Source organism: Vigna angularis, chromosome 2 (assembly GCF_016808095.1).
Source record: "Vigna angularis cultivar LongXiaoDou No.4 chromosome 2, ASM1680809v1, whole genome shotgun sequence".
In the NCBI taxonomy this organism is placed as follows: Eukaryota; Viridiplantae; Streptophyta; class Magnoliopsida; order Fabales; family Fabaceae; genus Vigna; species Vigna angularis.
This window is the reverse complement of record NC_068971.1, coordinates 1,925,528-2,068,028: the sequence shown is the minus strand read 5'-3', so window position 1 is coordinate 2,068,028 and position 142,501 is coordinate 1,925,528. Positions and strand designations below refer to the sequence as shown.

The 142,501-nt window shown below is 31.4% G+C and overlaps 15 protein-coding genes and 1 non-coding gene across 22 annotated transcripts; 9 read left to right on the top strand and 7 right to left on the bottom strand.

Annotated features, from left to right (window-relative positions):
- Positions 1-402: 402 nt before the first annotated feature.
- TRNAE-UUC (transfer RNA glutamic acid (anticodon UUC)) lies at positions 403-474 on the top strand. Its single transcript has one exon. It is a non-coding gene; the product is annotated as a tRNA-Glu (tRNA).
- A 10,334-nt stretch (positions 475-10,808) lies between these two features.
- LOC108328465 (transcription factor DICHOTOMA) lies at positions 10,809-13,032 on the bottom strand. Of its 3 annotated transcripts, none has more exons than XR_008246730.1 (3): positions 11,534-13,032; positions 11,145-11,223; positions 10,809-11,004 (listed from the first exon to the last, which is right to left on the bottom strand). XR_008246730.1 is itself a non-coding variant. In XM_017562334.2 (2 exons), exons 1-2 carry the CDS (start codon positions 12,576-12,578, stop codon positions 11,374-11,376), a joined length of 1,101 nt encoding a protein of 366 aa, XP_017417823.1. In that variant the 5' UTR covers positions 12,579-13,028; the 3' UTR covers positions 11,011-11,373. The 3 variants fall into 3 exon arrangements, 1 of the variants encoding a protein (XP_017417823.1); XR_008246729.1 differs by having other exon boundaries at positions 10,816-11,004; positions 11,145-11,429; positions 11,534-13,028; XM_017562334.2 differs by lacking the exon at positions 10,809-11,004 and having other exon boundaries at positions 11,011-11,429; positions 11,534-13,028.
- Positions 13,033-31,701: 18,669 nt separating this feature from the next.
- On the bottom strand, positions 31,702-32,020 carry LOC108328803 (small polypeptide DEVIL 3). The gene has a single exon (XM_017562692.2). It carries the CDS (start codon positions 31,940-31,942, stop codon positions 31,808-31,810), a length of 135 nt encoding a protein of 44 aa, XP_017418181.1. The 5' UTR covers positions 31,943-32,020; the 3' UTR covers positions 31,702-31,807.
- Positions 32,021-43,621: 11,601 nt separating this feature from the next.
- Positions 43,622-45,277, top strand: LOC108327936 (allene oxide cyclase, chloroplastic). The gene is made up of 3 exons (XM_017561674.2): positions 43,622-44,040; positions 44,155-44,276; positions 44,646-45,277. Exons 1-3 carry the CDS (start codon positions 43,794-43,796, stop codon positions 45,045-45,047), a joined length of 771 nt encoding a protein of 256 aa, XP_017417163.1. The 5' UTR covers positions 43,622-43,793; the 3' UTR covers positions 45,048-45,277.
- A 9,257-nt stretch (positions 45,278-54,534) lies between these two features.
- Positions 54,535-58,082, top strand: LOC108327813 (uncharacterized). Of its 2 annotated transcripts, none has more exons than XM_017561527.2 (5): positions 54,535-55,126; positions 55,214-55,258; positions 55,362-55,643; positions 55,740-55,906; positions 57,470-57,605. In XM_017561527.2, the coding sequence occupies exons 1-5, from the start codon at positions 54,907-54,909 to the stop codon at positions 57,518-57,520; spliced, it is 765 nt and encodes a 254-aa protein (XP_017417016.1). In that variant the 5' UTR covers positions 54,535-54,906; the 3' UTR covers positions 57,521-57,605. The 2 variants fall into 2 exon arrangements, with proteins under 2 accessions (XP_017417016.1, XP_017417015.1); XM_017561526.2 differs by having other exon boundaries at positions 54,554-55,126; positions 57,590-58,082.
- A 2,030-nt stretch (positions 58,083-60,112) lies between these two features.
- On the top strand, positions 60,113-62,608 carry LOC108329726 (uncharacterized). 2 transcript variants are annotated; one of them, XM_017564078.2, is made up of 4 exons: positions 60,113-60,230; positions 60,346-60,470; positions 61,651-61,727; positions 62,294-62,608. In XM_017564078.2, exons 2-4 carry the CDS (start codon positions 60,370-60,372, stop codon positions 62,407-62,409), a joined length of 294 nt encoding a protein of 97 aa, XP_017419567.1. In that variant the 5' UTR covers positions 60,113-60,230; positions 60,346-60,369; the 3' UTR covers positions 62,410-62,608. The 2 variants fall into 2 exon arrangements, with proteins under 2 accessions (XP_017419567.1, XP_017419566.1); XM_017564077.2 differs by having other exon boundaries at positions 60,156-60,230; positions 60,368-60,470.
- A 169-nt stretch (positions 62,609-62,777) lies between these two features.
- LOC108329725 (uncharacterized) lies at positions 62,778-64,520 on the top strand. The gene has a single exon (XM_017564076.2). It carries the CDS (start codon positions 63,263-63,265, stop codon positions 64,376-64,378), a length of 1,116 nt encoding a protein of 371 aa, XP_017419565.1. The 5' UTR covers positions 62,778-63,262; the 3' UTR covers positions 64,379-64,520.
- Positions 64,521-66,226: 1,706 nt separating this feature from the next.
- Positions 66,227-67,960, bottom strand: LOC108328074 (60S ribosomal protein L30). Its single transcript, XM_017561862.1, has 5 exons — positions 67,859-67,960; positions 67,640-67,745; positions 67,245-67,346; positions 66,564-66,632; positions 66,227-66,470 (listed from the first exon to the last, which is right to left on the bottom strand). The coding sequence occupies exons 1-5, from the start codon at positions 67,877-67,879 to the stop codon at positions 66,430-66,432; spliced, it is 339 nt and encodes a 112-aa protein (XP_017417351.1). The 5' UTR covers positions 67,880-67,960; the 3' UTR covers positions 66,227-66,429.
- A 635-nt stretch (positions 67,961-68,595) lies between these two features.
- On the top strand, positions 68,596-71,865 carry LOC108328156 (N-alpha-acetyltransferase MAK3). The gene is made up of 4 exons (XM_017561973.2): positions 68,596-68,844; positions 68,951-69,071; positions 69,682-69,737; positions 71,465-71,865. The coding sequence occupies exons 1-4, from the start codon at positions 68,611-68,613 to the stop codon at positions 71,687-71,689; spliced, it is 636 nt and encodes a 211-aa protein (XP_017417462.2). The 5' UTR covers positions 68,596-68,610; the 3' UTR covers positions 71,690-71,865.
- A 3,007-nt stretch (positions 71,866-74,872) lies between these two features.
- LOC108328315 (ethylene-responsive transcription factor ERF113) lies at positions 74,873-78,247 on the bottom strand. The gene is made up of 2 exons (XM_017562170.2): positions 77,928-78,247; positions 74,873-75,698 (listed from the first exon to the last, which is right to left on the bottom strand). The coding sequence occupies exons 1-2, from the start codon at positions 78,058-78,060 to the stop codon at positions 75,130-75,132; spliced, it is 702 nt and encodes a 233-aa protein (XP_017417659.1). The 5' UTR covers positions 78,061-78,247; the 3' UTR covers positions 74,873-75,129.
- A 5,102-nt stretch (positions 78,248-83,349) lies between these two features.
- On the bottom strand, positions 83,350-91,078 carry LOC108327001 (protein MEI2-like 4). Of its 2 annotated transcripts, XM_017560649.2 has the most exons (14): positions 90,616-91,078; positions 89,910-90,043; positions 89,704-89,743; positions 89,010-89,150; positions 88,401-88,843; positions 87,435-87,551; positions 87,198-87,352; positions 86,839-86,936; positions 86,360-86,758; positions 85,570-86,164; positions 85,202-85,286; positions 84,757-84,825; positions 84,462-84,641; positions 83,350-84,222 (listed from the first exon to the last, which is right to left on the bottom strand). In XM_017560649.2, the coding sequence occupies exons 2-14, from the start codon at positions 89,985-89,987 to the stop codon at positions 84,073-84,075; spliced, it is 2,550 nt and encodes an 849-aa protein (XP_017416138.1). In that variant the 5' UTR covers positions 89,988-90,043; positions 90,616-91,078; the 3' UTR covers positions 83,350-84,072. The 2 variants fall into 2 exon arrangements, with proteins under 2 accessions (XP_017416138.1, XP_017416137.1); XM_017560648.2 differs by lacking the exon at positions 89,910-90,043.
- A 7,406-nt stretch (positions 91,079-98,484) lies between these two features.
- LOC108329515 (trihelix transcription factor ASR3) lies at positions 98,485-102,589 on the top strand. The gene is made up of 3 exons (XM_017563750.2): positions 98,485-99,324; positions 100,807-100,860; positions 102,089-102,589. The coding sequence occupies exons 1-3, from the start codon at positions 98,694-98,696 to the stop codon at positions 102,370-102,372; spliced, it is 969 nt and encodes a 322-aa protein (XP_017419239.1). The 5' UTR covers positions 98,485-98,693; the 3' UTR covers positions 102,373-102,589.
- Positions 102,590-106,384: 3,795 nt separating this feature from the next.
- LOC108328961 (ADP-ribosylation factor GTPase-activating protein AGD3) lies at positions 106,385-117,207 on the top strand. Its single transcript, XM_017562891.2, has 19 exons — positions 106,385-106,846; positions 108,090-108,166; positions 109,087-109,187; positions 109,510-109,580; positions 109,919-109,981; positions 110,623-110,667; positions 110,969-111,034; positions 111,127-111,174; positions 111,263-111,358; positions 111,433-111,474; positions 111,633-111,848; positions 111,942-112,073; positions 112,183-112,407; positions 112,503-112,589; positions 112,668-113,006; positions 113,829-113,974; positions 114,077-114,170; positions 116,030-116,484; positions 116,678-117,207. Exons 1-19 carry the CDS (start codon positions 106,802-106,804, stop codon positions 116,790-116,792), a joined length of 2,463 nt encoding a protein of 820 aa, XP_017418380.1. The 5' UTR covers positions 106,385-106,801; the 3' UTR covers positions 116,793-117,207.
- A 1,598-nt stretch (positions 117,208-118,805) lies between these two features.
- Positions 118,806-121,824, top strand: LOC108328962 (inactive leucine-rich repeat receptor-like protein kinase CORYNE). 2 transcript variants are annotated; one of them, XM_017562893.2, is made up of 2 exons: positions 118,806-120,598; positions 121,237-121,824. In XM_017562893.2, the coding sequence occupies exons 1-2, from the start codon at positions 119,688-119,690 to the stop codon at positions 121,544-121,546; spliced, it is 1,221 nt and encodes a 406-aa protein (XP_017418382.1). In that variant the 5' UTR covers positions 118,806-119,687; the 3' UTR covers positions 121,547-121,824. The 2 variants fall into 2 exon arrangements, with proteins under 2 accessions (XP_017418382.1, XP_017418381.1); XM_017562892.2 differs by having other exon boundaries at positions 118,817-120,598; positions 121,234-121,824.
- An 808-nt stretch (positions 121,825-122,632) lies between these two features.
- On the bottom strand, positions 122,633-126,065 carry LOC108328003 (serine carboxypeptidase-like 45). The gene is made up of 10 exons (XM_052873126.1): positions 125,601-126,065; positions 125,394-125,495; positions 125,163-125,262; positions 124,635-124,723; positions 124,462-124,541; positions 123,986-124,267; positions 123,735-123,859; positions 123,283-123,375; positions 123,038-123,155; positions 122,633-122,924 (listed from the first exon to the last, which is right to left on the bottom strand). The coding sequence occupies exons 1-10, from the start codon at positions 125,845-125,847 to the stop codon at positions 122,775-122,777; spliced, it is 1,386 nt and encodes a 461-aa protein (XP_052729086.1). The 5' UTR covers positions 125,848-126,065; the 3' UTR covers positions 122,633-122,774.
- Positions 126,066-135,571: 9,506 nt separating this feature from the next.
- LOC108329344 (RNA polymerase II C-terminal domain phosphatase-like 3) lies at positions 135,572-141,355 on the bottom strand. The gene is made up of 12 exons (XM_017563515.2): positions 140,384-141,355; positions 140,155-140,278; positions 140,012-140,067; positions 139,850-139,913; positions 138,302-139,735; positions 137,423-138,058; positions 137,209-137,355; positions 136,846-137,114; positions 136,637-136,748; positions 136,299-136,556; positions 135,831-135,877; positions 135,572-135,730 (listed from the first exon to the last, which is right to left on the bottom strand). Exons 1-12 carry the CDS (start codon positions 140,998-141,000, stop codon positions 135,667-135,669), a joined length of 3,828 nt encoding a protein of 1,275 aa, XP_017419004.2. The 5' UTR covers positions 141,001-141,355; the 3' UTR covers positions 135,572-135,666.
- Positions 141,356-142,501: the final 1,146 nt, after the last annotated feature.

Here is a 142,501-nt window from a genome sequence, read left to right as displayed (position 1 = left end):
AATAAATCAAAATTAATACATTTTAAGAGTTATTACAAAAAAAATCAGCATAAAATTTGAAATGAACTTTAATGATTTTAAAGTTTAGGCTTCAAATCTATTAATATTCAAATACAAAAACATTGATTATATTTTATAAAAATGTGAAAATTAAAAAGATATTCTTTTATTAGTTTTAAAACTAATGAGTTGTCTTAATTTAATTTTTCATTCTAATTTAATCTAAATAAATAAGTAAAAGAAAAAATATTTTTATTCTACTGATTTATTGTACAAAGCCATAAAAATTATCTTAAAACATTTAATTTAATTGGTTTGAATTTTCAGTGATTTATTTTTTGGGATGAAATATAGGAGAAAAACTAAAATTAAAATATTTCGGATACAATTGACATCAAAAAATCCGTTGTTGTCCAGCGGTTAGGATATCTGGCTTTCACTCAGGAGACCCGGGTTCGATTCCCGGCAATGGAATTTATTCCCTTAAATCTTTTTTTATATTTGTTCTATGTTTTGCTTTAACCAATGAATGAATATGCATATTAAAAGAATTTAAAGCATATATATAACTCTTATTATTATTATAACATTTTTTAATGTCTGTAGTACTCACTTTTTATTTTATTTTTACATGTTATAACTCTTTTGTTCAAACAATGAGTTATATTTTTTTTTTCACATTTTAAATTAACTTGATTTCTTTATTCAGTTTATATATATAATTTTAATTTTTTTCACTGTGTAAAATTGTGACGGTGAAGTCTTTGCTGACAAAGTAAAATCTCAGTCATGATTGCAACAAAGGGGTCATGGCTTTGCATTATTTTGTTAATTTAATTTTGGCTGTGCTGATAATTAATTAATGCTAAAAAGATATTTTCATGATTGACATATAGCTAAATAGGTTAATGTTTCTAAATTTAAAATTTATGCAGGTTGGTCAAAATGGTCTTCGTGGCAGTCCAAAAAAGTCACAGTAAATAATTGCTGTTAATTAATGAAGAAAGTGCCTTGACATTGAATACAGGATTCTTAGTTACGTCATCAACCATTGTATCAATTACCCTATTAATATTCTTATCATTATTTTAACTTTAGATGGACCAAAATGGACGACTGACATTATTTTGACACCCACTCTAAACTAACATCGAAATATATAGTTAGTTTCTTCATAAATCACTGTTGTGATATATAGGTTGATTTTTGAAAAGATTATAACTTAAGATTATTGAAAATCTAAACTATGACCTATATACTTTTTTTTTTCTAGAGATCAATCGTTCTGTACACATGTGAAAGAATTATAGTCTATATACTCAAGTATCAAGATAAACTCAAACTTATGAGACAACTAAACCTATCTTAGATTCAAATTGGGTTAGGTAAAAAAATTAAATATGGGTCATATTAAACTATATCTCATTTCCAAATTAAATGAGTTTGAGTTGGATAAAAAATAAGTTGAGTTATCACCAATAAAAAATCTTTATAAGTTTTGATTCTTTAATATTAGAATATTAATTAAATGTTTGACATATTTATTTAGTCAATTATATAAGTTAACACTTGTTTTTTTTTTATAATATCTCTTCCTATTGTTTAGTAAATTAAATAAACATTGTCATTATACACGTCAATTCATTTCAATTATAGTAGGATAAATATATGAAATATATTAGAAAAATAAAATATATTTAAGAGTCATTGCAACTCACCAACTCATGGTAATGAAAACCGTTATATATTTTTGTTTAAAGAAAAAGTAAGTAGAATTAAATTGATTCATTTTTAATTATATCCTTGATGAATTTGGTTAACTCCCAATCTATTTTATAAATCTATAACTTTCATTATCTCTCAAGGTGTACATCTAAGAGTTCATTACGATTTTTGGTATGTATAATAATTTTTCTATACACAATAGTGTTAAAAGGGTAAAACATAAGACAAGGATAGTAAAAACAGGCATCATCCTAGAAGGGAATGCAAAATAACCTATTCTCATTAAATATACAGATAATAATAATAATGCTTAAACTTTAAAGAGATAAATTTTCTTAGTGATTATGATAAAACCTAATAAAGAGAGTGAGAATAGGTCCGTACTAAGTAGACTATTGAAAGGAAGTTGTGTAGGTAAAAGTGGTTAGGTAAAGAGAGATATAGGAAGCTAGTCTTCACATTCTCCTAATATTTCACATGAGAGGCAGAAAAATAGCTGAAGAAAGGGATGGGTCATCAACCTTACACAAATTAATGAGACACTGCTGCATATATGCAATCGTACCAATTTCGAAATTTCTCAAGGATCCACCTTAGTCAGACTAATCTTACAAAATCATTTTCCCAAATATAATATTATTGCCTTTGCCTTAGCTGCGATCAGCTTTTTTATATTTTATTTGCTGCTACATACGGCCCAGAGAGAAAGAGAGACGTACAAGTTCAGCACCAGAGGTATCTGCATGCCATGCACTCAACATCATTATCAATCATCATATCTATGTACAAAAACATTTTTATAACTAGTAACAAAAGAATTGCATAAATCATTTAAATTCTGTTTCGTTTCCTCCAACAAGTTGAGATATCAGTTTTGGGTAACTTTCTTTCCTAGTGTTTTATTTATATTCTTATGAGGGATTTATATAAATTTTATCTTATAACTTTTAAGATTAAGAGAGATTTAAAATTTATCTTTTAACATACAATTAGAGTCAAAGTTAGAGTTTATTACAGTAAAATTTATTGTTTAATAGTTTATTGTGTTATTTAGTGTTCTCAAAATGGATCACCTGATCTGATTCAGCTCGATGCACGGGTTTGTTCACTGATTCACTTAATTATAATTTTTTTTAATTCAAAAAATAACAAAAATATTTCTAATTTAAATCTAAATAAAAGAGAAAGTTCTTAAATTACATTTATGATCAATCAAACATAAGATATTATTCACATAAAAATATCAAAAAATCTTTTCAACCAAATTTTCAAAGGTTTTATAGTTATTCAAATTTGTTTTCTATAAAAATTTTGTTTCTAATTAAAGACTTATTTTATACAAAAATAATTTCATAAGAGTTTCTGTTTCAATATTATGTAAAATGACTAATAAAAAATACTTATTAAAAAAATTAGGTGCATTGGTCAGTACAAATTCAATCAGGTGAGTCGAGTTCAAAATTGACTCATATCAAAATTTAAAAAAAAATTCAACTCAATCCAACTCGAACCGATGATCAAAATTAACTCACAAGTTTCAACTTGTTTTGACCATACTAATTTTATTTGCTATCATGTGACGACTATGCTTTAACCCGAAAAGATGTGTTAAAAGTTTCCCTTCAACTAAAATTAAAATCACTTTACAGTGTATAAAAGAAATACAAATATGATCAGCTTATAAGCCAATTTGAGTGAAATTAAATTAAGCTTAAATTACACGATAAGATGTAAAACCTAAATATTTGTTATGCACTCCAGTTGAGACGGTGAATAAGTAGTGGTCAAAAACCACTTACTACTTTTTCCATTACCACTCACTTTCCCTATATATGGTATAGGGTGCCAGAACCTAAGCATGGTGTTTAGGTAGCATGCAGAAGAAATTACCAAAACATGCAGTAATCAAACACTTCTGCATAGAGTATGTAACCTAATCTCAGGTGCTATATACCTGTTAGTGTTAGTGCCCTCTTTGCCATACCTCTCAGTGATAACGCTTAATTAGATCTCTCTCTATCTCTCAGTCTCTCGAGGTTATTGCCACTCTGCTTTTCAACAGTGTTCTTTCCAGGAGTTTCTTCTCTGTGAGGTTGTTTACGTACAATACCAGCTGCTTCTGTTCAACAAGTTCTTCTTGTAGTCAAGTACGTATATTTATCTTCTTTGATAGAATGTACGTGCTTATGTTTCAATATATGCATATTGTTGTTCAAGAACTCTTGAGCTTCTTTATTCCTTATTCTGTTTCATGTGAGCCTGTGAAATCTTAGTAGCTGATAAGCTATATATCTATACCATATATGCTGGTTTTCTCATTGTTTACTTCACCTCATTTTTATCATTTGTGGATTTTCAGTTCAGTTTTTTGTTTTTAATGTATGACTTGTTAATCGATGAAGTTAAAAACATATGTTTCTGTCTGTTGTGTTTACTAAAGGAAATCAAAATTATAATGAAGATTATCATTGTCCCCCATCTCACCCTTTTCTGTGTGAATCTTTATTATTTATTTATTGATTTTATAATTTGAAAGCTTGAAATCCTTTTGTAGAAATGGAAGAAAACACTTTCACAATGAAATTGGCAAGATCATTGTCTGTTCAAAAAATTTACTCTTGTTTAGGGTTTTTAATCCAATAAAAAAAACACTTACCCATATATATATAAATTAATTAAAACAATAATAATCTTAGATTAATTAATAACTTTTAACATAAAAATATGCTCAAATTTTGATAAAACTACAATAAAAACGATAATACTTTTCTTGATCATTTTTTAATTAACTAAATATTCAAATTATTGATTAAATTTGAAAAAAAAAACATAACTGTATATACTATAGCTATAATTTTAATTTTAATTATTTATATACATTTGTGAACCACTCAAACTCAATTTTTAATTTGAAAACATCCTTTTCTATGTTTATCACACATTCATTTGTAATATATGTATTTCTTATTAAAAATAACTGATAAATAACTTTATCCTTTTAACTTAATTATTAAGACTTCAATCTCGAATCCTTAAATTGGTTTTAGTATCAATTTATATTTTTTTTTCTATTTTTCTTTTGATCTATTGTGCATATCAGGACAGAGTATCCAAGAATAAATTTTCTTCTAATTTATGACTGCACATACAGTGATGACTGCGCAGACTGTGATATATATGGTGTTATGGTTTGATGGTATTGCATATGTTGTAGTTATCATATGTTTTGTCTTTCTTTTGCTCACAAGCGAATCTGCAAATCTCTCTCACAACTTTTCAGCTCAAGTATTGACTTTTTTACGATAAAATCGAACGAGGAGACAATGTGGAAGCGAGCCATGTATAAAGCTCACTCTGTCATCTGTAAGCAATCATTATCTTTTCTTCTTTTACTTAAATTAAGTTTCATATACTCATTTTCATCTAACTTTCACATATATTGCACAGCGTAACTTTTGGGAAAATACTAAGGACATAGATATGGTATTTATTACTTATAATTATAATTTCTTAAAATGAAATCTTTAATATATTTAAAAAGTTTGAAGATTTCATTTCATAAGTTTTACTTTTAATTCATGTAGACGCGTCAACCAATAAAAGTAGTGTATTTTAAAAAAAAAAAAAACTGAGCTTTATTACTAATTTATATATAGGCATTAACATTAAATTTTAAATCAGGGTTAAGTATAATAATAATATGGTTAAAAATGATTGTTAAAATAACACTATTAATTAAACTTACTTTTAAAGTTTTCAAGCTTCAAAGCTTTAAAGTTGTTAGATGACTGAATAAGAGAATAAAGCTATATATGTGTAATATTTTATCTTCTTTGACATTATATGGCATTTTGAGTTACACATCAATGCATATAAAGTTGTATCTATACATATAAATGATTTTAATCTAGAAAATTGTGTAACATATATGAAACTATCTGTTTGCAGATTACAAAATGACAGGGATCAGAAACGAGGAGCAAGCAACGCAACCAATAAAACGTCTTATCCAAATGAAGGTATTAAAGCATTAATATAACACTGATTTTCCCTGGTTTATTTGGTTAATACACACAAAAGAAGTTTAAACAAGCGATTAGGTATTTGACATGTTGTGCAGAACAGTTACTTGGTAAAGTTGCATGCTTTTATTAGTGAAATCAACCGTTACAGCCTTCGGTTACCTGCTTAATAACATGTTATATAAGTTTGAAGATTAAGAAACTATACGATTATGCAACAATGGCAATGATGAGAGAAACTGATATGGTTAATTATGTTAGTGCTTTTATTTTCATGAAATCATGTATGAGTAAATTATAATTTTTATCAGTATAGGTTAACTAGACATGCTTATTTACCTGTTTATGTTCCCTGTCTCTCCTTCTCGAATAGGAATATGTGTGTCTGTGATTTTATATTGTAAAAGTACAATGGAACTGCACATTTTGTATGGATGATTATGGTTAGGTAGGGTGCAATAGCAATCTAATAACCTAAACGTACGAATATATAGCATAGTACTTTTATCTTAAATATTTAGTTGGGATGATTTAGGTGACAATGAGATCTCCTTCCTTTCCTTTCACTACCTAACTTACCTTCTACAATACTATTTTCTGATTCGTTAATATAGGTAAAAGCTTAGTACATTAAAAAAAAGAATATTCATTATGAATTATGTCCATGAAAAGTTTTGATCAGTCAAAATTATAATATATATATAAGTAATTAGAAATCTCATTTCAATTCATAATTTTAATATGTGACGTAAAATTTTAGAAAAATAGTAACATATATGTTTTATTTCTTAGTAAGTATAGACAAGTCTAATGACTTGAGAGAGAGCAAGTTTTGAATAATGTACATGTATATATAAAGAGCTAAGTAGAGCAAGTACTCTAATTTTGATTAATATTTTTTTTTTTGATAAAAAAGTAATTATAAAATGATAATTAGTTACCCTCTTACATATTGTAGATGCTACTTTCCAATCCTATTTAAAATTTTATTTTGATTATATCTAATGCATTTAATGGAATAATTAGTAAAAGAAAACTTTAAATATAAAAACAGAACCTACACGGCTTAGGTACTATATGCAATTTCCCCCCGTTTAGTTAACTTATTTGGTACAGTACATAAGCAAATTATGAGAAAGATATGTAATTCATACCAATATTTAGTAACATTTTAAAACAGGCCTTATAAGAAAGAATATCTATTTAAGCTGTAAAAGAGTAACACAAAAATTGTATAGTTTTAACAATATTAAATAAGGAATAAATAGTTTGGCATAGTACATGGCTGGTGATATTCTGAATTTTTTGTTCCTGTTACTTTGGAGGAAAAATTGTGTAATTTATCTAGCTAGAGAATTATTTAAAAAAAAAAGAAATTGTTTACTTTGAGAAATTAATAACCTTAACCAAACATATATGGCGAAGAAATGTATCAATAAAAAGTTAAATATTTCATAAATACGTAGATAATAAGATTCTAAGAATTAAAACTTAATAAATAGTGAATAAGAACTATGCATTATGTTTTTATGTTATGTTTTGATTAATCTATTCCATATAATTAACTTGTAACTAATATTTTTCTCCTTTTAGTTGTAGATTCAAAGAATTGCATTTAGACAAGTAAAACTTCTTCCTAATATGCTATGTAACACAGTTTAACAAAAGGGTTATCGCAACTTATATAAAAGTATGACTAATTGTTGCTTGAAATCAAATAATTTATCTTTAAGAATGTTTAAAATGAGTTGATTTTTGTATTAATAACAAACTAATACACTTTAAAATCTTAAATATAGGTTCTTTAGTATAGTCCGAAATCAACTAATGTAAGCTTTTATTTCTTTCAAAATTAATTCTACATTTTTCTTAAAACTAGCACATTCAATACAATAGGGTGTTGCATAAAGGAAAACATCTAACTTCTTTAATGCTCCTTTATCATTAAGAGAAATGGTTAAATCTATATAGAGACATAAAAAGCACTAGTAAAGTAAGCCAAAAAGAATGTCTGTAAGAAAAAACCGCTTTTGAAAGTAATGGAAAGTAGTTTTGTAATTAAGTTCACTAATGTCTATAAACAAGAGTAATATGTCCTTGAAAGTTCGATGATTATATGAAACTGTTATTAAGATCACCACACCACATTAGCAGTTTCATATATTTATCTGCTAATTTGCCCTATCTGCTCGGTATCAAAACAGTTTGAGATATTACTATATGCGTCTTAAAGAAGTACTTTTTTGTGTTAGAAGTTGTACAGAAAATACCTTCTTTGTTTCTACTTTGTGTATTGGATTTAGGCTGGTTAAGTCTATCATCAATTATTCATGTTTTCAGCTTGATAGATGTTAGTTTTTACTTTTTACATAGATAATTCATAAAAAAGGGGACTTTCAAGAGTTTTTTCCCTTGAAATTGGCAGTGTCCTTTTTGTGTAACATTTCCATTAATTTGGTTACATACAAGGGAAAATATAAAAACTAACTAATGTTTAAACCGTAGAGTTATAAATATCATTAAACCTGTGTAAACCAAAAAGTCCTACAAATAACAAAAAAAGAATCTGATATGTTTTTTTCAATTCTTTATTGTCTGTTCAGATTATTTTTCTCACGATTCTTAACACTTACTTTTGGTTTGAAGCTCAGTCAGATTTTATAATTTTTGTCATTGAATTTAGTGGTGCAACTTTAGCATTTTGAATCAATAAAAAACGTTTAAAATTATGTCTTAAAATTGAAAAAAAAAATCACAATTTTACAATTTATCCAAATTCTAAAAAAAAAATAAAAAAATGAAAGATAAAGAGCTAAATAGTAATATCGCATATAACTTATTTCAGTCCTTGCTGAAACTTTAGTTGAACCTTCATATTTTCTCTTGGATTTCAACGAAACTTCAGATGTTTGAATTGTACTGCCCTAAAATTCTGGGTTACAACATTGACTATTATGGATTGACACACGAGTTCGACCTATGCAGAAAGCTTTACACTAGATTCTATTCTAGCTATACTCCACCTAGCTAGTGAAAGTTATATGGTTTTAGGGTTGTCTAAAAGATTTTATTAGACCTTTTTTGTTGGCTATCTAGAGAACATGTTGACATGACTCTTAAGTTAGAAACTTTTTTCTCTAACAATTTTCCTGCAGAAACCAACCACTTCATAGATACATTAACCAGTCTGTGTTCTTAGTCTGATGTGCGAATATATCTTCACCATAAAAAACAAAATAGTAGCAGAATACCTCTGTATGAGGCTAGAAATGTTGAAGTCTTGAATCCCTTTGAATGGTGCCTCTCAGCTTATTGGACAACCTATTTCTCCATCAAACACAACATACTAAATATAGGAAATCTTGGTGGGTGAGTAGTTTAAGGTTAATTACCATGCAGGGGAGATTGGAAAATAAGAATAGGCCTCAATTGATTTAATTATTGTTGAATCTACACAAACCAGATGGCTAGAAAATATGATTCAGATTATCAACTCCACAACATAGCAGTGAATGAAAAGTTGACATTGGAGAGATCTTTCTTGAATATGATTCGGATTCAATAGTCAGATACTTATAACGTATAATTTCTTTTACATAAGAAAATTATAAGAAGAACCAGTTTCTGGCAGTAAGTAGAAAATCAGAGTTATATAAAAAGTAGTCTATCTGAACTGTCAGACCTTAAGTTTGTCTCTGTAACATTAAATACAAATGCTTCTGCTAAGTGATCACATTTATTTTGGCCAACGCTAGATATCGATCCATAAACGTCTGAGTTTTTTAAAAAGTTCTGACAAAGTCATTGTTAGTGCAATGACTCCAAAGGGCTAAACTGATTATTATTTAGTTATAATACAATGTAGCTGACAAAATATATCATCATATTGGCTCATAAATTCAGTTCAGTCTGTGATATACAATAACTACGTACATAATGCAGCCAAGTCTTACACAAAGTTCCTTGAATATTATATGATCATTATTTAGCCCTGCTCTTTGTGGTCATCAAGTACATATTGTTGTTTTCTCTTACAATAGATATCTTAGAATTCTAATAAAAATAACTACAATCTATGGACTAAGTAAAACAGTAACAAACTCGTCTTATTTTTTTTAGTGGAAGAATGCTAATAAAATGAAGATTTATATATAAATTGCATGGGTTCAAGATGATTCACCAATGTAAGAGATTGATGGAAATGAAATATTTGATAAAAATAAATACTATCATGTTAAAAATATTAGAATCACTTAACTATTTTTTTAAGCCATTGAAAATACTTGATAGAAGTGTTTAAATGATTCATATGCTTATGATACTTGTAGTAATGACATTAGGGATTATAAACTTTGTCCTATAAACCTTACTTTTGGCATGCAGTTATGCATAAAGGTTGAGGCATCCCAATTTCTCCTCTACATATATCTATTCTTTTTGTTGATAAAAAAATGTTTATTAGCAAAGTTTAACAATTACATTATGATCTAACTTCTTTATTAATTTTATTTGTATGCGTTTCCCAAATCATATTATCCCAACCCTTCAGACATATTATAAAAAATCGTTATGATGAATAAATCTACAACTGAAAAAAAAAATTACCATGTGTTTTGCTTGAAACTAATAGAACAATGTGTGTGTGAGAAAAGCAATAACTGTATTATGAAAAATTAAAAGTGTGTATAAGTGAAGCTTACTAAGACATCACACACTAACTAGAGCATATAAACAGGGAGAAACATTCCTCTATAAATTAATTTTATAAAGTTGAGTGAAGTTTCACTTTATAAGATTAAGATAATAATAGAATTTGTTTTAACGAGATTTATTAGTGTTATCATGTTCAATCCCTTTTAAATTCTATAGGATCATCAACATATATTTAGTTTCAATCTCTTAATCTTCAATTCTTGACTTGATAAGTTTTTCACAGTTGAGTGAAATCTAAATCTATTTTGTAATTCCTAGTGATTAGTCTAGGTTTGAAAATTATTGCTTGATTTGATCAGTTCTTAAATTTTAAGGTGGTCAATTTACATTCATTCATGTGAGTTGAGTGTGTATATTAAGTGTTACATTATAAAAGATCTTTGTCTGAAATTTTTCAAAGCGGAAATTTTCTAACAGAATGATATCTCTAAGGTAATCAGTACATGTATGCCAACACATATAGTTTAGAACACCATGAATGACTGAATGATCTTGAATTTTCTTCTGTGCATCCGTCTCCTCAAATGACCACAGGATTTTGCCACTTTAAGAGTTCCAACAATACAATATATAAATCAATATATATATATATATATATATATATATGATCATAAACTAATTATGTAAACATTGAAATCTGCTAGCAACAAAGGACGGTTCTTTGTAAATAAAATTGACCCTTACATAATATCAGCCACGCTTAAAATACTGGTCAGAAATTATACACGCAGCATCCTTTTTCTGTCACATGCCCTCGGTTAATCTAGAGCAAAGAAAAAATCAGTACATTTTGGAAAAGAAATATAGGACAACAAAAGTTACTGGTAGAAAACACAGAAAGATTCCTCCAAGATCATGGTATTCCTTGCAAAACACTAGGGACAATCATCGGATAATACTGAAATTTAACATATTAGGTAGGATGAGGATTGGTGCACTCCTCCCAAGATTTTCCAAAAATTTGAAGCCCTAAAAATCAACACATAGGATTTTAAGCATCACTTAGATGTCATCACCGATTTCAATAGGAAAGAAAGAAATTCAGGTATTGTTCATGGAAATGAAAAACTTACCTGCAGATAGATTCATGCTGGCTATCGCACAAAAGGTGGAGCGTCCATTGGCAGCATTATTAGCTTCCCAATTTGGCGACAAATTGGGGAAGGAGTGGTAGTCACTGTTGTTCACACTTGCTTCCTTAGGGATCACAGCGTTTTGGTGATGAATGGAAGACATCAGAGAGTGTTTCAACTTTCTCTTGATGACAATGGATTCCTCAATAACGTTGAAGTCATCATCTCTTGGCACTCCTCCATCTACATCTTGAGGATGAAGTTGAAGGGGTGACCTTAATTGGTTCAGGATTTGATGGTTTTCAGTTGCAGGGCACTTTTTCTTCAACTCTTGCACCTTCCCTTCACCACTGCACAGTATCTTGCAACTAGTCCTTTCTCTTGCTCTTGCCCTTGCTTTTTCCCTTGATTCCTTCATCTTTGCTTTAACACAATAGGCAGCTTCTTTCAACTTCCCCTCTTCAAAGTCCATCCCTTGTTGCTGTCGTTGGTCTTGGTGGATGACAGAAACCACTTCACCATCCGAAGATGAGGAGAATTCGAAGCTATCAGCACTGTGCTTGCTTCGAGTTAGCTCCTTAATCGCCTTCTTAGACTTTGTGAAGAGCCAGTCAAGGGTGTTGCTGGCTTTATCAAACCCTAACATGTCTTGAAGATCGAAGAACTTGCGTGCGATCTCAATGGACAGCCTCACCCTCCGGTCCCTCAAGCCCTGAGAAGTGTGAATCTTGCTGTGCCTGTCTTTCTTGGCCGTTTTCTTCGCAGGTTTCTTGGTGATGCCATAAAGGGCACCACCGAGATCCTGATTGAGCATTGCCGCAGCGGCACAATCTGCAACTGCCCAATTGGCCAGTGTTTCAGGAATCGGAGCATGATAATTAGTCGGTATGAAGGTAACAGAAAGTGGATCATGGAGAAAGGTGGTGCTGGCAGAAGAATTTTCAGGGTGAAGGAAAGTGAAAGAAGGGTAGGGCGCAGCAGAAGAAGACGAAGAAGGGAAACGAGGGTAAGAGCCCGAGGAGGTGTAATTAGAAGAAGGGAACATCTCACATAAACAGATTTTTTGCAATTTCCAACGGATGAAGGAGAAAACCCTAGACAGCTTCTGCAGAATGAGGACCACCCCAAACGCAGAAGAGGTTTCAGTTTCTTATCTACCTTCCCACTTAGCTTCCCTAGCTCTAAGTATACACTTTTTTCAAGACAACATAGATATGAAGCATTTGGTAGTGGATTACAAGGAAAAAGAAAGTGGTTTGATTTGAGAAAGTGATGAAAGCTTTAGGCCAATGTTGGAAGTATGGTCTGCTTTTCACAGTTTCCATTATACTTGGAATAGAGCTTCATATTTATCAGGTGTGGTGGTGCAGGACCATGAAGAATGGTACCAAAAGGGTGGGGACTCTGGAGAAAGAGATAGAGAGAGAGAAAGAAAGAGTGTAGTATGTATGAGTAGCATAACACAGAGGATAAGACACACATAATTGGTGGATTGTGTGCCTCATTATGTGGAAGCAATGTAAACAGAAGAAGGTCAAATCATGGAGCTTTTGAGCCCGTTAATATATGTGTTTTGTGTACGTTATTTTGGTGTAATTCTCTGGCTTCGCGTGGATCCGTTGGATTTAGGGTTAAACTTCGGTTGCACACACTTTAAAAACAAATTGGGAAATTAGGTTTACTCAGATAACCATCATTTTTCCTCATATATTTTATTAATCAAAGTTACAGTGATGATACTTTTCGAATGATTGACACTAACACTATGACGTTTGCATTATATTTATGAAACTTTTTGTATGTTTCTTTTGTATACTTTTTTTCTTCTTCTTATCTCCCTTTCTGAATTATAAAATGCCACCATAATATATTGTCAGCGATCAAAGTAAAACATTTCTTCTATTTTTCTCTTCCACTTTTATTATTTTTTATCAATTTTACTATTCTATGTTTAGGGTGTTTAATGTGAAATAAACAATATATAGATTCTAAGTAATATGTTTCCAAAAGAAGTTATAATTAAATTGGATTATGGATAGCTTAACAGAACTTAACTATCGTGTTTTTATTTTTCTTCTGCAAATTTAAAGGAGATGGGGTGACTTTTTTCTGCAGAAGAAATTGCACAGTAAAATTGTTGGATTCACTTTTCCCAAGGAACATGAGGTTAATTAAGAAGCTTTCAATATGGTGCAAGTCTTCTTATTCGGTTCAGATCTTTACATTAAACTTTTAGAAAAGAGAAATTTCAAAGGATAGGATACCACACTTTCTCGATCAATAATTTGAAAATTTAGTTTTTCATTATGAATTTTAAATTAATTACTGATTGAATTACAAAATAAAAAATCCCATCACTTATAAAGTCATGTACAGTAGTTAAAAAATGTTAAAGTTATGCCCGTTTTAATGAATAAGATTTTATTCTAAGAAATAAATTACGTTATCAATATAATAAAACTTTACATCAATCAATATTTATTATTTTTTAGTATCAAATCCTAATTAGACGGGCAGTGTTTATAGCGATTAAAAAAAACTTATTTTTACATAAACTAATCACTCAATGACTAATATATTTTTTTCGATATATGTATTTTTTTTTTGCTTACATGATTTCATCATACTATCAAAGTGTAAATAAATAAATCGATTAAATTGTACTAGTACAAAGATAATTTTTTTTATATTATGATTTTCTAATCATGCATTATAAGGCATTTTAATATCCTTTTAGTGATTTTTAATTAGTTAATAGAAAACAAGTAAAAAAATTCATATTGACATGTCATATATAGTTTTCATAACATCTTATACATAAACTACTATCAACAAATAAGTTATTAACTACTTAATAAAACCTAGCAATCGAATTATTTTCTATTATATTTTTAAAAACGCATATTATTAATATAAGTGTAAAACTAAAGAATGTAAAAAACACTTTCACAGCATATAAAGACTTACTCAAACTTACATTCTCTTTTATTTGTCATCAAAACTGAAATCATTCAGTTGTGATCTTAAACTGTTGATCATGTATAGATAATTCTGCATTATTTGATAAACCTGAAATGTGTTTAACATGATCTTAGAGTGAAAGAGAAATCGGTAATTAGTAGCAAAAGCTTAGTGCTCCTTTGACTTGGTCTTATCGTATCAGCTACTGTCATTTTCAATATAGCTAGAAAGCTCTTTCAATGTCTGACACAGCTTCGCTTGCTGCACAGCAGGGTGGGGGTTACATCTTCCTTCTGATCTGCACTCGACACAAATCACCAATATATTTACTAGCGAATGAAGTTGTCACAACAAGAAATGAATCAGTGATGATGCTTTGTTTTTTACATGATAGCTATGGTTATATATTTTGATTTTCTCCTCCAAATGTTTGAGGGAACACAAAGGGTTTGACGGTATTCGAACCAAAAAAAGTAAATGTTTGAAGGATTTGAGGTTGCGTTTCAAAGATAGGGACATAACTGTCTCTTGACCTCATTCTTTTCCCTTCCCTTTGTAGTAAACTAGTAATCGCTTTTCAGCATTCACTTCAGTGATTCACTCTTCACAGTTAGGGCCATGCAGGTATATATACCATCAATTTATACTTGCTTAAACGATGCATGTTTTTCAACCACCACCAATCATTCACTTACTTCAAAATTCAATTTTCTTTAAAAAAAATGTTTGTATATTCAACAAAAAAAATAAAAGAAAGAAAAATAACATAAATTATTGATATTGTCGTGAAAATAGAGAGAATAATGCATTATAATAAAAATGTCTACTGCAACACGACAAATCATTCTTAATGGTTATCAAATGTTACATATGAAATTATTCTTAGGAGAGTATCAAGTTAGAATTTGTAAAAAAAATTATCCAATAAAAATCAATGAAAGTAAGAAGATTAAATAAATCAACAAATTAAATAGAAAAAAAGTTAATATATAAGAAAAAGAAATAAATATCAAAATGTGTAGAGAAGAAAAACAAATTAAGAAGAGATTTCAAAAGAGAAAAAATAAAAAAAGAGAGAGAAAAGTGATATTATAATTTTTAATTTTTATTAAAAATATATTTAATGTATAAACTATTTTGAGCGATATTATTTCGTATTATATTTTCTCTTAACATTTTGATTGCTTTAGAGAATTTTTTTTAATTTTCCAACAACTAGTATAAAAGACGATTATTATTAGTGTAATCAATGGTTCAAATGGAGTCTAATTTAAGTGAGAGAAATGATTGCACATGAAAGAAAGATAAAACTTGAGAAGTTCAATGGTACAAACTTGGGCTTTTAGAAAATGCAAATCGAAGATTATTTGTATCAGAAAAAGCTATATCAATTTCTCTCGGGACATAAACCAGAAAACATGAAGATGAAGATTATACTTTTTTTTACTGACAAGCTAGAATTTGATGACGAAGTACGAGCCTCGATAATTTTATCTTCTCTACCATAAAGTTAGAATGCTACAGTCACCACTATGAGTAGACAATAAATTGACGTTTGATGATGTTCGTGATTTGGTTCTCAATGAAAAGATTGACGGTAAGAGTTAAGAGAATCTTCAACCTCTTCAATTTTTCATATAGAGCCAAGAGAAAGATGTCTGATTAGAGGATATGGACGTGGAAAATCCAAGGAGAGGAGGTCAAATTCTAAGAATCATCGTAGTTTCTAAAACTTAAAGACAATTGAGTGTTGAAATTGTGAAAAGGCGGGACGTTACAAAAATCATTGCAAGAGTGCATGGAAGAATTGGGAGGATAAAACAGAAGAAAATATTGCTTCAACCTTAGGAGAAGAAGATGCATTGATATGTTCTTTAGAGCACAAGGAAGGGTCTTGGGTGTTAGACTCTAGAGCATCCTTTCATGCCACCTCGTAGAAAGAATTCTTCGAGAATTATGTTCCTGGATATCTTGGAAAAGTTTACCTTGGTAATGAGCAATCTTGTGAGATTGCTGGTAAAGGTGTGGTGAAGATTAACTTATATGGCTTTGATGGGAATTGAAAATTGTTAGACATATTCCCGACTTAACAAAGAACTTAATATCAGTAGGCCAGTTGACCAATGATGGCTACACAACAGTCTTCCATAGTGATCATTGGAAGATTTCAAAGGGTGCAATGACAATTGCACGTGCTAGGAAAAGTGGTACTCTTTACAAGACAAAAGGAGCTTGTCATTTGATTGCAGCTACAATAAATGAAAATCCCAACCTATGGCACCAAAGGCTAGGTCATATGAGTGAGAAAGGGATAAGGATCATGCACTCAAAGGGGAAAGTACCAAGTCTTCGGTCAATAGAAATTGCCATGTGTAAAGACTAAAAATTTGGAAAACAGAAACGAGTTAGCTTTCAGACAAGTGGAAGAATCCCGAAGAAAGAGAGACTTGAGCTTGTTCACTCTAATCATGGGGTCCAACAACTGTCTCATCCATTGGTCATAAATGATACTTTGTGACTCTTATTAACGACCACTCTATGAAGGTATGGACATAATTTCTTAAAAATAAGTCTAAAGTATTTCAGGATTTCAAAATTTTGAAAGTCATAGTAGAAAGTGAGACAAGATTAAAGATAAAAAAAGCTTAGATCGGATAATGGTGGTGAATATGAAGACATTAGATTTAAGAAGTCTTGCTATGAGCATAAAATCATAATGGAGAGGATCGTGCTAGGTACGCCTCAACACAATAGTGTTTTTTATCACTTCATTAGATCTTTGCTTGAAAACAGGATGCTAACATTGAGAAAGATTCTTGAGAATAAGAATCCAACAGACATGTTAACAAAAGCGACAACCATTGACTAACTGAAATTATGCTCACTTACAGTTGGCTTGCTACAATAATATATTATAGAAGATTATTGTAATGATCGAGTTATGAAGACAAATAGAAAGTGGGAAATTATTATAATTGGCAAAAAAGGGTTTTATCCAATAAAAATCAATGAAGGGAGAAGATTAAGGAAATAAAAAAAGGTTTAATGTCTCTACAGATCCCTATTTTCGTCCAGAATCTCAAATAGATCATTTTCTTTTTCGGCGTCTCAATTGGGTCCTTATTTTTGTAAAATTGAATCAAATAGGGACTTTCCGTTAAATTGGACAAACGCCGTTTAAGTTTGGAGTACGTGGCATAGTCAATGTATTATTTTAAATGATGTGGCAGTTTATATATGATTAACGTGTATTTTATAATTTCTAAATTAAAAAATTAAGGGTAAATTGGGAAAAGAAAATTAAAGGCAGTGACTCTTTCTGCAATTGAGGAATGAAATTAGGGTTCGTGAGAGAAAGTTGAAGGAGGCGGAGCCGACGGAGGAGTTGAAGTTCGCCTTGGAGGATCTTCCAACAAGCTGGTTCTCGAGGTCAGCGAGTGTTATGAGATGTTGTTGCGGAAGAGCAGGATGAAGGAGGCGTGCTTGGAGGCAAGGAGGTTGAGGTAGAAGGTCTTGAGGAGTGTGTGGCAGGGCTCGGTGGTGCCCTGGAAGACGCAGACGTGGTAGCCGCTGGCGAAGGAGGTGGAAGGCATGAAACAACAATGTTACGCGGGTCGGGCATTGCAGCAAACACAACCCAACCACAGGAACGAATTGCCTCCCCTCTCAAGAGTAACGAAGCTCATCTCTAATCTCTCTTCCCGCCGCCGCAAGCTCATATGATCTCCTCTGTCGAGTTCACGACGGCGAGGCAAAGGCAAGGCGTCTCACGCTGACGACGTTGACAATCCTATCCTTCCCCTTTGTTAGGTTTTCAGGTTTTCTTCCTTTAAGGTATGAGTTTTTTTCTTCTCTCAAGGGTTTTCAGATGATGAAATATTTATGGATCTGGTTCTGTGTTGTGCTAAAATTTTGTTATGGACGCCGCATCTCGTCCTCATCGCATTCATGCTCTGTTTGTCTGATAAAATGTTTTTCTTTCGAAAGAAGTAAAAAGTTGGGGTTTTGAATTTTTGTTGTGGTAGGTATAAGAGTTTAATTTTTGAGAAGTTGGTTGTTCTTCGTTTCAGATTCTGGAAAAGTTTTTGGAGATGGAAGGTTTTCATGCCTAGACAGTAGACAGTGAGTATTTAAAATATATATTTGTTGATCATCAAATCTTGAAGATAATAGAGAACTTTTATACTCCTTTTTTATTAGTTGAATGATTCTAAAAGCTGCTTTTTTTTTTCTGCCATGGATGCTTGATTTGGTTATCGGAGAAGATGAAGGATAACATTCCAGAAATAATTTGGTTACCGGAGAAGATGAAGGATACTATTCCAGGAATAATGTTTGATGTTGACAGTGTTTTTTTACCTTTCCATGTATTCTATGAAATAAGATGACCATTTTGTCCTCATTTAAATTTTATTTTCCTTCTTTCTACTATATTTTTTAATTAAAAAATTAAAAAAATACATTTCACATATATTTTTAATGCCACATCATTTAAAAAGACACAGTCAGCATGTCACGTAACGTCCTAATTAACGCCATCTTCTCAATTTAACGGAAAGTCCCTATTTGATTCAATTTTACAAAAATAAGGACCCAATTGAGACGCCGAAAAAGAAAAGGATCTATTTGAGATTCTGGACGAAAATAGGGATCTGCAGAGACATTAAACCAAAAATTAAATAGAAAATAAGTTAATATATAAAAAAAATAGATAACAAAACGTGTAGAGAAAAAAAAATTGAGAAAAATTTCAACATAGAAAAGAAATAAAGAAAGAGAAAGAAAAGTGATATTGTAATTTTTATTTTTTATCAATAATATATTTATTGTACAATTTAAAGAGTTTTATTTTAAGTGTTATTATTCCGCATTTATATTTTCTCTCAAAAATCGGATTAAGAGAAATTTTGTTAAATTTTTCAATATATGAAACTCGGTTTTCTTCTTAAAAAATATTCAATAACCTAAGTTTGAAGTTGAAGTCTAAGGAGAATGACTAAATATCTCTAATAATATATTTAACGGATTGAATGTTCCATTATCGGCCTCGTCACTATTTCGATCCTAAATCTGTCTAATGACATCATTATTGTTAATTACTATATATCTAAGATATTGGCAGCTTTAAAATCAACAACTTCATCACGATTTTATTCTTAAAAAATACTTTGATAAATGAAAAAAAAAATGTAAATTATAATTGACCTCAACTCTCAACTAAAATACAAATTTTTCACTATTTTATTAATAATAAATAACATAAAGTTGACTAATCATAAGTAAAGATGTGTTAATAAGTCAAACTGAATTCACATATTCTCAGAAATAATATATTGATTTCAAGTGGATAAGAAAAACTAATAACACACAAAAAAAAGAAGTTAGAAGTGTTAAATTATATTTTCTGCAAAAGATAGAATTACTTATTGCTAGACTTTGAATTGGTGTGTCCGTTCAGTTTATTCATTAGGCAAAAAGAAACAAAACTGAAAATAGATTTTTTTTTCTCTACTTTTGTATTCAATTCAAATATTTTTTATTTGTTTTTCTCAAATTTTCTAGTTCTAACAGAACAAGATGAATACAGATTTTTACTAGAAAAAATACATAAAACTTTTTGGGTCCAGTGACAACAACGGAACGTAATACAGATTAAATGATTGCAAATTAGATTCGACACTTAATTAGTGAGATCTTTTTCTGGGGCCATTCACATTTTATATTTAATTTCACTGTCGGTAGAGTCACCAATTGAAACCCCTTCCAATTTTAGTATATATATAATACGGAATAATGGATAAGAAGTTATTTTTACGGACAAAAAATATAATACCGAATAAATATATATTTCACATAATTAAATTTTTAAAAATAATTATTTTTATAGAACATATCATGGTTAATAGTTATAATAAATAGATATTTTAAATATATAAATTATATATGTATTTAAGAGATATTATGTTTTGCTGACTTGGTTTAGTTTATTTTAATTGTTACCTTAGCTCTTCAACTATAAACACTTAATTTTTAATGTATTGGAAGTTTGCGTGTAATGTTTTTGGTGTATTGAAAGTTTGAATTTACATTGGATAAGAGATTTTATAATTTTTATAAAATTTAAATGTTTTAAATTTAAGTTGTTTTTGTTTTAAATTGTTTAATTTTTAAATATGTTAATTAGAGACAATTTTAATATATTAAATTTTAATCGTTCCTTAGTTAATTTAATTAATAATTTAATTTCTACATTCTTACGTTAATGTTATATAGTTTGAGAAAATAGATTACAAGCATTAATTAGTATTGAGTGACAATGTTTCAACTGTGAAGTTAAAAAAAAAAAACAAGTTCAAAAAATATATAAAAAAGAAATACATGAATTAATAAGAAGAAAAAATATGATAAATTTCAAATTTTTTGCATTTCAAATAAAATTTAAAATTATCTGGTTTTAAATAATTAAATTATTTTTGTGAAATTTCAAAATCTCTTTTAATATTTTCTATTGAAAAATATATTTTTTATTATAAAGTATTTAAACTTTTAAAAAAAATCATATTCCAACACAAACATGTTTTTTTTTCTAAGAAACATATTGTTTTGTAGCTTCTGTTGATAAAACATTTGCTATGTGTAAGAATTTTCAAAGATAATTTTGAATTATCTTTGATATTTTCAAAAACAATTTACTCAAAAAAAAAAATTGAAGTTAAGTGACACGACTCAGTGTACCTAAACCGAAAATGACAGTTGATAGAGATTTGTTTCCATAAATTGCTAGAGTACAAAAGTTAGTGGGAGTTGTTTTAATTATTACCATATGAATCAAGGAATATAATCAAGATTTGGATATGGTTTTGAGATGTTAAACAACAATTAATTAATGAATACAAAATTAAACTTGAATCCAAAAGCTATGCTAGGGATTCTAGTCCAAGGCATAATAAAAAACAGTTTTTTCTTTATATTGCTAACATCATAGTGTTAACTCTTCAAAGTTGGATAAATATATTTTAATGTAATGTTTTATAATGTTTATATCATATCTAATGCATTACATATTATTAAATTGAAATTTTTTATTTTATAAAATAAAAAATACTAGTATTTGAATTAATGAGAAGGGATGAGCAACATTAGAAAAGGTGAGTAATGTGGAATCTTTTCACTTAGGAGAAGTCTATTTCCCCTAAGGTGGCCCTGCCTATGCACATGTCATGGATCCATCAAAGGAGCCCAACATAGCATACTTTCTCCCCAATTTTATTTCAAAAAGCACGTGTGCTTTTATAATTTATTTATTTTTAAATCCAATTATCTCATTTTAAATCATGTTAAATGTCATCCGAACTCTATATAATATAAAAAAAAACATTATATATTTAAGGACTTTTGTTTCACAGATTTCTATATAACGAAACATTATAATTTGTTTAAGACTTTAGTATTAAGAAACTTATAATTAGTCTTTCATGCTTTCTTTTTTTCTTTATGCACTTAATAGAGTAATTTTAATATGTTTATACATTTAATAGGCATGGGTATTGAGTGCCACTAAAGTCTGTGCTAGGCAATTTTAATATGCTTATACCTTTAATATGCTATAATTGCCTTTTAAAACTATTTAAATGAGCTATCACATTTCTTTAATGTTATTATTTTCTTAATTTTTTATATTTTAATTCAAATATTAATACGTTAAGTAGGTTATTTAAGTAAAATTATATATTTTTATATTTTATATAAATATAAGAGACGGAAGAAAAAAAAAACTTATTTTACATCAATTAATTATATGATGTGAAAACGTCAATCTAAATCATCAACGAACATAAAAATATTTTTTCACTCTATCAAGTTTCATTACATTTATTCTGCATTATTTTATAGATTAGACAACATTTACATTAAAACAACTAAAAAATCATTGTTTAAAATAGAAATAAGACATAGTTTTTTATTGTTGTTTTATTTGTCTCTAACACAGAGTGTGTAGTAAAAATGTTGTCGATTTATTTTGAGTAACAAGTTAGAAAATACAGATAGTTATAAACAATATTTATTAAATCATGAATAATATAGATCACATTTTAAAAATTGTAAGTAATTTATACCATAGTTAAAAATGTGATTAGTTTAGACCATGAACTTAAAATTGTAAGTAATTTAACTTTAAATATTTCAAAAATTACTATTATAAGTTAAATTATAATCAAATTGTGACTTTTGGTTTTAAGTAGACAAAATCATATCTAAATTATTAACTTTTTGTCTAATAATAACGATTCAATCTAATAATTGGTATCAGAATCAAAATCACAAAGTTTTTACTTTAAGCAAATTATACCAACATAAAAATACCCTTTTCACTTTCATCAAGTTTAAACTATGTACAAATTAAAAAAAAAAAAGATAGATCTTTCATGTCAATTTAGAGGAAATTTACTTAAAAAAATAGTGTTTACATTAAAATAGCTTATCCATGTAACATTCACTAGAAGGTAGAGCAATGTGCAAAAACAGACAGCCAAATCCTTTGATACTAAGTGTGAATAGTTCAAAAAGGAAAATCACAACTTCGAGTTACAAACACATCGAACATTCTATAAACATGTAATAGTGATTCGTGGATGGGCAATTGCATAGTCCACTACAAGGCAAAAGCATAACATCCTCTTCTAATTTCTCCTCTGTGAAAATGAGTTGGTCTTTCTATCCTCAAAACCTTATTAGTCAATATAAACATTCGAAACATAATTTGTATCATTAAATAATAATAAAAAGAAAAAATAATTAAAAGAATAAGAATTGGTCGACATACAATTAGATAACAATAATTGTAAATTCGATTCCTCCATTCAGATCTATTAAAATTAAAATGAATTGAATTTAAAACTCAAATCCATTATTTAATAAAATTATATTGATTTTTTTCTATCTAAATTAAATTAGATTAAATCTAGATTAAATACACTTTGTTAATTACATTAATTCCACTACACAATAAACCTAATGATCTAAAGTCGGATTAATCAAATTCATCTTATGTGATATACTAATTGAATCCTAAACTCGGACTCAATATTTGGACCGATTTAATCCAATTTATTCCATTATAAAGTTAGACTCAATCTAGATCATATGAAGGAGGTGCAAACCAACTCTATTAGATTCTTGCTAATTTGATTCAACATGAACCTGACTTGAGTGATCATTGGATTGAACCATAATGATTTTGATTAGGCTAAAAACAACCCTATCATGATCGAACTAACAATGATTTGTACTTAATCTATCTCAGCTCAAAATGACTAGATTTCGACTAGAATGAAAGTGTACAATAGGATCAATCATAGTGACTTTAGCCTCTTGTCCCATCTCTTGAAAAATGCACGAGTCGTGCGGTTGGCGGTGAAAACCTCAGTGGCTATTCTCCAAGTACTCTCAAAATGATTTTCCTTGGCAAAAGAAAAACTACTAGTACATCCTAAAAGATAGCAGATACAGTATAACCACAACAACTAGACTTCGCAGCATATTCTTAGACATAATTTGAAAAATATTACAACATCATACAGAAACAATACGACAACGTGTGTATCAATTTGACAGAATAAACACATTTTGATAAGTACAGACTTGAACTTTCTTGAGTGTTTTTAAGACATTAATAGAAGAGTACGTGAAATGAAAGTTTGTCCCACTGTCCTTCTTGAGTGATCCATGGAGACACTGGTTGAAAGCGACTGGTACCTTTTCGTTCTTGGGAGCGAAACGACGAGAACAAGTGGTCGACAACGGTAACAGGAAAGAAAGAAAAAAATGGTTAATCTGTAGCTCGGAATGTTGAGGGTTTTGTGCGTTGCATGAGCATGATCATGTGCTTGAGGCTAAGATATTTGGTTCTTTGAGGGGTCCCATAATCAAACTTCTTCTGCCAATTATCTCTTTCTTGCCATGCCCCCACCAAAAAACCCCTCAGACAAACGTTCATGTGCAGTGGAAAACCATTTCTCACGATTCGGCGACAGTCTGGTACGTTGCCACTTTTCGAGTATTGTCAGGTTGTTGTTTCATCGCATTCATGCTAGCTGGCCACTTGCATAATTAATTATCACTTTAATCACCTTTTATGTTTCTCATCCTTTTCCTTTTTTGTTTTTCATCTTCAAAAACCATTCTTCCTTCTATTTTCATTATAAAAACTCTATTTTACACACATCATATTATATATTAATATAATCTCCTTCATCCTTTAAAACAAGATTTATAGTACTTTATTTTTAAAAAGTTTCAAGTTGATTCCTTATTTTGACTATAGTACTTTTAAAATTTATTTAAATCGTATTTTTAAATAATTAAATGTTTCTTTATGATTAAAACCTTACCTTTGTAGATTAAATTGAAAAGAAAATGAGTATTAAGATTCGAAATCACTGATGGTAGCAACTATTACGAACATATATAAACAATTTTTATTTCATTGAAGATCCATAAGTTTACACAAAATTGCAGCTAATCCCAACAACAACAAAAATCTAAACGGAAAAAAAAATAAAACAGTAAAAGAAGAAAAAAAGGAAAAGACAACAACGTTTTCACTCTATTACTGTGTTCACTTGAGAATGAAGAACAAGACAACAAAAATTTATGAAAAATTAACAAGTGAAATATATTATTTTCCATATTGGTTGAGGCGAGATTGAATTAATGAAACATCTTTTAGAAGAAAATTAGTATTCGCTTTGTCCAAAGTGTTGTGTTAGGGAAATATTTATCAAACTCTTGAAAAATAAAGAAATAAAAAAAATTGTAACTATCTAAAAGTAGTAACACATTAAGATGGTATAAAGGAAGGATGTTGGAAGTTTAAGGCAGATTCATAATATAATTTCATCTTATAAATCCGAGGTTGAGTTAGACATACTGATTTTCACTTAAAAAAAATTCACAATTATGTATATACATTAATGTTTATTTTTTAGGTAGTTCACTTTATTTAAAGAGAAAAAATTATCATAACACAATATAGGTGAGCGTTACCTTCTATCGAATCCACTTTTATTATACCAAGATCATTATGACGTTCAAACATATAGTTACATAATATGGTCTCCAATATTTGTTTTATTTGTTGTCATAATATTTTTCTGTTAAAGAAATCTAAATTTGATGAGGATGTCAAAGTTTCACAAAGATGCTTTCACGAGGATAATCTTAAAAGAAAGAAAAGCTTTCGTTGTTTACATTTTCAGTGATTGTGCAAAACATCATAATTTTACTTTTGAATTCATATAAAAGCACAACAAATGAAGGGGAATTGGGTTAACGAAGGATATACATTGCTCTCTTTATATACATTTGAAAGAAATATATATAAAAAATAATAACGGATTCTATTTACAGTGCATAATTTAAAACAAAATAGTTTTTATTTTATTTTATTTTTGTTCACACATTATCATATAGTTTCCGTGAAAATACTGAAATAAAAATGAAATATAATTTTAAAATGAGAAAACTATAAAATAATAATTAACACTAAATCCAAAAAATATTATAATTTGATGAGTGCATATGTATGTTGTCATTTTGTCTTTAATATTAAATTTTTTTAATTAATTTTTGTATTTTAAAAGAATATTTTACTTAGAATTTGTTATAATTGAAATTATTCAGCATGACATGAAAGAATATGTTAAAATAATTTTTTAATTACATAAATGTTTTTTTGGATTGTGTGAATAAATTGGTTAAAGTTTCAAAAATAATTTAAAAATAACAAATAATCAAAATCATATGAAGCAAATCAAACATTGCATAAAGAAGCCAAGAAAAACATCAAAAAGTGAAGAAAATTGGTGAAGTTAGGAGAGGGAACGAGACAACAAAAATGAACCTTGCGATTTTTTTTATTTTTTCTAGAAAAAAAAAACTTTAATTATTGTTTTGGATGTGGGGGTCAAGGATAACGATTTACTAGTGTACAAGTTGCTAAGAGTCTGATTGATTGTTCTCATGTTATCGTTAGTTTGTTATGCTTTGAGGTTGTGTAGAAGATACTATGATGTCAAAGTCAGTAAAGATTCAACAACTCAAGCTATCAATACGTATTAAATGTTTTGGAATAGTAACGACCAAATTATGACCTAATTGGTAATAATCATATTTTGTCTTAAATTGACCAATGATAAAGACAATCGTATTATAGATTAATCGTTCAGTTTGTTGGTCATAGTCATTCGGTTTCAGGAGTGTGTATGGTTGTGTTTGTGGTATAGCCAATTGTTTGAACCGTCTGGTCCAAGATTAACGGGACGATCATCCGATACAATAATTAATAAATATTTATAATAAAAAATAATTTTTAAAAAATATATCTTTAAATTATTTAATATTTTTAAATAATTACCTTATATATATATATATCCAATAAATTTATTATTTTAGATATACTATGTGTTCTTAAATATTGTCCACAAAGAAACATTATAAATCATAATAATAAGAATAGCTAAATAGAAAAAAAGTGGTGCGTAATGCACGGAGACAGAATCAGTTTAGCAGGCCCACTCCTCCACCGATGGTGTGCACGGTGCACGCGCGGTAGGGTCCTTTCAGATTTACTTCACTTTAATTCTGCCACCTTCTCTAATCTTAAACACCGCAATCATTTCTAATTATGTTTATCCTAATACCAATATTCAATTTTTATTTGGTTAAAGCTAATTTTTCAACAAAATACAACTAAATTAAAAATTAATTTGTGTATTTATATATAATACAAATACTAAAGCAAGGTACATACACACCTTCTTTTTCGAAAAGGTTCAGAACTTGGGCTTGCTATCTATTACTGCACATGTTTATGAAAAGAATATTTCTTCCTTCACCCCATAATTTTACTCTACACCTTATGCGATGGTGAAATGACCTAGGCAAAATATGAACCGTTGCTGATTTGGGCCAAGGGTATCCTATCGAGGCCCGTGCCATGGGCCCAAGTATAAAACTGTTTGAAACAAGGAGGCCCATTAACATTGAAATAGTCATTATTTTCAAACTCAGAGAACAATCCCTTGGAACTACAGGAAGTGTAAATAAATACAAACGTAGAAGATTATAACAATTTTGGATTACAAACACTAGCAATTAGGCTTCATACAAGTATTATAAATACAAACAGTATTTATAAAGAATATAATATGTTACCTATTTCTTCAATATTTTTGTAAATAAAATATTAAATAATGCTAAATATATTTTATATTATAAAAAAAACAATAATTTTTGTTAATATCTGAGAGACTTATTAAAAGGATGTTATAAGACTTAAAAAACGCAAGAATTGCTCTTGATTTTCTCGAACTATCAATGTATTGATACAATTCTCCCAAACCATCGGCTAACAATACAAAAAATACTAACATTAATACGTGACAATGCGAACCAAAACAATAATTGCTTTATTTTAAAAAGATCCATTTCATTTTCCTTCCCCTTTTAAATTACGATTTCCCACATTTTATAATTAAATTCTCTTAGATTGTGTTTCTTTTACTAATGATTTGAATGAAATAGAAAAAATGAATTTGAATAAATTTGGAATAGATTTACGAATAAAATTTGTGAAGAGTTTAATTGATATAATAATATTTTTATAAATTAACCTCTTAACCTCACACCACGAAAGCAACAAAAAAAATGACACATTCAAATAAAATTATTTTGAAAAACAACATATTTGATTTGTAAATTTCCTCATGGGACGAGGTGCTGATCCACTCTTTCCTCACCTGCAAATTACTCAAAAAAAAAACACAAAGAAAATAATCACAAATTAATACCTCCTATGTATGTATTGAGTGATTAATAGCTTAAGTTGTTTGTGGGAATGTTAATGAGCAATGAATTGGTTGTGGAGATGGTCCTACAGAAATTAAGGTTGTGGGACCGTGGTTTTGTAGTGTGAAAGAATGAAAAGAGAGAGCAAAGGGTGAATGTGGGTGAGAGAATGAGTGAGCATGTGTGCATCATAAAGCTGCCACTTTGACCAATCTAACTTTTTCTCACTGCTTATCTCAATCATGAGGTTCCCTCTGTTCATTGGGCCCTAAACACCTCTCTCTCTCTCTCTCTCTGCTTTACCAATATCATTTTTTTAAATTAAAATTATTTTAAATATGCAAAAAAATAAGCAAAATTCTCTTTAATTCATTAAAAACTATTGTAAATATTTTTTTTTTAAAATATGCACGCTTTTTGTGTTGAGAGAGAAAATAAAAATAATGGGATGATAGAATTTGGACACTGTTTGAAATCTGACCCATCTTTGATCTCCTCAGACACTGTCCTAGATTGCACGAGTGCAAGAGTGTTGTGTTTGAACTTTGATGCTGTATATGAATTTTCTTTTCCCTTTAGCCTTGTCGTATTACGTGTTTGTTAAAGCAGTGAGAGAACGTGATTCTTTTCACTGTACACAAGATGGGAGTGTTTGCCAGAAGCCAAAAACCTAAGATCAAAACTATTAATAAGAATTTTCTTTTCTATTTTCCCACTCAACTTCTGTCAAGATCATCGTTAACTTTTTCAAACATACACTCAGAAACTTGTCAGAGAAATGACATGTTTCGGTGGAAAAAAAGAGTTACATATACACAGAAAGGAAGAAAACTGAAACTATGTAGAAATACAAACAAACATAACCAAAATGAAAGATTAAGTTTTTCTATCTCTAGTGTTTAATTATGTGTTAATCTTAATTTACTGCAGGAAGGCTGAAGTTTCAGCTTCATTAGTGAAAAACATCAATGCATGCCCATGTTGGATTTACCTGTTATATTCATTCATTCCTACATTAATATTACAGAAACATATCTTATTCATAACAGAGACGCCATGTCTGCACAAAAAGAATGAACCTCGATATTCTGTCAGTACCCACTAATAGTAAACACGTCTCAAATCTCATATTGCCAAATATTAGCTCCAAACATTATATCATAAATATTGTAGTTATATGTTCAAAATTCAAAATAAAAATGTCATTTAATCTAACTCAATATCGATCAGGTTTATATTTATTTTATATATTCTAAATTAATAAAATAATAATATATCCAGTTGTATACAGCACTTATATGATAAAGTTGTGAAATTAGATCACCGTTAAATTATGATGTATATAAAGCATATTCCATGATATTTACCAAACACCACTATAGTAGCTGAACGTGTTATGAATGAAAGCAAGTGCTTTGTGATTTGTCATTTTTAAGGAACAACCACCAAAAAATAAACGAAAGTTGGTACCGAACCCCCAAAAATTTAACGACGTTTATATAATTGTTTTGTTTGATTAATAGTTGAATGAGTTTGAATACATTAAATTAAATCAGAGGGAATGATAGAAGAAAAAAAATTCTGAGGCCACAGTAGAATTTCTCAAGACATATGTTTTATATTTATTTGTTACATATTTTTTTTTACGAGAAAACGTAAAAAAAATGTAGATAGTTATTTGTTATCTCTATGAATATAAATAAATAAAATTATTTCATCAACTAAAAGTTTCGCAGTTAATTATTCAAGGCGTGAATCCAACTATGTAAGTTTTTTCAAGTTAATAACAATTCATCACACAAATCAAGAGTCAATATTCTTGATATTATCCTATTAACTACAATGAATTATAATTCTTATTTCCCATACAATAATAAAAAATATTATTGAATTATTAGAATAATTCATCAAGAAATACGAATTTATATTGGAATAATACTCCATTATTTGACATTGAGTCTTTTCTGTCCCTATTTTAATTTAAAAATATAAAAGGGACAAGTATAATAGAATGGTTGTCTCAAGTGAAGACAAACTTTCTCCTAATATGCACTCAACATAAATTGGGAAAATTCCCACAAGAGTGCGAGCAAATGAGATTTAAAAAAAAAAAGAATATTTTTGCATTACTCAATCCGAAATATTAATTAGAAATCGAACTATTAGTTAGAAACTTTTAATTGTTATTGGGAAACTAAAAATCAAGTTCATAAATTGGCTATGAATGAAAGTAAGAATATCAAGAATACTTTGAGAAGTTTAACTGCATAATAACATACTCCAAAGAGTAAAATAGTTTTGATATTTATAAATTAATGAGATGTTTTGTGAATGGTGTGAATTATTGTAGAGAAGGAGAAAGAGAGTAAGAATAGTAAGGTAAAAAAATGTGGAAATAACAGTTAGTGAGTTTTGGAATAGCATCGATGTGCCATGTTAGCGCAGAAGCTAGCTATATAGTATTGTATGTGACCTATAGTGAATGTACATATTTTTACTGTTTGGACGCGTTCAAACACGAACAGAAAGAAAATTTTAACCTAGCTAGCGAAACATTAGAAACTCACATGGAGTTTTTTGTATTTGAAAAGCTATGAGGAAGTCTTGTGAAACAGTGACTGAGAGGAGACAAATGAAGAAGTGGATAAAACGGTAAGAAAAACAAAAATGATGTCGAAGAAACAATGAGAAAAATGGAAGAGAGGGTCATATCAACCACATGTGATAGATGCACCATCTCTTTTTCAAAATGCATTATAATGTAACTTTGAGTTGACAAGACCTCAACAAATACAGCCTACGTAAAAGACACAACACACTCTTCAACTCATAAGTACCCATTTGTGTCCTTCTTTTCTAGCTATATAAATATAGCTCTTATGCACCTTCTCTTTTCACTTTTAACTTTTAATTTCACCATTCATGGCAACATTCTCCTCTCTCTAATCCACATTTCTTCAATTATATCTTTTACAGATAATCAGTACCTTATTCTTTCTTTTCTACACTAAAACAGTGTGTATTAATTAACCTTACAAAATGAACAAAATATGCCAATTATATATAATCATTAACTCTTCCAAACTACACAAGTTCTTCATTCAAAACAAACAAATCCAAGTAGTACTACTCCGAGTGCAGAATGGAAACTGAAACTTTTACTTCATTGCCATATTAATTAGCCTCTTTGCACGTAGAGAACATACATCTTTTATATGAAGGAACGTTACTTTCTCTGCTATTTACATAGGGAATTAATAATAAAGAGCTAGCTAGCAAAACATATATATATATATATATATATATATATATATATATATATATATATATATATATATATATATATATATATTCTTTGTCTGCATGCTTGAACTTTGATCCTTGACCATGGCTTTGAGGAATCTGGTGTGTGCTGATCCATGGTATGAGCAAAGAAAAACGTTAAACTTTTGAGAATGTTTGTATCTAGTCATGCCAGCAGAGTAGCATGACTACACATCTTCTGATTATGTATAGTCTTCCTTTTTGCTCTTTGAGGTACCCTCCAAGCCTTCTGCATGAAACCTTCTTCTTTGAAGCCCTCGTGGAATCTCTGCTCATCTTTGTGTCTATGCAAGCTTACACTTTGTAGTGTAGAGAGACAGATATGTGTGTCTCTGTGTGTGTGTTGAAAGTTGAAACCACTTGAAGCAGTGTTATAAATGGAGCTCAAGAGGGCTTCTTATAGAGAGAAATGTGTGGTCCATGGTTCCGAAAATAATGTGTATAGGCCCCTCAATTCAGATTCCATGCCCCCATTCTCTCTCCATCTCTCTGCACCAACATTTATGTGGCATCAACCACCAAGATAAGTGGTCGGCCATTGAATTAAGCAAACCAAATAATAATGTTTAAGTAAAAAACCAATTTTTACCTTAGATTTTTGAGCCCTCCATGGTTTCAACCTCATAATTAATTAGGCCAAGAAACAACGAAGCTTCCTTGTCATGTCCTTTTGACTATATTCTCCAATTATTTGTCCCACCGTGAAGTTTCCTCTAATTCAAAATCCAATCATGGCCTCATTTGAAAGAAATCTCGTAACTAAGTTCATGGTGATTTAATCATTCATTCTGTTTAACTTATATCACAATAATAAGCACAATCATTAAGCTTTGTTGTTGTTTTTCCTTTTAGAATACATGTCTTCAGTACTACTAGTTAGGTATATATAAATGGGAAAATTGTCTAAAGTTAATTTAATTGGGTCTTGCCCATATGTTGATGTTCATGTTCTTACAAAACTATAGCAGATTCCACCTTCTATCTTACACTAGTTCGTCTGAAAACTGTAATGGCAGGCTAATAGTCAAAGTTAGGCATGTGATTTCAAATATGGGATATAAAGACAAGGGTGTGTCAGAGAAGGTTATCTTAAAGGACATCATAGTATAAATGTAAAATGGCCGTGGCTCCACGAGTTATGGCCTAATGTGCTTAATCGTGTGGCATTGAGCAAGATTCTCTCACTGTCTGTAAATAACTCCACAAATATATAGAAAGATCAAAGATATATATAATCGATATCTTTTATTTCCATTCACATTTTCATCCGCTAATTTTGAAGTCAAAAAAGCGTATGCAGTAAAAGATGCGAAAAGAAATCAGTACTGATAAATCTGAAATTAATATCCAATGACACTTGTTCAAACCCGACCAATTGTTTCGACATTTAGGGTTTCATCTTATTTTAAGAAGAAGCATAATCCCACAGTTGTGTCTTGTGCTCCACCCATATCACTTAGAATTGCAGCTTCCGTTTTCTATTTCTATTTTATTTCTTTTCTCTTTTGGAACCTTAAATGAAAGCTTTGTCGTGCCTGATTAAGTATATACGGTGGCATAATATACAAACAATATAAATTCCTTCGAGTTAACTTCTCTTACATATGCTGACAAAATGTCAAATTAATGATTATTCTTTCCCTCTTCGTATACGATGAAAACTTAAGTTAAGTTGCATGATTAAGATAACTTATCCTTCTATAAATAAAACATAGAAACTTTAGAAGAGAAAATAAGATAGCTTATCCTTATAAAAACTACTTGATTTCGTTACATGAATTATCTCTGGTTAAAGTTATTGGATACAAACAAAGTCTCACATGATATAAAATATGAAATACACATGGTTTTATATATACATAAGATTCATTCCTTAATAAGAGACTTTTTAGAATGGTATCAAAAACAAATTTGTGAGAACTTAGTCCAAATAGACTCCAACGTAATTTAAGTTTCATTTTAGCATCAAAAAATAATATTCGAAAGTTGATCTTATTTTTAGTCGATGAAAAGAAAAATAATGTAATTTTGATGGTTGATTATGAAGAACTGAAACATTTTGAATTAGGTGTGGGAGAATTAATTGAAGGGTGTAAGCATAAGGGACATGGGGAGTTTAAAAATGTGGAGAAGGGGATCACTACCAAACTTGTCTGAACCATGTTCCTTTGGGGGGTTTCGTCTGAGAATATCTTAATGGACCAAAACGCAAAGCTGTAACGCATTAAGAAGACATCGGAGCACGTGAAATGCTCGTGAGGGGCATGGTTACTGCCTTTGATACTGTGGACACAACCTAGATTTTTTGCTTGGCGTTCACAGTTTGTGACACTCTTGTCCATTTCATGTTTCTGTAAAATCCTCCTATTTCTTCATTAATTAACATTCTCGTATTCTTTTCCTGATAAAATAATCAAAACAAACTCATACCTGATCTTCTGAATTTCTTGGTTTGATCAAAGATTATGCACGTAAAACCACATATCTCATTTGGTACGGTTCACTGTACTTGGTTACATTCATTCCATACTAGACAATGTACTAGGAGACTGCTAGCTAGTAATTCCAATTAATTATGAGTTTTCTGAGATTACTCAACTAATTACCGTTGGATCAGATATTAATTAAGAATCTTATAAGTGCATTTATTAGATTAAATATGCACGTTTTAATCCAAGGTTGAAGTGTGCAATGATTTATAAGATATTTTAATATGTGGAATAATTATAGGGAATGTTTATCTCACAATATTTTGCTACTTAAAATAGAAGAGTGGATGACAAATTCATAGTATGTGTTGAACATCTAATCCGAATAAAAACTTTCTCCATAATATATCTCCGTCACAACTTGTCGTTATTTTATTATGATGTTATCATTTATTGAAATTACTCTTTCTGCAAAAGTGTGTTATGGTATTTTACCTTTATATTATTTATATTTTAGGTGCTAGCAAATAATATAATAATGTTTTACTTAAAATTAGTATTTTATTTTATTACAATAAATTTTTTTTAATCATTTGTATTTTCTCCACGATTTGTAGATTATCGTGAATATTGAGTTGGTGACATGTTTTAAGACTAAACATATGAAATTGAAGCTTTTGCTACTAAATGAAAAAGATCAAAATTAAATGTAGCATGTGACATAGGATATCTTAGCATTAATTTTAAATTGTTTCCCTTTAAGACAAAAATTATATACTAGCCATGCTAAAAGCATGGATGTTATATCATTTATACTGAATGTCAATATTTTATTAATTTAGACTTTAATACGTTTTTGACATTGTAAAACAAATCAACTTTACTTTTAGTTTGTGATATAAATTATTTGACGTTTACCTCTCAAAAGAAAATTATCGTCTAAGTCAAAGCTAATAAGTAATTGAATTAAATAGTCAACATGTTTAAGAACATAGTTCTACTAATTATGTTGACCAACTTACTTTGTTTTATCAAGGGAAGTGTAATTTTTTTTTCATAAGTATTTTGTAATTGATAAAATAATAAAGACAAATAACATAAGTTTTTTTCCTAAAATAAAATAAGCTGATTTATAAACTAATTTGTTTATAGGTTATTTTTTGTAAAGAAATTTTCTCCAAATAGATCTTAAAATTAACTAGATTTATCTTGAGCTTGGGTATCAAAGTCCGAAGAGTGTTTCACCTACACTTCTAACATCTCATTTTATACTTACAACTTTTTCAAAAATTTTACTTTTAACTTTAATAAATATTTTTTCATTTTATTCTCTTTCTTATTAAAAGTTGTATCACCTTAATAATAATTTAATTTAATTTAAAATTTAAATATTATTTAATATAATTTTAAATTTTAGTAATTATTAAAATAATAATTATATTAAAAATATAAAAATAAAATAATAAAAATAAAAATCATAAAAATAATAATAATAAATTTAATTTAATATATTCAAACATATTAAATTATAAAATATTAAAATAAATTAAATAATTATTAAATTTAAATAAAAACCAAAATTTTAAAAACCTTGTTTATCGGATGTTAAAATTTGTAAAATATGCTAACAGTTTTGCTATTTTTTTAAAATTTAATAAATATTTTATTTAATTTAAAATTATAATATTATTTATTATATTTTTATGTTTTAATAATTATTAAAATATGATTTACATTTTTATAATAGATTTATTAAAAGAATTAAAATAATAATAACTAAAATAAGAGTAATAATAATGAAAATAAAAATAATATTTAAAATCACATTAAATATATTAAATTATATTAAAATATTAAATTAAATACAATAATTATTAAAATTTTAGAAAAAAAACTTGAAAAGATTTGTTAATCGGATATAGAAATCCCATTAGTTATGTTACGGATATCTATACCGATAAATAATTGTTTTCAAAATTTTATTTCTATTTATATTTTAATAATTATTTAATTTAATTTAATACATTTTAATATATTAAATATTTTATTTAATATAATTTTATTTGATATCAGATAAATAATTGTTTTAAAATTTTGTTTTTAATTTAAATTTTAATAATTATTTAATTTAATTTAATATTTTAATATATTTAAATATATTAAATGTTTTATTTAATATAATTTTATTTTTATTGTTATTATTTTTATTTTTAAGTTTTTAATATAATTATTATTATAATATAAATCATATTTTAATAATTATTAAAATATAAAATTATACTAAATAATATTTAAATTTTAAATTAAATTATTATTAAGGTGGAGCATAATATTTTTAATAAGAAAGAGAAGAAATTGAAAAGATATTTATTTAATAAAAAATGAAATTCTTGAAAGGGTAAAACGAGATCAGATGTTAAAAAATTAAAATTGAAATTTGTGAAGATGGGAGTTAGATGTTGGAGGTGTAGGATGAACCAACCAAGCCTAAATTGGTCCATATATGGTAGAAAAGGAAAACAAACATTGAGATAACAAAAACTGGGCTAATTTTGATAGAACCTATGCGGGCCCTGTAAATTGTTCCAATGACAAAACAATAAAGATGGAAAAGTCGAAATAAAGCATTGAAACAACGGCAATTACTTCCTGCACCCCATTAGCAATCTACTTCCTGCACCCTATAAGCAAACTAAAAGGTCAATTTTGCCCTCATCTTCTTCCCTCCTCTCCGTGCACCTCCATATGCTATCTTGTGCCTACCCTAATGTCAAATTATTCTTGAGAACACTAATAAAGATGCACAACACCAAGAACATAAAATGTCCAATTTTTTTCTTTTTCCTAAAGAACAAACACTCACCAAAGGAAGTATAGAACTTATGTGAGTGTTTGATGAAATAAAAGGGAGAAAAACATTTTATTGAAAACATGAGAACTTATTTGTTTAATAATAAATAAATATTTTTGAATATAAAAGAAAAATACAACAGAAACTAATAATAGAAAACTAATAACAGAAAACTTAATAGAAAATCATGTTAGAAAAGTGAAAGAAGATATGTCTAACTCCTCTCAAAGTAAACATAAAAATTATGAAGGCCCAATTTAAAAGTAATATTTTTTTTACGGTAGTAGAATGAAGAGAATATTAAGATCTTGAGAACCTTCAGAAATTTGAGAATCTTAAAAATTTTGAGAAACTTGAAAAATTGGAAATCTTTAGAAAATTGAGAACTTTAGAAAAAAAATGAGAATCTTCAAAAATACGAGAAATTAGAGAAATAAAAAAAGTAGAGAAATCGAGAAACTTGATATTTTTTTAGTTGTTCTAATCATCTTCATGTTGTGAGGATCTTAATGATGGAGTGACCATCAATAGGTCGAGGGATAGACCCATTTACGAAACTAAACTTGTTTTTCATCTATAACAACATTGTCATTACATGATCCGAAAAGTACGAAAGATAAAGAAGATCGTAATATCTTCTAATACTACGTGAGTGTTTTATAAAACATAAAGGAAATAAAAATTTTAAGAAAAATATTTTATTAAAAATATGAAAACTTAGTTGTTTTACAATAAAAATATCTGTTTTAATATAAAGGGAAAATATAAACAATAAAAAATCATAATAAAAAATCTAATAAAGTATCATAATAGAAATCATAATAGAAAACTTGTCAAAGTTATCTCTAACACCTTCTTTAACAATCCCTCATGTGCACTTTCAAAGCCACGTCATTGGAGTTCAACCTCACCATTGGCGTTGGCGCTGCCATTGTTGCGCTTGAAGGAGTGGGTCTGAAAAGTCATTGAATCGGATAATTACAAATTGTTAACTTACTAATGTACCTCATAAAAGATGTTGTAACTATCATTCGATAAATGTCGCTATTAAAATTACACCTAAAATTTCAAAAATCCTAAAATATCAACCAGATTTCTAAATCGGATAAAAAAAATCTAATTTAAAGAATTTACCATACTTTATTAATAATTTATCTCATATACTATTAAAAATATTTGTAAGTCTCTTAATTTATTAAGTTATGTTACTTTGTATATAAATATGTTACTTTTTTTTGTGTATTAATGTTTTAGTTGTCGTATTTAATTCATGTGGATTTTATCCTTAGAAAAATTATGCAATTGTTGATAACATGTATGTGATAATGACTTTATTTAATAATAAAAAAATAGGTTTAAATCCTCGTTTGGTTCTCATATTTGTTGGTCAATCTGAAGTGAGTCATATTTTTTTTTCGGTGTTGATTGGGTCCATAAACTTGTAAAATTGAGCAAATTAAGTCATGTCCGTTAAGTTTTCATTGACGCCAGTTGCTAACATGGTGCACGCTAATGTAAAAATATTTTATTATGCGGATTTTTTTTAAACTAAGAGTTTTTGACATGGCAAAATTTATTCATAATCGAACCAAGGAATTTGTCCTCCATAACCTCACCTCCCTCACTGTCTCCGGCATCCAAATCAAAGCCTCCAGCCCCTTCGTCATCCTTCGCAGGGAGCAGGTTTAATTGGATCTTTACTGTAAGAAAAATCAATTTGTATCAATTAAGGTTGTTTGCTTGATGGTCCTTCAACCCTGCGAGCGGTGCAGAGAGACTTCTGCTGGGGCCTTTCACTTTGTTCTTCTCTTTTTGGGAACAATGGCTTAAGTGGGTCTTCTTTGTCAGAATCTGATGCCAAACACAAAAGAAAAAAAAAGGGATTTGTGGTTTTTTTAGTCAGAAAAGCAATTCACAGTTTATTGCACTCCCGCCCGTATTTGTCATACTTGATTTTATTAGTTATTCTATCTCCTCTACGTTAATGTCCTCTTTCTTGCAAATCCGGTGCACAATTTCTTGGCATTATTGTGATAAGTTATGGTTTGATTATGTTATATCATTTTGTATTTTATTGATTCCTGATTACAAAATGAACAAGAAATAGTAAAAAATCATAAACAAAAAAAATAGAGATAAATCCATCATCAGAGACATCATAAAAAAAATCAATCAAGAAATTAAACAGATTCTTGAGAGTGTGTGAATATCACTTTTAAGTGATTTTTTATCTTCGCGAGTGTTTGAATTCACCAAGGTTGATCTTTTTCATTGTTAATGAGACGAGGTCATTGTTACAAATTTCACTTTTGTCCATGTGAAGAAGATTTCTCGCTGAAGAGGGTTAAAGTCTATTTACAGTCATTAGACTTAAAATATTGGATTAGTAATTAGCAATAAGTAAGATTATTCTTAGCCTACATACTTTGAATATACGAATATAATAGATGTTAGAAGAGGTTTATAAGAAAATATGGTAATGAAACTCACATTAAAATAATATTTATTTATAAAGCAATCAAACCCCTCATTGTGCCGAACAGAGACTTTATATCTAAGTCAGTAATCACCTGTTCTTCTCTATCACAGTTGAGAGAGGTGTGAAATGAGTCATTAAGCGTTGTTCCTCTCTTTTCTTTTCTTGAAGGTGTGAAATGAGTCATAGTTGAGAAAGCAATTCATAGTTTATTGAAAGTGACAAAAGTGTTTCTAATCAATTATATTATATTGTCAATTACAATTGCAAAAGTGTTTATCCAATGCGGAGATTCTGAAACTAAAGATCCCACAAAAGTAGAAGACAAACACATACTAGAAAAGCAGGAGGAATTGTCACTTTTCTTGTACACCCAAAAGCCACATGCAGATAAGAATTTGAAGCCAACCAGTGTAACATAACAATGTGACCATGGATACAACATTAATGTTGAGTTATTGATATTAATGTTGAGTTAAGGGAGCTTTTAATGTTATTGAAATACTCAAGCTTGTCCAAATAAGAAAATTTATGAGCACAATCAGGAGATTTAGTTGCACTATTTTCATCATTTTTGTCCACGAAATCCTCTAAATCTCTAGTGAGGTTATTGTTCTTTGCATCCAACTCCTCCTTGATTGTCCAACCCATGAAATCTGAGAGAGTTATTCAAGGTGGTGTATCTGAAGAGTGAATGTTGGAATTTTCATCCTCAGAGTTTGGGAAGTCCTCCCAGATATTGGTAAAGAATCCACTGAAACCCTTCTGCTGCTCCAGCGCCACCAACAATTATCTTTCCTCGGCACACAAGCCTTCAACCTGCAAGAGAAATACAGAGATCTAAAAACCCAATTGGAGTAGAAGTCGTCGCTGTAGAGACCACCCTACTCGCGATCTCCACCATGCCTGAACACCATCTTCGTACAACACCATCAACACACATCTGCAGAGAGAACCAGACCGCGAACATCTTCTCAATCGCGACCTCCATCATCAATCTCACGCAACCATGGCAGCTTGCACCTCCATTCGAAACCTGCACACAGATTCAAAACCTCAATCACAAAGAGGAAACCCTATAATTTTAACATAAACCAATTAAATTTTGTCATTTCATAATCTTTTAATTTAAATAAAAATTCTACGTAATCAAACAGTACATATCAACATATTAAGTGGACACCATGTCAGCAACTGTAAACAACCTCAGTGAAAACTTAACGGACAAGGCTTAATTGACTCAATTTTACAAATTTATGAACCCAATTGAGACCGAAAAAAAACAATGACTTATTTGAAATTGACCAACAAATATGAGGACAAAACGATGGTTAAACCTAAAAAAATATTTACGTTTCTTTTATATATTCAAATAACTAATTTTGCTGTGCATATGGAAAGGTCCGATTAAGGATATCTTTTAGATAAGTCCATAAATATTTATTTAACACTAACGTTTACATAGAGATTTAAGATACCATTTGCAAATCTATTGTGTTCCAACCTATAAAAGTGATAAAGATAAAAACGTAATGACTCATAGATAACTCGTTTGTTTTTTAAATATAAGAAATTGACAATTATTATTATTATTTTTGTATAACTGGTCAATAAAATATTTGTAGCCATTGTAAACGGAAATAAATAAAAAAAATAAGTGACTTGTTATTTATACCATAAAGCAGTAAAATACAATACAAGATAGTGTATATAAAATAGGGTTAATTCTAATAATACTCAATTGTTAAAAAAAGAAAAAACTCAATATACATAGAATATTATCACTAAAATGAATATCAAAAAGTTCATAAATATAGAAATATGTGTTAAGTTTATCATTAATAACTTTATTTATCATAAAATAAAAGTTCCACTACTAATTTGTCAATCCATTTCACACTAATACAAATATATACTTTATCAGCTAGTGGTACTAAATAAAATTATGCTAATCCAATCTTAAATATATACTTAATAAATTCTTTGTACTAAATAAAAGTATGTTTGTCCAATCTTATATCTTGTTTTTTTATAAAAAAATGTTATAATTTTTAATTTTAAATGTTTGTTTGAATAAAGAATTTTAATAAATAAATGCACAAAAACATTATTTAAATATTAAAAAATTAGTAATGGTTAAAAAGTATTAATATTAATAATATTACATAATTAATGTTAGTTTAAATTAAAATTAAAAAAAATTAATACATATATTAATACTTCAAAAAGTTGAATAATTATTTGTCATCAAATAATTATTTATTAATATAAAAAAATAATATAAAGTATAAGATATCACACTAAATTACATTTAAGAACATGAGCAAACAAAGTCTATTATGAAAAAAAATCAGTTTAAAAAAATCAGTTTAAGTTAATATTAAAACAATAATAAAGATGAAATGTTAAATCATTTATATTGTTTTTTATGTATAAAAATTAAAATACTTATTTGATTCAGACAATGATTTCTCTCAAAAAAAAATATTAATAACTTTGAACATATGTTTACAAAATTACAAGTACCAATGTCATCTTTTTGTAATACTTCAAAGAATCTCTTGTTAATCAAAGAAACCATGATAAACTAAAGTAAAATTACTTTTCAAAAAGTTTTTGAAAATCCACATTTCAAACATGTTTTAAAAAATAAATAACCCTTCTAAACTCTACATAAATAAAAGTCTACTCATATTCACCATAACTTCCTTTAAAAATATCAACACACAAAGTTAATTGAAGACAACTCTTAGTTGCATCATGAAAGAAACTTATCATATCACATCCTTAAATGAAATCACTACATAGTTTGAATATTGAAAAGTTTAACACAAAAAAAATCAAAGGCGACATTACTCATAGCTTTTTAAATTTATTTTGAGTCATACGTACAAAGTTCTTAATTTAAAAATAACATAAATAAAACCTATTGGATAATGAGATTTACTATAATTTCTAATCTTCCAAATCATTTAGATAATCACACTAATAACCATCACTTTAATCAATTTAAGCAAAGGCTATAAAAAGATTTCATTCAACCAAATTGAGAAAAAAACAAAAATCTTAGAAAGCTTCATTTAATTATTCCCACAACTACATAATAATAAAAACAATAAAAAAACAAATAAGAAAAATATTCAACCTCATTCACACAAAACACATAGCATAAAACTACTTCCTTTTCTTTAACCTTAAAACAATAAATAAAAAACTATACAATAACTTCAAAATAACCAAAATTTTAGTTAATAACATAATATCCAACAAAATTAAATTCTCGCAATCCACACCATTTATCATAGAATAATAAAAAAATTTAACAATTAAAAAAAAGCACATAAGTACCATCCAAAAGAAAAATCACATAAATAAAAAAAAAATAAAAAAGTGAAACTTCCTTCACGTCGAACTAACAACAAAATACCTTATTTTTGTTAAAATGAGAATTTGGTGTTTATTTTACCAACATTTCAACTAATATCAATTAAAATATATTCACTAACTAATATTAACAAAACAATTTGAAAAAAATGATTTTTTATAAAATATTTCATTTTCTTATAAAAAAAATATATACTTTTAAAATTCTTAGTTAAACACATAATAATGGACATGGTTAAATGATGAGAAAAACATGAAAATAAATGCTAAACAAAGTATTTCTAGACGGAAAAATAAATTCAATGTGAAAGAAGAAAACTTGAAAATTTTCTTTCCGTCCAAAAAGATATTACATTAGTTTTGTAGTCTTGGAAAAAGTGAAACAAGCGGAAGAATCAGAAGATCAAACCTCCAATTTTCTTCCAAGGTTGATTTTCTCGTGTTGAACGCAAGCAACACATTTCCAATCAAATTTTCCTCACAACTTCATCATCATCTTCCTCAACAACTCACATTCATCCATAACATATTCTTCAAAATGTAAAACCCATGCTCTGTGCAATTGCATATTGCAATCCAACAAAGCATGGTTTAAACAAACAAACAAAAAAAAAAACATGGAACACAAGCTCATAGAAAAAGGTTCACCAACTTTGTACCTTAAAATTATTATTCCTTCCAAAAACATATGCCACGCCGATTCTCAACATAAGAAAATGATGCACTATTCATGAGACCGTCCACTATCCTTTGTAGCCATTATTGTACATTTGACCCTCTCAAACGTGTCTTTCTTTCACATTCTCACCGTAAGATTCACACCTTCCTTCCACCGTCCACCTGTTAACCCAGTAATCTCCCTTTGTAGCCACCACTTTGCACTATATATATATATATAAACCACCTTTACCTTCTTCACATCACACACTCCATAGCCTTCTCTTTTCTTCTCATCTGAAAACACCCTCAACACACACACTTTTAACAATGGCAGCCTTCTCAAGCCATGCCATCAAAACCATCCCTTCATTTTCCTTTCAGAAATCTGTCACCACCAAACCAGCTTCGTTGTTCCTCACACCCTCAAATATCAAACCTTCATCACCCTTCGTCTCATCAAACCATTCTCTTGCCAAAAGTCTCAAGCTTAACTCCACTTTGCCACACTCTTCTTTCACTTCAGTTCCCAAGAAATCTTTCACTTGCAGAAGCCAGACTCAGCCTGTTGACTCTGGTAGACATACCCAATTCTCAAATTTGTGTTTTTGTAGCTGAAATTGAACTGGGGTTTGTCTTCTTTAGTCCTCTGACGTCACCCTTTTGGTTTCTTTGCTTGATCGCTCTGCAGACAAAGTCCAAGAACTGAGTGTGTACGAGATCAACGAGCGAGACCGTGGCAGCCCTGTTTACCTTAGATTGAGCAATAAAAGTGTGAATTCCCTTGGTGATTTAGTCCCCTTCAGCAACAAGGTAAGTTTCTTCAGTCTCGGGACAAATTCTAGACAGAGTTTCAGGTGTTTTTGATGTTGTTATTCCACCAAAGTTGGAGTTTTTATAACCTAATCTGTGTTAATCTTTAATGTAAACTTTGTGGTAATCAGTAAAGTAAAATTTCGTATCCTAATCAGCAAACAACTGTTACCTTTTTTCTGCATTTAAAGATTTACTTTATGTATGCTAATTTCATTCATACTGAATTATTTGTTGTGTTGTACTATGTTCAAACCTTAACTTAAGTAGCTGCAGAAGGTTTAGACATTCCTTGTTATTATGATTACACTGAGGCTGCAGAAAATGTTGGATTTCCATGTGATTGATTTTGTTTTTGGACATGTGCAGTTGTACACTGGAGATTTGCAAAAGCGCATTGGCATAACATCTGGTATTTGCATTTTGATCCAAAACAAAGCTGAAAAGAAAGGGGACAGATACGAAGCAATCTTCAGCTTCTACTTTGGAGACTATGGTCACATAGCAGTGCAGGGACCATACCTTACCTACGAGGACTCATATCTGGCTGTGACTGGTGGATCTGGAATTTTTGAGGGAGTTAAGGGTCAAGTGAAGCTGCATCAAATCGTGTATCCTTTCAAGATTTTATACACATTTTACCTAAAGGGTATTAAGGATTTGCCTCAAGAGCTTCTTGTGAAGACTGTTGAACCCATTCCTTCTGTTGAAGCTTCCCCTGCTGCTAAAGCCCTTGAACCCAATGCCACCATTGCTGGTTTCACAGATTAAAGTTCATCTTTTTATTACTTTTTTTTTTGTTGGCCCTTTGTAGTTTGATATAAGTTTCTTAATAACAAGTGGGGGTGTTTGATGCTTTTCTTTTTGTAGTAGTGGAGTTTCCATTTGATGAAAAACTTGACATTGTTCCACTGTTTGAACAAATATCATGTGTAACAAAAACGAGTGTGTTTGCCACCATTGGTGTTGGACTATTTATATGTTTTAGTTACTGTTTTTTATGCCTTTCTGCCTTTCTGAAGCAGCACGTGGTTTTTTTTTTCCTTTTTATAATATCATGGAAAACACTTTAACATTTATTTATTTAATATATTACAAAAATAAAATAGTCAGAAAAAAATAATTTTTTATATTTTAAAAAAGTAAAATAAAATACAGTATAAAAATAAAATAATCATAAAAAAAATAATATTTTGTATTTTAGAAAAAAAATAATAAATAAAAAGAATAATTATAAAAAATGTTACAAAAAGATAAATTTTTATATTTTATTAAGAAAAAATAAATAAAAGGATATATAATATAACAATAAAATGATTATAAGAAAATAAATTTTTGTATTTAAAAAAAGTAAAAAGAATAATATTAAATAAACGTAAAAAAATTGGCGTTAAAGTATTTTTTTTTTCTGGTATGTTATTATGTTTTCAAATTGTGGTTGTGATTATAATACTACTTTTTGTATATTTTTTGAAAACATGTGCCTTTTTTTTCGTCAAATCACATGGTTGGTTTTGTATGGATATCATCATCATTAACTTTTTCCTTTTTTTTTTCTAAGTGTGATTAGTTGTTGTTACCTATTAATCATCGAAATAATTATTTTTTTAGATGGAATTTGGTCCACCGTTGTTATTCTTTTATCATATGGGTTTGTTGTCATTGACTTTGTCATTAAATATTAATCTGTGAGTCAATACTTATATTTTCAAATTGTAAAGGTTAATTTGATTAAATTTCAAATTAGAAAAACTAATGAAAAGACTTTTGAAATTATAACCTATAAATAATTAATTAAATTTATATTTATGATTAAATTAACGACTACTGGTGACTCAAATTTAAAAATCGCAAAAATAATTCAAGAAATGATAAATCTATTAATGGACTTAATTCCTCCATTAATAGTTGATGTCATCTAATTCTCTCTCTATATATATCATGCATATATAATGCCAGACAACTTCTAAACCCATCCATTTGATCCAACCAATTTTATGATTACTTTTTTTTTTATATAAAATTTTGAAATCTTGTTTTTTAAAAAAAAAACTTTTTTTTAATTAGTGTGTCAATCACTGTCAACAATTTTGCATTTGAGATTTTTTTTTTGCATTAAAAGCATTTGGGATCAACATAAATGTTAAGATATGATTATTTGGATTCTTTATCGTAATAATTAATTGCCGTGAAATCATACGATAAATAAAAAGAATTTTTAATAATATTTAATTGTCATTAAATCATAATAATTAGTTTTTAAATTTGTTGCGTAAATATATATATATATATATATATATATATATATATATATATATATATATATATATATATATATATATATATATATATATATATAGGGGTTTGCTAACGCGCGAACGCCTGTTTTTCAGTTGGTACGTTTTAGCAATGTGTACCGGGTTTTAGTGGACAAAAATATCCTTATATATCATGGATTCTAAGTTTTAAGGTCAAGGATATTTTAATAATTTTCATTCTCAAAACTAAAAAAAAAAAAAAAGAAACCCCCAAACCCTTACTCACCTCTCTCATTCCTCTCAACCCTTTCTTTTTCATCTTTTTCACTCCAATCTTTTCTCTGTCATCCCTATTGTAGCCCCAATCGAAAAAATCAAAAATTTCTCTCAACCTTTTCTCTTTCATCTTTCTCACTCCAATCTTTTCTCTGTCATCCCTACTGTAGCCCCAATTGAAAAAATCAAAAATCAAAAACACTTGTCGTTAAACCATCTTACAAAAAAATTATTTTATAATGAGTTTTCATCTTATAATTTTTGTCTTATCTAATTTTATCCAATTTTCACAAGCATAAAAGAATTGAAAATTGACCTGGAAAAAATCAGAAATACTCGTTGTTAAACAATTTCTTACAAAAAATGATTTTATAATGAGTTTTTTAGAGATGATGATTCTGCAGATGATGAAATTAGAGAGATTAGTGAAGATGGTGAAATTGAAGAGATCTTGAATGAACCTTTGCCTGAAGGTGAATATGTCAATGACTCAACTCTTTACAAAGGCAAATTGTTTAAAGGCAAATGTTTTTTATTTTTTCAATTGGAACTACAGTATCGATGACAGAGAAAAGGTTGGAGTGAAAAAGAGATGAAAGAGAAAAGGTTCAGAGGAATGAGAGAGGTGAGTAAGGGTTTGGGGGTTTCTTTTTTTTTTTTTAGTTTTGAGAATGAAAATTATTAAAATACCTTTAACCTTAAAACTTAGAATCCATAATATATAAGGATTTAGGGTTTAGGGTTTAGTATATATATATTATTTTTACAAAGTTCATATTTATAATTATTATTTAGAAGATAAATATTGACCATATTAAAAAGTAATTAATATTTAAATATGAGTATTTTTTATATTTATAATACTATATAAATAATATGATATGCGGAATAGAAGAACTTTTTTAATTTTTTTCTTCTATTGTTGTTAATTTTTCATTACTCATTTTCATTTATCCATAAAAAACTGTCCCATATTAAATTTAGTCTCGATTATTATGTTTATTTTACACAATCTTAATTTATGGACATGCATCATTTATTAATAAATATATCAATCGACCAGTAAATATACACAAGGGAGGTAAAAAATTATTATTATTTCTTTAATGTTTTGCTCATATTAATCTTTATAACCTCACTAGCACATATATTAGGAGCCGTTAATTTACATTTTCAATGATGTCAAACGAAAAGACACTCAAAAACTATTTTAACAATTTTCTTTTTTCATTCTAGAGACCAATTCAATCAATTACTTGTAAGTTTAAGAACTATTTTGTTATTTAATCAATTTCAGATACTCAGTTATCCTACCATTACAATTGAACAACTAGATTAATAATTCACTCATTCATTTTATAATGTAAGATGGTATATTATGGTATCAACCTTAGGCTTCTTGGTTTTAATTAACCACGATTTCGAAAAATGCCTTTATAATTTATTCAACTGTCGTATTCAAATTTTGACCACTTCTACATAATATTACTTTTGTATATTTAATAAACACGTGCAGCCTAAAACTATTTTTTTATATATATTATGATTATTGGTTTTTCATTTTATAATCTTTGATTAGTTGTGCCATGCATTTCAAATGGCTTTAATACTCCGTTATTCTTTCTAAAAAAATACCCATTTTATTTTTTGGTTTAATTTAAAAATGACCATGTACTACATTCATGGAATTTTTTAAATATCAATCAATAAATATTATATAATAACATGTAGCAGATCCTTCAGTTCCTGCTAATATAATGGTTTCATCTGATTGAGGCAAGTCATGATTCATGAATCAGTCACCATTGAATCCCCTGGTTGGCTGGAGCAAGTTGTGATGGGAATCAATGGCAGTGATGACACTAGGAAAGTAGTTTCAATATAAGCACTTTTTTCTTCTTTCTCTTGATCTTCATGTTATATATCATTAGGCTAAATGGTGTTGAAGGATATAAACTCATTATTGCCATTGATTTTTATCACAACATGGTCTGATCTGTCAGGAACCTCATATTTCCTATTTTCATATATTTTTTTTTCTCAATTCACCTACTTTTTATATTATTGCTGGGTTGGTGATGTTTTTGTTAGAATTAATTTAAATTTTATTTAGGTAAAAATAGGAAGGAGAACATTGTATAGGTTAAAGATTTACTAATTTATTTGGTCTTAAAATTTTAAATAAAAAATAATGTCAATTTTTTATATGATTAAGTTCAGATTTTATTGATACTGTGTCTCTTAATCAACATCTTTTTTGATAAAGATAAATCTAACAAGTGATATTAGAGTCAGATTAGACTTAATATAAAAAGAATTATATTTTTTTTGTTGTTAGGTTTTGTTAGGAATGTCAGAGAACTTGTATATGGAGTTTTTACATAACAACATAAAGGTATTTGAAGGTGAACGTCCTCTTGTATGAAAGCCATGTAAGAGCTTTAGTGTTTTAATTGCTAATTTTAAAGCATATATGTGAAAATCTTCACAGTGCTGTTTCATGCTCTGCTTTTCCCGTTTTTGTCTGCTATGAACCGATGGCTAGACATATGTAAAATTATTAAACTTAAATTATTAGGAATTAGAGATACAATATAGGTGAAGCAACTAATAATTATCTGGAAATTTTATTTTGAAAAACATATTTTGAAATGTTTCTGTGAGTTTAGGAAATTTTGCTACAAAAATTATATTTTAGGAATTTTATTCTGAAAAAATTGTTCCAGAAATCTTGAAATATGTAATCCCCAAATCACTTTTCCTGAGGTAAAATGGTTATTCTGAAATTTTAGAGAGTGGGTGAAGAAATTGTGGGGGTAGTACAGGAAGTAAAAGCTAAATTTGAGACCCTCAAAATGAAGAGTTGGGCTTTTGAAAACCCGCCCATTATTTTCTTCGCTGCCCAACTTTTACCAAAAAATAATCTTGAAAGGGTATTTTCAAGTTTATTTTTGAATTTGTGATTGTTAAATAAAAATTGATGCGTTACAAAGTAAACACCAAAGTAAAATTTTCCATCCTAAGAAACTTCTCATGTAACAGAAAAATTCAAAAGGTTAAAAGCTAACGTACTATTTTTTTTTTCAATCAGATCGAATTCATTTCCCCTCAAAACGAACAGAATCTCTGGGAATATATGTACATCATCTCTGATTTAACTTTCTTCGTGGCCCTCACCTTTCTTGAAGCTATTTTGGAAATATGTATATGGCTGGTTATACAAGGGAAATGTAAGAAGTTTTTGGAACTTATCAAATCAAGTTATCAATCATATAATTTGACGTCATTCCACAAATATATCACGACAAAACAAAAAGCAGTCACACAATTATTTGTCTCTCCCAACCTAAACTGTTTTCAAACGTGCATGCTTCAAACCTAAGTTTTTCACTTCAATTTTCACGGTTCTTTAATTCCAAGAATATATAACACAACTCACGAGTGGATATACACAACCACAACTCACAAATGAACCCAAATCATTTGTATCATAGTAGACATGTACTCTTACTCATGGAGTTTATAGACGAGAAAGTTTACTGGAAAGATATAATATTAATTAGATATGGAGTTTATAGACGAGAAAGTTTACTCGAGAGATATAATATCAATTAGATATGAGCTCAATTACATAAAGAAATGACATTATTCTTTATTCAAAACTTTACGACAATAAGTTAATAGATCTACAACTCTATATAGTGTTTTATTTTCTTATTTTTATCTAATATAAAACTTAGACTCAGTTAAAATTTGGCTTAATATCTCTCTTGATTCCTCGAATCATGACGTTTGTTCAAAGTAGTCTTACCTTTTAAAAAAAGTTTTAAATTGTCTCATATTTCGTAAAAACGGTTAAAGTTATTTATTTTTTCTTATGGCGTTAAAAACTCTAACAGTGTAGCTACCTCGTGGCCAAAACTAAATTATTTATCGAGTTAGTAATTACATGACACTTTAAGGTCAATTGACTTGGTAATGTATGTGAAAAGGGATAGGGTTCCTGCAATGCGCCACCACAAGGCCACCATGCCACCATTAGTGTCACCACAGGTTCATCTTCTCGAGCAATCAAACCTCTATAGCCACCACGCCATCAACATCCATGCACGAACATCGCACCATCTTCATTCTGAATTGCAGAACCACCATCGACCTTCACTATGCACCTTCCGCAGCCATGGTGACCTGCACAAAATCAAATACGCATGAAACCCTAAATCGTGTCTCGCCTCCACCGTAACCATGCTCCTTCAATTGCGACGGTGCCGGAAGAAAAATCCCAAATCTAAATCGCGATTCACCCCTTCGAACCATAATTGCGAGTTCCTTCTCCTTCGATTCAAAACCTACATTAGAAATCAGAAAAATCCAGAAACCAAATCGCCTAATTCGAACCTCCACGACCAACATTCAAAAACCCTAACCTAAATAGCATCGCAACGACGAGTTCATCTCTTCCATCACCTTTACACACCGCAAACAATTCTCCTCCATCTTCGTCTTCTCCACGAACTCGAAGAACCCATATCGCGTTCTTGCGAACCACCATGACCATTAAACATCTCCTTTTTTTGCATCATCATCTTCTTCATCGCAAAAGAAAGACGGACATCATCTCCATCAATCTCCATACTTGAAAACAAAGAAGGAACCACAACATAGAAATTTCCTCTAATGACACCACCGTGAGCTCCTTTGTGCAATGGAAGAACCAGTAGTCGCCGTATATGAGGGTCGAAAACCTTGGTTCGAGAAGGAGAAAGTGTTTTTCGCGAACCCTAATTTGGATGGGAAGGGGACTACCACGTGGCAGTCCCTCATTACTTCAGCTTGCCACACAATCACTAAGTGGACAAGTCATTCATTTTTGGTGAGGAGGATAACTACACCGTTAGAGTTTTTAATGCCGTAAGTAAATATGACTAACTTGACCCGTTTTTACACAACATGGAACAATTTTAAATTTTTTTTAAAAGATAGAACTATTTTGAACAAACATCATAATTCGAAGGATCAAAAACTCTTAAAATTTTAACAAGAAACTTATTTAAAATATAATAGAGAGGGAATTAAGCATTTTGACTGTAACTAACTTGCTATTAAAAATATAATAAAAAGTATTAATAAAAAATAGCTTGAATAAAAATCCCTTTATTTATTACCATCGCTGATAAACACTAAAGTAAGTTGTATTAACGGAATCTAGAGCACCTCTTCAAATAAAAGCTTATGCACCAAATTGACGAAAATGAATCATAATTGCATGAGCAATATGTCTCACTTGTTATTTATTTAGTTCATGTGTAACTTTCAATCATTTTTTCATATTAAAGCATGTATTTATTGGAATAAAATATTAATAAAAAAATTCAATACTATACTAAGTTGTATATTTACGAAGAAGTGAGATATTTGAGAAAGTGAAAGTAAGGAAGAGATTGGTGAATATTTATGAATGGCCTAGCCTGTTGTGGAATTGGATGGTAATTGTTTGGGAAAGGAGAGTTTGGAAAATTGCATTAAGATGAGACAGTTCACTGGGAAGTAGTTTGTGGGGGACAGATAATGGTAGAAAATAGAAAGGCTTTATGATATAAATGAAGTAAATGGGTCCCAGAGGTGGGTGTGTAACAGAACCTCTCTCTTTCTTGATACTTACCTTGCATACACATCAGACAAAACTGACGGCTATGATGAGGTCCAGTGTGGGACCCTGGTCCTGCTTCCAACCTCACTCATTGTCAAGGGTCAAGACAAGAATGTGACATGCACATGCTCAAGAGGAAAGGAAACAAGACATTCTCGGTCTCACACAACAACACTTCACAACACAACACAAAACTCTTCACCATTCCCTGCTTCAACAAACACCACTCTTTTGATCTCCACCCTACACTGAAAACAACTCAACAGTCCAAACTCGTCATATTATGCTCTACCTCATTATTCTCAACTCAATCAAACCTTTAATCCAATGGATTCACCCCATTGGGATTTCACTAGGTTACAACTACCTCAATTTTGTACTACTCATAGGAGGGAAACTTCATTCATCTATTCTTGTACTACCCTTTCAAATTTTAAATACAAAATCAACCTAATATATATGCAAGATTTACCAAACCTATGTTTTTACCCTTCTTTTGAAACATGCATATATATAATTTCCAACAAAAGAGTCATCCTTTACAAAAAAAACACTCTTTTTTGGTTGGTTTAGGGTTGAAGTCTCGTAATAACTAATTTATAATATATAAATGGATATAAATCTCATTTTACAAGCTGGTTTTGTAGAGTTAAATTAGGTTTAAAAATTCATTTTTTAACATGGTACGAGAACCAGGTTAGTTTACGCTCGATATATGTACATAAATAAGTGGAAATCTCACCTTACAAACCGGTTTTGTGTGATTGAGTTAAGTTTAAAGTTGAATTCTTAATAGTTTAAGCATTCAATAATTGATTTGTAGAAGCTTCCGGGATACTTTCCTTGTGTTTTTGTTTATTGAAAAAAGCATCTGACTTAACTTGATTGCATCTCAATATGAGGAGTTTACTGAATTGCCGTTCGGTATCATGGTAAAAGATTGGTGTTTTATCAAACTGAAACGAGTGATTTGTTGCGATATCAGTTCGGATAAGGTGATGGTGTTGGTTTTAATTTGTGGAAAACTACAGGAAGCATGAGTGTCAGATTCTCTCTATGGAGTTGCCATTATTGTAATAAATGATGGTCTTCTAAATTGTATGGCCATTCTTTTTTTTCTTGGATACAAAAAATTGCCATTTTTATTATTGTACTGGACCAATTGTTTTTCTTTTTGTACCTTAGGGTGACATAATTATGGTGCTGTCGTAGGGAGTTTAACATTTTTTGTTTAAATCCTCGGGGAAAACAACAAAAAAACATGTTTTGCTCAATTCCTCACCTACCCTAATCATTCATTTGATAACCTCATCCTCATGTGGTTGTAACTAAATATATTGACTATAATGAATTGAAAATTGCATCTAAATTACACCTACTTTGACCACTTATAATTAAATATGATACGGCTATCGTTAAAGGTGGATTCGCTGAAGACTAGTGCAGGCTCTGACGAATCCTCTAACTCACATTCAACTCGATTGATTATTAATGATTAATTAATCAATCTCATGCTCAAAGAATAGAAATAATGCTTACGAGTTTGGTATGTCATGTTAGTGTGCTGTGACAGTTCCCTACAGATAATATGAGGAGCCATCGTCACCAAAAGTGATATTGAGGCATGAAGCAGATCCATTATTTGTTGTTTTATATAGGGTTGTATTGAAATAGATTTTAAGCTTAACTCAATTCTAGATAATCGATTTATCAGATGAGATTTACACCACTTATATATTATAAATTTACTTTGTTGGACGATACTTTCTAACATATGAATAAAATGAAAATTCACCGTGAAATAGATGAGAAATCCCTTTCTAAGTTTTAACATTGTCTCCATGTGAAGTTGTGTGCTGGATGAGTTGTGATATAAGCGACATTTTTCCTGAATTAATGCATCCTAATTTTATGGAACTAGAAAGGAAATAAAAGATAGACAAATTTTGATTTTGTCTTGCTTCAGCAATAAAAAAAAGGACTAATAGTTAGTGTCCCATGATTCACTTGAAGATTAAACTTGCCAACTGGTCTAGGATATTAGGGGTCAAAGAATAATAACAGTTACTGAGAGAGAGTCCAATGAATTTAATGCAGAGGCCAAAAAACAGAAATTAGAAAGGTGTAATATAGAATGATATTATTTGAGGCATGCTGTTGCACCATGGAGATTCAAAAAGTGAAAGAGCAAAATTGAGGAGAGACAAATACTCTTCACAGAAGTACTTAGGCATGCCTAGTCTTTGAATTGATGCCAAAGGCACATTCCACCTACCTATACCTTGCCTAGACAAAAAGCTTCAACTTCAGAACTCTCTCTTTTTGTCATGTCTGAACCTGCAGCATCCACTTTCAAACCTCTGCAAGTTGGAGTTGGAGTGAGAGTAACTTGAATCAACATTTGCAACAACATTCCACCCTGCTGAATTATTTTTCCAACTCATTCATGGCCACAGCTGAACCACTTCCTTATAGTTCAAGAAGAAGAGACGAGTCAGAGTTCAATTTGAGAGAATGGAACGTGAAAGCTCGAATCAGCCGTGAGAACACCAACTCCAGAAGGTACTCAGGATCTTACATGAGAAGCTTTAGAGAAGACACAAGGTCATTTAGATCAAACATAGCCGTTTCCAGCACTGCTTCTTCACCCGGATACCCCTTAAAAGGTACACTATTTTTCTCACCAATTCAAATTAGTTCATGCTTTTAAATTTTTATCTCATTTTCACGTCAAATTGCTCCCTTTGTTGCAGATGAAATAGACCCTTCAACATATTCTTTCACTACTGCTCTTAAAGGTACATTATAGGTGAATGAACAATGATAATTAGCATAGCAGTTCATATATTTTTTTTTGTGCTTGAGTTTCTGAATCAATTGAAAGGGAATGGTTCATTGCAGCATTGCAAGCAAGGGCAGCCTATAACAGTTGGGAATGCTCATCCCCAGATGGGTTTGCTTTGAATTCCAAGTGGAATGAAGCAGAAAGGTATATATGCAACCCTCTCTCAGGGGAGGTACCATTGGAGTGTTTGTCTGCAAAAACTCTTAGCGGAAGATCTTTCAGAAACTCAGTAAACAGAATTGCCATGTCTGCTCCTTTGGTTTATTCCTCCAAACACATTCCAACAAAGCCATCAGCTTACACTCAAGAAGAAGAGGCTCTTCAATTTCCCAATTCAGGTTCACACACTTAATTAGTCAATGTTCTTCTTGATATTTCCTTTTTGCTTTCAAGAACAGTTAAAGTTCTCAATTCTACTTTGCCTCTGTATGCAGAAAAGAAGAAAGAGGGTATGACAAGAGATGTGGGTACTCAAAGCACACCTCCTTATCTCAGTTCAAGCAGTCCCAGCCCTGCTTCAACTCCATCCATCATGGAGAGATCAAAACCTCAACCTGAAGACTCACCTAATTCAAATGCAAAAACAAAATCTGAGGAAGAGGTACTGTCATACATTTTTCACTGAATGTTCCTTTAATGAGTTCATCAGAAATTAAGACATCAAACACTTTAGACTCGATTCAATTCATGTTTCCCCTTTCTTTGGTCCTCATAAATGAATGCGTCTCATCAAACGCTAGACAGTAGAAATTCCAAGTTTCAAAATACTGTAATTGTTTGTGCATCTTTTGTTGTACTTAATTTGTTGTTTTTCCTTGTTTGGCAGAATGAAGTTATAAAAACTAGAGTAAACAGTGAATTCATTTATAATATGAAGAGTTTTAGTATATATTGTTGACTTTTATTATAAAAGTTTTAAAACGCATAACAATCATAAATTCTGATTAGCTGATAGTGTGGATTTTTTACATATAGTATATTAAACTCTTAAACAATCTACAGAAGAGTCCAAAAAATCAGATACATGAGTCAGGTTCATTTAAATTTTTCAAAATTATTCAAAATGAATGGATAGAAAAAGAACAAGATCCTACAGTTTCCAAGATTAAAGAATCAAATCTGTTGTCTAGATTTGTAACCTTCTAATGTGGGACAGTGGTAGATATATTGTCTCTCAGTAGTATTTCATGTTTTAAGTGTACCTCTGGTTTTTGGCCCCTACTTACTTCCCCCCTGGTAAGCTGTTTTTAACTACACATTCAGTTGCACTTGTCTCTGTGGTTTTGGGAATCATTTTTCCTGCCATGAAACTGTTATCTTGGTTTCAGCTTACAAGTGTTAAATTTTGTATACAATAACTCTTAAATCCAACCTAGTTCTCCTTCTTGAATATGATTAAAACATGACAGTGTCTCCCTAACCTATGTAGTTCTTTTCCATTGTCTCACATGTGAAACTACTTAAGATTCTGAGAGTCAAAGTACATTGGTTTATCTTTATGGTACTTCAACAAAAACTGTTTACTCACTGTCATGCTATGTACCACTCTTTCATTATTACATACAGAGTATCATAAGTGTAGGCTAATTTTACATGACAAAAATAGCATCATAGAATAGTCACATTAATGGATAATGCAATGGTCTGAAACTATTGTACTAATTTTGTTACATATTAACAATTCTGCAACTGTCAAATGATGTAGCCAACAATGTTGTTAGAGATTGAATAATTCCCAAGCAAGCTGATTAGCAACAAGGAGTACGATATCACAAATAATGATTTTATGTCCTTTTCTAATTCAATAATGTAACTTGGCTTGCTTGAGTTTAAATTTAAATGGATTTTATAATCATATAATTTGGCCTACCTCTTATTTTGTCAGAAGAAATTGTCGGTTCTTATCATCCAAACAAAATTGGCATATTAGGTAGAAACAAGTGACAGCTGCATTAAAAGAATATTTTCTGTATAAAAATAAAATGAATCACTTTGCATTTATTGCAACTTATCTCAAAAAAGATATACTATATAAATACATTGGAGTTATTGTTATTGTATATGTATAAGATTGACTTACATATGAATGAATTATAGTTATATACATATGTAGAGAACATGTAAGAAAATTGAATGACAAGGAATATTTTGCACAAGATGACAGATAGAAGTGATGTTGATAAGTGTTTCCAAAAATAGCAACAGTGTGGGGTGAGTAATGGGATTGAGAAGCACATGATAGAAAGCATGACATTGATATGTGAGAGTGGAAATGCATGTGCAGGTGGAAGTGAAAGATGAAGAAATATGGGAGACAAAAGAAACAGAAAGAGAAAAGAAGGAATGGAGGAAGAGAGAGGAACAACTTTGCAAACAACAAAGTGGTTGCTTTTGGTGGATGAGAAAGAAAGAAAAGGCAGAGAGAGAAAGAGAAAGAGAAAGACAGAGAAGGAATAACATGTTTCTCACTCACTTCAAAGGTAGCAAAAGATAAAGAGCTTCAAAATCTGATAAAGGGTGTAAGTGCAGTGCAGTGCAACAATGCATGATGGTTAAGATTCTCTCTCACTCACTCATTTCACCAATTTTTGCAGTGCTTTGCTGAAAATAGAAAAGTTAAGAGCATTAATGCAAATTGCAATTGTGAAAAGCTTGTGGACTCTGCTCTCTGTGTGTGTGGCTCTCTTTCTTTCTCTATCTGGTGGTCCTTTCTTTTTTTTGTGTTTCTGCTAAATATTAAGTAATATCATATGATATGTTGTGTTTTTGTGGTGAAATTTGCCTGACATCTTAGGATTCACGTGCATCTTTTGTTTCTGCGTTTTGAATTCTTATCCCTCTTCTTACAATTCAATTGTTAAACAAGTTTTCACAATGCAAAATTTATCAGTATATATATATATATATATATATATATATATATATATATATATATAAAATATGGTTTTCTTCAAAACCAGTACATTTACTTGGTAACATTGCATCCATATTCTTAATTTTTTTTTCTTAATTAAATGTATATGTGTAATTAACTACTAAAATTGTGCTAATGAGTAAAATTTTAGATTTGTCAATACCTTTCAAAGAAAATATCTGTCTAGAAGAAAATAAATTGATTTAAAAACATAATAAAAAAAAGTAGCTTGAGATATGAACAATTTTGTAATAAAAGAAACCATTGTGGTGCTGAAAAGTGAAATAAAAAAAACTATTTTTTACTGTAAAAATGATAAAGACAAAATCAAATAACAAGAAGAAAAAATTGCAAAATAATTAATTAAATATTTTTCTTTATTACCGTATAGTATCATTGCAAGCCACAGTCTTCGAGAAGTAAGAGTGGCAAATTTTGGACTGTTCGGCCCAATTGGTCTTCAGTCAAATTAGGCTTGGGCCATTTTGAATAATAATTAAATTAATATACATTTTGACAATTTATTGCTTTAGTATTTGCACCAGAATAATACATTTTACAGTGATAATGATTGTTTTAAAAAATAAATATTTTTATTATTTTAATAGTGTTACATGAGCCAATTTCTGAATGAATAATAGTGTAAAAAAATCTCCAACATTAAATGAACTTAAATATTCTTTTTGACAAAATTCAGAAAACATGTTTTCTTCTAAGTTTAATGTTTGTATGATATTTTTTTAAAATTCAAATAATTAAAAAAATTAAAAAACAATCATTTAAGTATAGGATAGCTGTAAATATTTTTCATGTAAAACTAATATGGTAAATTAATTTTTCTTTTACTTAAAATATGTTTAAACGGTATTTTCCTTAACTTTTATTCAAAATTTTACACTTTTCTTCTTGAAAATCAGGGCACCGGTGGCAAATTAATTAAAACAAACCATTAGATTAAGTTAATAAAAAAATAAAATAAAATTTGATATAAAACTTTGATTAGAACTATAATTTCATTTTATCTTATATGCCTCTTTCCCTTTCTCTCTCTATGTAAATAATATATTAATTTGTAAAATTACTCAGTAACTCAATATATACATAGTTAGAGAGGACATACTTTTACCTAAATTATTCTTTAAATACTTTCCTTCTTCTGTGTAAATATATATTTAAAATATAAAGTTAACAAAACACAAAATTATTATTATTTTTCTTTAAATTAATTAACAATTTACATATTTAAGTTGTATCAAATGAAAATATCATGATTATCATGTTTTTAAACTTACAGAAAAAGAAGAGGACTCAGCACATGATTTGTAATTATTATTATTATTATATTATTATTATTATTATTATTATTATTATTATTATTATATTATTATTATTATTATTATAATAATAATAATAATAATATTATTATTATGTTGTTAAAGGGACTTGATTCATTCATTCACACGTTACAACGTCCATTCAAACATTCCTTAAACATCAAAGAAAATAATGAAATATTTTATTTTCTTTTAAACCATGAGAAACTTTTTTCTTGTTGAATGATTATTATTTTTCATTTGATTTTGACGTATAAGTTTAAAAAAATATCTTGAAAAGAAAAGTCATTCTCTTAAGTAAGTTTAAGAACTCAAAAACTGTTTAGTCTACAACTTATATTTGAAGACATTACAAAGGAAATTTGTTATACAATCAAGTCATATTTGATATTCTCTTAAATATTCTATTTCTAATCTATATTTCTGATATTCTTAAAATTAATACAATTTGAAGGGACTTATCTCTAAATCAACAGAAAAGCTTGTTAAATGAGAAATAAAATTTATAATTATTTACTAAATTTGAGATATAATATAATATAATATTTTAAAAACAATGTGTTTGGAGGCCCAAAACGACATCGTTAGTATGTCCTATAAATACATCATATAGTGCTGTTCTCGGGCAGAACTCGAATTCCTCTCAGCTTTGTTTTCAACTCGCGTGAAGGAGAGAGGTACTGAAATTGTTTCTGATTTTTTCTTGTTGATTTCTACGAGATGTTGTTTCTTTCTTGTGATTATTCAGTTCAGTTGTTGTTCTTAGAATAATAGAATATGTATTGAATTCAGATTCGTTGTTTGTGAGTGTCAGTAATGGAATACGGTTCATCCTCTGATCCGAGTCAGTCTACATTTTCTATCATAGATGAGGATCATACCTTGGCAAACTCTGTCAGATTTACCTTAAATCAAGAGTAAGTCATACTCTTCTTCCGAGTTTCTAACTAACGCACTTCCTTTCTTAATTTGGTTAATGAGCTTCAAAGTGTTATTCTGTTTCATCTCTCTAGGGTTCTTCTGTGTCTGATACACTGAGGAAACTGTGAAAGGGAAGAACTATCCAAATAAAAATGAAATTTATTTTTCTTTTCTTTTTATTCAAGATGTGTTATTATATAGATAGTCTTTATTGAAAGATCAGTTCAGTATGATACTCAATATTCTAACAAGAATAATAGTGCAGCCGTCATAAACCAGTCAAACATAGTCTTTGAGCCATTTAGGTTTAGGGTTGACAGTGCTTCTAATGGGCCTAAGTAATGTGGCCCACTATTAGTGTCTATGGTAAGAAATTAAATTGCGTAAGGAAAAATTATATATAGAAGATTAGAACAGTAAACACAAATAATAAGAGTATCACCCGTCAAAATTTAAAACACAAGGAGCAGGAATACTTATAATAACCGACCAACATGAAAAATAAATATAATAGATAAAAAGAGGTTAAAATGGTCTCGATTGAAGTGTGTAATAATGCCACAACGCAGCGAATTGTAAGGAATTGAATAAAAAAACAAAAATGGAAAAGCTTTTGGCCGACAGAGTTAAAATTTAGTCAAATAGCATTCGTAAAACATAGGGAAGGGATATTAATAATATGTTTTTATCTTGAATAAAAACTGACTAAATAAAAATATTTTTACTTTAAATTATAATTGTAAAAATAGTTGTTAGTCAGTGTCATGAAGTGTAACTTTGCAACTAGAGGATAAGATATTCATCTAAAACACTGAATTCTACATAGAACAAGGAACGAGAGACTGAATTTTGAAATGTGTGCCTAAATTTTCTTTAGAACATCACATAGTGATGCCATACACGGTTGCTTATTGATTGCAAAATTAGAGTCTGAAAAATAGTCATGCACCTGACTTGAATTTCAGTCTGCCTATTGTTTGATTAATCCATTTACATTTCTGTTAAATATAGTTTGAAGGATTTTCATTTTAAGACCTCGCATTATAAAGTATTGTCTGTTTTACTAGACTTTTCCATAGATCTCTTTTATGCCCAAGCTTTTCTCTTTTCTTCCTCGTCATCGTCAGTGCAATACATGCCGATGAGGCAATTTCATTGTATAATGTTGTCTTGCAGCCCAAGAGTGGCATTTTGTGGGTACAGCATTCCTCATCCTTCAGAGAATCGTGTTAATATCAGAGTCCAGACAACGGGTAAGTAACAATGACTGATTTGCAAATTTGTTCTGCAATCTACTGCTATTACTTTCTATTTTGCATCAAAATCACCAGAGTACTGTGTACTTAGTTACCAATTTCATATTTTGTTAGACAACGTTGTATATTCTGCCGAGGTGCCATTTTGTTACTTTTGATAGATATGAAGCTGTGAAAGGGAGGCGAACTTTTTTAAGCCAATTATTCTATCACCACAAAAATTGTGATAACTAAAATCTCCCTCGTTGCATTATATTCTTTGTTGAACGTAAAAAGTTTTTCTTTTGAAATTTAAAATATGAACACATTACAAGGTTTAGGCGCTGCATCCATAAAAAAATTAAATTGAACAGTCATACAAATTATACTAATTATTTTTCATTCCAATAAAAACATTATAGGACAATAGTAGGTCATCCACGAATAAGTTTTCATGATGACTATTTTCGCCCATAGGCGTATTTGTTTAGCTTTTCTTGTATTTTCGTGTTCTAAAACTTTTATAATTTATATATAATTCAATATCACTGCATTGGTAATTCAATATTTCCTTGTATCTGTAGGGGATCCAGCATCTGAGGTATTAAAAGATGCATGTCAAGATCTGATGCTTATGTGCCGGCATGTTAGAAGCACGTTTGATAAGGCAGTCAGTGATTTTAAAAAACAGCAAGGCTAGGATAAAATGGATATCGAGTAGTATACTGGCTATAGTTTCAATTTGTTTTAAGTTGATTTTGCTTTGCGTCATTGTTCTTGATAGTTGGGTATGTAAGTACTGATAGTTTTATTTTGCCCATGTAGCAGATACACTAAAATATGATGAGCAGGAAAAGGTATGTGCCAAAATAGTATTCGTAATCAGTTTTCAAATATAATTCAGAAAGCAAACTTCATTCCTGAAACTAGCTTGTTTGCTTTTCCGTTTTGTTGGAAAAAACTTGAGTTCGATATCCACGTCAAGGGAAAAGCTACATGGGATGTGAGAAATAATCAGACACCAAAATGGCAGCCTTGGTTTTGAATTTTACTTCACATATGCTTAGTTCATAACCTCACACGCACAAGATAAGGCAGTATATTTAATATTATAGCATGCTCATAATTATGCGAAGAGAATCAAACGACAAAAAATTGTGTACCTAATACAAAGTTGAGTCACTGTTTTTTATGAGATGTGGATGGAATGGGCAACAAGATGCCTAAAACATATTTCTCATTCATTCATACCGCTAAAATAGAATCCCCTAGAAGTGGAAATCCTGGTATGTTAATTAGGAAATGAGTGATATGATTTATTAACATGATAATATTTAATTAATTTATTTTGTTATCATAATGGTTTTCCGTTTTTATCTTGTTGTGAACTATTTTCCAGTTAGAGTTTGCAAACACAAGTCTCAGTCAACCCCTAATTTTCTCAACTTGGTAAGAAAGTGGGGTTTTTGATATGGTTATGTTTCCATGTTTTTCTCCATGCCTAAGCTTATTTTCATCCTAACAACCATATTCACGTACACTCTCCAATCATAATGCCAATCTCATCACCCACAAAACCCTTCCTCGTAATCATCACAATCATGGTCTTCTTCTTACTGGGCCCACGTCCAGTCCCAGTCATTGCTCGAGATGCCCACGTCATCAATTTCCGGTCATCGAATCTCTACCCGGAATCCCTCGCATGGGATCCCCTCATGCAGCACTTCCTCCTCGGATCCCTCCGACAACAAGTCATAACTGCCGTCTCGGACTCAGGAATTGTCGAAACCTACATCTCCGACACCGACCTTCCCGCAGATGCCTCCATTCTCGGCCTCGCCGTCGATACCCCGCGCAACCGCCTCCTCGCCGTCGTACACTCGTATCCTCCCCTTCCTCCGTTCAACGCCCTCGCAGCCTACGACCTCCGGTCCCGCCACCGCCTCTTCCTCAGTCCCCTCCCCTCCGAAAGCATCGACGCCGCCAACGATGTCGCTGTCGATTACAATGGCAACGCCTTTGTCACCAACTCCGGCGGAAACTTCATCTGGAAGGTCACCGCCGACGGTTCCGCCTCAATTTTCTCCAGATCGCCGAAGTACTTGGCGGAGACAAACAGTCCGGCGGACGACGACGACGACTCACCTCACAATTACATAGGGCTGAACGGAATAGCTTACGTGAGCAAGGGTTACCTCTTAGTGGTGCAATCGAGCACCGGGAAGGTTTTCAAGGTGGACGCGGAAGACGGGACGGCGAGGAAGGTGTTGTTAAAGGAGGACCTGATCGGCGCTGAAGACATCGCGTTAAGGAGCGACGGGATGGCGGCAGTGGTGGCGCCGATGAAGGAGCTGTGGTTGTTGAAGAGCATGGATAGTTGGTCGGAGGGAGTGGTGTACGACAAGGCGGAGGTGAATGTGCAGCGTTTTCCGACATCGGTGGTGGTGGGAGATAAAGACAGGGTGTATGTGTTGTACGGACACGTGGATGAAGGGAAGAAGGGGGATTCGGGAAGAGAGAGTTTTGGGATTGCCGAGTTGCGATCGAAAAGAGAGAATGAAGACGAGAGTGTTTGGATTTTCGTTATGATTGGTTTGGGTTTCGTTTATTTTGTGTTTTGGAAGTACCAGATGGCTCGCCTTGTCAAGAAGATGAACAAGCTCAATTGACTTTTCTCATGCTTTCTCTATACCAAAATTGTTATTTTTATTTTTTTTTCCCATGTAAGGAGTGAAAATGGTGAGATCAAATGTATATTTAACAAAATTTGAAACAAAATATGATTACCAAATACCCGTTTATTTTTTTCAATTCTCTGTCCTAAGAATTAGGATTTTCTTTTTTTTACAAAGCATAGTTCCTTTTTTATTTACGAGGAGAACACGGTTTTGGATAACAAGGTTTTATAAGAGATTAAAATTCAATTTTTGGAAAACTGAACTCTAACTTTTTATTTCAATAATTTTTCGAAGAGATTTGTTAGAATTTGTCGTAAAACTAAATTCCAATTTTGTATTTTTAGTCATTTTTATGGGAATATTTTGGAAAATAGGGGAATGCTTGAATGTTTTTTAAAAATTGTTGAAGACTATGATAATGGATTTTCAAATCTGTTTAACATATTTTTTTAAAATTTGTTTTGTAATTTAAAATTAAATAAATAATTAATTAATTTTAATATGTAATTATTTTAGTAATTATTATCACAATTGTAGTAATAATAATAATACTAAAAATGATAATAATAATAATAATAGAAAATCTAATTTAATATATTTTAACATATTAAAATACTAAAATAATAAACGGTTTTTGAAATGCCTTTAACATTATAAACAATAAAATTTAAAAAATATGTTAGATAGTTTTCGATCATAATCTTTAACATTATAATTCAAATTTTTAACGATTCTTGAAAACTGTTGAGATATTTTACATATATTTTCACAAAAATCACAAAAAACAAAAATCGAAATTCAGTTTTCTGAATACCTAATTCTATCCACTCTTGGTAAAAATTATTGAAAAAAGAAAGTCACAATACGTTTTCGAAAATAAGGTATTTGGAAAACAAGTCACAATAGTAGAATAGACACAAAAGCGACGGAATCAATCTTTCATAGAAAGGTTTTTGGATAGATCAAGTTAGAAGATAAGCTTAAGATTCTTGTGAATAAGGAAATTGACAATATCAACTTCCTTAATTACGAAATAAAAAACTCATACTAGCTCCAGGCTTTAAAAAAGAGAAAAAAGACATGGCTTGAAGGGCTTTAGCTTCGAGGAAAGAAAGATTCCAAGCTTATTCTGAATTGAGAATGAATGTGCCTTGCTCTTCTACGAGTTTCATAGATTTAGATCAAGATAGTTCAGTTCTATAAGGTTAATTACAAAACCATCCTATCCAAATAAACATTATCTACTACCTATTATCAAATAAATAGAAAAACACTATGCTATGTCAGAAAAAAAAAATCTGAGAATTACATTACATTATCTTATTTCTCATTCCCTGAGAAATACAATAATGTTTAGTCAATATTCAGATTGAATGGTAAATATGTATTTTACAATAGATAATTCCCTAGTTTCTATAAACATACCAAATCCTTTTATCGATCTCAACGAAAAATTGAATTTCGTTTCCTTACAAATAGTAATTTTCTACTTGTTTATCTTTGTTAAAATAACATCGGAGAATTTCTTCAAAAAGATCAGGGTTTGAAATTCTGGCGTCTAATAATTACACCACTATTCTTTTCAAATTGATACGTAGTCTACAACTACTTGCCTACAACTGGTTGTCCTCTAATACCAAGTCTAACAAAACTCGAATTTTGGAAGAAATCGATAAAAAAATATCGCATTTCTGAATTGTTATCTTAAAATCCTGGACATCACCACTGGCCTAGACACAACACTACAACTAAACTCATTTGAAGTTCTTGTTTGAGAGTTGACATGAAAATTCAAAAACGAAAAATAATAACAACCGGTCATGACATTTGAAACAAGCATGATGAAAATAAAATTATATTATCTCCATAAAAATTGGCACAATGAAACATGATTAAAACTCAAAATTACTTGATGCTCAGCTAGAATACCCAAAACCCATGCACCTTACATCAAAAGTCTACAACTGAATCAGATACTCTTTCAGCAATGTCTGAATCAACTAACAACAGAAAATATAAAAGCATGCAACTCCAGTTCTACTTTATAGTTCACCAGGCAGTGTCTTGATGATATCAGAATCACCTGAAAAAACAAAAACAAACAGTATTAGAAAAACAAAAACATCAAAACCAGTTCCTAATAAAAGATTGAAATAAGAAAGGAGGCATCCGATACCTGGATCAATAATGCTGAGACAGCACACTCTGTAATATTTACCGCATGCAGTTCCCAAATCAACGTTGTCTATAAAACATAAATATTTTGTTAATGAGAAAGAAATACACCGAATCTTGAAAAGTGTCACACAACATTTCCTACCAAATACCATCTAACAGCTAAAAACATATCGAATGCATCAACATATAAAATTAAACCCTTTTGATTATATAGCAATTTATACATCAGAAAAGTGTTGTAAGTGTAACATCAAGAAGTGCGACCCATATAACTGTTGATTTTCAATATACAGACAGATGAAAACATAAACTACTATAAAAGCATATCGAATGCATATTATTGAAAATAATTAATAGTTAGATGGCCTAAACCTAGAGCTCGATGTTTATTCCTCTATAACTCAGAAATTTAAACAGACATCCTGACTTGAATTCGGAAGAAAATAATAGATGAAATATAGTACAAATATACATAATAAAAATCACAATCAATAGTCAGTTGATCATAAACACAATACCCTAAAATAAAACCGATAAATACAACAAGATTCTAAACCCGTTAAAATAAAATTATTTCTGAAGAAAAAATTACATAGACTAATATAAATCCGAAACTTGTAGTTTTCTACCTATCATTTAATCATGCCAACGCAAAGGGGATATTAGATTGAGAACTTACTCCCATTGTAGTGATGAACTCCGACCTTTGCCAACATAGCATAGTACTCTATCTCTGACTTCCTCAAAGGAGGGCAGTTGTTGGCAATGATGATCAGTTTTCCTGAAACGAATTCAACAACATTCAGATATCGTTTATATATGTACCACCAAAACATCAACAAAAAGACAAAATCCACATTATGTAAAAAAAACACTAAATTCAGAGACCATCGGATCTGTCAAAATAATTAAATTAAATAACAAAAAATTTACAACAGCAGCCTATTTTGCAATAAGATCATAAGAAATAATTTCCACTTCCATTAGCATTGACGTGGCAAGTAATGCTATGAAAATAAGAAGATATTGCCAACAGTAAAAACTAACAATGAGAAAAGTGTAGAAAAGTGACACCTTTGGAGCTCCTGAGCGATTTGAGAACGGTCTTGTAACCAAGGGTGTACTTGCCACTCTTCATGACAAGAGCGAGCCTGTTGTTGATGCTCTCATGGGTCTTCTTCTGCATTTTTCGAAATGAAAACATACAAAACATAGTTCCATTAAAATCGACTTGGAATTGAAAACTAAGAACAGATCAAGAACGTTAATTGCAGAGAAGCAAAGAAAGCTCACGGTCTTCTTGGCGGCAACCATTGTTGCAGTTTGGAGGAAGGAAGAAGAATCCCTAAACGGAGGAAACGGCGACTGAGAAGCTGTGAGGTTTGGGGGCTAGGGTTTGATATAGTGTACTTATTCATGCTCCTTTTGGATTGGGCCTTTTGTTAATTTGAAATAATGGGCCTCACAAGTTTGTCAAAGCCCAGATGTTATTCTTGGATCTGTTTTTATTTTTATTTTTTGTCATCAGTTTTTGATCTGTTTAGATAAAAGTATTTTATATCCCTTTCACTAATAATAATTATTATTATGACCAAAATTGGAATATTTTAAGTCGTTGCCAATTTAGCATAAAAGATTATTTTTGTTTTGTTTAAATTATAATTTATAAATAGTGAAGGATGAAAATGAAAAAAAAAATTACAGATTACATGAATTTTCAAATTTGGGATTATCTAAATAAGTTAAACTTCGATACATTTTAAGACATCACAAAGTTAAGTATACAACCCTCACATGAAAAAAAATGGGCAGAAAAAGAAATATTCATTAAATTATTATGTAATTAAAATATAAAATATGATTTTTTTTAAAAATCTGTTTGACTTTTCAAACAATTTTATGATTTAATTGAATTTATAATATATTTTTATGAAAGGACATAAAAAGTAAACAAATTACTGAATTTCAGTTTTGTGTGAGAAAAAAAGAGGAGGTGCGAACATCAACAGCGTAGATGCCGAAATGGAAAAATTCAAGGCCCATATATGTTGGCCATTTTAGATCCTTTTGTGGTGGGCAAGAAATGGGGGCACAAAGGTGCGGAAGAAGAAGAAATGGAGAACGTGGAATTCGAGGCATCGGAGATTGAGTACGTTAGCTATGGCGGCGAGCATCACCTTCCTCTGATAATGAACCTGGTGGACCAAGAGCTCAGCGAACCTTACTCCATCTTCACGTACCGTTACTTCGTCTATCTATGGCCTCAGCTTTCTTTCCTGGTTCCTCTACTATTCATTTTTTTTTTCAATTTTCGCTAATTGAATTGCTGTAAAACTTGTGGATTTTCCTTATGCTGATTCGTTTCCTGCATGTTCTTGGTTTTAGGCGTTCCACAAGGGTAAATGCGTGGGCACAGTGGTGTGTAAGATGGGGGAACACCGCAACACTTTCAGAGGCTACATTGCCATGCTGGTTGTCATCAAGCCTTATAGAGGAAGAGGCATTGGTAGTTCTTATTCTATGTTGTCTTTTTTTTTTTTCTCTCTTTAATTTTTATCTGGGAAAGAAGTGAAAATTTTAGATTTTAATGTTATTATGCTTATTTCTTTTATAAGTTTCCTGGAAGAGCTTTTGATAAAATAGAATAAAGGGAAAGTGTGTTTCAAGTCTCTGTTTTCGGTCAAAAGTGGTCAAAGTCCCTATATTTCCACAATGATGGATTTTGTCTTCAATCTTAAAGAAACATCTGGATTTAGTCTCTCATTTCTGGAGAATTCGTCATTTTTTTTTCTAGTTAGGAAGGATTATGTTTACATGTTTAGTAGTGTTCGAGGACCAAATTCATAATATGAAGATACTAGGACCTTGGCCACGTTTAATCGACAATATACTAAGGAACATTTTTTATGATTTCTTCCAAAAAGCACTTCTCAATCTAGCATAACGAATTTATGAGTTGTAATACACGTGTCCAATTTGTTATCAGTGGTTGATTTTTTATGTGTTAATTTCCTGTTTTTGTGATGTTTATTATTGGATATTGTAAAAGTGTTACGTGTTATGATGTTACTAAATGCTAATGTTTGGGTTTTGCGTTTTGCTTAATTTTTCTGCAGCGACAGAGCTTGTTACTAGGTCTATCAAGGTGATGATGGAATCAGGTTGTGAAGAGGTATGTGTGTGTATTTATGTTACCATGTTTGGTTGTATTGCAGTGTTCTATAGACCTGTGGAAAGGAATCAAGGCTGAGAGAAATAAAACTTTAGTTTCCCTGTTGATTGATATGGCAAACTGAAAACGGAAATTTCATTGTGCTTTCACGTTAAACAATAAAAGTTCACTGGATGATTTGGGAATGATGGTTATCCATTTATTATACAATTCATGCATGATGATTGCATCTTAGTTAATATTTTGGTGTTCTGGTCCAAAAATGATTATCATGTAGATGGGGTGAAAATGGTGAACTCCCAAACATGATTCACACTTATTTTATTCCTTTACCTGGGGAGCAGAGAATTAGTTTTTGCCTTTCATTGTCTATCACTCTTTTATTCATTTTATTTTCATTTTTTTACCTTTAATCTTATGAATATAGAAACTAAATTCTGGATAAAATTCAGCTTAAAGGAATGAGAATACAGCCCCAAAATGCTATAGGATCGTGCACTCTCCTCCGCATGCCAAGGTCACCTTTACTGCCCAATGTACTCGTACCCTCTCATGTCCTGGCTTATTCCCTAAATGAGTTCTCTCATTATTTTTCATATTATTCACCAATTTTTTCCTCTCAATCTCCTTTATCAGCTTTCCCTGCCTTCTGTTAAACACTTCCCTCTTCTAATGAAATTCTTCACTACTTCTCTTCCTTCAAATTTCATCCTGGCCCACTTTTCTCGTCTTCTCTTAAACTCTGAAAGGTCCATTTTCCCATTTCATCATTTGCTTCCGTATGTGCATTCTAATGGTTCATCATCTTACAGCCAGCCTATGGTTTCATGTCTTTTATCAGTAAGTTTCATTATGATATATTATTACAAATAGAGAAAATGTAGAAAAATTGGTAGGAAATTGAAATTGGAACCAAGAGTTTTAGGGTGATTATTGTATAATTTGGTTGACTTTGATGTTGTTTTACCAAAAAAGAAAAACAAGGTATCATTAGCATTGTAATATAGTGCAGGTCATGCCAATAAATTGAATGTATGTAAAAATATCAAAATCTGTTATCATATTGCAGTTTTATTCATGCAGGCATGCACCTCTCTAAATACTTGTATAATGCTCAAATACAACACAAAAACTGTGTGCTGATTTAATATATTTGAATATTTAGTCAGAGAGAAAGATTGAGTACCAAATATTCAACTTTACCACCTATATGCAAATGGAAAGATGTTTATTTAACCTGCTGTTTCTTAAGTTGAATCACATGTAGCAGTGAGAACAGGTCCATGTTATGGAGCTGTCCCTGCATATCCTGATTCTCCAGTTTCTATAATTAAACTAGGATTGTGATAATACACATGCCTCTTTTCGGTTTTCCTCTAAAACATCAATTCTGTTTTTGTCTCTTTCATTTTGTTTGTTAAAAGCACCATTTGGAATGACATATTTTTTGTCCCTCATTCTTCTATTAGCCTTGTGCTTAAATTTTGTATGTTTTTCCTTGTTGAATGCTGACAGCTTGTTAAGAGATAAATTCATTTTAAAGAAACTAATCCTACTGCCATGATAGGTTTTGATTCTTATCATGTAGTGGAAAAACAGTGTAGTCAGAGTTATATTGAATATCATACATATGTAGTCGTAGTAGCTTAAGCCTAAGTTGTTTAGAATTTGACCTTAGGGCCAAGCATAATAGTTAGACTCACATTCTTTGTTATTTATATGTATAGGTTACATTGGAAGCGGAAGTGACAAATAAAGGAGCACTGGCACTGTATGGTCGCCTTGGCTTTATTAGAGCTAAACGGCTCTTTCACTACTATTTGAATGGTGTTGATGCTTTCCGTTTGAAACTTTTATTTCCCCGCTCGGAGTTGCACCCATCTCTTCCTCTGATGGCAGATAAATATGAGAGCCAAATGCAAAGTGACCAAGGTGATACACCATTTAAATAATGATTTTGTTCTGTATTTTGAGGAAACAGTTTGGGCATATATTTGTAAAATTAACCATGCATATAAATTCGGGTATAATTTTTTTGTAGAATAACTCTTTCATTTGAAATGATTATATAGGAAAAACATCATGTGCTTTGATATCAATGTTCAGTTTTTTTCTTTTGGGATGAAAAGCACAATGACTTCTATCTATATGAATGGTCATGTTCAAGTTTTGAATGGAACTTGTTCAACACTTAATGGGAAAATAAACATAAGCTTTGTACCCTGTATATCAGAGAGGAATTATTTCCTTTGTCTTTAGTTTTTAAAATGTCTGTCTAATTGTTACAACCTCTTTAGAAATTGGAGAAGTGATTAATAGGAATTTTAACACTTTTTGTGAATAAATGTTTATTATGTAAGTATTTATGAGAAATATTTTTGAAATTGAAGAGGGGTTATAAAAAAAGAAGCTAAAAGAAGTAAGAAATAACATAAAAGAGTAAAATTTAAGCCAACCCTTTTATATGGTAAAGGACAAGTAACAGTGGAGTGTTTTTTGTAAAATGCAAAAATTAATTATGAGTAAACTTGTTTTCTTTAGATTTATTTTGGTTACTAAGAGAGATGGGGCACCATGCATTTGTTTCAGGAAATTCTCATGGTAAAGAAAAACACCATCAGCATCACTACCACCTAAAATATCGTAACACTAAAAGCAATATTAAAGAACTAAAAAATGATGAAATGGGAAAAGTTACGAAAATGGTAAGTGGACTAGTAATGAGGACAAGTGTGTATTTTATATTAATATTTCATTTGTGATTTAAATATCTTTTTGTGTGGTAAATATACATTTTTTTTGTGATCTCTATAAATTATATACTTTAACTTTTAGTTCTTGTGTTATGTTTAGTTCGTGCTTATATGAAATCTTAAAAAATGTTACACGTTTTAACGATACACCATTTTATTATGTCATTATTTTGTTATGCAATACTTTGTTAACCTTTTTTTGTAGTGATTCTTTTACTCCAAAGACATTTTTTAAAAGGTAAATTTATAATGTATTTATGTGTAAAGTCTTTTCAATCCTATAATACTGTAAAACTAATGCGTTTTGGTTTTTATTTTTGTAAGAAACTATTTTTTTTTCGTTTCATTCAAATTAAAAATTATCACTTTTGATCTTTAGTATTATATAATATTATTAAATACTTGTCTTAAAATTGATCAAATGGGTATTTTTTTTTTCTCTTTATCTTAAAATGTATATTAGATACCCGTTGAATAAATAATTGAGAGTTTTTGAGAGATAAATGATTTTAAAGTTACATAACTAAAACCAAAATGCAGACAATTTATAAAAATTTCAAAAAGTGATTTCTAAATTTATAAAAACAAATGAATTATCCTCTATTAATGAAAATAAATAATTATCATCTTATGAACTGATGAAATAGTATATTTTAATACTTAAGTGTCTAACGAGAATTTTTAACAAAATAAATAAATAAATAATATATAAAATTGTAGTATTATTCTATAATCATATTTTTTATATTGATAACATGTTGTTAAATATGATCAGAGAACATGATATAATGTTTTCTTAGTAAAAAAATGTATTCAAATTTTATAAATAAAAATATCTAACTAAAAATATTTTATACAACATAAAGTGACCAAGAAAAGTTAGTTATCTAGGTCAACATTGAATATATTATATTATAATGCAGTAGAAAAAAACATTTTTCACTTATAACAAGTAAAGATTAAAGTAATCAATGCATTTCTTTTGGTTACAAAATATTTATGGAATGAATAGTAGTATATTGACATGTAAACATATCAAATATATTTATTTGGCATGGTATCATTTTATTATTTATAAAGTATTAGTACCTTAATACTTTAACCTATCAAATACATTTATTTGACATGGTATCATCTCATTATTTATGAAATAAGACTAGTATCCTGACACACCAAGATATCAAATACATTCATTTGACACGATGTCATCTTATTAATTTATAAAATCGTATAATGTGATTGACTACATAAAACCATTGTTTGAACCCTCAACATGTTATTTGAATGTCAAAATAAATAACTGTATATTATTATGGATTTTGGTGATAATTAATTATTTTGAGGAGAATAATAAAGAAATTGGAAAGTAAAATAAAGAAAAGTGATAATAATTGGTAGGTGACACGTCAGAAATCCAAATACTTAAAGTAAAGCAATAATCAGCGAACTTTCCATAGGAAGCATGCCTCATGCGACATCATTTAATCTATTTCAATGTCCTATTCTGTACTTCTCCTCATCGCATGCAAAATGAACAGCTCAAAAAGCTTCTTCAATCAGAATCAATTTCACTTTTTTTTCCTTTCTCTTTTCTTTAATTTCACCAAACATGCCCACTTCCGTCTAACCAACCACTCATACTTCATAATATATTGCTATTTGCATACTTATTTTCAAAGCCAACCAAAACCTTTTACCCTTTTTCTTTCTCTTTCATTTTTTCTTTTCTATATTAGACATCTTTACATTTCAAATAAGGTTAATTTACAGAGAAATTATGAAAATAATTTAAATATGTTAGAAGTTTTATATTAAGTAGACAAAAGGATAGAGTACTCATAATTACTTATTGAGTCACACTTCAGAAGTTCAAAGATTTTAGGCAAAGAATATATGTGGTTGAAGAAAGGAAGAAAATGGTACAAATTGAAGAAGAATTTTGACATTAAGCCACGACCCTTTTGCTTTTTCTTTTTTTTTTAGGGTTGATAATATTTTGTCTTTCGTTGGGAGATACTTGAGGCATTGAATTTGGTAGGAATGATTGCTTAAACGAGTTATATATCTTTAAAAAAAATAACATATCTATCAATCGAAAAATAAAGCTAAATTTAAAGTGTTCACCGAACCTCTTCTGATTAATTAATAATTGGAGATTAGTCTGAAAAAAGGAAGTAAAATATGATCTGCTTAAAATAATCATTTTTGTCTCACTTTGATCGACTAAATCAAATCACTAAAAACTTTCCAAAAAAAAAGGTATCAACATAGAATAGATAGCATTATCCATAATTGAATTTGAAATTAAAAGTGGGATCATGTCTTGTGCAATAAGCTTAAAGAAAGATACACTAATCCTTCACTAACAGTTACATATTCTACTAAAGTCAAGCTTTATAATTGCTTTGCCAAGATTTTCAAGCCATGTTTGGATTAAAGCTCATGCAAATTCAAACTTCCAACAGCAAATTTTGATATCCAAACACACACTAGTAAAAATTATCGTCATGGTTACACATCTCAAAAATCTTGTGGACACCTAACGCTGATGATGGGGTCAATATTAATCAAGACTTTCAAAACTTTGATGTCACGATTGCAATTACCATTACAAATTAATCAAGACTTTCAAAATAAACCTACTGGGGTGAGTGATCATGTCCCTGTTCATCAAATTGTTGTTGGTGGTTGTAGAAGTAGGATGCTTGAGAAGAGGTGGTAGAAAATTGAGAGCTGAAAGGATCTTGTTGTTGCTGCTGCTGCTGATGATGTTGTTGTTGCTGTTGATTGAAAAGATGGGATGTGTAGTAAGGAAACTGTGCATCATCACTTGAAAGAATCTGAGCATATTGAAGGATGTTTGGAAAAAGTTGGTGGCCAGGTTGATCATGTGTGGAAAATGAGGGTGGAGCTGAAACATCAACAGAAGAAAGAGATTGAGAGGCAGCAAAAGTGTTTGATGTGTTTGATGAAGGTTGGTGTTGGTGCATAAAAGAAACATTGTGATGAACTCTTTCTGGGAAATTAAGCTTTGCTTTTGTGCCTTTGAACTTGAGTGCTGCTTTGTCATATGCAAGGGCTGCATCTTCTGCTGTTTCAAATGTTCCTAACCATACTCTTGCTGCTTTTTTAGGGTCACGGATTTCTGCTGCCCATTTTCCCCATGGTCTCTGTCTCACTCCTCTGTAGTGTGGCTTCTTTGTCACTCCTTCGTTACCATCACACACAAACCATTCAATCGTGAATAAAGATAATGACACATTTTTACCTTCTTTTCATTTACAATATAAAGATAAAATAATCATAAAATATTAAATTTTTTTATTTCATCAACCATATATTTTCCTTCTACTTTACTACATTTTCATCTCGGTCTGTTTTTCTCTTTCACTTTACTATTGCTCTAATAGAATGTTTCCAAAAATGCACCTTAAAAGCCTATTTCAATCATCATGTTATTAACTTATTTTATTAAATAATGTAAGGGATGAAGCTGGTTAAATGCAAGATAAATAAGTTCAAAACTATCTATTATTTAAGGAAGTGATGGACTTTTAAATATATATATATATATATATATATATATATATATATATATATATATATATATATATATATATATATATATATATATATATATATATATATATATATATATATATATATATATTATTTCATCTCAAAATCTTAAAATTATGAATTACAAAATTTTTTTATATAATGTTTAACTCTTCTATCTTTACATGGGAAGTTTATATTTACATTTGACTATCTTAATTCACATTTAAATCGAAAAATTATGATATTTTTGTACGTGAAATTTATACTTATATTTAAATATCTTAACTCACACTTATATATATTCTAGCAAGAAGCTTAAAATATAAAATTTTATTTTTAGAATAAGTAAAATAAAAAGAATTGAAATCTATTAATTTTATTAAAAAAAATTCAGAAAAAAAAAACATGACAAATAAACTACAAGCATATTGAGAGTTATAATAATAAGATATATTAGGTGTATAAAATAAATTAATTTCTTATGTCATGGTAAGAAAAAAGCTCAAACTTAACCTACCCTAGTCTATTTAAGATTAGTGGGAGAGGATGTAGGTTTTAGGTTAAAATCCTATAAAGAGGCATTGTAGACCAAAAAAGAGAGTTTGAAATTTATTAAGTTATTTATTTCTACAAGGCCGAATCTGGAAACAGAACATGCAATTATAAAGGTGGGGTGGAGCCATTTCGAAACACAATATCTTATAATAATGTAATTGATTATAAAAGAATTGTCTTAACTTAAAAAAAAAGGAGACCATATCAAATGTTTTATGCAAATTCCGATGTAACTATGCTAAGGTAGGCAAGGTAGGTGTAGATTTTATGTTCCCCACTGCATAAAACTTGTCAAACTATGCAGATATATTCAATATTAAAGCATTTTTAATTTGATATTTATAATAACGAAATTCAAATTAAAAGTTCTAAGAATTATGCATGCAATGTGTGACGTATATGAATCATGGGAACAGAAATATGATATGTATTTTAATCTGTTACGTGAAGAAATTCTTATATGTTTAGTTCTTGTTGATGTGTGGTTCTGGGCATTGGTCAAAGATGAGATAAGAAGAAAGAAGAAAAACCACGACAACTTGATATAAGACAGACTCATGCATTGAATTTCTGTACTGACTAAGTTGTCTACTTACCACTTATGCTGACCTTGTCATTCTGAGGTTTCATTTTTCTCATTTTATTTTTCTAAAACGTGTCGATCACCGAAAGTTTATTCCTTATTTCGATTAAAATTGACAAGCTAGACTTAGTTTTTTTATTATTACTATTATTTAAATGAGGTTTTTAACGTTTTACTATATGAATCTATGTTATAATTTATAGCTGATTTTTGAATTTTTATTATTAATTTTGGAATGTTAATCTCAAAGTTGATAGACAGTGATTATTTAAAATTATATTTACTATAATTAAAAAAGGATTAGTAAAGCTTTTTTACAATAGCTATAGTGGTTCATAAACATGCTATACCAGAACTATATAACATCAAAATAAATAAAATCATGAAAAACTAACCTGTTTTTTTTTTCAAAATACAGTGTAATTTCGAAAAAAAAAATTCAAGTCAACAAATAAAGATCGCAGATCGTTGTTCGTGACATTTCATATAATTATAAGTATATACTCATTTGAATTTAACAAGGAAAGATAGATCAGAATGTTACACCAAAAAATGGATTCTTTTACTTTTTTGATTTAAAACAGATTGATTCTACATAAGACATCCAAAGATGCACCATTTCCATTAATCGGAATTTAAAGACAGAAAAAAGTTTGTTTTTTTTTTTTTTTGTTTTTCAAGAAATGACATATATATACATAAATGATGAATTGAAATAAGTTAAGAAAGCTTGCAGACCTTTATCTGAAGAAGGTTGAGGTTGATCTTTGGTGTGAAAGTTTGAGAGAGGAAAAGATGTTGATTGTGAGATGGGAGGGTTCTGATTTGCAGTTGCCATAACTTGAGCAAGAGCTGAAACCATTGCAGACATGTCGGTTTCCGAAGACCATGATGCATAAGCATCAAATTCTTGTACTGTGTCGTCTTTCTCTTCCTCCTTTGATGTTTCTGAAGATAGTGGTAGTTTTCCATGCCTTCTTGGATCCACTTTTAGGTTTCTGCTCTACGCTCTTTATGTTCTCAGATATGATCTTCTGGTCATGTCAATGCTTCTATATAATAACCCTCTTAGACCACTCAAATTTAAGGGCTCATAACCAAGTAAAAAAATATATATCTATTCAACTTTTCCTCCCTCAACTTTCTTTTTTCTCATTATTAACCATGATTTACTCTCATTTCAATTTTTATCTAAAGTGTTTTCTCTTACGCTCAGAATGCAATTAGTTATCATAAACTCATATAAAAGTAAGATCTAAATCTAACTATATAAAATATTGACACTGTTGTCTGTCTAAAATCTTAGATAATAAATTAATAGATCTTTATATGTTTTTTTTATTATTATTTAATATAAAATTTAGATTCACAATTAAATTTTTAATAATTTCTTCTTTTTCAAAGATGGGTCTCTTTATATTGGTATAAATACTACTACTTAATGTTTTTCTTAAACATAATAATGTAAAATTAAAATTCATGGCAAAGTAATAAATTGTTTGAGCTATAATGTTAAAAAGATATTTTTTTTTTTGGTTTAGGATGTTCACTTTATGGTAGTAAATGTTTGAATGACATTCTTTTTTACACGTGTAAGTTCTGAGTTATGAAATTTGTAAACCAAATCCATATCTATTGCCATATTCTTCTACACCAATTGTGTTTGGAACAAGTGGCTTCATAACATTCAAAGAATAATGACAGTGACATGGTTATAAGTGGCTAAAACAAAGACACATCTCTTCTTCTTCTTTTTCTTCCTTTTAGTAGATCAGATTTTCAACACCTTTATCAATTTGTAGGATCAATTTGAGGATGCTTCGTCTCTATCATTTTCATAATTAATATTAATTATTGGTTAATAGATTTTAGAACCAATAACCATTTTTTGTATTTATTAAAAATTATTATTTTTATATTATAACTCGTGTAAAAGATATATGTACGAAGCTAACAAAATTTAACAAAAATTTCTTCGAAGGAGAAAGGAAAATTGATGAGAAAAACTAGTAATACATTTTGAAGGAGTAAAACTTAGTTTTTATTTAAGAATTTTTTTTATCAACTTTTAGTTGGTATTTCAAAAAAAACACTCATGAAATTTAGTAAAATATATGTTCTTTTTGAAAAACTAAAATAGAAAAATTTTTAGCTGTGGAGCATGTTTGGGATAACTCTTATCTATTTTTCTTAGAAAAATTTTATTGACAAATTGGGATGACTGCTAAATTTTTTAAATACATTTTTTTAAACAAGTTGTTCTTATCCATCTGAAAATTTGAAATTAATACTTAGTTTCTAATAATTATTTTAAATATTTTCTTCAAAAATTACTTCCAAAACTTTCAACAGTTTTTTTTATCGTTTTCAGCCTTATACTTTCTGGAACTTAATATGTAAAAGTTATACATGTGTTGTTGATTTGAAATAAAATTAACCATCTAATAACACTATTAATAGTATTATTATGTATAGTTAATTATAAAACTAGTAATTAAATAATTATATATAATTAACTTTTTGAAATAATCCTTTTTGGGTTCTTCCAAACATTTGATTCATAATTATGAGAAGACTTACTTATCACTTCACCCCTTTTTTTTTTTGTAAATTCAATTGTAATAAGGTGGAATTTAATTTTAATATTTTCTACGATGTTGATTAATTAAAAAATCTTAGATATAAATTTAAAGTAACTACTATTAAAAAATTAATAATTTTTAATTATACGACAGCCACAAATGACAGTATAAACAAACACTCAATTCTTTCGCCACAATTAACTATTTAAAAGGGTGAAGCTTACAAGAACTAAACATTTAACCATAAGATAAAACACGAAGATTTTCTGTCATGTTGAAATAGACAATGAATATATATTACACGAGGAAGAAGAAGACAACATACAAGATTATGATTATAATTAAAGATTATAACAAATATTTTGGTGATGTTAACTTGACACTGACACAGTTCCTTAAGTACATCCATCAATTTTTATGAACACTAAATAATTCAATGATGTTTTTTTACACAGCAATCTTCATGGCGATTCAATCGCCAAATTGCATTGCATGTTGTGAATGGCTTGTCTGGAAATAGTGCAGAGTGAGGTAAGAATGATCTGCTTTCAATTGTCCATATCCCATATTTCCAACAACTTTCTTTCGTTCCAATCTCAAAAACTTAGTTCACAAAGTAACCATTGCAACTTACAATCTGCACTGCACGCCGCGTGCATGAAGTACAACGTTGTCCTCATTCATTCACGCATGATCTTTGGTCCTTTCATCACATGTAACTATCTTCTTTCAGCCTCCCATGATACAATAATCCCTTCTTTTCATACATTTTTCATCACTTCCACCACTTTTTTTTTTTCCTTTTTTTTATGCTTAAATCATAAAACGATATTCACTACGTACCACTATAGATATTTCTATATAGTTAAAATACAAACAAAATCTCACAAAATAAAACAAGAGATAGATATGAATTTATATATACATAAGATAAGATACATCTATTAGTTAAAGGTCTTTTGAAGTAGTATAAAAAAAATTACAAAAGAGACAATATCTTATCATTGTATAGACTTATATGTATTTTGACCATATCTAACATTTATATCCAATTATATAAAATAAATTTTATCTTATTACTAGTTGGTGTAAGATCTTCAATATATTTATTATTTTCTAGAAATATTATTGTGATAAACACTAACTAATATTAAAGTAATATTTTGTAAATTTAACTTATCATTATGTATTTTCAACATATTTCTTCACATTGAAACGTTATATATATCTCTCCAACTTAATATGATATAATCTTACAAAATTAGTTTATAAAATGAGAATTAAATCTTGTTAAGAAACGAATCTTAAACCTAACTTAATCATATAAAACCAATTGATAAAATGATTGCACTCACTTATATATTTTAAACTGTCTTTAAGCGGACGTTGTATGTTTGCTTAGATCACAATTTTAAATCGAACATGGGTGTGGTTGGATATCATTTATTTTTGGACATCGAACTGGATTTCTAAATTACGTATAACGGTTACTGACACTAATCATTGTTAACGTTAATTATTTTAATATCGAACGTTAAATGTGTAACGTTATACGTTATTTTTATACCACTGAAACATGAGATTTCTAACTTATCCCTTGGATAAATTTACCTTGTTATTAAACTATAAGCATTAGATAAATTTGTTAGATTGGGAAGTGGCTAGTATGGATCAAAATGGAAGACATAGAAGGTAAGGGAATGGGTCACATCATATGCTTAGAAAGAGTGAATAATGAGGATGAGTACTTTTCACTCCTAATCGTATCCCATGGAATGATTGGTGATCTTACTTTAATACTTTAGATTAGTTGAGTTGAGAGACAACACACCACAATCTCTTTTACTTGCTAGCTTTATGAGTAGTAACATAGAAATGGTGTACTTAGACGATAAGCGGTGATTAATTAAGTAATTAATTAGGTGATTTGATTTAGTGATAGGAAGGAACATTCAATGAATGGATTTGGAAAGCAAAAGAAAAAGGGTGTCGGCGTGAGTGATTGATTGATTCACCGCATCACATGTGTGAGCCGCAAAGCAAAGAGCATGCATAATGCAACTTGCATGGGAATGGGATGTGGATGTTGATGTCTACGCATGCATTTCCATCTGCATGTGCATGTGCAGTTTCCTCGCATGCTATCACTGTCCTTTCATGTTTGTCAACATCACTCCCACATGCCTCCAACATCCCACCTTATGTTATTTTTCTCAAATTTAATAATTACTAAATTAGAAAGAAAGAAAAAGTTACACACCTTCTTTTTGCGTTTTAACGTAACATCTATAAGCATTTTTTTCTAATAATTTTAAGGTTTCCAATTTTGATGAATGAAAACATATATCATTGTCTTTATCCATGTTCTTTGTGAAATTACAACTTATAAGTGTTTTTGTTCATAATTTGATCACAAATTGGTTCTCCATTTTGTATATATATATAATTAACGTTATATAACGTGTATTTTGATATTCTTAAAAATAATAATACGGTGACATATTTTTATAATCATAAAAAAATAAATTTTTATATTTTTTCAAAAAAAAAAGTATAAAATACTGTTTAATAAATATAAATTTTTTATGTGTAATCTTAATTTGCTAAAGCTTTTTTTTTTTGACATATACGTCATATGAAAATTCCTTTTTAACTTGAAAAAAAATCTAAAAGTTTATTCCAAATGATTAATTGTTGATAAATGACTAAGTCCTTTTCTTTGAGACTTTGGTCGATTGAAATTTAAGATATGAAAATATTTAATATGATATGAATGACATATTTTGGTTATAACTATTTGAATACTATTTTGTCTTTAGCAATAGGGCAATTAATAGGGATGTCATTTCAAAACTCATGAATTCTGACAACTCTATTGCCACCACTCAAATCTACTCTCTCTCTCTCTATATTCTCATTATGGATATGTCAAAAGAAGCTGCTTCTTTCTTTCCTCTCCCCCAAATATTAGATTCTATTTGCTATCAAACTTTATGAAGACAAAAATGTTGCTATGTCTCTACCAGTGACAGAAAAATATAATCAATAAATTTACAATAAAGGAAATTATGATTATTTGTTTTCAAATTGAGGGAAATCACCCCCACATCTATCTTTTTCTAAAAAAATAGCATTCAACATGATTTTAATCTGATTATTCTAAAAAATATTTTCCAGGTATAATATAACAAGTTACTTTTTTAAATAAATCAAATCATATTACCATTTTTATATTATTTTTTGTTCAATTTTAAACATAATATTTGGAAATTACACAGTTTCTTGTCGATTTAAACAAACAAATAAGATGAACTGTTTCATGCCTTTGGGTTGCCATATGGGCACTTTTTTAATAAATAATGCAGCATATGTTTATTAACTTTTTTTTTCAAATGGTTATTCCTTTAAAACTGTCTTGATAAGAAATTGTAAATAAAATATTTTTAACTCAAATAAGTAATTCAAACTAGTTCACCAAAAACTAATTCAGCGCGCTAACATGAAATAATTTTACTTCAAACGAACTCAAAGACAAAAACAAGAGAAAAAAACTAAAAATTGAAGATTATTCAGCTCTTTGTAGCATTATGTATTAGTACAATGGAGCATACATGTAAAGTTCCTTACATGCTAATTTGACCCCAAAGTTACAATGAAAAAACGTTAGAAAAATAACAAATTAAAAGAATCAGAATTCACATGAAACCTTCTGTATTGAGTCTCCTCTAGTAGCATAATTTGAGATGTGAGTTATATCTTTAACAAGTGACAACAGAGACTCAAAAGACGAGACACGACAGGTACATTATTCAAAGTGTAACATTTTCAAGGAAAAAGTGAATAGAAGAGTGTGCATGCCACCAAACATCAACAATGATGAACAATCAAAGAAGGCTTCAGCACAGTACACAAATAGTTGATAAAAATTTCACCAGTTTGGGATGAGAAGGACTTCAAAATCAACAATATACAGAAGAAAAAAGCAAGGAGAGGAAGAAGGAAAACAAAGGTAAAATTGATACAGACTAAGTTCTCCTCAAACCACTTTACAAGCCTCTCCTCCAGTCTCCAATGTGAAATTCCTGTACATGTAATCTTTTGACACAGTACTCTTGCACATGAAAAGTTGTGATTTAGTAACAAAAGCCAAAAGAACTGGAAAACTTCTTGCCTTGCTCAAGGTTAGTGTTGGTAAATATGTACCACAAACATACTTTATGAATGTGACTAGATCACTTGGCTTCCAAAGGTTAGCACCCACTAAAATTAATGGTATGGCAGAAGGAACAAGGATGGCTTCGTTAGTCTGACTCCAACGAATGACCGTCTCCATCAGATGAGAGCTTGCTGATTCCCAAATTATGTTGACTCCCATGGAGGCTATCCTCCTGAGTGCTGCTTCTCACTCTTCCAGATTTGTTGCGAATATTAATGCCCACTGGGAAAGGAACCTGTGTTCCTTGCAAAGTTAGTAGTCATTCTGTATGTAGTTTCTTCCTCTCTTGGTAAAAAACGGAAGTTCAAATTTCAAATGGCTTGCCTAGATTCCATACTATTCTTGAAGCAGGTAAGAATACATGCTATATTATGCTTCAAGCCAGAAAGAATACATGCGAGCTATATTATGCTTGAAGCCAGTAAGAATGTATGCAATGTAACAGATAAATGGATCTTAAAAAGAAATTTATACCTGATCACCGGCATTAGGGCCATCTGTATTGAAGAGGATAGGCCTGCAGCGCTTATCCTCATTCATCAAGCTTGAATTTTGGAAGTGAGCAATGAGTGCTGCTTTCCCTTGTATGCGAGCATATGCAAGTGATGCAACTTTCTCACTGTTGAATTTCTCCCATTTCTTTCCATTGAACACCTACCACAGTTGCATCATATGATTTAGTTAATTGGTGCAGGGTGTGTGTGAATGTAATGTGATTATAAGTTTAATACCAGTCATATTCAGTGTATCACCATTTTCTAAAGCATACCTGATAGAATGGTATAATCAAGTCGGGATTGGTTATGTTGATGAATGCATATCCCACATTACATTTGTTCTGCAATTAATGTTGATTCCGTGTGAATAATCAAACGAAAAATGAGAAAGGAATAGTAAAGTAAATTAAATTTCGTAGTAGAAATGTTCTATAAAAGGAACCCGTTTTCATGCAAACTAGTATATTTTACTAAAGAAAATAATTCAGCTGAGAGTTGCATTTTCTTAAACTCTTATTGTTTGATTTGTTCATGAAAATGACTTTCCCTGCAAGAAGGTCGGTTCATTTTCTTCTCTTTGAATTTGATGTAAGAAACCAAGAAAGTATTTTCATTTACTGCAGCATGAAACAGAGAAGGAAACAAATATGTTCCTGAAAGATATTCTCTATACATAAAATGGGCCATTAAGTTATTTTAAAGGGAGCAGTCACTTGCCCTGAAATCAATTGGTAGGTAAACAAAATCATAAGTTCCTCTATGGCGTTCGTCAATAGCAGCCAACAGCATCTTGGATGTATACCTGCAGGAGAATAAATCAGGAGTCTATGAAAATGATAAGATTAACAAAATTAATGTAAACGAGGTCTAGAATTGAAATAGAATTCGCAACATCAAATTAATAATAGGTCTGCCTTAAGAAACCATATATCCTAAGGTTGGCTGAAAACTCCAAAATCTATTGCAAAGTGAAAGTACAACCCAAAATGTACCAAATGAATGTAAAAACGTTTTCATAGGAGAAAGTGAAAAAGTAAACACAAAAGGCTAAAGCTATTTAATGTAATATATACATTGCTACTTACTTGTTAGGAATATTCTTTATCATAAGTGTTGTTCGGATATCTTCCCCTCTCTTTATGCGGTCAATATCAAGTTCATACTGTTTCTTGTCAGCCAAGTCTGACACACCTTCAGTTCTCCTGCTTCTAGTACGTTGTTTGTGAGTCTCAAATGAATTAATCATATGGTTTCTTCCAGGAAACATTAGGTCCTTTTGGTTATGAAAATGGAGTCCAAGATGCTTGGGGAGGATTCGAAAATCAACACAGTTTCCCCCAAAATGGGGAAAGAAATTGCAAGAAACAAAGTCAACACAATTTGATGTCGTATTACCAGAAAATTGCATATTCCCAAGAGATTCCCCTGCATAGGTATGTCTTCTGTCCCAAAAAGGAGCTGAAGCCACATGCTGGCTATTTATGGGTAGAACAGTTGTCATCATATTAGATGGTGACCTAGGAAGTCCATGCAACCTTGGCAGGGTGGGGGATGGACAAACTCCATCAAAATATAAAGGTGAATTTGGCCACATCATTTCTGGAGGCTGATAGAAGTTCCCACATTTGTAATGATGGCCAGGAGGAAGAGGGAAGCTTACATTACCAGAGGATTTGAAAACTGAGAAAAGGGAGATAATAAATATGATCAATTTGATATTTCTTAAACATATCTTAAAAATTAGGCTTTTGTTTCCCATTTACTATCTAGGAAGTTCCATGATTTATAGATTTGCTAGCCATTGGAGGAAGAAAAAAAGAGAAACGACAATAAATAGTTATTACACATTCCAGTCTATTGCTCTTTATAACTTACCACATTCATTGAATTCCATGAAGCGTCCATAGGAGTTTACTGGACAGAACTGCATGCTTTCTATTCTTTCTTGTGTTTTAAGATTGATGTTTGCTGCCATCTCAGTAGAAATACGGCAAACACTGTTAGCTAAACCATCATGAAATTCTGGAAGGAAAGGGGGATGAGAAGCTGATGCGTCTTGAACATCAAAATTCAACTGGCCTGGTGAATCGTATTCAGTAATTTCACATCTGTTGTCAAATGATTTAACACTGACCAGTGATGGTAAGGACTTAGGAACACCTGAAGAGACCCCATGAACAGAAGCAGTTTTCACAGATGGTGTACATGAGGCAGGCTCAACACCAAGAATTCTTCCACCATCCATCTTACCAGGTTCAGAAATGCCATGCAAACCTGGTCCAACGTACAAACATCAGTGAGGGAAAAAATATGTTTCTGCTGCTGAATTGATAGTTAATTAGCATATGTTCTACCTGGGAAGCTAGTTGGTGACTTAAGAGGAGGGCTGTTCTGATGCAGATAAAGGCTACTTTCTTTCCGTTCTAGTTCTGGATGTATCTGTTGAGCCATACTGCAGCCAAATAAAAGCAAAGAAAAATTAGCAGAACAAAAACTAAATAACTAACAATTAAATGGCTTCTGATCCTGTAATTTGCTTCTTGAAGCAATAAGGAACATAGAATGAAACACTGATACTATTTTTAAAAAATGCAAACTAAATTGTGATAGACATTTCGAGGTAAGATTTGACTGGTATTGCCAGTGTGACAGTAGCAAAATTAAATTGAGAAAGCGTATGTAGAGGAAAAGCACAATTGAACCCAAAGATTACCTCTGTTTTGAGTCTTCAGATAGGTATGGTTCAACCTTTAGCCTCTTCCTGATAGTATCATCTCTATTCAAAGCATGGAGAGCTGCATCTGCTGCTCTAGAATCATAATATTCAATCAACTTGTGATGTAGCAGATCATGTGGGCTTTTACGAATCTGCAGTTCAAGACAGTTAGCCAACTACACACATTGTTCTGATCAATATTTGTGCAATAAATTAATTGGTAGCCAAACTCACCTCCTTTATTTCTCCATATACATTAAATATACGGTGAAGCTCATTATTCGAAATAGATGAATCATACAGAAAGACCACTAGGGTGCCCTGATTCATATCTTTCTTGGAAGGAGTATCCTGATAAAATTTGTGCCAAAGCAAGACATCATTATCCAACTCAAAGCAAGCAAATACTTTAAGTGTTACGAGGAATCAGATTCTCAGCACAGTACGTTGTAGCATTATCAAAAAGACCAATAATTCAACTACAAGATTGGATGAGCTTCTGTGTTCTAGGAGAAATTTCTTTCAAGAAAATACAATGGACTCATCCATAAACTAAAATTAGTTTACACAAGTTGAAATTAAAAATTTTAAAAAACTATATGGAAAAGTTTCGACAACTTAGTTTATGCATAAACTTGTTTTAACTTAGGAATTTCAACTTTACTTCCTGTTTTTCTCTTCTAGAAATCGTTGTGCAGAAACTCGTCCAAACATACCAATTTACTTTCACAACTTATTCATGCAAAGCAAACATGTAAACAAAATCAACATTTACTGTCCATAGTGATGAGAAATGCAGCATCCAATCTTTGGATTTGCATAATGAACATTAAACTTCCAGTGGTTGAATTGTCTAGTCTGGTGTGTTATCGTTGCATTTGGGCTGCTCTGATATCATAATATGATATCACAACAAACCCATGTTACTTGCGGTTGGGAATAATTCAAATGCGAGTCAAAATCCCACATTGGATAAAATTGATAAAATTAAACACTATATAAGATGAAAAACCCAAAAATCCACTGTCTTAAGGTTTTTAGTTAAAAGTGGTGTCAAATATCTTGTGTAGGGTAAGACTCAATGTCATGGTAAGACTCTCTCTAATAAAGTGTTTGAATATTCCCAAATTGCTTAAAGAAATTCTTGATAAAGAATTTGTCGACACAAACGAAAAGGACAAGAAAACAGTAAAAGCATACCTCAGAAAGAGAACTCAATTCAGAATCTTTGACATCACTACTAATGTTTCTCACAACTAATGTTCTAGAAGGGTGTTTATCATAACACTTTTCACCATCAATTAAGGCACTACACAGTCCTAGTTGACTGTTACAAGCTCCATCAAGGATTTCAGAATTCTTTTGTCCAGAAGATGGACTATTATCGTCTCCTAAATCCATCCCTCCAAGACTACTGAAAAGGTCTAGTTCATCCATGTCATCACCGGAGCTGTCTTGGATGATCTGGTCGAGCTCAAGTTCATTTGTCACTGCAGAAAGGAAATCATCATCACTGGGGAGTAGATTTCCAATAATTTGAGCCTCAAGTTCTTCAAGAGAGTCAAAAAGTCTTTCTTCCTCGTAGTGGGAAGCAACAGTGTCAACAGAATGCCCATATAAAGCATTATTTGCTGATGATCTCACTGCACCAATAGAAGTCATACAAAGGCATTTTAGCTAGTAGTTTTCTTTAGAAACCTCAGCATACAACCCAAACTCATTTTAGAAGTTAAATTTGAACAGTAGAACCTCATTCACTTATCCACATAAACGAGGCGAAACATGCATTAAGAGGCAAATAAAACTTACATTTCCTGCTAAACAAATCCGACAGAGAACTTGAAAAGAGGCTACTCTCATTCTGAGTAGCAACTATATTGACTTTGCTACGATCTGGCAAATGGGATAATGCTTGTACACTCAAGCTGGTTTTTATTCCTTGATCAAAATCTACATGACATAAGAAAGTCAAAGACTGATTAATAGGCCATTCTGTACCAACAAAGTACTACATCAATGCATCTTTGAGTTACTTTCAGTTCATACACTTGGCATGACAAGTAATTTTCTAACTGCTAAGTACCTTGCATCTTGTACTATCCTAGACTGATAGCGGAAGGTATTGAGAAACAAATTAACCTAAAAGCTTATATTGTCAGAAGCAAGGTGGAAATGGTTTTCAGCACACCTTAAAAGCCTTTTCGGCTTGAAGCAAACAAAGCAAAATAGCACTCAAACACGACAAATCAAGCTCTTCTAGTTACGAGTGACCAGATAAAAGTTTCAAAATTGCTCAACCAAGGCAATCTGAGATTCCTAATGTAGCAACTTGCAAGTGCAAATCGAGCAAATGACTCCTAAATCCTTAACAACGTATATACAAAAATCATATAAATTCGGGGAAAAAAGGTATTTAGCGGCAGATAACTGCAAAACGGATCCACTCCAGTGCAGTCGTGACAACAATAATAATAACACAGTCAAATAGATTAGTAATACTAACCATAGCATTTCGGCATATTATCTGATTTCCATAAGCTAACCTGCCTCAGCAAACAGAAAGAGAAAACAGGAATAAATAAGGACTGGAACCGCAAGTGTTTCAATTTCAAATTTTTACAAATGCCCCTTAAGTAACACCATGTACAAGTGTGTGTATGTGTGTACATATATATATATATATATATATATGATGAAACGAGAAGATACCTCTTTAGAAGAACAAATATCTTCAGAGGAATACAACGATGAAGAGAAACAATTAAAGTCAATTGTTTCAGAAGGCATGATGAACCCCACAATGTACTATGCCTCCAAATTGAAAATCTCCTAACTTTTTATATCTGTTGAGAACAACATAGCATGGCAGTCAATTCAACATTTTACCTCCCCAGCAAGAAAGCTACGAGGAATTATAAACCTTCCAAGTTTTCAACACACGGTCAAAAACATAAAACTTTATAAACATTAAAACTCTTTATTGGGATAGATTGTGGCAAGTTAAAACTCATTAAACTAAGAAGAATGTGAGATGTTGTGTGGCTCCTAACAATCTCCACGTGACATGTTATCAATATTTCTTTTTTATAAATTTAAAAATGATTACGATTCACATGATCAAAACCATCCAGTTCCAAATCACCTAATAATTTCTCAAGATCATGACCCTCTAACATTGGCACACAACATTAATTGCAAATCCACCGACATCGTGAACGATCAAGAGGATTTCAAACAGTTGAACATCTTAATATTCACCCCCCTAAAAAAGCTTAGGTACTTGACCTGTTGAACATTCTAAAACCACAAAGTCAAAAACCAAAACTTGAGAACAGAAGAGACAAAAATTGACGTAAACTCAAAACCCCATGATGGAAAAGCGAAAAGGGGTGTCAAAAACAAAGACAATACTGACCTTGTGGGAATTGGAAGAGGATAAGACAGAAGTGGAGGGAAGGGGTGAGAATGAGTTAAATAGTGGTAGTATTTGGAAAGAAGAAGAGGAAGAAGAAGAAGAAGTGTGAGAGAGAAAACGAATAAAGTAGGGCATAAGGCAAGGTGGGAATTTGCAAAAAGGGAGGATCATCTTTGTAGGTATCAATGCATGTGTGGCGTGCAAGATCCTCCATCCAAACCTTCTCACAACCTTTTACCGTTCCCTGCATTGCACGTTAACTAACTACTTCAACTTCTCTCCTTTCTCACCTTCACTTCTTCTTCTTCTTCATTTCCGAACTTCATCGGAATTTTGAGCTCTCGCCGGAAATGTGATTTTTCCGGCAAGCAGGGACGGGAAGACGACTGTTTTTTCCGTTTATTCGTTAACGGCGTGAATACCGTTTCATACTATGTTCCTCTTGAGATGACTTTCTTACCATTCTTCCAATCATTAAAATTTCCGTACATGTGTTCAACAACTACATTACATTAAATTGACTGAATTAACACATTGATTGGATGATTTAATTTTTTTAAGCGTCTTTGAAATTATTAATCGACCATTTTTATTATTATTTTCTAAAATGACAAGAGTGTTGTTAACTTATTTTCTTTTAATAAATAATTAACGTAATCTAATATGGTGTTTTTTAGTAGAAATATTGATTTGTTAATTAACACTCTTAAAAATTCAAACATTCAATAACATGACCTTTTTGTAAGGTAGATAAAAAACATAGTTCCAATATGAAATAATAAATAAAATAGGATGTTGTATACAAAGTTTTATTAGATTTATCATCTCATCAATTTCTTTTTATCCGACCATATAAAAATAATACATTAATTATTATTAACTTAACTGTTTTTCCAATATTGATTTTATTTTATTGTTTTCTAATTTTTGTTTTAAATAGACTGAGTGTTCTTTGACTTGAAGGAATAATGTTTGTTCCATGACAGAAGCATGCACTTCATTGTTTCTTCTTATTTCACACATTAAAGCCTACTTTAGCCTAAACATTAGTAGTAAGTAGTGATTAGCATAATCTAATTGTGAACAGTTGGTCATAATATGAGGGGTCTTGCTCTCTCCACCACCCCAAGTACTTCTGCATCTCCCTATTATTTTCTTTTATTTCAAAAATACTCTACATCTTCCCATTATTTTCTTTTATTTTAAAAATACCCTACACCTCCCCACTGTCCTCAACAATCTTTTTCTCTCTCTCTGCATTAATAGAGCATTATCTTTCTCTTTCTCTCTCTACATTAATGGAGCATTCATATGGCTTAAATTTAAACTTGTGATATATTGTAAAATATAAAATTGAGAGGAAACTTCAATAGTAGTGTTTCTACCACTTCCATTTTATAAACTTAAAGGTTAGATGCAAATACAAAATAATAAACATAATAATATTAATAGTAAATAATATATTATTATTATTATTATTATATACTAACTTTATAATGACGAAAGAACTAAATAAATACAAAATCTTTAACAAATAATTTTTCTTTTATATTTTAAGTATTTAATAATATTTTTATATTATTTATCTAATAAATTAAATATTTTATTCAAGTTATTTGAGTCAAACATGTCGGTAAGTTAAAACATAATATAATGTTAAAAATTATAGATATTAAATGTAAAAAAAACACACACATATATATATAAACATATTTCTAGAAATTTAAAACAAAATTTTACCATTTATTAAGTGATTTGAAGAAAAAAAAATATTGAACAGTGAAAATAAGATTGAATCAAGCTTGTTTAAGGGAAAGTGTAAATAAAATTTTACAATATATCACAAGTTTAAATCTGAACCATGTGAATGCTCCATTAGTGTGGAGAGAGAAAGAGAAAGATTATTGAATATAGTGGGGAAGTGTAGGGTAATTTGGAATAAAAGAAAATAGTGGGGAGGTGTAGAGTATTTTTTGAATAAAAGAAAACAGTGGGGAAATGCAGGAGCGCTTGGGGTGGTGGAGGGAGCAACACCCTAATATGAGAATTGGGCTAGACCTATAATTTGGCCCAGGAAGACAGAAAGAAAAAAAAGAGTATAATTATGGGTTACTCTTCTTACCAGACAACAAGGTTCATCATATTAGTATTTGGGCGCTTCTTCCTGCACCACATGTTTTACTTCCTATACCCTCAAATTTTAGGAAATGGCTAAATTAAGCTTTGAACTTTGACTGGGATAAATTTACAATTTCACTTCTCTTTTACTTTGTTGTGCTGCAGAACATCCTACAACTCACTTCTCCCAACAGTTCCTTCCACCTTTCCTAGTTCACCATTATTTATTCTCTACAGTATTTCTTCTCTTCATTTACTCTCGATCATTCTTCCATGCAGTGATTTCGACTATGAAAGCCCACGTCTTTTTTTTATATGAAATATATGATTTGAAAGAAAAAAATTAAAAGATTGGAGTGGATTTGAAAATAAATTATGTATTATTTTGTTTAAAGAGATTTGAAAACAATTAAGAGTTAATTTAAAAATAAAATTTGTGAAAGTTTGTATTAAATTTTAATCATGTGATACACAAAATAAATTATTTTAATGAATAAAAAATAAAGATTATCAAATTATTTTTATTGGTAATAATAATATAAAATGAAATTTATGAATAATATAATTTTTGGTAAAAAAATAATAAAATAATTAAAATAGTTTTTTAGAAAATTTTATTCTTTTAATGAATATTATTTTTTTAAGAATATAAATCAGTCATGGTATAATTTATTATTTTTATAGTAAAATTGAAAATTTCGTCTACCTTTATAATTTATGAGTTATTAATTAGTATTCAATTAATTTAAATTATTTAGTAATGATAATTTTTTTTTCCTAAATATTAAAGAAAAGAATGTAAGGGTGCATTAAACATTTCAAAAGTCATGTTGCTTTACACTAGAATTATAAAAGTGAAGAATTAAATAAAAGTTAGAATGAAAGGTGAATATTTGTTTATAAAATATGTACCGGTAGCAAACACAATGGACAAATTTATTTGTGGTTTTGAATAGGATATAAGTTACTTTGGAATCAATTTTATTTTAAAGTGGAATCCGTTACTAATTCTACTTGGAATCGATTTCATCTCAAAGTAGAATTAGTTATAATTGTAGTGAAATTATTCTACTTTCATCTTCAAGTTCTCTTCACCTGCAACTTCAATTTCCAACATTTTCATCTTCAACCTCTTCGTCTTCAACCTCACTCATGATTAGACCAATGGTAAAATGGTTTATATGTGAAATAAACTCCATGTCCATGTATTACGCTTGGTTCTTCTTCATCTCAAATCTCACTTTGACGTCCATTGCATGCAAGTTTTCTCACGTAAAATGTTAATTGTATCAGGGCAAAACTAATATTTAACTTAAAATTTCTTTAAATTCGAGCAAACCATCGAAGATTGAAAATCTCGTCAATCTCCAAAACCATTGTTTTGCATCACTTACAAATATCTCAAAACGAATGTGATTTAACTCACAAATCCATCTTCATGAATACTTTTAAACACTGGATTATATTCAAACGAGCACAACATTAATGTAGGTAACCATATTTTGTTTTAGGTTTGGAGATTTTTTAAGGTGTATATCTCTCTCTACATTTAGAAATGTGTTTTGTGTGAAATTTGGAGGATTGAACCAGACTCTGAAAGTTGCTTAAGTGTGAAATACATAGAGTATCAAATTTTGAAATATGGTGGTTAATGTTCACTATATTTGGAAATCCAATTAGTGTCATGAAATAGTTGGGTTAAACAAATTAAATATGATGATTATTAATTGGTTGTACTGAATTTTGAAGATCGATTTTGAGTGTATAATTAAATTTCAAGACATGGTTTATGTGTGAAGTGGCGATTTGGGGTACCACATTTTGAAAATCAAATGGGAGATTGTTCACTAAATTTCAAAATTTGGTCATGTGACTGTTCATTGGATGTTGAAATCCTAGTGAACTTTCGTGTTGCATTGGACTTAGAAGTTCAATGGTGATTAGGATACCAAATTTTGGAAACTGATTTTAAGACTGCTCATCGGATTTTGAAATCCAATTTTGTAAGTGTTCACTAGACTTCGAATTTTGGATTGTGAGTGAATTTGTGTGTTGCATCGGATTTGGAAATTTGGTAGTGATTTGGGTATCAGATTTTGAAAATTGGTTTTAAATTTGTTTATCGGATTTCGAAATCCAATTTTGTGAGTAGTCACGAGATTTCAAAAATTTGTTTTTGTGATAACTGTTTTGAGTATATTAGTATATACATTGTTATTGTTATTCTTTGTGTGTAAGTGGTTATAATTTTGGTATAGAAAATTATTGTTTAGATTTTGAATTAGATGAAGTAACTCAAATGAGATGTATTATTAAGATGAAATAAATTATGGAGAGGGGAGGAAGGAAATGACGGTGGAACGAAGGAAAGCTACTGAGAGAAATGAAAGAAAAATGTGTAGGTTTGCATCACAAATGAAAAGATAAGTGAAATAATTCTCTTAAACTAAAAAACAAAATATCAACATGCTTGAAATTGCTGAATTCTTGTGGATATGATAACCTTTATTCGGTTGAACTACAATCGACATGGTACACTTGTCAGTAGGTCACACAACTAAATAATTCTTTTAAAACTTGATATTAGAGGATGTTAGAGATTTTGGGACTCAAGCCCTATGGATATAAAATCTCAACCTAAGTTTTCCTTATCACCATCCTTTACTATGCCTATATACTGATTAACACTTCTTTTATCATTGTCTCGGCCAGAACTTTGATCTTTGAAATTGAAATTAATAGACTTATCACCACCATTTCGTCCATAGGTACTTTTTCTTTCAACCTTGTCTCCACACCAATTCGAACCAAAGAAAGCTTTTAAGACAATTGCACAATTCTATCTTCTTTTGAGAAACAATAAGCCAAAACTAGTTGTCTTTCGAATATGAAGTCCAACGATTTTTAATATGTGATTTAATTTGACTCATCACATATTCATGCTCATTTGAATTTGGACAGCTCTTTTAAACGATTTAAATTGGAGCCCACCAACAACAACTCTTTATTAGTTTTTTAAGCATTTTCTACAAATTTTTTATTATAATTTTTTGCTACTTCTAATTACATGGGTTGCTAATTTCATCTTTTTAAATTATAGAACGATGTTTAATGATGTTTGAATAGTTTAGATATTTAATATATATATATATATATATATATATATATATATATATATATATATACATATATATATATATATATATAAAATATATTTTTAAATGGGTCAATTTACAAATTCACCAATGCGTAGTGAGTCGAGTCGAGTTATAAATTTTTTAACTTATCAAAGAGTAAAACCAAATTGAGTTAACTAATTTTAATTCAATTCATGTTGAGCCAACCTTGTGAATTAGATTGTCTTCAACAATGTAACTATGATGATAGAAAGAAATAGAAAAAGTTGTGTAACAAAAAAGAACAATCATGATAAATAATAATCAAAAGGGAGAAGAAAGACATAGAATTATCAATAACATCTTGTTTGTTTTGTTTATCAATGTTAAAGAGTCAACTTGGCTACAAAATTGGAGTTATAAGGTTGGTTTATTGGTAAAAATTGAAAAAAAATGTGAAAAAAACTTTGAATTCAACTCTCTCAAATAACATTTGAAATATATAATTTTAGTTTTTGAAGGATTTGGAACGAAGGGTGGAAGAGATTACGAGTTTAATCACGAACTAACAAAATACTAATAATCAACATTTATCGACAAAAAAATATTAAATTTATTTTTTATTATTTTTAATTAAATTTACAACCCATTTGAATTTTATAAGACTATGAGAAGAATAATTATTTATTTATTAGTAAATAAATCCAACAACAAATTTATCCCCCATGTATGGTTTATCTCATTTCTCCATCTTAAATAAAAATGAAACACTTTGTTAATGGGAGATTATATGTAAGTAACTTCAATAATTTAGAATTAGGTTAATAATTCAACACTGTAGATAAAGACACCCCAAAAGACTCAGCTAAAAAAATCATTAGAGAAAACAAACATTTCATTAAAACACAAAGAAGACCTGTTGAATAAAACTAAATAGCCACATGAATTCAATTTTTTTCCTTGAAACTATCACATACCATAAGAAATGGATGAAACTTAAAAAAATAAACACAAGTTGAAAGCAATAAAGATCCATAACGCTATTTATACTATGTAGTCAAAATTAGTTGAATTTAATCTAGCTTATACTTTGTTTAACTCGCTCTTCAACCTATTTTAGGAGCTTTATTTGCACGCATCCAATTCTTGAAGATTTGAGAGAAAAAAAAAAGAGATCAAAAGAAAAAAAGAAGGAAAGAGAAAGAAAAATAGAACATATGTCAGCAGTGAATTTTTTAATCTCAATTATAACCAGAAGATAATAAAGGTTGTCAGATGTTATTAAATATTCAATTAAAAAATCCGAGAATTCTTGTCTCTTTGTCCATTGCAACCATGTTAATAACTTTTTCAGACTCCATCATAACAAAAATTATCTTAAATATGAGTGTCACAAACAAGTCATGAAAGAAGTAATTTTCTCAATCCATTGCAACCATGTTAGTAACAAAAACTATTTTGAGTATGAGTAGTTGAGAATTTAAGTGTGAGTCTAAGTTTTATATTGAGTAAAAAAGAAAAAGTAAAGTACGATATATAAAAATAAAAACTCATTATCCAATTGTCTTAAGATTTTAGATAGATAATGTTATCAATCTTTTATGAAATTTGACTTAGATCTCATTAATATAGTATTTTCTTTTACTAAACTTCTTTTTTTTGATAAATCCAACATAAGTGTCAGAAACAAGTCATGATGTAGCATAATTAAAATTAGATTTAGATCTTATTAGTATTTGGTGTCTTGATTTATACATTTCCTGTAAGACTACAAATTTAAATGAAGAATGTTTTTTTGTGAAGTTGTGTGAGAATGATGTTTGTTTGGGTTATTACCTGATTTTGAAGATTTGATTTCGTAAGGCAGAAATTGTTTTGGTTTATTTAGCGAGAATGTGTGAATGGCACCTTACGTAAGAGGCGTGCGATAAATTATAATTGAGTGAGAGTAGTGAAAGCAGAAAGGGGAAAAAAAGAAGAAAGTGGGTTTAATGGAGGGGGCCATGGAAATGGAGATTAAGCATTGAGCATTAAGCAAAGATTAGAGGGAAATTATTCGATAAGATAAGAGAGGTTGAGAAAGGAAAGAAAGGATTAGTGAGTGGTAGGGTAGCATGCCCTTGTCAACTCATCAACAACAACTATTTAAAAGGGGATTTGGAGTTATTCCTCCTTTGATTGATACCACATTTATTAAAAAATATTTATAAAAAAGGGTGAAAAAAAGAAGAAGAAAAAGCTCATATTAACATCAAGGGGTTGAAGGTGGAATTTTAGACGTTACATGGAAACCCCAAACAGGAAGGGAGAGTCAGAATTTCACGTCTCATAGGGTTTGGAAAATGACCAAAAACAGGAATAGAAAAAAAAACTGAGGATGGACAATGAAATGAAAGTGCTGTTTGGGGAATTTTATGTCAAACCAACCCAACAAGTAACCTTTACAAACAAAGAAAATGCCATTAATTCAGAATTAAAGATAAGGATATGACCCCAATAAATAGTAATCAATAATAATTGTTAATAGCAATAATAAATTAAAGAAACCCTTGTTAAGGGGTTAAGGGTCAAAACATGATTAGTGAAGTAAAAAAATTAAAAATAAAAACCCCAAATTCACTGGCAAAAGCCACAAAACACAAAACACAAAAACAAAAACCCACTCTCTCTTTCTCTCTAATTTTTTTTTTCTTCTCTTCCTCTCTTCGTTCTTACGGAGAGAAACATAAATAAACAAAACCTAAACCCTCTTTTTTTTTTCTTAACGCCGTAACGGGCATTCCCAAAGGCACCGTCACAAATTCTCACGTGCCAGTCACGTGTTTTTTCACAATTCTCTTTTTCATGGCTCTGGACCAGCCTTCCAACCCCAACGCCGTTGACGGGGCGGGTAACGGCGCCGCGCCTTGCTCCGCCGCGGACGGAGGCGACGACGGAAGGCCGGCGGCGAGGCTGCCGCGGTGGACGCGGCAGGAGATTCTGGTGCTGATTCAGGGGAAGAGTGACGCGGAGAACCGGTTCAGACCGGGTCGGGGGAGCGGTTCGGCGTTCGGTTTGAGCGAACCAAAATGGGCGCTGGTCTCGGCGTACTGCAAAAAGCACGGCGTGAACCGGGAGCCGGTGCAGTGCCGGAAGCGGTGGAGCAACCTCGCCGGCGATTACAAGAAGATCAAGGAGTGGGAGTCGCAGGTCAGGGATGAAGGGGAGTCGTTTTGGCTCATGAGGAATGATTTGAGGAGGGAGAGGAAATTGCCCGGTTATTTTGACAGGGAAGTGTATAATATTCTCGATTCTCCGTCCACGGCGGCTGCTGCGACTGTGGAGACTCCTACGGCCGCGGTGGAGGAGGAAGTGCACCTGTATGATAGTAATCGGAGAGTTGGGAGTGATGATGGGTTGTTCTCTGATTGTGAGAAGGAGGAGGTTTTGCTTTCGGCCCCTTCCAAGGATGTTCCGGCACCCGTTCCAATCTCAGGTTCGTTTTTTGGAATCAATTTCGGACACGCCCTTTGTGATTCTGTGAACTATTGTTATGTTATAGTAAGGGTTCTTTTTTTTTTCCCTTTTCCTCCACTTTTGCTATTGTTGATTTGTTGAGAATGATTGCATTACAGAAAAGTTACGGTGAAATTTATGGTAAAAAATTGCCTTATGATAGAGAAAATCCATTGGTGAGTAAGTGTGTATTTTGAATTTCAGTTTTTCAGCTGAATTTGAATCAATCCAACACTCATAATGCTCCTCTGTTTTATGCATGGGATAGTACCATATCTACTAACAATGCTGTTCTAATGGATTTCCAGACATACTCAGTGACTTAGTGCGTATTTGTAAAACCGATGTCTCACATTTCGATGATGCAGTTGAACAAAAGTTTAAACGTCACTGAAAGTACCAAAGGATGAAGAAAATTGATAAAAACTTAAAATTCTTAAGAAGGATTTATGGGGTATTTGGATTTATAATTTATAATTACGTTGAAATACAACTAAGATGGTTTTACTTAAATATTCATGTATTTGGTTCCATGTTAAGAAATTGAATATGAATCTGTAGTTGATTTTAGGTTGAAATAACTTTTTTGCTGGTTCATACAAATTCCTTACTATGATTTTTTATCATCTGGATCTAGAATAAAAACATAGTACTTCAGTTTAGTTTAAAATCAATTTTAGCTAATTGTGTGCTTCGTTGCGAGTGACTTTCTCCAGCAAAAAATAGTTTTTTTTTGTGGTGATTTCGTGTCGATTTTTTCTTGAATATTGTTTTTTCTATGGCCGATCCAAACAGACAATTAATCTTGCGAAATCAATTTTGAGTTACTCATATATACAGTGTGTGCTTTGAGATACTCATCTATAGAGTGTGTTTGGTTTGGTTTTTGCAAGACACTGAATGTTTTTCACTTGTTCCGAAGCTGAAAATAGAGAAGCAAGTATGTTGTTGGATTGGAAAAAAGTGGCTTAGGTTAAACCCCACATTTCTTCTAACACTCACACACAGTGAGTTGAAAGTTAAGTATATTCACTAATATGTAATTTATGCGACAGATGCAACTCAGTGAAAAAAGTTTTTGTTGATATCATTGTTGTTGGTAATGTCTAGCATTTATTGGTATATGCTAATGTTGTTGGGTTGTCTTTTGTGAAGTTGGAAAGTGTCTAGACATGCTACTGGCTTTCATGGCTTTGGGAACACTTTTCTTTTGTTATGAAAGACTAAATTTTAGTGGGCTTTTTCTTTTCGGAATTTTTTTTTTCGATTCTAGCAATGATGTTGTAAAGTTGGAACTTTGGAGTCAAGGGTACTGGGATTCCCATGTGGCATTCTTGAACTATATATATATATATATATATATATATATATATATATATATATATATATATATATATATATATATATATATATATATATATATATATATTTCCTTGATTTTTCTCTTCCTTCTGATTTGCAGAGAAGCAGTTTCAACCACTCCTTCAACTATGTGAACGGGAAGGCAATGCTGAAGGTAACAGAGTTTTTTACTCTTTTATTCTTAATGCATTTGAATATTTAACGATGGATTAAAAATCATGATTATTGTTTTAAGATTGGAATAATACGATTAGCAGTTGTATTTGCACTGGCACCATTTTCATTGAAAGTTGAAACCTTATATTTTTCCGAAATGGATTCTTGTTGTGTTCTGTAGACAGCCTTGATATTTTGGCATAAAAGCTTAGGCCCAGGGTCTGCTGATGTGACCAACATGATGTAGTAGGCCCTAAACCTAGTGTCTTGTTTGTTAAAGGGCATCCAATGTCAATGACAGGATAGCCAAACAAAAACGTGGAAGCTACTTCGGTGTCCTTTCCATGTCTTCAAAATATCATGAATTCAGTGCTTATACAAAGCAAGCTAAAAACTCGTTAGTGACAGCTTGCTACCTTGTCCGCTGTGTTTGTTTCCCATTCTTTCTGTTGCTGCTGCATTCTAATTAATTGGTTACCTATTTTCTGCCATAAATTTTTGCTATTGCATTTAGAATTTCAATAATGCCAGGTCCCTTATTTTTCATTCATTTGTTATCCATACTGGTACCATGTTGCTTTTACTGGAATCTAAATCCGATTCCTGCATATCAAATTTGTCTACTTTAGTACAAACAGAATGATGGCTTATCTGAAGATGAAAATGGTACTAGGCTTGCAGTTAGCCCACCTTTTTACTTTTGGGATTAAGAATTGATAGGATTGGAGCATTCAATGTATGATTGGTTACTTAATAATATATTGGATGCTAGGTATAAAACATATATCTCTACAAAGTGAATTTGATTAGGATTAAATACATTGAATTGGATGATGTTTACTCGTATAATTGCCAGAGTAATGGTGCCTACTCATGCTTAACGTTAGCACTTTCCTGGGAAGTCATTGTATTGCACTTTATATCTCATTGTCACTTTTCTGTTAACATTCCACATTCTAAACCTACCCTAATAAATGAAAAACTATTTTCCGTAATTTATGTCCGAAAAGAAAGTTCTTCTCTTTTAATAAATGCCAAGCTATGTCTTAGGCACAAGCTTTCATTATGCTATCACCTAAACTTTTGAGCTTTAGCTGCTAGGCCGTAGCTTACTTAAATAGGTATAGGTATAAGACCAAAGCTTCTATTATGACAGTCACAGTATCCAGTACTTAACTGATGACATTATTGTAACTTCAATGTCTTTACATTCCTTAATTCTACAGGTACTACCAATGAGAAACGGGCAACCCCAAATCCAGAAATGGGTTCTACATCTCAAGGAGGACGGAAGAGGAAGCGATTTTCAACCGATGCAGAAGAGGAAAGTTTGCAAAGTCAATTAATTGATGTCTTAGAAAAGAATGGCAAAATGCTTCGTGATCATCTTGAAGCTCAGAACACCAATTTCCAATTGGACCGCCAGCAGCAGAAAGACACTGCAACTAACATAGTTGCCGTACTTGATAAGCTGGCAGATGCTCTAGGGAGAATTGCTGATAAATTGTAGAGCGAGGAGGATCAGAATAGAATAGTGTACAGAACAATTGGAGTCAACAATAGTGGTTCCCATAATTTATCTCAGGGTAGTTTGTAGAAGATGAATGTCACACACACTACTTACCTTTTTTTTTTTCATTATCTCCAGTCACTGCATAATGTCACTTTTTTTTGTTGTTTATTACTGTTACTACAGCATTTTATACACAAATTTGGAGGTTACTACATTTATTTATTCTCTTCTTTCGGTGAGGTTTATATAATGAATATTTCCGGGTCAATAATAGCGGTTGTACAGATGATATTACTATTACTAATTTAAGGTACATTTTTATTAGTGGTATCCCTTTGTGTGCTCTTGCAATGTTTTTCTTCTCTTGTATAATTCATCTTTCCACCAATCTTTGCTTTTTTTAGGTTGATTTAACCATTAACCATACTATTGGGAAAAAGGAGTCAGTTCATCGAATCACTCCATGTTACTTTCCCTGTGCTTTTAAAGGATAATAGCACCAAAAGAAAGAAGTGGAACAGAACCAGTTAACCTTGGTTAAATTGTTATGTTTTCCTATTTATCTTTGGTTATGTTCTGTCTAGATTCATGGATTTAACTTAGTTGACATTAGTTGACTATCGATTTTTTTTTTCTTTTAATTAAAATGGATTTGCCTTTAGCATATCAGAACCTGATAAAAACAAATCTGTCTACTGTGCATTTCTTAAAAAATTAGGTTTCTAGAGTCAGCTGCTATATTGTTATTCAAGTTGATCCTTAAATTTGCATTCGGGAGCTACAAAATCTTCTTCGTTGGCAATCATCCAATGTTTTCTCTTCTTCCACTGCTACCTTCTCACTTTTCTACGTTCACCACATTAACATCGATTTGAGAGGACCTTCAGAACCACTCAATCAACAAAATTATTATTGTTTTTCATGCACAGGCATGGAATAAAATTTGATTTATGAATTGAAGCATCATAACTAGGTGTTTTCTTTTTCACAAAAATAGGAGCCCATGCACTCTCTAATTTTGTGTTTTCTGTGAAAAAAAAAGTTCAAAATCAATAAAATATGGCGTAAATATTGTCACTTCTTCACTCTTCGTATCACAGGGTCGTTAGTTTGCATGGTGTGATAGTGTGATAATGAGTTCTTAAAAATAACATTTTGTTGTCTGTTCTGTTCAAGCATTGAATCCAAAAAATTCTATAAATATCTGTATCACTGCAAAACATGAATTTCTTGCATATTGAATTCTGAACTACTTTAAGATTAAAGTGATTTTAGTCTCTTACTCTTATTTGACAAAATTCATGTAGCTTTGCAATGGTTAAATGTTTCGCTGTAGGAAAAATGTCATAATAATAAATATTTTTTTATCAAGTGATCACTTGAGATATATATTATGCACACAATAGTTACATGTGACAACGTGAAACTTATATGCTGACAACTTTATACTAGGTTTACATATGTAGTTATTGTCTTCTTACTAAGTTGTTACCTGAAATATAATTTTGAAACACTATAGTTCGCTACAGTAAAAAATGTAGTCTCAACAAGTATCACATTAACATAATAAGAATTATACCATAACTCTGCCTATAAAATAAATATTCACTTATTCTCGAAAGACAAAGAAAACAATTGCGTAATAGTTATATTTGTATAAAAATTATATATTGAGATGATTATTTAATGAAAAATCACTTATTATTATATCATTTTCGTTATAACGAAACCTTTAGCCCAAAAAAAACCCTTGTAGAGTTAGTCAAATGGAAGTAAGTACCTATATTGTTAAAATATCATTACTTCCACTTTAATCATACTCAACATATAAATAGTTACGTTTTGCACTTTTAAGCACAAAGTTACCCCTAGTAACATCTAAGAAACAACGTGCAACATGTCAACGACATTTATTAGATTTTTTAAAGATTAATGCAGTGGAAACTATGGAAATATTTATTTATTTATTAAAGAGAAAATGTGGAGATGTTATTAACATGAAGTAATTAATCAAGGTAAGAAAGATCTAATATGTCTGTGAAAACAATCTTGATGAACAATTTAAATTTTTTTAAAAGACTAAATTGGATTGCTATTAAAAAAATTGAGCTAGAAAAAATTTAATGAATATATTTGTTATTTTTATAAAATAGATAAATTAAACAGGTTAATACACGTAATAAAAGACAAAAGAAGGGTGTAATTTAATTTCAATTGCTTCAAAAATGTGCAAAACTGACTTCTGGAGATAGATTATCAGTAAATAGTACAAACATACATGTTAATTATGTTTGGGAGAAAGAATAATTGAAAGCCAAGAAATAAAGTCAATATATCATGTTAAAAATAGCTTATGCAAAAATAACACTATATTTTTAGGCAACTGGCTGCATAGTTTTTTTAGTTAATTTTGGATCATTTAGTTTATCGATAAACTAATTTATTAAAATAAAAAATAAATGTACACCAATTAAAATAAATAATGTAATGTTGAAGTAAGAATGAAATTTACCATAACAGATATCTTATTTTATAACAAATAGTAAGAGGAAAATATATTCTATGAAACAATTGGTAATAAAAAACAATAACTTATAAATGTAATCTTATACAAATAATTGAAATTAGTCATGTAATAATGCATTCGCATACAATTTCACAGGTGTCTGTGGTCTTACCTACATAAAATAACATAAAATTGGAATAAGCAAAACAAATTAAAGAAAAAAAGAACATAAAAAAAAAGTAAAAACAGAAAAGAAGATTATTGTTGATAGGTGTCAGTTTTCTAGCATAGCCAAAATGGGAATAAACAGAAAAAAATCAGAAAATAGAAAATAAAATTAAAAAAAGAAAAGAAAAAGAAGATAGATTATTATTGATGAGCATGCGAGGAAGATGTATTGGGAGGAGAAAAAGTGGGGCCCACCTACGGCCCAAGAAATGGAGGGAAACTAGGTTTTGGCCCACAAACCATTCCTTCCTCACAGTTCACAGACAAACAATTATTCAAGCCACGCTCGCTGTTGCGCGTGCAGCAACTCTCCCATCAAACAAGGCCTTGTTTGTTGCTGGTTTTGGTAATGTGTGTGAGTGAGTGACGGAAGAAGGTTTAGATTACAATAATAACGCCGTTCTCTTCTATTGTACGACAGCGTACAACCTTGTTTTTTCTTTACACCAAACTTATATTTCAATTATCAGATTTAACTCTTAGTAAAAAATGTTGAACCATTTCAGTTCATTATTGTGTAGCAAGAAAATGTGTATATAAATAAATCCAATAGCTAGGTTATAAAAATGGATGTAATTTTTTTTTCTATTAACCGAAAATAATGATTTATTATGTATGTAGTCTATGTTGTACGATTAGTTACATGTAGCAAGAATAAATATTAGCTGCTATGGTCGATTAATTATGTTTGTGGAACAATCGATTATAAATCTTAAAAAACTTTAAATAAAAATCATTATAGATAAAATGTATTTATCAGATATTGAATTATGATTAAGATTGTATTAATTAAGAACGTATATAAAAAATTATAAATATGAATTTGAAATAAAAAAAATTAATAATAATATTTATTTTGAATTAAATTTTTTATTTATAATTGATTTGTTAAATTTGGACTTAATACTTAAGATTTAGGAGAATTTGGTAACCAAAACAAAAACAATATTGAATGATATGAAGAAAAAATGTAAAGGAATATTTGATTATATCTCCCATTCCACACCTGAAATAATAATAATAATAATAATAATAATAATAATAATAATAATAATAATAATAATAATAATAATGTATATTTTTATTAAATAATTGAAGGAAAATGTTGTCATTAAAATTTGAAAAGGGTGTGGTGATGGTAATTATTATGAGAGTATTATAATAATATGATTAAAAAAATGAAAAGGGAAAGATAAAAAAGAAAAAGAGGGGGGCAAGAAAGGGAAAGGTGCATGAAAAGGAACTCAATGGGTGTGACTTTAGTCCAAGTGAGTGTCTGTTACACACATGGGATTCCAGAATTTTGGTTGGATTAGTGAAATTTTTGTTAAACAATTCCCAATATACCTTTTACTTTCTCTTCCTTTCATTTCATTTCCCTTGTTTGCTCAGAAGAGAAAGAAGATGCAGCAGTGAAACCAAACAACACACAACAACACAACAGTGAACAACTCATAACACCCAACACACAAAATCAAATCATATGCTACCTCGAACTCCAAGGTTGTCTCTCAGCTAGGGTTTTCGGTTCGCCACCAAATCCAACTCAACTCCACCGCCCTGCAAATGGTCCTCTTCGTCTTCGCCTCTTCGATTCCGAGATCGACCATTCCTGCCGCGATAATGCTAAACAATACTTATTCTTAGGCCTGTTCAACCACCAGCAAGTGCGAATCCTTTGCTCCGATCAAAATGCAATTTGCCAAGCTCGATGACTCTCCTATGTTCCGCAAGCAGGTTATTCCTTTATTTTTTCTAGAACCTTTTTTTTCTTTCTTTTGATTTGTTGCAAGTTAGTTTTGATGTTGTGTGTAATGTATAGTGAGCTTTGTTTGTTTTTGAGCTTGATCGGGTGGTTTTAAGGGTTTATGGAGTGACCCGTTAGGGAATGAAGGCTTGATTTTGTGCATGTTTTGGTCTTGTCAAATGGAATGTGAATATTCTGAAGTCTGAATGGTCTCGGTGAGCTTTGTCTGTACTTGGAATCCTGAGGATTCCTTTTTTTATTCTGGGAAATCCCTCAGAAGGGAACGAAGTGGTTCCCTTGAGGGATTCTCTGTTTTTTAGTAATGGTTTTGGGCCTGCTGTCCTGCGTTCATAGATTTACTGCATGTGCTACTCCCAAGCGTATTGAGGGAAGCGAGTCTTTGGTTTACGGTTTGTTGCCCTCTGAGGTTAGTCAGAGATGGGAGGATATTTTGCACTTGCCATTTGATCAGGCATCAAAGGTGGGATTTGGTAGAGCTTGGGTGAGCAGTGAGAGTGAGAGAAAGCAACAGCTGTATCAAGAGAGTCCTCGTGCTTTTCCACCTTTGCTACTCCCTCACTAATTGGGGTAAGAAGACTTGGTCATAAAGGGGGAAAAATGTCACTCCAAGAAAGCTTCTCAGTCTTCTGCTGATATGGCAGACACACATACAAATTCATATATTTAACTCCGTGAAAAAAGTCACCCCCCTTTCTACCTGCAGACCAAACTGATCCTTATTTTAATACTTTTATAGAGTGTTTAGGCATTGCTCTTTTTGGTTACTTCACGAACTTAACCATTAAGTCCCTTTTATATGTTAAATCATAGTGGTATTATTCTTAAGAGAAATCCGTTCTTCTCTATTATTGGTTGTAAATCTTATAATTATATTTTATTCTCTAATAAACCATTTGATCATCTTCTGAATATTCTGAAGTACAGTGTATTTCTTGTTGGTTGAACGATATGATTATTGGAAAGCTTTGTAAAATTTGAAATTTAGTGGTTATTGAATGAGGTTATTGTTAATGGGGTTGGAGATATTTATCCACTATTTGGCATAGTATGTGTGATAATTTGTTGCTGCGTTGTATCACATCTGACAATGATGCTGGTCTTTTCAATTCTTCCCTTTGTTTCATATGTTTCATTTAATACAGATTGATAGGTTCTCTCTTAAGTGACTTGATGTTCCTAAGATTGCTTCTCCTTGAATTCTTTGATGAGCAGATACAATGCATGGAGGAAAGTGCTGAATCTTTAAGAGAGAGAAGTTTAAAATTTTACAAAGGATGTAGAAAATACACGTATGTATTTTTTTGCTCACTTAACTTGATGTCTCTTATGCTCGTGGAAACATCTCTGCTGTACAAATTGCAGTTTATTTATGCTTTTATATGCCTTTATTTCTTAACCTTGATGTCTTTTTCTCTTTTAATTTCTTTTAGTTCTGTATTTGTTTAGCTCTTTCATCTGTTAATTTCTTGGTCAGTTTTTGTGATTTGTTTTCTTCATAACTAGATGAAATCAGCATAAAATATTTTCTTTTGGATAAAATTTTAGATTTGATAACCAGGGAAAATGTCCTTAACAAAGTCTCTGAGTAAATCACGACAAAAGCAATCAAGATAGTAGAACACCATAGTAGCATGAAAACAGTCATATATGATAGCAATTTTAAGGACATGAGTATTTTTGTTTGTAGGAGCATTCCCTTTCAACCCAACAGCAGCATAAGTTGCATGACACCATAATTTTTAACATCTTATTTGTGCCAAACCTTTAATATAAAATACAGAAACTTCCTTGAAAGTGGCTATTGGCCAGTGTAAAAGTGAGTCGCATTTTTATTTCCAAGCTAGAGCCTATTGGCATTCAACTTATCCTTTCAACAACATTCTGTATTTTATTTATCTCAAGAACATTTATTTTCATTATGAAGGAGTAAATATGATGCACTTTTAAAAATAAAATTAATAGTTTTTCATTAGGTAGAAAGAGGAAACTGTTAGTTCTACTTACAATAGTATGTCCTCTATGGAGGATGTTCCTCATAGTAATTGTCCTGCAATGTCTGGCAATTTATCCAAAGGAAAACTTTAGTCTTTTTTTTTTCTTATTAGTTGTTAGGAGTATCTCATAGCTTATAGTTACATATTGATTTTTAAGTTGTTAGGTTTGTCTTTTGTTCATAAACTTTAATTGCTTTCACTTTTGTACTTTCCAGTGAAGGTCTCGGGGAGGCATATGATGGAGACATTGCATTTGCCAGTGCCCTAGAAACTTTTGGTGGTGGACATAATGACCCAATCAGTGTGGCTTTTGGAGGTATGCCCCTCTTTACGTCAATCTTATGATGGTTGACGAGAGTTTCTCTACTCCTAGAATATTTTGTTTCCTTTTTTGGCACCCCAGATGAACTGTCAATAAAGGATGAGTTTTAATGCTTGACTATGTTAACATTTCATTCTAATAATTTCAGTTCTTAGTGAGATAATTTGTTTTCAGTTTTTCTCTTTAATGCAGTGGCCACTGACTGCTTGGGATTAGTTGACTTCATAATTTGATTTTAAGTCTGTACTTTATCTTCAACTCTAAAAGTTTATTGGCGATGAAATACTTTCTGATTGAGTTTCCACTTTCAATCCAGGCCCTGTTATGACCAAATTCACCATAGCCCTAAGAGAAATTGGGACATACAAGGAAGTCCTTCGGTCACAGGTAGCTATTGTGTTGTAACTTCTAAGTGTTTTTTAATACTTCCCTTGTTGTTAACGACTCCTAATGATGCATTTTAAAAGGGAGAAAATGTAAAACAGAGGATCTCTTAATTCAATGTGTTACATTTTTTTACCTTAATGAATCTATTCCTTTCCAAAGAGAAAGAAAAAGGAAAAAAAACTTATCAATAATGCATACAACTCAGAAGCCGAAAACCATTATGACCTTTTACAGTCAGCTTTTTGGGAGTCTCATCCTGGATATTTGTCCTTATCAATCAGTTCTTGGTGACACATTGTCTGTTATACTGCTAACATAGATTACGATCTTTCTGTCAGGTTGAGCATATGCTAAATGACAGATTGCTTCAGTTTGTCAATATTGATTTGCAAGAGGTCAAGGTACTCTTTTTTTACAAAGAATAAAACATCGAAATTTTTTATGTTTATCCTTTCAGTTAGATATGTACGAATCAGATGTGAGAACTGATAGACTTTTCCAGTAATAGTATGTAGACCTGTGCAGTAGTAATATGCATGTAATTGGTTTTCGTTTCTTTGGTTAGTTACTTAGATTTTTAGGAATGTTAAATTGAAATAATTAATTGTCTTATTTCCCTTAAAGCCCTACCAAGAAGCTGCCAAAAAAATCATTATTTCCTCAAAATGAGCTAATCCATACATACATGGATTGATGATTTGAGAAGGAATTCTTTTGATGCCCTTGTGGAAAGAGTAGTTTGTCAAATATTTGGGTCTTTCAACTAAACTTCAGGATCCTATGTAGGAGCTAAATTTGTCTTTCTACTCACAATTTTTATTATTATTTCCATTTTAAATGAGCTAATATTTGGGTTTCATTTTCCGTGTTTGGGATTTTGTGAGTGAGTATATGAAGTATTTTAAACTTTGTGACTTATATATGGTTTTTGTTTTGTTAATATTGATTATAAATATCACCTAATAACAAGGATAGTTGATGTTACTTTTATGAGCAATTTATACACTTAGTTTCTGCTCTAAGGGTTTCTCTCTTAATGCAGGAAGCACGGAAACGCTTTGACAAGGCTAGTCTTATCTATGACCAGGTGCATTCTCATTATCTAAGTTTTTTTTCTCTTATTTTCCCATGTGGTATATTACTCCTGTGTTGAAAAACATGGATGCTAAGCGAACTGCCTATGATAATAATTCATTCAAGTAGAAAGAAATCAGTGGAGATATAATGAATTTAACAAATTGAATTGACTATTAAGATGAACCAAAACTTCAGGTCTGCTCTTAAAAAGCAGAAGTGATTGAACTTCCTGGAAACTTGTTTTGAAACAAGCAGTGTTAGAGGCTGCAAATTTCTCTCTTTAACCATTGCCAAATTTTCTATTCTTGCAGACTCGGGAGAGGTTTCTGTCACTAAGAAAAGGCACAAAAACTGATGTAGCTACTGCTCTGGAAGAGGTAGGCCTTTGTGTGTCTTACCTGTTGATTCAGCTTAGATTCATTCTCATGTATGTATTCTTTAAACCTTTAAACGTTTGGAGATGTTTCAGGAGCTTCATAGTGCAAGATCAACATTTGAGCAAGCTCGATTTAATCTGGTTAGTGAATTTATTTGATCAGAAGTACTTAAATGATTACTCTTTCAATTACGTATTTTCACAAGTAAAGTATGAGTCTTTTGTCCAGGTTACTGCGTTGTCAACTGTTGAAGCAAAGAAGAGATTTGAATTTTTGGAAGCAGTCAGTGGGACCATGGATGCACATCTTCGTTACTTCAAACAGGTAGACATATTTGTTAAATTATTCTTTTCCTACAATCTGTTTCAGCTTGCTCAAGTTCAATTTTTCACGTGTAGGGGTACGAGTTGTTGCACCAAATGGAGCCGTATATTAACCAGGTTTAGAATCGCTTGTCTTTACATTCTTTTTTTTTGGTCTAAGGGGGTACACGTCAGTGTAAAAACATTTATTGAATGGTATATTGTTGGTGAATAATTTTCTAACAGTTGAGTCCGTAAAAATAAAATTGATTCACTCCAGGCTAGCTGTTTTGCAGGTCTTGACTTATGCTCAGCAATCAAGAGAAAGGTCCAATTATGAGCAGGCAGCCCTGAATGAAAGAATGCAAGAATACAAGCGACAGATTGATCGGGAGAGTAGGTGGGCCTCAAATGGTTCTAATGGGTCCCCTAATGGAGATGGTATACAAGCCATTGGTAGAAGTTCACATAAGATGATAGAGGCTGTTATGCAATCTGCTGCAAAGGGAAAGGTTGAATCTAGGCCTGAAAATTGTTGATTGAAGTTGTTAACGATTACTTTCTCCCTGTGATTTACTTGTATACTTGTCGTTTCATCATTTTAGGTTCAAACAATTCGACAAGGTTATCTCTCAAAGCGTTCCTCAAACTTAAGGGGTGACTGGAAGAGGAGATTTTTTGTTCTTGATAGTCGGGGAATGCTGTATTACTATCGTAAGCAGTGCAGCAAATCATCTGTAAGAAGTTTAATGCAAAAAATAAGTTGGTTTTTCAAGGATTTAATCTAAGTCAAAGTTTGTTCTGAATGACAAATTTCACCTCATCCTTGCTATGTATGATGTACAGGGGTCGAGTAGTCAACATTCTGGCCAGAGGAATAGTTCTGAGCTTGGTTCTGGACTTTTAAGTCGATGGCTGTCGTCTCATCACCATGGTGGGGTACATGATGAAAAATCTGTTGCTCACCACACTGTGAACCTGCTTACGTCAACAATTAAAGTAGATGCTGACCAATCAGATTTGAGGTTTTGCTTCCGGATCATTTCACCAACAAAGAACTACACTTTGCAGGTTATTTGATGTTATTTTTGGATTTCTTTTAATTCATACAAGGATGGTGAGTAAGGCTTTATAGTTTCATTCCTTAATTATGCTTGTCAGTGCAGGCAGAGAGTGCGCTGGACCAAATGGATTGGATTGAAAAAATCACTGGTGTTATTGCCTCATTACTGAGTTCTCAGATCCCTGAAAGGGTAACTTCCAGGAACTTTTGTTGGTCATGTAGAAATGAAGTATAAGTCAATTTGATTAATGTTAAGATTGTTTATCAGATGTTGCCTGCAAGCCCAATGGGAAGTGGTCATCATAGGTCTACCAGTGAGAGTAGTTCTTTTGAAAGTTCAGATTTTGATCACTCTGCTGTTGAAGAATGTGCAGCAGATAGAAGTCTTGCTTCTGCACATCTGGAGCGCCCCTCAAGAAGTTTGCAACAGCAGCGATCCTGCACTAAAATTGAGAAGCCGATTGATGTGCTGCGAAGAGTTTGTGGGAATGATAAATGTGCTGATTGTGGTGCTCCTGAACCCGATTGGGCATCACTAAATCTTGGTGTTCTTGTTTGCATTGAGTGTTCTGGTGTGCATCGCAACCTTGGTGTGCATATATCAAAGGTAGACCATACAATTGCACTCTTTTGATCTTTGTTTAGGTTTTATCTGCAAACCATTATTTTACTTTCCAGTATATTTTGTAAGGATGCTTGACAATGAGCTTGGTGTAATTAAAGAAAAATGAGGTGATATAAATTGTGTAACTTGGAACAGTTGGTTGTCTTTATAAAATAACTATGGTTGGAGAGCCTTTGTTGGCCTAAATTCCCAGCAATCCAATTTCAGCGAACAGAACTCCTTGTTGGATATACAGAGGAAGGGAGAATTTTCAGTATTTTTATCTCAGTAAAGTAATATATTTTACTTGTATCTTATTTTTTTTGATTCGCCTATTCTTTGTGTCTTCTCTCTTATGATAAATTCTTTCATGAAAGAAAACTCTGAAATCTAACTTTTATAATGTACTTGTAGATGTATTTATAAAATGCAACCCACCTTGTGAGTGCTTTTTTTTATATTGTAGCTTAGAGTTAATATTATAATGAGGATTGCAATTGTAACCGATTTATAGATGGTTGGTGCCTCCTTATAATAACAGATAATTGATTTTTTTACCGCATTCCATAAGGTCAGTGACTTCATATATATTGGAGTAGATAAGCATCTCTTGTGAAAACTATGAACATTTGAACTGGGTAAATGTAGGTACTCTTGATTGATCATGTTTTCTTATATACTTGTAGTTTTAGGACAAAAATCTTCTTTGATGCCTTATAAAATCAATACTTGTGTCTGGTTTAGATATTTGGGTTTTTGCTGGTACTTCCTTTTTGTGATGAGGCTTTTAGATTAATCATCGAGCACCATTTTGTCTCGTTACAGGTCAGGTCTCTTACTTTGGATGTTAAAGTGTGGGAGCCTTCTGTCATAAGTTTATTTCAGTCTCTTGGGAATACTTTTGCCAACTCCGTCTGGGAGGAATTATTACAATCAAGAAGTGCCATTCAGGTTGATCTTGTCCCTACAGGGTAAAGAATCCCCATTATTATATCCTTGTACTGAAGCCATTATTATTACAACTATTATTGTTTGACCAAGTATTGCTGATATTCTCTTCTATTATTGTGAAGCTTAAGCAAGTCTGATAAGCCGCTGATGTTCTTCTTTCCCAAGCCTTGTCAATCTGATTCTCTGTCAGTGAAGGAGAAGTTCATCCATGCAAAGGTATGACTTAAAAAAAAGAGGAGTATTCTCAATATTTGTGATAATGATCTCAATGTACATGGTTCCTATTTGTACAGTTATAACAATAGGGAATCAATCTCCAGAATCAAGGAATTCATTCTTCGCTGATTAGAAAGAAAACCAAATGTTTTTTATAATATTTATAACATTATGTCAGTACTCTGTACACTCAACTCTTGCTGACCGAAAATGATGTTCTGGTTTTGTTCAGAAAAACCTGTGGAAGGGTGAGTTTTAGGGAAAATGAGAAAGGAAAACAAAGGTTTTGTTGATTTTGGATTAATTTAAAGTGTTGTCAGTTGTTGGAACAGACCACATTCTAATTTTGACTTTGGAAGCTGAGGTAAAGGATAAAAGAAAGTAGGACTCGAAACCAGAATTCCTAGGTATCGCAGGTTCAATGGTCTGTGTTTCTGTGATATATAAGCTCTTTAGGCACTCAAATGCTAATTGGATATATAACTTGAGACAAAACTAGTGGCAGAAACTTGGAGACTTAATTGTCACTGAGCCGACAGCTTATAAGTTTGAATTATTTATGAAAACATACTTGTTCTGGCAAAAATCTGAATGCCTTTATCGAAGACAAAAAATTATGAGAACCTCTTTTGACATGGTTTATTACCTTTAAGTCAAAATCAGTTCTGTCCCTTGGCCGTGGGAGTTAGCATTTTATTTATACATAAAACAATTATGAATCGTTTTTATTCCCAAAATGCAAGAGAATATAAAACATTACAAAGATAATAATAAATAAAATATTTCAAAATGATAACCACATATCGAATCTCTTTTTACAATGATATTTATTAATAAAATTTAAATTAAATATAGGATGAATTTAGGCCCAATTTCTGGACCCATAAATTTTAAGTTGACTTTTGGACATTTAATATTCATCTTGAGTATTGGGTTGGGTCCTAGATGACAATACTCTTTATTAGTTGCATTAGAAGTTAGTGCAAACATGTACAGGTAATGAAAAAGTAATTTTAATATTGAGATTTTAACGTTGTGTTTTAACCTAATAGCTTAAGCTCTTAGGGCAGTTGATTCATGACATGGTATAGGAGCCTATGATGGATTGATCTATCGTACAATCCTTAACGCTACTTGCCTGTTAATTTTAGCACAAGGTAGGGGAGTATGTGTATTATGTACACTTCAATCCCAAAAGCCTCTTGCATGAGGGGTATTTTAGAAAACATTCATGTGTTTTTTCTTTTTACCTATCAGCTTAAGCTTTGGGAGTAATTGATTCATGGAAAAAACACAATTTAATATTTCCTTTTTTCAATTCCCTTTCCTTCAGCTTTCTTTAGAAGCTGAGCTATGGTATTAGCTACAGAATATTGCTTTTATCTGCCATAATGTATGCCAAATATCTGTCTTATAGTTGTATCATGTGTCTACCATTGCCAGTGATGTCATGCATGGGAGTCTATAGAAAACAACTGTTCTTCAGAAGAGATGTTTCCATTAAAAATGGATTTGTGCTGGTATAGATACCACTTATCAGAATAGTCTCATTTTATGATAATATGTTGATCGAACACATTTATCTAACTGAATATCAATGTTTCTTGTCAGAAGACTCGTTTGAGTACTTTCATTTTTATTAATAATTTGTTGGTTGAGACTAGTAGTTTCTTAAAAAATTAAAGTAGCTTTTTTGTTTGATGACTACATTTTGTTTGTATTTTGGACTTCAAGCCAAACCTTGCTTATTCAGTATGTGAACCGTACTTATGTATTTATTTTTATAATATTTTTCCTTCTATGCTATTTTCTGATTGCGGTTTTTCTGACTCCATGAACCATTTCTGTTTTCATGGCAGTATGCAGAGAAGCTTTTTGTTCGCAGGCCAAAGGACAACCGACTTTCGGTGGCACAACAAATCTGGGAGGCTGTTCATGCTAATGACAAAAAAGCTGTATATCGATACATTGTTAATTCGGACGTTGATGTTAATGTTGCTTATGAGCAAATGTGCAACAGTTCCCTAACCCTTGCCAAAGTAATGCTATTACAAGAGCAGACTAGCCATGATCACAGCTCTACTTTGGCCGGCAACACATTGGACTGGTCCTCAAGTAAAGAAGGCCCGGTCATGGACAATCTAGATGGGTGCACCCTACTTCACCTTGCATGTGAAACTGCAGATATTGGCATGGTGGAACTCCTCCTACAGTATGGTGCAAATGTTAATGCAACTGATTCAAGAGGTCAAACGCCACTGCATCGTTGTATTCTCAAAGGCAGATCTGCATTTGCAAGATTAATGCTTTCAAGGTGAGTTTGTGCAACAACATATATGATGATATATCTGGTTCTTTCAATTATTTATCTATTCAGCTTTAACTCTGATATTGTCATTTAAATGAGCAATCCAGGTATAAGCTATTTGCCAATTCACTTAGAGTTTCATACTTATTTTCATTATAGTTTTGGCTCAATGGATGATATTGAAATCTTTAAAATGCAGGGGAGCGGATCCGCGAGCTGTGGATGAGCAGGGAAGAACCCCAATTGAACTTGCTGCTGAGTCAAATGCTGGTGAAAGAGAAGTCCATGCTCCATTAAATGACTCTAATGGATGAGAGTGATAGGCAAATATTTCGGAGTTTATTACATATATAAAATATGAAAGATTGGATTATGTAAATTTGTATTTCATAAATTGAAAAGCTGTTTTTTTTTTTAAGAAAAAAGTCCCTAGTGTGGAAGATTAAGGGAGAGGTAGGTTGAAATGCCTGCCCCTTAGTCATCTTGTGCAAAAATAGTGCTAAGATCTGTAATGTAAAATGGCCACATTGGTCTAAGTAAGTTGAAGAGTTATGCTGCACTGGTAGCACCCAGCCAGCACTTTGTAATATGATGTTTGTGTAATTTTGTTTACTTTTGAGATGAAGCTGCGATGCACACTAGGCTAGGGATTTGTGTATGTTGTGTACATTGGTTTTTGTGAAGGTGTTGTGGCTGTAATTCAAATTTTTGTATTTTTGGGATTACTTGGTGGGACATGTACCCATGATGTCATGTCCCCTAGCTCTAATATTCGGATATATATATATATATATATATATATATATATATATATATATATATATATATATTGTCAAAGGCAAAAAGATAAAGAAAACCATCGATCACCTGCTGTTTTAGAGTGACCCCCTACCCCCAAAAAAAACTCAAATCATTTGTAAATTTAATAAAGTTTCAGTCTTGAAAAGACGGAGTGGGACACCATGTTCGAATGCATGGGAAATTTTTGGTCAAATTAATCAAAAAGTGAAGTGGTCCATTTCACCCCAGTTTTCAGTATTGGAAAATTATGTCAAAAAACACTGTATTTTTCGTACCCAGCATTGAATAATCACTGTTCCTGAACTGGTACATCGTTTGAAAAATGAAGTTTAGATATTTCGTAAGCTTGTAATGAAAAAATTTCACTGAGAGACATGCTTGTTGGACAAAACAAAGCTGAATCTAGTAGGTTAGGGCAACACTCATGTTATGTTTTAACACAGCTCTAAACTAAAAGCTCAACTTTTGTCACGGGTGACCTTAACATAATTATTGATATTAGTGACAGTCTAACAAACACCTGAAGTGGACCCTCCTCAACTGGGCTATGACTTATGACCAGACCACATTTTAGAGGAAAAATCGGTTGTAATCTTTCAAATATACAAAAGTGATCTGAACTCGGTCTTTGTTTTTAAAAGATAGTCTTTGAAAAATATGACCAATTCTGTTTCTAATTATATAAATTAATCTTCATTTGATTTTCTCATAAATTAAAGTAAGAATTTTCTTTCAGTTGAACTATTTAAATTGATTTTTAACTTGAGGAAAAAGTTTTATTCATTTTAACTCAATTTTATTTTCTCTACAAGTATTATTTTTAAATGTTATCTGAACTTAAAAACCAAACACTGTGGAGAATACTTTCAAAGGGAAAATGACTGATTTGTTTAGCGTGTGTTTTAAGCTGGACATTTTGGTACGCAAGTTTGATTAACTATTAATAAATTAATTTACAAAGGTGAAGTTCATTTTCAGATTATTCTATTCTCTAGCACCCCACTCCTTTTCCTGTTTGAATTTATGACTAATGGGTCAACCAAAAATTTCACTCTTCTAGTATTTTCATGAAATTTGTAGTTCCACCTAATTTCTGAATTTCACAATCAAAAACTGTTTATAAAATAAAAAATAGAAATTCTACATTAAAATACAAGAGTTATTTCTTAATTTTAATCCAAAGATAACCTTATTCCTATTCCTATCCCACAAGAGAACTTTGAAGTAAAAATGTGGTTAAAGTCATTCCTAATCCTAGCAGCTGCCACCAATAACTGAGAAAAGAAAGAAAAGATAAGATCATAAAGAAGGAAAAGCAAAAGCATGCAATATGTGTATATAATAAATATAAATATATATATTAATTGAAACTTAAGTAATTAAAGGCAATAATTTGATCGAAAAAAGAGATAACTTTACTAATGACACACACCAAACATAACACATAGCTAGAGTTGTTAACCACTCACTCATAGCATATTACAAATTCCCAGGCACCTTATTTCAACGGCTCAGATGCGTTCTGATGAGATCGGACGGTCCACGAGAACTGTACATTGCCCCTCTCACGGATTACAATGTTTCGCTTTCGGACCAAACGTGGGCCCCACATGGTACTGTGTCTTGAGTGCTGGCTCCTCACAAAGGCGGGAACCAGTTTTTTGTCGCAGAGGTATGGTTCTTTGTTGTCTTCAGAAAGAGAGAGAGAGTGTAGAGAGAGAAAGAAGAGACAATCACTGAAGCACTCTACATGCTGTGTGCGTGACTCTGTCACTGTTTGTGTTTAAACACCTAAATCCAGTGACATTGCAGTTTTTGAGGAGCATTTGGTTGTGTCTGTTCTAGTTGTTGTTGTGGTTCAAGTTTGGTTACTACCACATGTTCACGCCCCTTCAATTCCTGTTCAACCTTTTGACTTTCTGTTTGGTTTCCAAGGAAAAAGATAGCAACTTGTTTCTGGGGCTAGTTTGCTTTTGGTTGGGTTTGTTAGTCCCTGCTGGCACCTAGGAATAGTGGGGTTTTGGTTTGTTTTTGTTTTCAAAAGTTTCAAATTCTTGTTCTGATTCCTGTGAAGGTAGAAAATTTATGAGTGGTGAGAGGAGTGAAAGGATGGGATTCGGTGGTAAAATGTAAACTATTCGGTGACAACATGTGTCCTTGCTTTTCTGAGATGGCTTTCTTGTGAAGATTTTGGGTTGAAAAGGTTGAGGAGGATGCTTATGCTTATGCTTATTCTTATGTGCGTGCTTGAACTTTATTTAACCCATTTTAGCATCAAGTGTAAAAGGTTGTTCTTGGTCATGTTTCCAAGTGTTGAGGTGATGGTGGGTTTGGGCATGTGAGTGATTCATGCCTCATTTTGGAGCTTCCGGTATTGGTTTCTGGCTTTGTTTGTTTGTTGTTCTTTGATGTTTAGGAAAAGGCACATCGCTGCTTCTCTTGCCAGGGAATTGTTGGCACTCCAGCCACTTTTTATTATCTTCTTGTTCAGCTTGCACCACAACACTGTGCAATGTCAAGGAAGGTTGAGTAAACATGTTTCTTCAGAGCCTCCATCGCCTTCTAGGCCATCACCACCTTCATCATCAGGATACAAGGATGACCCCAAGAAGATAATTTTGAGCTTGGTTTTAGGAGCAGTAACTGGACTAGTTTGTTCTGTTTTCTTTGCACTTGTGGTACGCTGTGCGGTGCAGTACCTAAACCGCACACCAATCCTCAAGGGGCCTGTTATTTTCTCCCCCAAAATTGCCCCCAAGACACTCCAATTAGCTTTGGCGAAGGAAAACCACTTGCTTGGTTCGAGTCCTAATGGGAAATACTACAAAACTGTGCTTGACAATGGACTCACTATTGCAGTGAAAAGGCTAACACCCTTTGGAAGCAGCTCCCCAGAGGCTAAGAAAAAATCAGTGAAGAGGCAGATACAAACTGAGCTAGAGCTTCTTGCAAGCTTAAGACACAGGAACTTGATGAGTTTGAGAGCCTATGTACGTGAGCCTGATGGTTTCTCATTGGTTTATGATTATGTGTCCACTGGGAGTCTTGCTGATGTGTTGAATAGAGTTTGGGAGAATGAATTGGCCTTTGGTTGGGAAGTTAGGCTCAGGATTGCTGTTGGTGTGGTGAAGGGTCTTCAGTATCTTCACTTCACCTGTGCGCCTCAGATACTGCTGCACTACAACTTGAAGCCAACAAATGTGATGCTGGATGGTGATTTTGAACCCAGATTAGCGGACTATGGTTTGGCCAAACTTCTACCCAACTTGGATAGAGGAACTTCTCTCTACACTCCTCCTGAATGTTTCCACAACTGCAGGTAAGACAAATCACTCGGTTTGAATCATGCTCATTCACTGGTGTTTCCAACTCAGTCTGTTTCTTTTCTTCGTTTCTGACGTCAAAAGGGTACCTAGGTAGTTGACATCAGCTATTTGTTTGATTGGTTTCCTTTTCAAAAGCTCCAAGCCTCATTGTAGTTATTCCCTTTTGAGCACCCTAATCAAAGACTCTTGTTCTTCAATTTTCATTGTGTTCATTTGCGGATGGAAAATGGTATTATTTAGTAAAAACTATGTAAAGTAGTGTTTTTGTAACTAGCTATTAGTATTACTTCCTAATATGAAGTTTTAGACCTCAGGCTCTTTGTCTGGTCCAAACGGAAGTTCACATGCTGTAAACTACTGAAACATAGATTGGTGAGTAGGAACCCAACTAAAAATTATAGTTATTATAATATCACTGGACAAAGGTTTGTGCCCACTTTAACTTTATGTATTTATAGCTTTTTTTCATTGGTATATATGCCGCTGGATGCATCAATATCAATAGTACTAAGTAATATCACTAAAAGAGGTTGCTTGCTTGATGCATTGAGTGTTTATGAACTTCATTCCGTTCCTTCTTGTGAAACTTCATCGTATTCAGATTGAATGGTATGTTTTGCAATTTCAGCAGGTACACTGACAAAAGTGACATCTTCAGTTTTGGCATGATACTAGGTGTTTTGTTAACTGGTAAGGACCCTACAGATCCGTTCTTTGGAGAAGCAGCGAGTGGTGGAAGTTTGGGAGGTTGGTTGAGGCACTTGCAGCAAGCCGGTGATGCGAGGGATGCCCTTGATAAGAGCATGTTAGGGGAAGAAGGAGAGGAAGATGAGATGCTAATGGCTGTTAGGATTGCTGCTGCATGCCTCTCTGATATGCCTGCAGATAGGCCTTCTAGTGATGAGCTTGTTCACATGCTAACGCAACTGCACAGTTTTTGAACCAAACCTTCATTCTTGGGTTTCTAGAGATTTTTTCTTCTTGTTCTCTTATCCCTATATCTGTAATAAGATGATAGGGGTGTGTGGCTGGCCATGATTCTGGTGTAATTGATTGTTTTGCTTGATCTTGGTTTCTCATGGTGTGGTTTCTAATCATCTACTTTCTCTTTCTATATATTCTTTTGGCTGATTTTGCGTAGTTGGTTTAGGTCACAATAGCGCATTATGTTTGTAAATGACTTAGTCATGATAACAAGAATTTTCTTCTATGTGAACATTCAAAATATCTCTTTTCTTCTCTCTGGTTTACATATGTAAAAGTGAAAGCATTTGATGCAAACCCAGCAAAGAAAAAAAAAACATAGAAAAGAATTGTTGAAAGTTCTACATCGCCTAGAGATAAGGTCAATTCATAGTTTATAAGTAGGTGCAAATTTCATCCTACAAGCCGGTTTTGTGGGGTTGAGTTAGGTTTAAAATTAATTTCTAATATGGTATCAGAGTCATGTTGTTCCACTCCCTATTATGTCGCTATATATATATATATATATATATATATATATATATATAATTTATAACTATTAATTTATTTTATCACTAATTATTCTATACGCATGACTTATAAATTTATAATTATAAAATGAAATTATATGTAATACTCTTTTAGTAATAATTTATCGATAAGTGGGTATAAGAAATTTGAATTATTTTTTTAGAATGAGATGTAGGGAAAGATTTGTGTATAAAAGTGTGGTAGGAGCTAGGCCAATGAGATAGAGATAGCGTGTTATTTTGTCATGGAACCTAATGAGTAATGTCAAACCATATTTCAAAATGAATCTTCCAAATGACACAATGGAAGCAACCATGTTGAAACAAATCACCAAATGCACCTGTAATGTGGTGCACTCAAAGTTAGGTATTCTAGGTCAATATACGTTATGCTTTTGGAGTAGGTCATCATTGATACTAAGGTCAATTAATCTTCGGTTGCAAGTGAATATTTAATTTTAAGCAATATAAAAAAACAGTCTTGAGTTTACCTAATGCAGATTATAAACAAGACACTGTGATGGAGAAAGAAGATAAAAACAAATTCCCTTCTTACTTGGACACTTTACAAAATTTCTACACTTCAAAATGGCACCATTGATTAACAGTAAAACCAAAAAAACTACAATGCAACAATCAGATCTTGCCAAATCCCCAACATATACTTTTTCAGTTATCAAAACTCTTGTGGCATTGGTCGTCCTTCTAAGAAGGACTTGAACAGCACAAGTGACCTCTCCGGCTGTGAAAATGGAGCCTCATGTGATGCTCCCCTGATGGTGGCAAATGAAAGGATGTCACCATAAACTTGAGTCCACCCACCCACCTGAAAATATTTCATAAGCACAACAAAAATTCAATTACAAATTCCATGAACAAGTAAGCTGAGTTTAATTTGTATATAATCTCAGCAAAACTCAATAGAATGATAAGGTTCACCTGCTGCTTCTCAAACCACACCCTGTATGGCACAGTGGTTTTCAATCCTAGCATTTTTGCCAATTTATGTACTAATGTTCTACTTCCAGTCAGAGGGATTACTGAATCCTGATCACCACTGCATAACAAGAGTTATTAATTCACTCTCAAAGACAATAATACTAATACACACTCTAATTAATGATTAATGCCTTGTCCAATTTGATCTGCAACAGAATATACTTCATAATGACGCAAACATGTACCTGTAAACCAGTACTGGTATTCCCTCCAGTACTAGATTCCCCACAACAGTGATTGTTGGTATTTCCAAGTCACGCAGCTCATAATCCAGGACACTGACAAGCATATAGCATAAAGCAGTTGACAAGAAAGTTAGAGATGAATATTTTAAGACAAAATATAAAGTAATTGGAAATTTCTGTCCAAGACTCTAGAGAGTAACACTAAAAAACATGTTCACGAAGAGAGGCAATGCAGGACACTAATGTTTGACTAGATTAGTTTCTGAACATGTTATCCTATTCATGGTTCTTGTTGGAAGTACTAGAGATAGGCCGAGTTAATAATACTAGGTGTAAACCTCACTTAAAAACTGATTTTGTGAGATTGAGTTAGATTTAAAGTTTACTTCTTAACTGTTTTTTAAAAAACAAAAAATACTGTATAAATAATGAAGGCAAGAGAAGAGGATTACTTGCTGCAAGCAGACCATCTTTGAACTCCAACAAGACGTGCATGCAAAGCTGATTGCACATCTTTTCTGTTCAGATAATTGACTGTTTCATCTTCCACACATACATCTATCGTCTCAGTGACTTGCTGTTTGACAAGGAAAAACAAGACCAGAATTTCATGTTCTCAGTACTTTGATTCAAGTTGGATAGAAAATCAAGTCAAGTTTGTTGGTGAGAAATGGAATTAAAGAGAGCTATAAGATAAGCTCACCTGGGGATTGAGGACTTTGGTTTGTGAAAACACTGAAGATAAACAAACATCAAGGGTCACATCATACTTGTCCACAAATCTACTTGTTTCTGTACTGACTTGGCTCATAACACTTGAACAGACAGGAGAAACAGCACCATTGTAGTATTCCCTCACATATCTTGAATAGTTACAAACAGAAGTGAAAACTTTGTACGTTGTATCTGAAATTAACCCATGCGACCAGAAAAACTCTGCTCTCGAATTGAAATCCGTTGCAAATTCTAGAACTGGATTACCAAGCTGCAATGAAGGAAACCAGCTTCAGATGCCTGAATTGCTTAGTCAAAATGAAAAACTAAGATAAATCTTTGGCTGAACTTTTTGTGTTTTCTAGTTTTCACAAAATATTTACAGATACCAAAAGATTAAAAGAAATCTGACACATGACAGGAATAACAAAAGAAGAATAATTGGAAGTTTGTGCCATAACTCACAGCAATGCCTTTCAGATTGAACAACTTCTCCTTTTTGTTGAATTGGAGCATAAGCTCAGCCAGTTGAGGAACATAATGGCCTAATGATAAATTGCAAAATATATAAATAGATACATAATTTAACTATTGCTTGCTTCAGTATACGCAAAAGACATAATAGATGGAAGGGTTACCAGCATAGCTTTCTCCTACAATGAATAAACTTCTGTTTCTGTATTCTGGGAACTTTATAAACCAGTTTTTCAAGAACACTAAGTTATCCCTGGCTATAATAAAGAATAAGAAAAAGGAAACCAGTTTCAGAAAATCAAGGCAATCTTTAAAGGAGCAGATCTATCAATTTTGTAAACAAAAAAAAACACTAATTAGTCAGTGGACAAGGCATAACTGTAAAGTAAATTAGCAGCTTGCGAAATGGCAATATGTTAATAAGCAAACTTCGGGGGAAAGAGACAGAATATTGCAAAAGGTAAAGATAGAAAACAAGAAAAGCAAAAGAGAGATAGTGAGAACTAAGAAGGGGAAAATGAAGAAAAAGAAAGTTGACCCGAATCTTCCTTGAGCAAATATTTTCTTTAGCCAAGTGAAAATGCTGCATCTAATGGTCCTTTACCAATTACCATTCTAACCAATAACATTGAGAATTATTTTGTAGGGTACAAAAAAATTATTGAAGTTAAACTGAAGGATGAACATTAAACTTGCCTGTAATTTTGTCATTCACACCCTCATAAGCAGAAGTATCACTTGAGTAAGAGAATCCAACTCCAATTGGCGTTTCCAAATACAGCATATTAGCTTCTGCAACTCATGTGCACGATGCTAATTAGCATGTCATAGTTATGCACTTAGGCTAAAAGTGAAAGTTCCCATTTACTAAAAAAAAATACAAATGTGTAGGAAAATGTTGGTTCAGGAAGATAGGTAGGTACCTCTGTTCCAGCTGAATTGATTCCTAACCAAGCCTTCACCTTTGGGCCTAAATGGTCCATTCTCTGAAAACGCACCAACCCCAAGAGAAGAACAACCAGGCCCTTCAAACAAACATGAAACAACAACACAAAGCATAAGTCTCCAAACTTAGAAATTCTTATCCGATTGAAAACTTTTATCCTCAAGAAACAAGGAGTGAGGAGCACCTCCATTGAGCCACAGAACAAGGGGCTTGGAAGCTGCATCTTTTTCAGCTTCAGCAAAGTAGAAAAAGAGTGCTTGGTGGTTTCTGTCATCAACATTTACATAACCTGAAAACTGCTGAAACTGAACTTGGGGTTGGCCCGGTAAGTGAGTGATCCTGATATGAGAGGGTGAAGGATGCACAATGCCAAGCTGAAGAAGTTGAAGTGCTACACACATAACAATGGAACTCCAAAGAAGAGAACACATGACTTAGGCTTTTGCTTCCTTACTTTCACTTTCAGTTGCACTACAGAAAAAGCTTCACAGCTAGTTGTTATTGTTGTGTGTGAGGAAGTGGTGCCTATATTGTATATAGAAAGTAGGAACGTTTTTGCTTTTTCAATGCTTTTTATTATTTGGAGATTTGGTTTGTTTGGAAATTTGGGGTTGGAAATTGGGGAGGGAGTGAAAGTACAGTGGAGGGTGGAGTGAAGTGGAGAGTGAAATGTGATGTCTTGATTCGAATCACTGTGTAAATGCACGTGTGACAATTTTGAGTTGTTTTATTATTCGCACTTACTGTTTATTTCCCCCACTTTCACTTTTGCATTTTTGTTAGGAAAATATATTTTGACAAATGATTACAACATTTTGACATATTCAACATGTCAATTTTGTTAGTGCTATGACATGTCAATTTTGTTAGTGTTATGTTGTAAACCAAAATGTTCACTTAAGTAACTTACAATGTTCTATTTGTTGAAAATTGAAGTGTTAGTCTAAATTTCACATTTGATAGAAATGAAAAAGTAGAACACTATATTAAGATGAAATACTCATTAACTCATTGTTTTAAGATTTTTAGTAAATAGTGGTGTCAATCCTTTATATCGTTGGGCTCATATTTCATTTGATATTGTGTCTCCCCGGTGAACATCTTCCTTTTTAGACTCAACATTATCAATATGTCCCAGAATAGGACATTTCGCATAGTGATAAATGCTGCCAAACATAAGTGCTTTATTATATTAGAAAACAAAACATAATGACTATGACATTTGAGGTTTGGACATACTTGCTACCAAGGAAAAATGAGGTGTTGCATGTTCTAAAAAAATTCAAGAATATGGTGGAAAGACAAAGTGAGAAGAAGATAAAAATCTTTAGGACGGATGGAGGAAGAGAGTATACCTCCATGGAATTCAAGAAGTTTTGTGAAGAAGAAGGTATAACACATGAGATTACCTCTCCCTATTAGTATGTCAAAAATAAGAAAGTAGGTGAGGTGCTACAACAGGGGAGGATCAAGTTTGCTGATGACAAAAGTCTTACAATAGAAGGATCTAGAAGGGTTGTTTTGAGAGATGGAGATGGTAGAGAGGTTGTGATTGAAGAAGTTTTGTATGTACCAGGGTTGAAGACGAATCTACTAAGTCTAGGCCAATTGCTCCTAAAGGGATTTGTGATGAGAATGGAGGATCAAAAGAGAAGATTGATCATCCAAGCACATTTGTCCTAAAATAGGACATTTCGCATAGTGATGAATGCTGCCAAACATAAGTGCTTTGTTATATTAGAAAACAAAACATAATGGCTATGACATTTGAGGTTTGGACGTCTAAATTTTAGAGCTTTATCTCAATTGAGTCAACATGAAATGGTTAAATGTCTGTCTATGGTTGAAATTCTTATAGCAGTATGTAAATAGTGTGTTCAATGTAAGCAAACGAGACGAAGCTTTCAGAAGTTTTTGCCTCAAAGGACAACAGAGAAATTGAGTGTAGTATATTTGGATGTGTGTGGTCCTTTTTCGAACTAAAACACCTGGGGACAAGTATCTCTTGTTGTTTGTTGATTGATGATTGGACTAGGAAAAGTTGGACATACTTGCTACCAAGAAAAAATGAGGTGCTACAAGTTCTAAAAAAAATTCAAGAATATGGTGGAAAGACAAAGTGAGAAGAAGATAAAAATTTTGAGGAAGGATGACGGAAGAGAGTATACCTCTATGGAATTCAAGAAGTTTTTTGAAGAAGAAAGTATAGCACATGAGATTACCTCTCCTTATACACCACAACATAATGGTATTGCTGAAATGAAGAATAGAACTATTTTAAATATGGTCAAATGTATGCTGAAAAGCAAGAATCTTCCAAATTTTCTATGGAGATATGTTTTATTGAGAGTCACTTATATCATGAATAGATCACCAACAAAGAGGCCTAAAGGTGTTACACCTAAGGAAGCTTGGTCTGAGGTAAAACCAAGTGTTACTCATTTGAAAATATTTGGTTATGTGTGTTATAAACATGTACCAGATCACTTGAAAAAAAAGTTAGATAATAAAGAGGTGCCTCTAGTTATGGTTGGATATCACTATGCTAGAATGTATAAGTTATATAATCCTAAATTTGGACAAGTTGCAATTAGTAGAGATATTGTAGTTGATGAAACTAATTGAAATAAAAAAATTATATTTATTTATTTTTTAAATTTAAGATCTAAAATATATCAAAATTTTAAATAATAACAAATTTTAATTTTGCATCAAAGTTTAGAAACTAAAATAACCCTCAAAATAATAACATCAACTAATTAAAATTATTAAAAACACAAATATTATTCATTATTATCTTTAAAAAATAATTATCTTGACAACAAAGACAGTGATATATATATATATATATATATATATATATAACATAGTGGATCCCTTTGTGTCCAAAAGGCTCTAAATATTTTCGTTGCTGACCTCTTGTTCTTTATTTCCTTCATGTATTTTATTTTTTAGTGAACATTTTTAGTACAGCAAAGTTAAAAGAAAGCTTATAATAGATATACTGTAAAAGGAGTGAGAATATGTTACTGTCTCTCTTCTAATTAGGTTACTTTCTTTGGAAAAGTTATGAAGATTCTGCGGAATCTTCGAGGAAAAAAATCTAAGTCATTATATATAGTAAACTGAACAAAACTTATTCTTACGCAAGCCTTTAAAAAGAGAAAAGAAACTTTTCAACGAGAAACTGAAAAGAAGAAGAAAAATGTTTCTTGAACACAGTGCAACAATAAAAGTATTTAGGAAGAAGATTAGGTGACATGGTTAAACTATAATTAAAACACTTAATTAAGTAAGCTCTAAAAACAATTAAGAAATAATTGGAAAATGTGGCAGGAATGTGAAACCAAGAATAAAGATACGAGTGTCACAGCTTTGGATATTCGATGTTTTATAATACTGTCGATCAATAGATAATTTTCTTCCATTATAGTATAGGTTGTCATAAAATATTATTTTTTCACTTGTGAGAATAAAAAAAGATAAAAAAAATAAAGAGAGAAAATAGCAATATAAAATAAAAGAAGAGACAAATAAGAAGAAAATAAGACAAAAATAAAATATGCATTTATTCTAAGAGAATAAAATATTATACAATTAATGACAAATAAAAGTAATTTTATATAATCACAGTGCATTCCATATGATAAACGTTCATTTTTTTTTTTTTTAAAAATCAGGTTGATAATGATTAATAATTGATGTAACACTATTTTACAGGTACATCATCGTTAAGTTCTTGCAATAATCTATCATACCAAATTCAAACAAAGGAAACACAAGAAAAAAAATGTTAAGTTAGGTAATATATTGTATCAAAATATTATTAAAAAAAATTATATTAATGTATAATTATTCATAATTATCTTTTACAGTATCAAAGTATTGTCAGGAAAAATTATATTGACATATAATTGTTAATTTACATTAATTAATTAATTAATGATACCAAGAATAAGAAAGGAATAAAAACATTAGTTTTGTAAAAGGTGGAAACTTATATAAGAGAAAAAATAAAGGAAAGATTGGAAATTGCACCTTCTTTTTTCTGAGATTATTATGAGTAGACTAGAATATGGTGATCATCATGATTACCACTTAACATGTTTTGATAAAAGCTTCTTCTACTTCCTTCTCAACACAACCTTTCTCTCTCACTCACTCAATACAACCTTTTTCTCTCACTCACTAACATTTTTTTTCTCTCTCTTTTCAATCATATTATATTAATTATATTAAGAATAATGATATTTTGACAATATTTTAATATTATTTATGTGTCATTCTGTGATTGATTTATATTAGTGTTTATGATTATTATTATTATTGATTGTAGAGTAATTTTGGACCAATCACATAATGACACGTAGATAATATTAAAATATTGTCAAAAAAATATTGTCAAAATATCATTATCCTTATATTAAATCATAAAACCATGTTTGTATGCCATGTATCTTGCATTTTTACTCAAAATATTATCATAGCGATTCATCTCTCCTAGCATGTGTTTGATGAAGAAAGTCGTCTATCGATCGTATCAAAGATAGTTAAAAGTTTTCTTTGGCCAGAAAAAGAAGATCATAGCATCATTTGAGGTGCAATAATTATCGTTGGTTAATGATCTTTGCTTCTGAAATGATGATGATGATTATCCTTGGTTAATGATCGTGTCTTGAAAGGAATAATAATAGGATGAAATTAATATGCTTTTTTGATGAGGAATGAAAAAGTGATTGTGTTGGATAAGACAGAGAAGAGAATGAGGTCAAAATCACCTTTAGAATGGGACTGTGTTTCTCTTTCTCTTCTCTTTTTTTCACAGTAAAAAGCTTTCTACTCTAACAAACAAACGAAAGTAGGGTTTTTGGGGGTATGCTCTGTGACAGAACCCTCTATAAATATTAATCTATATATATAAAATATGTATTACTCGCAGATAAGGTCAGTCGTTTAATGATTTTTGTAAGATATGTTTTGGACCCAACCCACTTCTCATAAAAGGTGAAACATGATAGGTTAAATAATTTTGGACAATTATTTCCTGTATTCTATCATTTTCTTCCTACACCCTATCACTTCCGAAATACAATAAACAATTCCTAGTTTTTTTTAAAAAAAATCAATCACACCCTCTTTTTCCAGAAAATATTTTCGGAAAACTTTTGATGAAGGTGGGAGGAGAAATTTGACGGGGTGTAAGAAGGAATTGTCAATAACTTTTCATTCTTCATTACCCGACTTGTAGTGGGTTGATGAAATTGGACTCCTAAAAAATTAAATAAACTAAAGTTATAATTAGGTATTATATTTGATGGAATATTTTTAAGAGATTTATTAGACATAAATTATATATATGTGATTTTAGCTTCAATCCATACAAAAAAATTAATTGACACAACTTTTAATATAAAACATTGAGTTTATAAATATTACATCTTATATAGTATATAAAGGTGAATTCCTCTCCCATTATATATTTTCTTTCAAATATGATTATATGTATTTATACCGTTGTTGTTGTGATGGATAATTTTTTTCAAGAAAGTTTTATTAGAGAGAACTTAAGTATATGTGAGTTTAGTTTTAACCCACATAGATAATTGATATCATTTTTAATCTAAAATGTCAAAGCATTGGATTTATGGATATTTTCACCTATATGATGGGTAATTTTGTCATCTTTATTAAATTCACATTTATTATTTTCAACAATATTAGTTCATCTAAACATATTTGGTTTTATAAGAACCTAGAAATTTGAGTAATTAAAGTAGACGTGTGTCTTACTTTAATGAAGCCATCTTATTTTAATAATAAAGGTTTTGTAATATAAAAAGAAGTTTATATCGCATCTTATTATATAAAACACAAACCATCTCTCTAAAAACTCTTCTATTGAGTTCTCTATTTTTTCTAACTTTTGAGTCATTTTTTTGACAATCAGGATGTGCTTAAATGATCAAAGCATCGAGGTCTACATTTCTATGCGATCAATTTCATCTATAGAGCAAGTAAGTTTTGGCTCCTTTTTCCTTTTACCATATGTTCTAAAATCTTCGATTTTGAGGATTGATGCATGTGTTCACCCTTATCTATTTCTCGTTCTTTGTCAATCAACGATCCTAATGATCTATTATGATCTTAATTATGAGTTTTATAGGCATTTCTAGGGTTCCTTGATCTTGAAGCATGGGTTTGACGTGTATAGAGCTTGGTAGCTTCAGTGTAAGGTAAGGAAAGCTAATATTATTTTCTAATTTAATTATTAAGTATAAAATAATGGTTGGAAGTATATGAAATTGATGCATGTCGTGGATTGTGTGGAAAATGATGATTATTGGTTGAATGATGTTGTGTACTTTGTTGAGTATGTTTGGAACTAATTAGTTGTCATGAACTATGTTGTTGTTATATTGTATTGATGATTTCAATTAGTTGAAATGGTTAAAGAGTGGTGAGTATCAAAGTAAATGGTTTGGTATTTGAAATGGAGATCTTAATAAGCAAAATTGTAAGATAATGGTTGGAATGAGTAATCTTGTATTTCAGGTCTATTTTCATGTCAATAAACACTTGTTGGAGCTTAAAGATAGATTATATATGGGTTACAAACTGATGTTAGTTGGTAAGGTGAAGTTTAGAAGGTTTTAAGCTTAATTTTAGGGGTTTGAACATTTGAGAATTTGAATTAGTGATCAAATGGGAGGAGTTGAGTTTTTAGGGTTGTCTTATGGTCCTTTTAAACTTGCAGAAGTTTTTATTTAAGAGGAATCTGATGTAAAATCAGTTTTTAGTCTTGGTTGGTTTTTGGGTCCTATTTAAAGGGTTTTAATAGATGAATTTCTAAAGGAATGATTTTATAGAGAAACCTGATGTTTGGGGTTGGTGTCTAGACCATTCAAGACTTGTATAGCCTTTTTTCTCAACCAAATTTGAGGTAAAATGTTTAGAACCTGATATATGATTTTTAGTTGTAGATTGATCGGTTGAACCTTGATTCCTTACCAAATCATCAAATTGGTATCTAATTCAAGTTATAAACATGTTTTTGAATCATTCTCATTGTCTAGGATGTCATTTTGATCATTTGGATAGGTATTGGGTCAACTAAAGCTAGTTTTAGAGTTGCTTATTTTCTAGTATAGGACTGAGCGTCACCATTTCAGTGGTGCTAGGGCTGAGCACCAAGAAAGTAGCGTTGAGTGTCACTTTCCAATGGGGATAGGGCTAAGTGGCAGAATGCTGAGGCTAAGTGCCATGGGTGCAATATTGGTTTATGATCCTTGTTCTCTTGTTCTTGTTGGCTTTTGAGTTGTATTTGGTACTTTGATAACTTGATTGTGTTGTTTTTTGTTCTTTTGGTGGATGCTCAGTGATTTCATGTGATTGGTATGCAATGTGGGTATGAAATTATGTTTGTGGATGGAATGTTATGGTAAAGAATTCCAAGGAGGAATTTCTTATTAGGGGTTCAATATGTGTTTGGTATAAATGTAAGAAGCTTGATATAGGGTTTATCTTGACACTCTAATAATCATTCATGCTCAATTAAAGAGTGATGAGTCATGTCGTAAGAGGAGGAGGTCCTAGCCTGCGACCTTTCTTCATGGTGACAAAGGGCGTTTTAACGGAATAACCTAGTGTGGTAGCTTTGAGTGAGTCAGTTGTTTCACCACACAAGTGCAGAACCTTTTCATGGCTCAACATTTATACTATATTGTAAAGGGTTTGGCCAAGTCTGAGCCAGTGGTGTGAATGACAAAGATGTTTTGATAGGAGTGGTGTGAATGAGAAAGATGTTTTGATAGGTGTGAATTGAGTTGTATGATGAAATTTTATTTTACCATGTTAAACTGTTTTATCATTAGCTTACCTTTGTTTTTGTTTTTATTTGTCTGTGTGTTTTTTCTTTTTTGATGATCACCTTAAATTAGTGTGAACTTAGGAAGGACATATTTCCAGTTGTCTCAACATGAGTGTGAAGCAGCATCATAAATAATTTTTTTTATTTTTCAGGTGTAGACTTTTCTTCATCATAAATCTATAATTATTGTTTTAAGTTAAAGTTTTATTTTAATAGTTTTATACTATTAAAAATGAGAAGTTATATATTCACTATATTTAACCTTATGTATACGTTACCAACCCAACCTAGTACCAATTACTTTTGTAAAATACGATTTATTATTTTTAATATGAATTATTGATTAATGTTTTAATATTGTGTTTGTTATATTGTCTTTGTGCCTTCTGTGGGTTTTCTTTTGGGCAGTTTTGAAAAGAAAAACACCCGCGGTCCCCTCTTTCCTTCCTTTTTTTGTACCGATTGCTTTTTCTTATTATGTTTATTATATACTCGCACCTAACTAAACACTGTTAAATTGATTTTGCGAACATAACATTGTTGGTTTGTAAAAGTCTGAACTTGAAATCTGTGATGTGAAGACTATGTACAGAGTCCGAATTTTGTCTCATGCCCTATCCATTTCAGTCTAGTCCAAATCTCACTCTCAAATTCAAGCCAACAATAACTTATATAGAAAGAACCCACCAACCCACACAAACCCATAACAGCAATTTAATGTTTTATTTATGAAGAAAAACAAATAATAGCCCCAATAATTCCCTGATACTATGTCTGTGTCAATTAACTTCTTTTGTTGAAATACAATATGTTTAGCTCAAATATTTCATGAAATATAGTTGATAAAAGAAATGCTAAAGTAACCGGGTCATTTTAATCATTTTAAAATTTCAAATATTAATTTAAAACATCAAACAAAGTAAATTTTAAATAACTTTTTAAAAAAAATCCAAAAATATTTATAAAATTTAACTAAATTTCTTTGTATTGTTTTCCTATACTATTTTATCCAAAAATAACTTATACAGAATTAATTTAATATATAAAAAAGCACTTTCTTTATAATTTTCTTCTTCATATTACTTATAAAAAAGTTTTAAAAGAGTAAGAAAATCGAGTGGCATGACTCTTTTCTTACAAGTGTAGTCCAATAGAGGATCCTTTTATCATTAAGTTAATTGCGTAAAAACATAATATCTTAAAACAGTTGGGGGCAGTAACATTATTTTTTCAAGATTTTATAAAAGAACAAAAGAAAATGTAAAGCAGAACTACAGCGTTGATATAAAAACATTTTATCATTAAAATGAAATTTATAGATAGTTTACTGGGAGGCAGAGTTTTACTCAGGTGCCAGAGAGGAGACCAAAAGGGCAAACAAGGGATCAATAATGTTGCCAAAAATGAACAGGCACGATAACGTGACTCTTATAAGGGTACAATTTGTGTGGTCCTTTTTCAGTACTGCACAAGAATCTGTATCTTTATTGTTGGGGCATTTATACAGACCACGAATTTTATTCTTTTACTATTTTGGCCCCAAGGGCTTTAAATGAAATATTGAATTAGAATGCCACTTTAATAAAATTTTCAAGATTTTCCTATTGAATTGTTGTAAAGCAACGCAATCCGCATAAATTGAAGGAAATAGCAAGCAAAAGCTTTAGACTAAAAATCACGGTTAGACTTATAAATGCTTCCTTTCATTTTCTACCTTTTGCTCCCTCCCTGCAAAGCTTTTGTTGTTTTGGGGGAGAGAGTAGTGAATGGTGTGAATTACTTTAAACCCTTGAAATGCTTTTACAGTGACGCATTGATATACAAATTCAGTTATCAGAAACTCATTTTGCTCGGCCATGAATCAGTTTTCCAAACATTCCGACTCAACTGATCTAGCATCTCCTCCTTATACCTCCCTTACCTCAGGCTGAGTTCCTCCACAATTTACACTTCAAGACTGAGGTATTTAACTTTCATTTTGTCAGCAAAAAATAAATTTCACACTCAATACCATCTCAAGGCAAAATTTTCTGGGGGAACTACTCACAGGCCACCCCACAAAATGTAACTCACCTAGTGCCTACGCCAGTCAACCAATTCTGTCAAGCCTACAGCACCGATCCCTTATGTCCCATGAATCACAAGGGCATTACACACTGTCCTCCATTTAACTCCTCCACAACTGGCTAGTCATCTTAGTAAAACTACATACACTCGCCAACCACCATCTCCATTCACACAGTCATCATGAATTAAAACTATCTCTGCTGACCAGTTCTGATCTAATGGTTTCACCCCCCCCCCCCCCCCAAAAATCAATGTGATTCTTGATTTATGTTATCACAATTTTAGTTAATGAAAGAGAATTAAGTCGGTTTCTTTTTTATGGTTTAATGGCAAAATCTTGCTCGTTCGCCCTCCTATATAGCAATGCCGATGCTTCCACCCTGTTTTTCACGAGGGAAGGGGAAAGAAGCAGCAATTGTCAAATTCAAGAACAAAAAAGGCCAGAAGGACTAGCATAAATGTAAATTCTGACATACTCACCAGCCAGGATGGACAACAAATCTTCCAGTGGAAAGAGCCCAGTTCACCTGCTCAATAAAAAAGGAAAAAAAAAAATAAAGTAGCACTTGTCAGGCTTCAAAAATTAATGCACAAGAACTAGGAGTGAAGATTTTAAATCATGCTCATCCTGGTGGAATTGTGGAAATAAGCAGAGAAAATAGAAATAGGTGCCCTTTTACTGACAGAAGTAAAATGATCTTTCATCAGTTCTCTAAACATGGCGAGCACTATTAAGAATTAAAACACAAATAATTTCATTTGCAGTCAATTTCATCGATAGATAGCCCTTTTATCCTATCAAGGGTTACTCTGACATATTATGAAGAACTATAGCATTGCAGAATCTAATTTTGTTGACTAGTTTAATACAACAAATAAACAAAACAAGGCATGCTTTGTAGACAGACACTAACATAACGCATTGAGACTTAGGACATAAAACTATACCTTATCAGTCCCCAGGGAATTCGCAACTACATGAGTAACTTGTTCATCAATCTGGTTGGTGCATACAGCACCAAACTGTTCAGCTGTCTGCCACAATGGGTGAAGGTGAGGATTTGCTTCACCAACAGGAAACACCCTACTAAATACTATACGACAGCCAGCTAAGATTTTTCTCTGCTCTGACGCTAGTATATTTCTGACATCAACTTCTTCTAAGGATTGCGAAGCAAAAAAGTTTTGATGTATTCTCTCAATAACCTATGAGGGAAGTGAAGAAATTATGAACTGGAATAACAAGCCATCCCAAATTCAAGAGAAAAAAACTGCTAAAAACTCACTGCCAAAGATGAAGCCAGGGTTCCAGCTTCAGGTCTCTCATCGTGATCAATCTCAAGAAGGGAAGGACCAGGCAATCCAAACTGACGTCTACTACAGGGGAAGTACGTATACCTACAATATATTAAAAATTAATATAGGGAAGATTCATTGGCCCAATTTACAAAACCAAAAGAGAATTGCATGAGTTCAAAACCCATGCTAGACAGACCTTTCCACCACTATCAAGTTCAGTTTGTTATGAGGCCAGACCCTCACAGAATCATCTATGATTACAACTGCTGATTCCATTCCCAAAACGCCTTCCAAATCTTTGCTTTTGGGAGCCCTCTCCTCACCATCAACTGAATCAGTATCATCACCTCTAGAAATAACTCTTCCAGCAAACAGAACTCCCTTTGGATCAAGTACCTTTGCCATTTCTGTTGCATATAGTTTGTTTCCCATAGTGTAAAGATGTAGCTCATAGAGCTTACTAGCCTATAAAGCATTTGGGAAAGATGTGAATCTTTTAATTCCAAATGTAGCCCTTGTAATATGGCAGGCCTAAAGCAAATAATAGAATTCATGTTACCTTCTCCAAGAAGTTCCAGATTCCTGGTCTGAGTTTAGTCCACATTCCCATATGAGGAAAGCGAAAAAGATGTCTGTGAGGCTTCTCACGGTCCTGTTCTTCTTTTTTTCTCAATATTTCGTCATGCACAGGATCAACTTCCACAAACTGAGAAAATGTTAGCATGCAGTAACACAAACTTTAATCCAAAAAGAACTAACTTCATGCAAATTACCTTGGCAGAATTAAGTAGAGTGTGGTCTAGGTCCAATACAAGACACAATTTCCTAGCGGCAAACATTTTATTCTGTTCTTCGATCCTCCTTGCCCTCTCCCTCTGAATAGCAGCCTTCTGCTGCTCATCATAACCTTCAAAAAGATGTTCAACATCTCCCCATGTACTCTGGGATCGAGAGGTACCTGGTGCACATATTTCATGAGCTGATCCTACTGTGCCAGCTTGCAAGTTCTGAGAGTTTGACACAACAGATTTCTGCTCCCCTCTATCTATATTAAGGGGGACAGATGCAGAAGAAAAACTTTGAGCTGCAGTTGAGTGAGTAGATGATTCTTGGGAAACAGACATAATATCAGCAATGTTTTTCAGATTCTTGGTGAATTGCCGAGTAATATCAGGTGCTGCACCTGATTGTGTGGGTACTAATTTAGTGTCCACCCTGCCCTCCAGCTTCTGGGCATTGACATTTTCCCCAGTTACCTGGCTGTTAGACACAGGGGATACAATGGCTTTGTGTAGCTCATTCACTATGTTCCCACTCTTTTGAACAGAGTTATTAGTGTGGAGAATGCGCCTTGGATCACGGGGTTTCATGCGAATCTTTCCTGAATAATCATCTTGTAGGCTTTGTGCCTGATTCAGTCAACCACAAAAAAAAAAATGTAAAATCCAATGAGCTTGAAGGGGATTTTATGACACTTAATTCACTTTCAAATTCTCAAATCAATTCTTTAGTCAAGATTCATAATTTTAAAAATTCAATTTAATCTTAAGAAACAATAGGAAGAAATAAATATATAATTGGATAATAACACCACAGACAGAAGTGAATATTCAAAAATTGACAAAACAAACAATCTCATTAAAGCATTTTACCGTAGAAGTTGATTGTGATGAAACTGGAAGCATTCCAACAGAAGTTTGAAGACCAGTGGCCATTGATGAACCGATACTCACAGTGGAGTCTGTTCCCGTTGCCGAATTTGAGCTTGTTGGATTCAGAATATTTGTAGCAGAATCAGAAGATTTATTCACGGCATTTCTTAATCTGTTTTGCTGCTCGAAAATTAAGCCTAGCAACATGGTTGGATTTACAACTATATCTTTCAATACAGCAGGTAAGGAAGATGCTATGTTGCTACTTGTAATTGGTACCTGTTCATTTCTAATGCTTGTTGCATTGAAAGCAACAGAACCAGAACAAGAGCTACTGACTGTATTCAAAGTCTTTTTGGGTTCAGGTGCAAATTTGTCCATTAAATTATTCTTCTCTATCAACTCAGTTCCAGGCCCAGTATTATCTTCCAACCAACCTCCAGTTCCAGCTATAGTTCTTACTTGACTCGAATTATGCTCAATATTTTCCAATGAACTTTTTAGTCTTTTTGATACAGTTACATCAAAAGGCTCCTCAACAGCCTTTTGTTTCCTTGAAATTGCTGATCCAGCGTATTCCACTTTAGGCATATTATTTATCACAACGGAATGGTTATCCACAGCATTTGCTTCAGAGTTAATAAGTCGACGCCTAGGATCTCTACTTTTTGCCGAGCTTTTCACAGGGAAAGACCCCGGACCTGCTGCATCAACTCTAGAATTAATCAATCCAAGCAGTCTGGAGTTATCCATGGAAGTACCAGAAACAGGTGGCTGATCTATAAGGGTTGGCTTAGTGGTTGTTAAAAAACCACCGATAGATGCACTAGAGACCTCCTCGTTTGTATCAACAACCATATCATCGCAGTCACCCGAAGGAGTTGGACTTGGTAGTTTATCATTTGTAAAAAGGGAACTTCGACCAAACTTCTGTTGATATGTGGAAACAGCTTTCAAAGCATCAGTTTCATACAGATGAAATTTAGTAGAACCTTCACTGTCAACTTCCACCTTCCCAGGCTGCATCTTAGCTGCTGAACCAGATTTAACCATGGCCTCTCCAACAGAAAGTAATTTATTCACAGGGAAGCAGGAAGGTGCCTCTCGGGTTGGTGATGGTAAACTGTCTGCATCATGATCCTTGTGAAGGTCTAGCAGAGGGAGCAGAATCCCTCTACCTTTAATACTATTTTGTCCAAATTTTAAAGCCCGTGATCCCCCAATTATGTCACTATGCAAAGGCTTAACAGAAGAAATCAATGCAGTTGCTTCTACTGCTTGATTTTCTTGAATATTTATAGAATGGGTCTGCACTTCTAAAGCTGAATTTTCCTGAGACTTTATCTCAGGGGTCTGAGATTCTGTCTTCGTGTAAATAGCCTCGCTACTTCCTAAAGCACCAACAGAATCAATTGCAGTCATCATGCCCTGGATCTGATCGAAGGAACAAACACATTTCAGATTATATCCAATCTTTGAATTTTCAAATTGAAAATTATGACAAAGATAATGAAAATATTTCCTAATTTCACTTTCATTAAACGTCACCTCTTCTATATGCTTTGGAGAAAATAATTGAGCCTGTTCTTGATCCTTCACAGAAGAAAGCAACCTGACATCAAAATTGTAGCCAAGGAAACATAAGTTAGTGATAGAAGACCCTTGAAATAATTCACAGCACAACCTAACAACTTGTATTTTGAAAAAAACCTTAAAATGTTATCCTTGTTCCGTTCCTTATCCGAAGAGTCCATAGAGCGAAATACCTAAAATAAATCATAAAACAATAAGACAAAATTCTCACTACAAGAAGGAATGATATCAACAAAAGAAAAAAATATTGTAGGTCTTACAGAATAAACCACTTCAATTGCATTAAATGACAATCGAATGAGATCATCCTTCTCAGAATCAGCAGGTCTAGAGAACACCTCTGGAAGGGCATTAAGCAGCCTACTGGAAGTTTGAACAAATGACCTACAATAATAAATCACAGTCTATTTAATTTGACGAATTTGTAATGTGTCTCCAATGGCAAAATTTCAGTGAAAATGAACAAAGCCCATGAACAGCACCACTTACTCCGCCACATTAGCAACTGTAACACCCTCCAGAACGTTCCTCACACCAAGCTGCTCAGAATCAGAAACACCCTTTTTTACACACAACTGCTCAGAATCAGAAACAGTCTCTGAAACAACAGAATCAGCCACAACACTCTCTGCCTCTGTTTCAGGGTCAGCATCGGCATCAATCTCACCCTCCTCCAACTCCCCTTCCTCTTTGTCCATATCCACAACAACCACCTCCTTAGGATTCCCAGAAACAGAAGACGATCGATTGGAGTTGTTGTTACCATTAGCATTGGCGTCAGAGTCCAGTTCCATCACAAAAATATCATTCAAAGGCTTGTTCTGCACGGCTTGTGCCCAAGCAAGGTTATACAAACCCGAAGCATATCCCCGGCAAATAGTAGGGTACTTTGAGTAAAGATCATGAACAGCCCAAACCCTAGCATCACTTCCATTGGGTTTATTGTTATTATTCACCTTAACATCCTGCTTATTGAAATCCGCTTCTGAAATCTCTTCCACCGAAGCAGTATCCGAAATCTCGCCCTCTTCCACATCCTCAACCTCCTTACCCATCTTCTCCAATTTTCCTAATTTCTGACAATCCAACAACGATCCGAAAACCATAGAAAGCAGAGACAAACAACAAACAAACCACCACGAATCGCACGATCTAAATGGCGGAAAAGTTTTACCGCAAAGTGATTAATTAGGGTTTATATTTGGGTCCTTCGAAATCTCTCAAGATTTAGGGCGCGACAACTGTGCTAAAACAAAATCCGAAGTTTCACTGTGTCGGATCTGTTTCGTGAGATCGGAATCGCAGAGAGTTCTCTTCGGATCCGACGAGCGATGAAAGAATCAGGTTTTTCGAAAGAGCGATGGGAAAGAAAGAACAGTAACGATAATAGTGAAAATTGATTATAATAATAATTGATAATGAAAAACAGAAAGAAAATATGATACGCGAAGGTGGCGGACGAATAGCAAAATCAGGGAGCGAGAGAGAGTTTTATAGGGATACGACACGAAGGAGAATCTAAGTGTGATGGGTTTTGAATCTAGACCGTCCACGTCACTGATCCGCGAAAAGAACACCGTGGGCTTAGTTGCTTACGAACGAGAATGACCCATGTACAACCTATACTATTACGAGTAACACTATTCCTGTGTTTCCTTTTCCGTTAAATATTTTTAACCGTGTTTTTAAACGATCATTTTCATACTTCTAATATCTTTTTTCACTAACTTATGCCATTATAGATACATATTATTCCATTTCAGATTATATTTTTTGAGATTTTTTCATATACATATCCTCGTTCAAATATTATTATTTTTTAGGATATACGAACATTAATACAAATATATTGCGTAACAAAATTTAAATTTTATTTAGTTAATTCATAGAGATTAACCCTTTTTTCCTAAGTTTATTCGAGTGGTTTATTTACGGTGGAAGATTTTAAAGTTAATTTTTGACCTTTTATATTTTACTATTTGTTTTGGTGGAAAGTTTGTGGGATCAAGACGCTAACCTTTCTGACTTGGTTTTCCTTTTTCTGACCTCTGCTCCAAGTTCGACTCAAAAGGGGAGGTACGTGTAAAGGCACTCCGACGCTCAAGTTAGGCGTCTGTTGAAAGAGTTGTTGCTCACAAATGAATATTATGGTAATTGATTATTGTGAACTCAGTAGAGCGTGACTAGAATGTTTTGGAGTGTCCCTTTAACCTCCTTCGCTGATGGTTCTGACCTTGTATTTATAGGTTGTCTCCTGAATCTAATATGATACATGCCCAATAAAATATAAACAGATTTACCTTAAAGTCTGGTTGGTTACCTTAAAATTCGGTTGGTTTCTCATAAACCGCCTATCGGATCTTTAATCAGATATCTTTGATTATTTTATCATTCATTAGACACTTGGTCCAATAATAAGCACTAGCCCAATTGTGGCCCAGATCGATTGCTCTTGTTGGCTATAGTGGTGATCGAATGGTGATGATCGTTCAGTAAGTATAACTGACGAGCGGTGTCGCCCCAGCTTTAATAAAAACGATCGCCCTTATTGGCTATAGTAGTGACCGAACGGTGATGACCGTTCGGTAAGTACAACTGACTGGCGTT

Excerpts from the sequence above, each read along its gene's own strand:
- LOC108328465 (XM_017562334.2), bottom strand. The coding sequence starts at position 12,578 with ATGTTCCCTTCTTCTAATTACACCTCCTCGGGCTCTTACCCTCGTTTC. Across the intron at positions 11,430-11,533 it reads CAGCATGAATCTATCTGCAG|GGCTTCAAATTTTTGGAAAA; the intron begins GTAAGTTTTTCA and ends GTTGATTTTTAG.
- LOC108328803 (XM_017562692.2), bottom strand. The coding sequence starts at position 31,942 with ATGAGCAGAGATTCCACGAGGGCTTCAAAGAAGAAGGTTTCATGCAGA.
- LOC108327936 (XM_017561674.2), top strand. The coding sequence starts at position 43,794 with ATGGCAGCCTTCTCAAGCCATGCCATCAAAACCATCCCTTCATTTTCC. Across the intron at positions 44,041-44,154 it reads GACTCAGCCTGTTGACTCTG|ACAAAGTCCAAGAACTGAGT; the intron begins GTAGACATACCC and ends ATCGCTCTGCAG. Across the intron at positions 44,277-44,645 it reads TAGTCCCCTTCAGCAACAAG|TTGTACACTGGAGATTTGCA; the intron begins GTAAGTTTCTTC and ends GGACATGTGCAG.
- LOC108327813 (XM_017561526.2), top strand. The coding sequence starts at position 54,907 with ATGGCCACAGCTGAACCACTTCCTTATAGTTCAAGAAGAAGAGACGAG. Across the intron at positions 55,259-55,361 it reads TTTCACTACTGCTCTTAAAG|CATTGCAAGCAAGGGCAGCC; the intron begins GTACATTATAGG and ends GGTTCATTGCAG. Across the intron at positions 55,907-57,589 it reads AAACAAAATCTGAGGAAGAG|GTGGAAGTGAAAGATGAAGA; the intron begins GTACTGTCATAC and ends ATGCATGTGCAG.
- LOC108329726 (XM_017564078.2), top strand. The coding sequence starts at position 60,370 with ATGGAATACGGTTCATCCTCTGATCCGAGTCAGTCTACATTTTCTATC. Across the intron at positions 60,471-61,650 it reads AGATTTACCTTAAATCAAGA|CCCAAGAGTGGCATTTTGTG; the intron begins GTAAGTCATACT and ends GTTGTCTTGCAG. Across the intron at positions 61,728-62,293 it reads TATCAGAGTCCAGACAACGG|GGGATCCAGCATCTGAGGTA; the intron begins GTAAGTAACAAT and ends TTGTATCTGTAG.
- LOC108329725 (XM_017564076.2), top strand. The coding sequence starts at position 63,263 with ATGCCAATCTCATCACCCACAAAACCCTTCCTCGTAATCATCACAATC.
- LOC108328074 (XM_017561862.1), bottom strand. The coding sequence starts at position 67,879 with ATGGTTGCCGCCAAGAAGACC. Across the intron at positions 67,746-67,858 it reads TGGTTGCCGCCAAGAAGACC|AAGAAGACCCATGAGAGCAT; the intron begins GTGAGCTTTCTT and ends CGAAAAATGCAG. Across the intron at positions 66,471-66,563 it reads TCTCAGCATTATTGATCCAG|GTGATTCTGATATCATCAAG; the intron begins GTATCGGATGCC and ends TTGTTTTTTCAG.
- LOC108328156 (XM_017561973.2), top strand. The coding sequence starts at position 68,611 with ATGTTGGCCATTTTAGATCCTTTTGTGGTGGGCAAGAAATGGGGGCAC. Across the intron at positions 69,072-69,681 it reads TTATAGAGGAAGAGGCATTG|CGACAGAGCTTGTTACTAGG; the intron begins GTAGTTCTTATT and ends ATTTTTCTGCAG. Across the intron at positions 69,738-71,464 it reads TGGAATCAGGTTGTGAAGAG|GTTACATTGGAAGCGGAAGT; the intron begins GTATGTGTGTGT and ends TTATATGTATAG.
- LOC108328315 (XM_017562170.2), bottom strand. The coding sequence starts at position 78,060 with ATGTCTGCAATGGTTTCAGCTCTTGCTCAAGTTATGGCAACTGCAAAT. Across the intron at positions 75,699-77,927 it reads TCAACCTTCTTCAGATAAAG|GAGTGACAAAGAAGCCACAC; the intron begins GTCTGCAAGCTT and ends ATGGTAACGAAG.
- LOC108327001 (XM_017560648.2), bottom strand. The coding sequence starts at position 90,786 with ATGATCCTCCCTTTTTGCAAATTCCCACCTTGCCTTATGCCCTACTTT. Across the intron at positions 87,552-88,400 it reads AATTGAGTTCTCTTTCTGAG|GATACTCCTTCCAAGAAAGA; the intron begins GTATGCTTTTAC and ends AAATTTTATCAG. Across the intron at positions 87,353-87,434 it reads TATATGGAGAAATAAAGGAG|ATTCGTAAAAGCCCACATGA; the intron begins GTGAGTTTGGCT and ends CTTGAACTGCAG.
- LOC108329515 (XM_017563750.2), top strand. The coding sequence starts at position 98,694 with ATGGCTCTGGACCAGCCTTCCAACCCCAACGCCGTTGACGGGGCGGGT. Across the intron at positions 99,325-100,806 it reads GGCACCCGTTCCAATCTCAG|AGAAGCAGTTTCAACCACTC; the intron begins GTTCGTTTTTTG and ends TCTGATTTGCAG. Across the intron at positions 100,861-102,088 it reads ACGGGAAGGCAATGCTGAAG|GTACTACCAATGAGAAACGG; the intron begins GTAACAGAGTTT and ends TTAATTCTACAG.
- LOC108328961 (XM_017562891.2), top strand. The coding sequence starts at position 106,802 with ATGCAATTTGCCAAGCTCGATGACTCTCCTATGTTCCGCAAGCAG. Across the intron at positions 109,581-109,918 it reads AGGAAGTCCTTCGGTCACAG|GTTGAGCATATGCTAAATGA; the intron begins GTAGCTATTGTG and ends TCTTTCTGTCAG. Across the intron at positions 114,171-116,029 it reads AGAAGTTCATCCATGCAAAG|TATGCAGAGAAGCTTTTTGT; the intron begins GTATGACTTAAA and ends TTTTCATGGCAG.
- LOC108328962 (XM_017562892.2), top strand. The coding sequence starts at position 119,688 with ATGTTTAGGAAAAGGCACATCGCTGCTTCTCTTGCCAGGGAATTGTTG. Across the intron at positions 120,599-121,233 it reads GAATGTTTCCACAACTGCAG|CAGGTACACTGACAAAAGTG; the intron begins GTAAGACAAATC and ends TTGCAATTTCAG.
- LOC108328003 (XM_052873126.1), bottom strand. The coding sequence starts at position 125,847 with ATGTGTTCTCTTCTTTGGAGTTCCATTGTTATGTGTGTAGCACTTCAA. Across the intron at positions 125,496-125,600 it reads TGTTCTGTGGCTCAATGGAG|GGCCTGGTTGTTCTTCTCTT; the intron begins GTGCTCCTCACT and ends GTTTGTTTGAAG. Across the intron at positions 122,925-123,037 it reads TGTGGTTTGAGAAGCAGCAG|GTGGGTGGGTGGACTCAAGT; the intron begins GTGAACCTTATC and ends AAATATTTTCAG.
- LOC108329344 (XM_017563515.2), bottom strand. The coding sequence starts at position 141,000 with ATGGTTTTCGGATCGTTGTTGGATTGTCAGAAATTAGGAAAATTGGAG. Across the intron at positions 139,736-139,849 it reads CTCCAAAGCATATAGAAGAG|ATCCAGGGCATGATGACTGC; the intron begins GTGACGTTTAAT and ends TCCTTCGATCAG. Across the intron at positions 137,356-137,422 it reads CTCTACTTAATTCTGCCAAG|TTTGTGGAAGTTGATCCTGT; the intron begins GTAATTTGCATG and ends ACATTTTCTCAG.